Source organism: Anguilla anguilla, chromosome 5 (genome assembly GCF_013347855.1).
Source record: "Anguilla anguilla isolate fAngAng1 chromosome 5, fAngAng1.pri, whole genome shotgun sequence".
NCBI classification, from domain to species: Eukaryota; Metazoa; Chordata; class Actinopteri; order Anguilliformes; family Anguillidae; genus Anguilla; species Anguilla anguilla.
The window spans coordinates 55,425,651-55,569,829 of NC_049205.1; the positions used below are offsets into that span (position 1 = coordinate 55,425,651).

General features: G+C 43.5%; 1 protein-coding gene and 1 long non-coding RNA gene across 4 annotated transcripts; one reads left to right on the forward strand and one right to left on the reverse strand.

The window, feature by feature from the left end:
• Positions 1 to 11,837: 11,837 nt before the first annotated feature.
• Positions 11,838 to 19,693, reverse strand: LOC118228413. The gene is made up of 3 exons (XR_004765483.1): positions 19,632 to 19,693; positions 14,506 to 14,623; positions 11,838 to 12,470 (listed from the first exon to the last, which is right to left on the reverse strand). It is a non-coding gene; the product is annotated as an uncharacterized LOC118228413 (long non-coding RNA).
• A 754-nt stretch (positions 19,694 to 20,447) lies between these two features.
• On the forward strand, positions 20,448 to 62,502 carry adamts18 (ADAM metallopeptidase with thrombospondin type 1 motif, 18). Of its 3 annotated transcripts, none has more exons than XM_035417063.1 (23): positions 20,448 to 20,577; positions 21,070 to 21,130; positions 21,608 to 21,930; positions 32,533 to 32,791; positions 33,242 to 33,441; positions 34,194 to 34,277; positions 34,540 to 34,699; positions 35,396 to 35,501; positions 37,417 to 37,554; positions 38,127 to 38,280; positions 40,047 to 40,142; positions 40,436 to 40,584; positions 42,808 to 42,980; positions 44,866 to 44,996; positions 45,124 to 45,247; positions 45,543 to 45,787; positions 49,051 to 49,171; positions 50,021 to 50,147; positions 54,781 to 54,985; positions 57,147 to 57,341; positions 57,962 to 58,204; positions 58,975 to 59,128; positions 59,746 to 62,502. In XM_035417063.1, the coding sequence occupies exons 2-23, from the start codon at positions 21,070 to 21,072 to the stop codon at positions 59,862 to 59,864; spliced, it is 3,567 nt and encodes a 1,188-aa protein (XP_035272954.1). In that variant the 5' UTR covers positions 20,448 to 20,577; the 3' UTR covers positions 59,865 to 62,502. The 3 variants fall into 3 exon arrangements, with proteins under 3 accessions (XP_035272954.1, XP_035272953.1, XP_035272955.1); XM_035417062.1 differs by having other exon boundaries at positions 20,454 to 20,802; XM_035417064.1 differs by lacking the exons at positions 20,448 to 20,577; positions 21,070 to 21,130; positions 21,608 to 21,930 and having other exon boundaries at positions 32,614 to 32,795.
• The last annotated feature ends 81,677 nt before the right edge of the window (positions 62,503 to 144,179 follow it).

A 144,179-nucleotide genomic window follows, 5' to 3' on the forward strand; every position in this document is an offset into this window, starting at 1 on the left:
ATTAAACGTGTACTAACGCTGCTTGGGACAGATATGTGTCCTCAAATGGGGTTGCCATCTATTTTGATCCTTATATAGTAGTAATAGTAATAATAATAATAGTAAACCACTGAAATCTAACCCTAACCGTAATCTTAATCCTAAAGTCTTGATTTGCCATGTCATGTGATCTTGATTGGCTCTGAACACAACAATGGCCAACTTTGCTTCAGCCAGCAGCCTGATATTCTAGTCTGGTCACAAGTCTTGATTCAACCTGCAAATCCAATAAAGCCCTATCTTGATTTGATCCAGACAGCCTCTGGATGGCACTGTTATCAAGGACTGTGGAAGCCAAAATTTTACTTATATGTTTATTTATTTTCTTAAGATATAATAAGACTAGTCTACCCTGGTGTGTCTGAGTTTAAACAAGGTCAGTTAGCTCAGGTGTTTCACACAGTGTGTGTGCGTGCACGTGTGTATGTGTGCGTGCATACGTGTGTGTGTGTGTGCACGTGCGTGTGTGTGTGTGTGTGTGTGTGTGTGTGTGTGTGTGTGTGAAAATGTCCTTTATGCCATGATATTTCAGATTCATTGTATTTTACATTCAGGGATGATTCCCCTCTTGTTGGAAGCTAAACCAGCTATATACACGACACTGGACAGAAACCATTTGCACATGGCACTGCTTTAATGGTAATTAATTAGATTAATGATATGTTTATTGAACTGTATCCATTTAGCTCTAAGGCTTTATATCACTGTCTGCAGTATGCGGATAGGTGGTGCACCTTTAATTAACACAGAGGAACCCGTGTCAATCACAGATCTTGTCGAACGTGAGGAATCTTGGCAGGAGATCAGGAGCTGCTGCTTTTAACCGTGTTTACACCAAACACTTGAGATAAAAGGCGGAGGGGGATTTCTCCCGTCTCTGCCAGATTGGAGTCCTCAGGGGCTGAAAACCAAGCACATATAAAACCTGGGGATTGCAGTTCAGATTTCAGACTGAAGTTGGGCCGACCTTACGCACTAGATAATGTTTCTTTTTATTACTGTTGATGGTCTTTGAGAGGAAATTGAATTATGTTGTCTGTCTCTCTGTCTCTCTCGCTTTCTCTCTCTCTCTCTCTCTCTCTCTCTCTCTCTGTCTCTCTTTCTCTCTCTCTCTCTCTGTCTCTCTCCCGCTCTCTCACTCTCTGTGTGTTCCCACTGCCTGTAGGATTTAAGATCAGTGTGATTTACGGCGGGTACATCCGTATATGTGTCTGTGTGATTTGCTTTCGGGAGGCTCGGGCCTCAAAGGGACATAAATTGCAGTAAATTAAATGTACGTTCTCCTGTAGCCCTCACCCAGAGCAGCCGGGTGATGTGAGGCTGTGAAAGGCTTGCGTTTCAGCCAGCAGCGAAGCCAGCGATCCCAAGGAAAACCAGCAAACCATCATACATTTTTAAATAATATCTTTCATCTGGATCAGACGCAGTTCCCTGTTAAATGTCATCATTGCACTGCTGTTTGTCTTGGGGGGGGGGGGGGAATCACCAAATCTAATTTCTCCAGTGCTGCGAAAGTGAGAGGAACTGCTGTGTCTTACGATTTTTTGAATCAAACTCTCAGGGCATCGTTTTCACCCCAAAGTCAAGGACATGTTTAAAAGGGAGCAAGTGTGAAGATAAGCGTGTATGCGCAAGCATTGCAGAAGCACACGGTAAAACTCGAAAAACTAAAACCCAACCCTCATTTGACATGAATGTTAAAATCAATGCAGAGAAATTCACATTCATATAAACAACACAATTGGCTTGGTAACTCACACTCTCATAGCAAATGTAAAATACTTTTGCTTATCCCTGACACAAATTTCATCCTACACCTACTGGTATTCTAAGCTGGTTTAAGATGGTTTAAGCTGTGTTTGCTTGACACTTCTAGCTGGTCATAGCTGGTCAAACCTGGTTAAGCCAGTAGAGTAAGCTGGTGGTCCACTGGTGGACCAGCTGACTATATAGGCTGGTCAGCTGGTGGATAACTAATTGGCCAACTAAACATGTCTAAAACACAGCCTAAACTAGCTTGACCAGCTTAGGCTGGTTTAAGATGGAATTTTCATCAGGGATAACTGTCTTTTATGCACAACACATCTTTTAAATTGTTCATGACTTCAAGCTTTCATGAAACAGAAAAATCCATCCCCCTGGGTTTGAATTAGAAGAACCCGTTTAATAAATGAAATTACACAGTTATCTCCTGCAAATTAAGGCAGAGATTAATGGCTTCTGGGGCATGTAATTGTTATACTGACAGTGAAGATTGTTAAAGCCAAGGTAACAAAGTCATACTGGACATACGCAAATGTAAACTACAAATTCTGTCAGGACCACTGTCATCAAAGTAGATCTTTATTGACAATAAAGGCAATACAGTTATATTTGGCGGTATGGCTCTGTTCTGGAGCTCTCCCGCCAACAACGCAGCCCTCGTGGATAAGGCCGGGAGGCCAGCAGCCAAACCCCCCTAGAGGGGTACACACAGAACAGATCCAGCAGCAAAGCAAGTTCTTAACACATAGGGATGGAACAATGCAATTTCTTAATACATAGGGATGGAGCAATACAAATTCTTAACACATAGGAATGGAGAAATGCAAATTCTTGACACATAGGGATGGAGCTGGGTGGTGGAGGGGATTTACAAAGCAACGTGCAGCAGCTTGCATGCAGGAGGAGCAGCCGAATGAGTAGAGGGAGGCTGTTTAAGTAGACCGCCCTGTTAAGTGAATGTACTGTGATAGGCGAACAGCTGAGCTATCAGCTGATTCAGCCGGAGCGCTTAACTCTCGTGGCCTGCCAGAACTACGCGATGCTCCATCTTTATACAAGCGGAAATAGCAGGCATCATGCAAAATTTATTTGACAATATTAAAAGCCAAACTGCCACAACAATTAAGCTAACATATTACAAGATAATGAGGCTATTAGAGTACTTTTAGGAGAAATATTTGGTTGTTGGTAGTGTCAGGCGTCACTGTTCTTTCAACAGCTAGGTTTTCCATCTTGCACATGTGTCTGAACACATAACAAGGGTAATGTCTGCGATTGAGCAGTGATTAAATAAATAAAGACAGACCAATCATAATGAGGCTGGTGCAATCCAACTGCTTATTGCATTAGGAGAATGAATGAGATCTCTGATGACAGGAGAAGGAGCTTCTAATATAATTTTCTGGAGCAAACATACAGCACTTCATTCGGTTTGTACTGTTAAGTTATTTCGTAAAAAAGACAAGGTTGCCAAGCACAAAGGCAGTGTGTGATTGGAGACTAGAGTTACCAAAATGATGATGTAATGCGCACCGAATATGCTCCTTGCAAACAGCTTTAATTGTATTTTTTTAGTCAATGAGTAATAGGAGACAAGGGTCCTATTTCAGTGAGTCAGGCCAAGTGGAAGATTACTTATTACTCAACAGGTGGCTTCATGCTGCGGCTGATTCTTTTACGCTGGAGGGCTGAATTACAGGCTATCAAATCCGGCCACTGGAAATGCAGGGCCCAATTTAACAGACAGCAGTTTATTTAAGAGCAATGCATTGGTTTGTTACTGTATATCTTTCCGGTTTGAACTTCTTAAAGCACAGTTTGTCAGAACCTGGTTGATCTAACTGTACTGTAGTTTTCCTCGGAGAATTAGATGTCGATATACCACAACCACCACCGCAAACAATCCTTGATGCTGCATGTGCAAAAAGGATTCCGCGTTTCTAATTACAAAGATGAAACATCATTGATGGAGGTCCCGGAGCGCTGTGCTTGACAGGTCCAATCAGAGCGGTCCACTCACAGCCACCAATCAGGGCGGAAAATCGCGGGAAAGGGGCCGGCGGCTGGACTTCTTACGGCCCGTGGGCGCACCGCGAAACAATGGCGCATGTCCTCTGCTCCCGGAGACCCAGTCCGAGCGCCTGCCCGGATCAAAGGAAGCGCGTCCTCATTGTGAGACATCACTCAGAAACTAATGACATCCCTTTGAAATGCTTAACGACTCGGGAGAGGCCGCAGTGAGGTAATTTGAGTTCTTCCACTTAGCCGACAAAGGAAATCACACGCTCCGAGAGGACTGGTCATGTAAGTTTTTTTATTTTAGTTTAAAAAAATATATATATTTATATAATCCTGAAAAAAAAACTGAGGAGAAAATTTCACCAAAAACAATCTTTTTTTTAGAAAAACAAAAACAAAACAAAAACAAATATCAGTTCCAGTTCATAAAATATTTTGTCAAAATAACAAAGATCGTTCCAAAAACATCTGACTCATTGTTGATAGATATAAGTGCAATGAATGAATGCACTTATTATTCACGTACATACAGAAAACACTGCCCTAGCTGAATGGATTGTTGCATTGATGCTGCCAGACAGTGGGAGCTTTTTAAAATACCAGTTATATTACATGGTAAAGATTATATATCTTTATGAAGAAAGTGGAAAAGGTCCAGACATAGGCTTTTGTCTGAAAGTGTGGGCTCTATGGATGATCATTTGTACTTTGTTACAAATTAAATTGTATGGAAGCACTGTAGCACACGACTGGAATTATGAGGAGTCTTTCAGAGATTATTGTTATCATTATTCATAGCTGTAAATGGCTATTTCAGTAAAGAAATGGTTATGAATCACAACTGAACAGATATTGGATAGTGGGCAGAAGCACAGTTTTGAACAAATGTTTCTTGACAGAAATACTCACCAGATAAAACCTCAAAGAGATTTCACAATCTCACCTTAGACATACATTTTCTGCTTGGTCAGTATGGAGTTAGCTCGTGACATTGGCTAGCTGCCCAAGCACTTTGGCTTATATTCAAGGTACTCGCAATGGGTTTTGTCCTTAACTTTGAGTGATGGAGTGATATGTTTTTGGGACAATTAGGCTACATGATGTAAAGAGCTTGGTGCCAGGAGAATTGAACAAAGTACTTAAATTTAAACACCTTAAATTGACTAATATTTCTTAAGGTTTAACTTAAAACTAAAACTTAACTTAAACTTTAAGATTCTTTAAAGTAAAGAAAGGCCCATGCAGTTGGAATGCACAGATCGACTAGTTATTCATATATTCATTAGCCTACCCATGGTGGTTAGAAATAAAATGCTCACATCTGCATTGGCTCACCAATTGGCTGAATAATGGAATTTCAGACTTCCATTAATAAGGTCAGATTGCTTTAGCACTAGCGAGCAGGGCCAAATCATCATAAATACATTCATTTCAACCACTCTCTCAGAGCCAATCACTGGGAATACACACACCAGGGAACGAATGCGTGATTAACACTAATGCGAAGCCGCCCACAATATTATGGAGATAATGGACCTTTAATTACTAGTGATATATGACCACCCTGTGAAGGAGACCTTTCACTTCATGATAATTGCATTTACTATATATTTTTTTTTTACTGCAGAAGACAGCAGTAGTGTCATAGAACAAATTGTCTATGGCATTTTAATGAACGCCTGAAAGAATAGTTTTGGTTCTATTTGGATTCAAAATGATTTGATTTATATGTGAAAAGTCTGTAGTGTAATGAGATGTGACTCATGTAAGATTGTTCAGTGAAGTACATTTTTTGTGGGATTACTGGCTGTACGAATTGCACTATAAATGTTCTACTTTGAAATGGAAGAGACTAAATTATACGATTTAAAATGTACAGCATGTATGGTTCACATTCGCACAAAGTGCAGCAATCTGTAAGCACACTACATGATCGCTACACTCTTTCAGCAACAGAATATCAGAAATAAGTCATGAAACGTCATTCAGCCATGCAGCTCTGAAATATGATTGTGATAAAACAACCTAAATTTAGGGCTTTATGTATATGTAAATCTTTTATGATGTCACACTTTTTCTAGACTTTATTTAATTAAATAATTTATTTATTTTTTAAAGATTCCATCATAATATATTTGTAATTATGTACTTTATATATTTATAATGTGATGATAGATAATATTCCAGGCAGATTTGCAGTATATTTAAATTTTTTAACACAGCCCCCCTTCATAATAAGATTGAACTTGATACTTCATAGTAGATTGTTGCTTCATAAGAAATAAAAAAACCAAAAAACCATTGACATCCGAGGTGATCATGTCACAGCTTACCAATGCAGTGTCTTTCCCTGGCAGGGGAAAGCCCCCTTTCCCTCTGAGCTCACACCATGAGAGCGAACAGACGAGACGTGTCCCAGGAGAAGAGAAGAAGAAAGGGAAAACCTGGTCAGAGCCGTTCGGGGGCAGGTATGGCTCCGCGCTTTCTTTTTTTTTGGCGGATCGCGGATTTTGATGCGTTTAATTAACGCCCCGAAGCGCGCACGCCCTGACTCGGATAAAAAGGAGGACATGAAGGGAGCCATTGTACGAGCGGGACGTGTCCCGGCTGGCGGGGGAACAGGAACTGGAACCAGCCCTCCGCAAAAACTGACTTTGATTACGGAGCTGACGCTTCGCGCCCCCTTCTTCTGCGGTGTCGGTGCAGAACTCACGCTTTGTGAGGAAATTAAAATGTGCTTTCCCTCTGCCGGTGTCTAGCGCCTCACTGAATGCTAAAAGATCTGAGGGTAGCTTTAATAGCTTCTTTTGTGCTATTTGCACCATGCAAGTTCTATTAAATGGATGATATCGTTTGATCTTATGAAGGATTTCTTATTAGATATTTAATATTTGATTTTCATACAACAGCACAATCTTGCAATTGAAGTTGCCTTCCTAAACTAACAGTTGTGAAGGCAGGAATGAATGGATGACTAGAGAGAATAAGACAGACATTTCTGTGAATTTCATCATTGAATATGTACACCCACACAAAACCGAAGTGTCACAAATAAAAATGAGTTTATTTTATTTTAAAAAAGCAATTTTTTGAAAAATAAGGTAATTTAAAAAGGGAAATTACTCCACTCCAGCAGTACGTTCTTAACTGGCAAGTGTACATAGTTGAATTCATGCATTCCTATTTTCAGTATCAATCCCTGTCACTGAGGATGTAGAGCAGGATCGGACAAAGCATCATTGGAAATAAACAAATCCTATATTACAGTCCTGGCCCACAAGCACATTACCTTATGGGCTGGTAATGAACACTATTTTAAATCAGAACTAGAGTGCCTTTACCAAACTCTGCCACATGTGCAGGTGCTCTAAGATTATTACTATGAAACACTACCTTCAAAAAAATGAACCTGGAATTTTGCGGGGCTTTCACCAGCAGATATGCTGTATGGTTTAATTTCAAGGGTGTCAGGTTAAAGCCTTTCGTTTTAAAAAGCTTTTGAAGTTGGATCGAGTCTTGTCATTTTGAATGGATTCTGACTCAATTATTATAATAAAGTGCAAAAATAAATGTACAGTATTTTCAAGCAAGTTTAAAGTGAGCAGACACTGGCTGTAGCATACCATTTACCTTCCTGGAACTTTTTTTTTGGCAGTTTTCATACAGTGAATTTACTTATTTGTTAAATTAACACGTCTTACAGTTGAAGAAATCGGCTCTGTGTGAGAGATCGTCAGCATGGCACCCCCCTGTGGAGATCCAGAATATCACACGACATGCTCTCTTGTGGCCACAACATCAATGTGGTCATTGCCCTGGGTACCAGCTTAATGTTTGGTGCCACTGGGCCATCACACTTTTAAGAGCGAGTAGATGTCTTTCCCCATGTTCCCTTCCTGGTATAATATCAGAATGACATGTAGTCACATTTCTCTACGGGGAAGCACTGGAGTACAACGACCAGGGCTTTCTCCAGTGGAAGTACTTTGATGACCTGTATGTCTATATTCATTTTTCTCTCTCTCTCCCTCTCTCTCTCTCTCTCTCTCTCTCTCTCGCTATTTCTTGTTTCTTCACGTTGCATCTGTTTATTGTTCTCCACCAGCTCTGTAATCTCTCATGATTTGAAATATGTACACATCTTATTCAATGAATAGGCATCAGTATTCTCAACTCACAACAAAAAAGCGCTCCGGTCGCCCCAAAAGTCGTTTTTTGTAAAGAGATACAGTTCTTGGCAAAGCTAGGAAATTCAAAATGAAATTAATTTTATTCTTAGAATTATGGTACCTACATTTATTCTATAAGCAAGCGTTTATGTAATTTTTAAAAATTTTGGTTTATGATTGCCATTTGGTTTCTTGATATGTCTTTCAGGTGACAAAAGAGTTTTTTTTATTAATAGTGGAGTTGACTGTCTATGTAGAGATCTAGGATTGGCCTGCACCATGGTGAGATTAGGGATTTAGCCCCTGTGTGCATTGCCGGCATTCTACCACGAAAGGAATGAAACATTAAAAACCATAAACTCTTAGAATGATTTAGAAACTATGCTAGAATCTGGCAAAAGCATCAATATCCACTTCACTGCAGCCAAGAGCAGGCTGTCAGTTAATACGCGATGGATATTACCCATGTCATCGAAGAAAATAAATCTTGGAAGTAGTTCTGCTTCACAGAACGGAAAGTGTATACTGTTGCTAGCTGGGGCTTGCACTTCGTTAAAACTGTGACTCCTTTGTTAATTGTAAATGATGGATGGGCCCAGCAGACATGGCAGCTGCTTTGCTTCTGGTTATACGCCAGCAGCCACCTGTAGCTTGTGTTTGTCATTGGCATAAAACCATGCATAAGTAATTTTTTTGTCCCCTTGGTCCAGATATCAAAACCATCCTAATGAAAACAGAGTTTCCAAGTCTAACCTCAAATCTTTTGCCTGTTAGTATTTTTTTATTTCTTTTTCATTCTTTCGTTCTTACTTTCTTTCTTTCTCTCTCTTTTTTTTTCATCAAACGCAACCCCATCAGCTTGCAGCTATGCAGGACCGAGCTGTGCTAAATCACAGAATGCGTTTTGGCAGACACGGCATGATTGCGCTTGGCCATGTACAAGTGTACCAAGGAGGCAGAGAGGCCTTGATGATTTGTTTAATCATTGCATCTGTCGCAGTATTTGTGTCTTCCCAAATAACTGTGGCTTTTTCCTGATTCGAGAATGTAAATCATTGGCGAGATACACAGATCCGCGGAATCCTTCCCACGGATTAAGGAAAAACAATTCTTTCTCTTCATTCGAGGCATCCCCATCATTCTGAACATCCCCACTTGACCTACTTTTTCCTCTTTTCCCCAAAATCATTCAGGACTACTGATGCTACTACTATATACTGTTCCTTAAAAAAGTTATTATTCCATAAAAATATCATTAACACGACTGTGACGTGACTTGTGAATGCTTCAGAATGAAAAAGCAATCTTTTGACATAGGTTGACATAGCACATGTGAAATAATACGTGAAATAATATAATAAGTGTAACATAAACATTCACTTGTCTGAAGGTCAGATCTCACAAAATCCCATAAATCACACTCGCGTATTGCTAATTTATATAGATGCTGTGCTCTTCATTGAGGGCACAGTAATGTCTCATGAAGGCTTTTGTAGCACATACATTGTGCAAAGTGTTACTGTATATATGTGGATATATGAGATGCATTGTGAAACCTTTGTCCCTCACCAGGATATCTGGGTAAAATAGACTTTCCCACCAGCAGCATCTAAAAATGCCACAAAAGCCAACTGTATATTTTACAATGAAATGATTACACTGAGGCGGCTAACAACAGCTCGGCTGGTCTACGTTGGCGTTTTGATAACCCCCAGGGTTTTCCTTGTCAAGCGGTTGAAATTAAACACCATCGAGCCCCATGCTTTTTTGGGACTTTCTGTTCCTTCTGCTTTCTAATCACAGTGATAATGGTCTGTGTCCAGAGTAGGGCACACCTGGGACCCGTTTCCTTTATTCAGGTCCTCGTAATGATTTCAGATGAGATTCCTTAAGTAGTGCACAGCTACAGGTAGCTCAAACATCCACCATTAACTCAAGGAACAGGCTAGCCGGCGCAAGGCTAGCAGGCACAGGATCCTGAAAGTCCATTTGGACCATACTGTTAAGTGAAAGTCTGCCACCCTGTATACATGCTGTGGCAGAATACACACTATTCTGCTGGAATCCAAGCTTGAAGCTGAAAACTAGTGTTCCCAATGCATGACACCATCTGAAAGATAAAGACCATTTATATTCATATTCATTTTCACATTCATAAGGCAATCTAAAACAGGCAGGGTTCTTCATGCACTGGTAGGTCGCCCGAGCAGTCACATGTAATTCAGCGCTTTTCAGATCAATTTGCATGTAGATAAAGAAAAGCTCATGACCAACTTATTGAATAGTCATTAAAAAGTAATAGATGATTCAACATGACATTAGAGAGATCTAGATGCAAGATATACCCACAAAAAATATGGGATGGTTACTGATAACTGACAGACAGGTTGAGGCATAAGGTGAAAAAATCGGAGGGATTAAGGTTAGAGCAGACTTCTTTTTTCCTCTTTCCCATTTCCAGTTACACAGTCAGCTGAATATATATATATATATATATATAGAGAGAGAGAGCGAGAGAGGGAGAGAAAGTATATATCACACAGTAACCCTAATTATCAGTGGCAGGATTGGAGTTCACTCAAAGCACTTTAAATGAAGTACCTTGCTAAAGGTCACAATGTCAACGTTCCCCCTGGGTACCAAGCCCTCTCGGTACAAGGTCACATCTTTAACCACTACAGCGCACTGCCACCTGAGCACATCTGATGTCTTCATTCCCATTCGAACCACCGGATGACAGCCGCACCGCACTCAGCGACACCTAAAGCCGCTCTCATCCGCTCGGGAGGCACGGATCCAAACGAATTCCCGCGATCCCCGCAAATTGCCTCCCCGGTCCTGACGGTATTCGTCTGAGCTCTCCCAGGTGAGCTCTGGCAGAGAGACGTCAACCTTCGGATCGAAGTCGCGACACCCCCCCTTGTTCAAAGCGGTTGCGAAGGGTGGATGTCTTTTGTCGAGGAAATGAAAAGCTCTCCCGCCGCGTGTTTACTGTTGCCTAATTGGATAATGGCTGAAACATCATCGCCTGGCTTCTGTTTGCTTAAAATGCTGTTTGTCAAATAGTTAATCCCTTAGTGCCGGTCTTTGAAGCTGTACTTTTAGCTTTCAAGATGCGAGCAGCTCGAGGCTGCCACTCTACGAGGATTTCCTCTTAAGGTTTTCATGCTATTAAGGTCCCCCTTCTTCTCTCATGTCTTTTATCCATTCAGCTGATGTTCAGAGGGCAAGGACCGCTGAACCAATGAAAGAGTCCTTCACTGTCAGCCGAAAAAGCTTGGTGCAGGGCTTGGGACAGAGGGTGAAGGGTCCCCACCCCCTTTCAATAAATAACTCAGATGCGGCGTGTGCACTTAAAGTTTTTGTTCTGCTACCAGGATGGATGAATGGGTCTAGAAGGGTCATACCCTTTCTCCAGTGCTCTAACCACCACACCATGTGCTGCCTGTCACAGATTTACTGAAAATTACATCATGTCTCTCTCAGATTAGATCGAGTACTGAGTAACCACATAATTGCTGATTTATTATATTAAAATGGTAAATTTGTTAATTTCATGTCGACAGTGACAGCACTGGTCCTGTAATTTATAATTGTGCCTTATCAGCTTAAGGCCCTGCGTCTGTGGAGCTTTTTTTTGAAGGGACGTTCATTTGATGAGATTCATGTGGACTACCTGAATCACGTTTTTTTATTTTTATTGCTTAAACTGTGAGCCAGAGAGGTGAGCAGAAAAGGTGTAGAGGAGGGGGCCTCTCCTGCAGGGGGCCTCAGTGAGCATCCAACGTTCCAGAGCAGGGGTGTCAAACCCAGGACAATCAATGGAAGCATGAGAACACCCTGGTCACAGCACTTCGTAATTAAAATGTTCATATTCATATAAATTGCACAGATATCTTGCAAAGATAGGTCATGATTAATTGACATTTTGGCCACGTTAAGGCTATATTATGTCAGAAATAGCTATGCACACTATGAAGAATAAATGTTTCTTATTCACATCTCAGGAGATGTAATCAGTCAGATCGATTAAGCTGTAGGAAAAAAATAGAATAGAACTATTACAATAGAACACATGTTTTCAACAAACGAGACTTGTAACATAAACCAGAATACACAGTGGGTCCCCAGGAACTGTGGAACCACTGATTTAGAACACAGGCCGATCTAGCTCTGAACATAGATTGATTATGGTCCAGGCACAAGCGAAATATACTTTTCCCAGAATCACAGACTCTCACTAGAGTAGGAGTGAGTCCAGGGTAGTCATAGCAATGATCTCAAACATGCCTCGTCCATCTCGTCTGCGTGTGCCGCATTCACGTCCGGAAGAACGTTGAGAACTTTTGAACAGAAGGCTCAATGTGGAGGCGTTGAAAGAAATGTTCTTTCTCAGAGACTAATACCAGCACTCAAAGTCTGTGATGACAGGATTTTAAAGATGAGGACATGGTCTGTCCTTCAGCCCAAATTCCCAACCTAAGGAACAGATGCAGGAAACAGACGCTCATAACCTATAAACTCACACCACCTCCATTATCCAAGTATCCAAAATCCAAACTGCAAAAAAAAAAAAAATCCAAAATGCCCCAATTGCTTACAGAAATGAAAGGCTTTTAATCAATCCTCGTGATCTGCAAAACAGACTTGTGGCAAGCTGAGCAGAAATCATGTTCAGAGAATTCACACACCACATCCACATACCACAGCATGGTGACTCCTCTTATAAATGACCTTTATGCAGTGAAATAATCCTGAAATTGAAATCTTATGAGACCTGGGGACAGTGGGGGAGGATGAAGAAAAAGGTGGGAACCCAGAAATACTTAAAATGACAGATTTAATTAGTTGTATAATACGAAACGAATCCTCCAAATAGAACAAATGTGCAATAAAGATTAATTCTGTGGTGAAGGCATTGTATTCACTGTCATTTCTGCAGTTTTTCATTAATTGTGCTTCATGGCTCAGGATAAAAGGGTAACAAAATGGCAAAAGTGTAGTAACATTACAATGTTAACTTGCAATAACCTGAACACCATCCAAGAGCATGTGGATTAATGATATATTACCATTTATTACCATGCAAATACCAAGGTGCATGATCTAAAGACTTTGATCATTGTATGATCATTGGTGCCAGCATCCCAAAAATTAATGCTATTATTTTCTCCCCTCAAAAGGGGAGAAAATAATAGAATCTTTTGCAGATCTTATAAAAAACCATAAGAAATGTAAAAATCAGACCTAAAGGAATAGCCTCTCCAGATAAAGGTGGGGAATGGGAGAAATGGGAATATATTTGATGGAGACCAAGAATGAGGTACTCCAAAGTACCTAGCTTGCTTACAGTGGTTCACGTCCTGGGTGTTTTTCCATTATATTTTTTGATGCAAGACAACAACAGAGATAACAGAGCCAGCTGTACTGGTGCTGTAACCAGCTGTAAATCAGCTGTGGGCAGAGTTGTGGGCAAACTCCACAGCTACTGCCCCACATCACAGCAAACAGCCAGATCGACCACAAAATAATATCAAGTAGCTGAGGGCACTGCCAGGGATTTTGGGCCCCGTGAAAGTATCTCACTTTGGGCCCTACCACTCCAGGCCACTCCTTTCCTGCATGACTACAGCACAGTTTTTGGAGGACCTCTGGCACTAAGAGCCTTTGGAATTGTCCTAACTTCTTGAAAGCACCCCTGCTCCCCCCCTTCACTAACACTCTTGAAAGTGGTCTGAAGTTTCTTACTCAGGAGGACCTTTGCCTTGTACTTCATGCTATTGTCTCTACCTGGGCAGTGTGCTGCAGCTCTGGTTGTGGGTCATACAAACTAATCATGCTGCTGCTCTCCACCAGCCAGGTTGAGGTTCTGCAGTTTCCAGTCTGGTTCAAACTTCAAAGGCTCTACATGTGGAGAATCAGAACTGTGTTCCCCTCTCTTTAATTGAGGGAACCGGGGTGATGTGAATAGCTCTTACAGGAAAGGGCAAGGAGCTGTGTGGTCGCTGTTTTGGTTCACTGTCGGTCTGATTAATGTTATGTGAATCTGCGAGACGCTCAAACAGGGAGATGCAGTGTAGAATCCTACCGCCAGACCGTACATAATGTGGATTAAAGAAAGGATTCAAAAATTGCAGAGGAAGAGAGCAACACCCACTGGACATAAAGTATAAAAATAAGTGGACCATATCACATTCTGAAAAGTGTTATACGTGATTATAAAAAAGAAAATAATAGTAATATATTGAGAGAAACAGGAGCAATTTAAGAGAGTAAAAATGAAACAATTGAGTGAGTATGCAGTACACATAGAGCACATGAGCATAAAACATTATTATTTTTTAAATAATAAAATGTAGAGAAGCCGCGTGTCCATTCCACCACTGACAACGAGATCTTCTCCAAATCGGGTGAGAACATCACCGCGTGAGCATGACGAGGCGCCACATGGTCCTTCGCATCCCTCTGCAAAATATTTCCAGTAGCGGGAGAGCTAAAATAAGCGCATACTCACCAAACCCGTGTGTTGTTTCCCCTGGACCATCAAAGCCACCGCTCCGCGTTTCCCTCCTGCTCTGGAAGGGTGAAGTCTCGGTTACACAGGGCTGCTCTGTGGCCTGGAGGTCAGCCGTCTGTGTAACTCAAGGAAATAAATTCTGAGAAAGAGCTGGATTCGGCCGACAGATGGGTAACGCATGGGCCAAGTTCAAGGCTGCATTCCAGCCACGCATTTTTTTTGCGCCCCCGTGAATACCGTCGGAGGAGCGCGTGGTGCGCACCGGCTAGCGCTTCACTCAGATCACCCCCGTTTGTTATGATGTTTCGGATCAAAGTCTACGGGAAGCTGCCCCATGTGACGCGCGGCAACGCTTCTGTCATGATGCGAGCGCACTGACCTGAACCTCAACACCTCTTTCCCAGGCGCAACGCCTGACAATAAATACAGGCATCTTGAGATGATTATTATTATTTTTTTACATTACATTACATTACAGGCATTTGGCAGACGCTCTTATCCAGAGCGACGCACAACAAAGTGTATAACCATAACCAGGGTTCAAGTCTGTTGAGTGTGTTTTTATTATTCAATACAGTTTGAAATAGTGGGATCTTCACAAGCAGTTATTCTATGACTGTCCTGTCATACAGCTTTTTTTCTTGCCCTTCTCTCTTGTGCTCAGAAAGCCTTTTATATGTGGTTTACGTATACAGGCCTACCTAGTATAATTACACACTGACAGAGGAAAATACAGTTTTTCATTTCAGAACTTATAAACAAAAGCAACAAAAAAGTTGAATGGAGAAAAATCCCCCCATATGTCAGAGGGATATGGTTAATGTAAAATGGTGGTCGCCCGGCCACTTCAAAAAGCAGAAATATGTGGCACTGACGCGGCGAGCAAGCGCTAGGACAGCGTGCTTCGGTGGTTACGGGCTCAGCCAGCCTACTGGGGCAGAAAGGGGACTTGACCATCAGACGCTTCCATTGTGATTCAAACAATGCCAGGCTCTGGCACTGGGGTCGGTCATCAAAACAAATCTCCAAAGATCAAATACACATTCTTGTAAAAAAAAAAAAAAAAGCCAGTGAAAAGCGAGTGTGCTGCGTTTTCGGCGTGTGTGTGTGTGTGTACGTGTGTCTGTGCATGCAAGTGTGTGTTTGTACGGCCGTGGGTAGCTATATGTGTGTGTTATAGAGGGAGACGAATAGAGAACACGTGAGTATAAATAGGGGTGTATATGCACTTGTGAGAGAGGAGGTGTGTGTGTGTGTATGTGTGTGCATGTGTGTGTGTATTCTTTTGTGTTTGACAGGGAATGTTTATGTGTTAAACAGGAAGCGAAAGAGTCTGTGTGTTCGTTAGACAAAGAAAATGAAAATGTTTGTATACAATTCTGTGAAATGGCAGCGGTATGGTGTTGTGCATGTTTGATCTGGGCAGGTGATGTTCCAGCGGGCTGGCTCTATGCCAGGCACACCAGATGCCACAGGTGGCAGATGCCAGGGCCTTGGGGGCCACTTACCTTACCTACTTCTTCATACAGGAAAACCAAACTACACATACCCCTTTCGGAGTATTCCCAGATGGTGTGGATGCCAGCCAGGTCATTTCTAATCACATAATTTAAGCTGTGATTATGGAGCCTGGGGCATTCATTGAGAAAGTGATCTACACTGTCCCTGTGCCATTCCTTCATTGATTTCTGCTGCTTGGTTTTACTTTATTACTCGCTTGCAGGGAGCACCATGAACTTGGACATGTTTCGTGCTTTAAGATCTTGAAAAAAATGATCACTCATTTCTCACGTGTTCACAATGCGACAGACCATATAATTCTACATTCCACATGTATGGATGATGTATACTCTAGTATTTCAATTCACACACCTCACGTGAAAAATAAGATGCAAAATAGAGGGGAGAACTTCAAAGAATCATGTCAAGCTTCCTTTGTCTTGAGATCTGAGAGAACAAATTCAGTTTCAAATGTCCTTTAGCCTGTGTTCTCAAAAGACATGGGGAAATCCCAGAAGAAATTGCAGCCAGCTTGACAGAACTGTCTGCCTTCTTCGCTGTGTCTATTCAACTTTTCCAGCACAGGCTACTGACAAAGATTTTTTTTTGCCAGACACGCTCCACACACGAGCGTGGCTGCAATGCTGCGCAGTCATACTCTTTCCCCCCTAAAATCACAGCACACAGTCCTGAGGAGGTTGACCTCTAGAGGCAGGGGTGTACCACAAAATTCTGGGCCCTACACATCAGCATTCTCTGTGGGCCCCCTTCCTCTCTTGATCCATGTCAAACACGCATCATTCCAGGCTTTTCGAGGGCCCTCCCCCCATTCGGGCCCTGGGTAGTCAGTCCCACTTTTCCCCCCACTACGATGTCCCTGTCTAGAGGACAGGGTATATGACCCCTGTAATGTTCAAGTCCCGGTCTGACAGCACCAGACGGTCCCTAAACAGTAAGCAAAATTTCAAGACTAATGCAACTGAGCGAGCTGTTCTCTCATCAAGCATTCTTACATTCTCGTGTTTTTATATCAAATGGCATTTATTGCAGCCACTTAAGATGTCTCAGTCGGTCAGTCTGTGAATCATCCCTGTGGATTTGCACCCTTGGATTTCTGAAAATACACTGCTGTTAATTATTTCTTGAGTGTATTCAGAGCACAAGTAGAATCTTTGGTTTTGATTTACCAGTTGCAAAAATGTCATCATTCTGGACTGAGTAAATGATTATACCTCTTACAGTAAGTACAATTGTAAACAAATCCCTAAAGTGAATAACAAACGTAGCAAATTCTGAGAAATCATATTCTTCCTATGATCTGCTCAAAATTAGTTTAGAAAGCTGATCGCTTTGGTCTTATTAAAAAAAAAACATTTTAAATTCAGGATTAGGGTACTACAAATAAACTAACAGACTCTGGTTTGACTTCACATAATACAATTTTGACATAATTTTAACACAACCCTTAAAGAAAAATGAGTCCATCTCTAAAATCTGATGTTACAAACTAAACTGTATGCATTCATAGTCTGAGATAGATCATCTCATTTATGAATAAAAATGGAAATCTTAAACGACTAATTATGTAGCATTCAATTTTCTCGTTCTACAGTTACAAATGATAACTTTTTTGGCACTTATGCTTTAGATGGTTGACATTAGCTTTCAGCACAAATTTTCCTAATTCATTTTTGGCATGGAGGCTTACAAAATCTTCAGGACTTGCTTTGACAAAAAATAAAAAATAAATGTAAAAAATTAATGGCCAAACAAAATAAATCTCTAAAAATAGCTGTTTTTCCCCTCATTTGGAACAAAACAATGATTTACAATCGCATTGCTCATAGCATGGACTATTCTCCAAAAGTCATTTTAACATTTTAAATGTTTAAATTTCCTTGGGGGGATATGGTCATAAAAGCATGTTATTCAATATTGTTTTATCTTCGCCAATAAGACACAATTTTAAACAGCTAATCTTGGCTGGCCGAAAAGGACAGCTGTTGCTAAGATTGAAGGATTCACAGCTGGCACAGTTGACATGAATTCACAGTCAGTTCCTGCTCAATATAACCTTTAAGTGAATGGCATGGTGTATCACTGCCTCAATAGCAACCGATAATTTAGTTCTGTTTGCCAGCTGTGTGTTAGGCCAACCGTGTCCAGAGAGTTTTACATATGTCTGATGTCAGTCGAGTGCTTGCTGGGATAAGTATACACAGACTACCCCTAATAGCAGGGAGGAGTGCTGCTGGTTACACACTTTTCTCATATGATCATTTTGAATGTTGGCCATCGTTGTTATGGTAACTTTGTGTTCTATGTCTCAATAGGGTCTTCCTGGTTAAATAAAGGATTTGTAAGTAGAAGAGGAAACATGAATGACATGCTGAATGCTTTCGATTACTCAGCATTTGCACATGCAGTGAATTGCCTCAGTTTAGACTATGGTTGTCACCAGGCATGTTTTGTGGCCTGATTCATAACTATCAATTACTGTGCCCAAAACTGATATCCATGTAATGACAGACAACAGCTTCAGGGGAAACCCACAGATTTTACAAACGATAAAGTTACAAATGACCAGAATTAGCGACAGATAACAGGCTGCAATGACCAAAACTGAGTAAAATTATCTAATTTCAAACCACCATAGGAGTACTCGGAGCACACTGAATAAGAAAAGAGAATGAACAAATATAATGTTAAACTATTGCCAGCATCTCTATAAGACATGACTTAATTTACTCAAATTTAATCATGGGAACTTGATTAAACTGCCTTTTATGAACACTTAAAACAAGGCAGGATAACTTTGTTGGACTTTGTGAATTTCTTAAAGATGTATTTTATCCCCCATCCACTTGGTATTCAAGCAGCTTTCCCCCTTACCCTGGATTTAATTGACTAATAGAGATTGTCCAACGGAACATTACAAAATAAACAAATAAATAAATAACAACAACAACAACAAAAATCAGTTATTTACAAAAAAAAAAAATAGATTATGATATGGTTAAGTCATTTTATGTATTTTTGAGAGAAAATCCATAGGTGCTTAATGTAATAGATCCTTGAAGTTAAACAAGATTCTTTAGCAATTCATTGCGCAAAGGTGGATAACAAGGGAGAGTACTGTAGCACATGCCTACAGTAGTAACATAATAATTAAAACCTTGCAAAAACCATGAATTTCCAAAAAAATGTAATTCTCAGAAACAGAATAATGCTTCTTTTTCATTTTACCAACACAGCATTCATAATAATTCAACCTTGCACCATCTAAGATGGTGAAAATACACTAAACCCCTGCGGTCCACAAAGGCTATGGTACGATTATCTGCAAAGCGTTGACATCTTGCATTTGGTCAGGATGGGGAAACAAACAACTTGAGAAACAAACAACTCCAGGAGGTGGTCGAGTGAAGCCTTGACTGGAGGATTGGAGGGCCCTTGACCAAGCATGCAGTATATAAACTTACCCATAAACAGTGTGCGTGGAGCTGGGCAGTGCAGTGTGCGGACTCTGCCTGTTGAATCAGCACATGCCCTTCAAAGAGAGAAGTATCGGTAAACCAATACCATCTGGTAATCAAAAACAATGTAGTCAAAACAGCTCTTACCTCATGAAATCTAGATTCACTCCATGAGCATGGCTGGTTGTCCTGAGCCTGACACCTGGCCTGAGATGGTTTAGATTTTTTTATGAGGAAAAAAAAAACAAAAAACATTTTTTAAACAGCAATTTGTTGTTTGGCATCATGGTAACACCATTTTAATGTAATGAGGTCTGGGTCAATCACGGGGACCATATCTTTTTGATGAGATGGGGGTAGAACCTGATTATCAATGCCTACTGTTGTTATTCTGCAGTGAATACATACTAATATATTATTTTCTGGAAGTTCACATAGGTTCACATAGTCATGGCAAAAACAAATGATGAAATTATTATTAAATTTAATTATTAATTTAATTATTACATTAACATTGGAGATGTTGACTTATTTATCCTGCAGGGTCTGTCAAGCACCTTTTCTATATTTTGTTCATTAAATAACGTTAAGAAACATCGGTTTATGCATATGTTCCTAACATTGGACTATAGTGTCCATAGTTCTAGTGTCCATCGCACTCCTGTGTCCTATCCACATATTCAAAAAAGAAACGCTTTCGTTATATTCCTGTTCACCCTTTCCCGTTGTATTCCCTTGTGTGCACTGTGTAAATGATTATTCAGCCATATTGCAATTTTATCGTGTTTATGAAAGTGTTAAATGTGGCGAGAGAAACTTAATGCATACCTTTTTTGATGGGATCGTGCGAGAATGCAATGTTTAAACTGAGATTGAGATGAAGAATGCTCCGCTCTGATTGGTTCTCATTACACCCCCCCCTCTCCCCCTCCCATCCTGGGCTACCGCTGCTGTTCTTTGACTGCACGAGCCAACTGTCACTGCTCTGCACCCGGCGGAGCAAACTCAGCACTTCAGATGACGGCTAGCTACCTGCCTCGGCACGCCTTACAAAGCGCTTTGCAACTTTAGCAATGGATTCAATGGACTTCACGTAAGGGAAAAATTCACGGGGAAAGCAGCGGATAAATCAGCGAACAATGTCTGGAAGTTGCGTCAATGGTAGCCTATAGTGTTTTCCACGGAGGAGATACAGGAGAGGTGCATGCGTGAAAACATGGATTGCCCTCTGATATTCTTGTTCACTGTACCTAGTCCTTTAATCTCCTACGGTTCACTGAGGTTGCTTTCCGTCCTGTGGTTTGGGCACGTTATGAAGGCAGGTTTACTCATTTCTCTCTTTTTTCAGATAAGTTTGTAACTTTTCAAATTATGGTCATAATTGTAATTATTCATTTCCATTGACAAATGTTTCTTTCCTCTCCTGCACAAGAAAATGTCCAGTGTTCAATCCACTCTTACAGAGTATGGTCCCTATTGGAGGCATATGTACTCTCTTAGAGTTGAATTAACACTTGGCATTTTACTGAGCGTTGTCTGTCGTTTCCTTGTCTTGATTGACATTTAAATCTGCTATTTTTGGCAGATGTGCGGAACTGTAGCTCTATCCTCTGTCACAGCCACGTTTGCCAGCGACCCCAACCACGGTCAGTATTTATTGGGCGATAAATTTTGCGCTCTTGATTAGGCTACATACATCCGTTACAGTTTACATTACACAGAAGAAACAGCAGCTACCTTATACTGCTACTGCTATACGATACCCATCAAAAACCGAAACGTTTAATGCATTTCCCACATGCTAGGTGGATTAGAAGTATCTTTTACGATACCAATTGAAAGTTGCCACGCACGTGTGCCGGCGAGACGGATTCCCCAAAACAGTGTAAACTATTGTGTGAGCAGCCGGCCAAACAACTCGTAATTCTGTGTATTAAAGTGAGAGAGAGTGAGAGAGAGAGAGAGAGTGTTATTAACAAATAGTAAGGAATTGTGTAAACGAACGTATACAGTCTACAGTATGTTACCCACAGTAATATTGCCACAACAGTGCAAGTGCATTGCAGCAGTTACATGTCTTCACCGGGGATGTGAGTGAGTTCTAATGTGTGGTTGCACTGCAGATTATGTGTTGGTGACTCCAGTGGAGGTGGACTCCCAGGGAGCGTACATCTCCCACGACCTGACGGGAGCCAGCCGGAGGAGGAGGAGGTCCCTGCCATTGGCCGACGACGCCCTGCACTACAGGCTGTCCGCCTTCGGCAGGGACATGCACCTGGACCTGACGCTCGCCAAGGTGCTGGCCGACGGCTTCACGGTGCAGACGTTTGGCGAGAGTGGCATCACCGTGGCAACACCGGAGCCGGCCTTCCACGGCTGCTTTTATCAAGGATTTATACGGAACCACAGCGCATCGTCAGCCGCTGTATCTACCTGTAACGGCCTGGTATGTACATCTCTCTCTCTTAGTCTCTCTCTCTCTCTCTCTCTCTCAGCCTCTCACTCTCTCTCTCTCACTCTTAGCCTCTCTCTCAGCCTCTCTCTCTCTCTCTCTCTTAGTCTCTCTCTCTCTCTCTCTCTCTCTCACACTCTTAGCCTCTCTCTCAGCCTCTCTCTCTCTCTCTCTCTGTCTGTCTCTCTCTCACTCTCTTAGCCTCTCTCTCTCTCTCTCTCTCTCTTCAGCCTGTGACTCATTTTCATATCAACGGTTATTTTCTCCATGTTGTGTGAACTTGCAGACAATGTGACATTAAAACATGGTTACATTTGTTAGTTGTTACTGCAGATTATTTGTATTCTTCCCATTTTCATGGACTGTGTCCAGGGTTATTGAATTTAAGAAATATGACAGCTTCAATGAGTCACAATCACTGGATTCGCAGTGTGGAGCGACAGAAGTTGGGAAAAACTGGAACCAGAGGGTTACATTTACTTTACCGTTCTAAATCTTAACTTGTATTGTTTTCAGAAAATGATTTAATGCAAAATGTGTTTCCCATTGTGTGTCCATATGACCAGAATCGTGTAGGGGTGGCCGCCTATGTGGCGATTGACTCCTTCCCTGCTGGAGCAGAAACGTCTAGCTGAGCTGGGCAACCCTGCAGTGGTGCGAAAGTCGCTTGGTGACAGCAGCGCTGGCATGTTAAACCCCGTTGACTGTAATGAAATTGAATATTCCCATTCTCTTGGCTGAGGGAAAATAAAACAGCCACGGGCGAGGAAGAGTTTTTATTTTCCCTGAAAGGTCACCATGGTGGAAAAAGTATGTGTTCTTGTTAAATGATCAGAAAGCCCTGTCATATTAGTGCATGCTTTACAAACACAAAGAAGCCAAGAGGGAAACTCCTGGTTTTTCTTCACTGACGGCAGGCAACTACAGCAACTTGCTGCAATACTCAGACTCAATGGCTAGTATATAATCTCCTCTGACGGTGGATGGTGATTGTCAGTGTGACAGATTTTTTATTTTTGACAGTGAAAAGGGGCCTTTTTAAGCCTTCACCCTCAATGATGTCTGTTCATTTTCACCAAGCCACTAGGCTGGGTACTTCATAAGACTCTGCATAGGCTAGATGATCATTTATAAATCACTAGTTAGTAATGCCTCACAGGAATAAGTGGGTATAGATAATAGATGGATGGATTGATGGATAATTAGTAATGCCACTTTGGAAACATGTCTGGACTTACAGGCTTACTGATTTTGCCAGCAGATATAAGGTGAAAGATTACGGTTTAACCTTTACAGTATTTTAAAGAACACATAAGGGATTCTGAGTGACAAGGTGAGGCTCCTGTTTTTTAGTGCAGTGGTGGACTCCAAGGCCCAGACTGAATCTAGGTTGGGCCATTGCTAACTTCTGGGTGGCGTGCGATTGGCTGTAGCTCCCTCTGGATGAGAGGACTTCAGAATCACCCGCCTCTCGTGTCACCTGCGCAGTCTTGCGCAGCGTGGACACTGCTGGGCAAAAAGCATCCGTGGCTCCCTGCTTGCCTTTTGGGGAGTAGTAGTAGTAGTTGTGCCCTCCCAAATTGACAGCAGCTGCTGTGGGACGTGCCTACTATTATGATTGGGTGTTCCAAACTGGGGAGAAATGGGGAAAAAAATATAGAATTAAAAGCTGTATCGTTCAGTTAACCAAACAGTGTTTCTCATATTCCAGTAACCAAAATTATAGGAAAAATGCACCAAATGAGCTGAGCACCCGCTAAATAAAACCCCCGGCCGTATACAAACGAACTGCGTCTACATACAAGCGACTGCAGAGCTGGGGACGCTGCCAGTCTGCTACGGTGGCGTGTCCACCCACGCAAAAGCACGCGCTTTTAGCTTCCGCCTCCTCCTGTGTACCCGGGGTCCTTTGTCTGCTTCTCGCCCTCCCTCCGTCCTCCGCTTGTTCGCTGCGAATAAAAACCCGGAGTGCGGTTTCCGACCGCGTAGCCGACGGCCTGTCTCCTTGCATTGTCCCTTTTCATTGGCGGCAGGACCTCCACAATAAAAACAGCGGCGGACCCCTTCCTTAAAAGCTCACAATGACCCAATGCCATTTGTAAGCAGTTGCACTTTGAATGGACCGCAGGGAGGCTTTGATCTATTTTCTGAAACCCTCCCCGTTATTGTTTTTTTCATGTTGGGAGGATGACCTGGAGGGCTCAGGCCATTCATTTTGTTCACTGTCTGTTAAGCGCGTGCGTACTTAGACAGGAAGTTAAAAGGGAGGCTGCGGTAAGAGGGCTAGCTAGCTTTTTGTATTATTTTTTATTAATTTTTTTTTTTCACACTGCCGTCAATCTGAAAACATAGGGCTGGAGGCTGGACGGAAACTGCACAGAGGGCTAGGTGTGTTAATAAACTTTGCCATGTGTAGGAGGGTTAAGTGCAAATGAAGGCCAAGTAACCTGACCGGTTCTACACCTGCCTCTTTGGAAAATGGGAACATATTCACTGGTCACACTGGATGAATGCTAGGTCGGTGTCAAAGATGGTTAATGGAAGGAACTTCTCTTCAATGTACATGCCCTGAGCCGAGGAGGTTAGCCCATTTAGATTTTAGAGGAAAAGGCTTTGAGTCTTGGCTTTTCAAAGACTCTTCTATGCTGCCGCATGATGTCAAGTGGATATATCGTGCACATTTCTCAGAACAAATTTAAAGTCCACGTTAGAATGCATGCCATTCATGAAATGAACAACTGTGTTATTCCTCTGAAGTTTGTGCTTCTGAGAAAGTATAAATGAATCAAAACTTTCAGATTTTGGCTGAACAGGCATATTGACTGGAATTAGGCAAGCAGAGTAAATAATAAAAAATAATAAAAAATAACTGTATGTTATGTTAATGTTATGTTAACTGAGATGATGAGTACACATGCCCATCCAAGACCAATAGAGACTGGTGCCTTCTGAACCCAACCCCAGTTCAGCCCTCTGAAGTGACTGTGTGTTTCCATATGGCTCAGGCACAAGTGAATTTGCTTTTCGGCAAAAAACCCAGACATTAGTTATATTTCTGTGGATGTGAGGCTGCAGATTTCCAACCCAGTCTCACCACCACTCCAGGGCTTTCCAGGGTTTGGTCTGTTCAGTGGAGGAAGCTCAGTGTTCAGCATACCCCTGTAAGTATCTGTGCTGGATAGACTTTTTGGAGTGGTTGTGGAACGTTGGCTTGCTGAGGCTTTTCATCACTGGCTTAGAAGATTCCGATTCAGAAATTTGTGTTTCTGGGCCTAGAAAAAAGATGGAGAAAACCTTGGCCTTGACCGTTACTGAGCCCTCTCAGAAGTTGCATTCACAGACCACAAGGTTGTAACCATACATTTTACTTTCTTCTGTCGGCAAGTGCTGGTCATAAGGAAAACTGTTGGGTGTATGCGTGTGGTCCCCCCCCCCCTTTTTGTGTTTGCTGTGATGATAACAATGGCTTGCAGTAGAGTAAACGCAAAGCACGGACTAACATTTCGCGTAAAAAACACTGCAAAAGCGTTTTGTTTCAAATGTTGATGCGAATGTTCTCCTTGGAATAAGTAGGCTATAAACTTACCATTTCCAACTTGTATTATGATATCATAAACATCGGCATAAAGAGATATCACACAGAAGAGACTCTTGAGAGTTATTTGTTTCATTACATATCGAGGCAGTATCTTTACCTTCCGTTAAAAAGCACCAAGGGGGTTACTGTGGGGAAACAACACCCAGGGAAAGTATTTAGTTGGACTTGCCAAGCATTTGTGAATCAGGCTTGGAAAGTCTACTGGATTCGGCCTGGAGTTAATTAGCATTTGTCCTTAAATTTGACTTCACAAATAAGTGCATGTGTTGCTTTTTTTTCTGTCACAAAGACAGGTTTGCTGTGTCAAAAAATCACAATTTTCTTGTGCTTGCTGAAAAGAATAAAACTTGGAATTAATTGTGAATAAAAATTAAGGACAAATGTTAAATGAATCCAGGCTGTGTGATATGATGTGTGATGTGACCAAATAACCCCCCCCCCCCACTCTCCTTTGGTCGAAATTCGTTCTGACCCTCAGGCATTTGCACTGCATTGTGCGTTTGAATTTTTGAAAGTTCACATCTTTCAACTGAAACATTCAACTGAATACAGAACATGCTAAGTGATGATTGCGAGGGGAACCAGTTGCCCTCTGCTTTAGAAAACCGGTCCATGTACCCTTAGAGTCCCAGTAGAGTAGGGAGTGAGGGGGGCGGGGATGTTTTTGGGGAGGGGGGGGGAGTATGCTGACTGCAGCCGCGTGGAGCCCTCTAGGACAGCCTCGGTTTATTGCTGGTTGGCTGGGGTGAGGTGGGGAGGGGGGTGGTGCAGAGGCTGTTTGATGGTAGGAGGGTGCGTGTCCATGGGAACACGTGGCCCCCTGGCCCCTTGTCGGTTCCCAGGGCTGGGCTGTGGTGGGACGTACGGCCGTGCGAGAACCACACTCAGAGGTGTGCAGATTACACCTCCCCTCCTGCTGCTTAACCTTTGGCTGGCAGCTGCCTTAGAAGCCGCTGTTTGTTCAGTTCCCAAGGGGGGTGGGGGGCAAAGGGGCTGTTGTTGTTGCTGTCCTAACATGTGGAATTCTCCTTAGAGATGGTCATGGTGGCTGTTCACACCAGGGTCTGATGAGTATTAATCTGCTGTCAGGCCTACATTCTTCGCTGCAATGACACTAGCACTGTCACTGGGGAGACAAAGCATATATACAAAATTCAATACATTGCGTCACCAGGGGACTGTATGCTCGCAGACATTGAGTATTATTTTATATTTTATATTTTGATTTTACCAGGGGTTAGATACCCTCTATAACATGAGGCAAAGATTCAACTGGAACGGACTCTTTGAGGCCAGTAAGGAAAGGTTTTTATTTTTTTTATTTTGGAGAAAATTGCTAACAGACAACTTAAACCAGCCATGTTCTTTGAATTTAATATGAACATTTTGCAGTTGGAAATGTAAAAAATGTAATGTAAAGGGGGTGGACACTGCCTTTCAAAGCACAGCTTTTTATTTCACATTCACTAAAATACAGGGAAGGAAGGTTGAGAAATCTCATGCGTGAATATTTGCGGAGAAAGTTATCATATATTCATAGAGAAATGCCCTGTAATCTGCAGAAAACTTTGAAGGGATAACTAGAGGCTTGGCACATCAGTGAAATGCAGGGCTTTTCCAAAATCAAGAAACCAAAAACAGGCAATATTCCACTCTCAGTTACCCTACTTTGTTAATGTACAATTCACAGTACCTTATATGTGTCATATTTTAACATGTAGCTAGCCAATAAATTTATCAATGAAGTGCCCTTTTTTGTGCTGTCTCAAAGGTACTACTTGCTGGGAATATATTCCACGAAAGTAAACTGACTGACAGAAAGGCGAAACACACAAGCAATCAGACACTGGACAAGAAAATAATAAGAATCCTGATCTAATGCAGAATCTTGCATTAGCTCTTGAAATAGAACAATGATTGCAGGTTGACAGCTTTCTGGACACCAGCATCCCCAAAGCGTTCAATCAACCGAAATGATGCTTTTTAAGCCGTCAGTCGGATGGATGCACAGCTTTCTGCTGGCTGTGAAAATCACTCTAAACACAGCCCAGAGAGTCATGTAATGGCTCATTTCATGAGCTAGGCTAGTACTCATTAGCAGTGTATCTTCATCAAAGAGACACTGGCTGAGTTTACATAATTGTAATTGGTTACACAAGAACACAATTAAAGGCATTTATGTCAGCGTATTTATGACTGAGTTTGTTTATCTGATGAGGTTTGGGTAGCATGCGTATGTGTGTGTGTGTGTGTATTTATGCATGACTGTATGTGTGTGTGTGTGTGTGTGTGTGTGTGCATGCCTGCATTCTCATTTTTGAAATAAAGAGGTTTTTTAGAAAGGCACACCGCCCTGCAGATGGAATTGATTTTCTGGTTTTATTCTCAAGCTTCGGCACCTAGGCCTACATGTGCTGACTGCTGGGGGAATCTGCTATTTCATATTACAGTGTGGTCCATTGTGCAAATGTAATACACGTGCGCAAAGCAACAATGACAAAGTGATTACAGTGGCCTTCCTCCAGTATACTGTACTGCTTGACATTCAGAAGAATTGGGGTGCCAATGATTGGGACGGATCCACCAGAAAGAGTTGATGTGGGATGGATAACAGTAAGAGAGCCCAGGCCTTCAGGCCCAGAAACTTGTCAAGACTAAACAGAAAAAAAGAAAACTGGCTTCCCCAATTCTCAAGCAGTGTTTTTACCCATCTGCTGACTTTGTGTTAAGTCTGTCAGATTATCTATGAGAATTCAAGGGGAAGTTTAAAGGTAAAATACTTTCTATTTTGCTTCGAGAATAACATTCTCGAAGCAAAATAACACTTTCTCTGGTACAGAAATGTCAGTGTTTTATCAGTTATTTCAAATCGTTTCAATGAAGATGAGAAAATAAATCTGAGAAAGTGAAGCCCGGGGCGCATTTGCTTTAGCCCTCCCCTTTAAATATGATGTGACTTTATGAGAACCACTGACTCTGCTTTAGCACACCTACACTCCCTAACTGTCATTTTCGAACGCGTGCTGCTTTCATCCAGGAACGTAATGAATGTTTGTGTGTAAGATCCAGCTCAAAGAGATCTCTCCCCTCCGGATGCAGATGACCAAGAGGGCTTCATTTGCTGATCCTAAAAATGCTTCAGTTGTGAAATTACCAAGCAGAACTCTTCCCTTTAATTGTATTGTGGCATATATAATGTGCTTTTCTGCCAAAAAGCCCTTCTACATTCCCTGTGATCTACCTCCAAGTAATTACACACCAAAACGACATTTTAGAGGACTGAGGAAATAGACGCATCTCATGTGCACCAAGATATTTCCACCCATCTCGGTGAAGGCTTTGGGTGTCTGTTGCAAAGTCTGCTCTCAACAGACAACCACATTTGCTCTTTGAACATGATTGAAAATGACAGTAATGGCACAGTAGACTTGTGACACACTATGTGTAGTCTTAACATACTGTAACAACAAATGCGCTGTGTGGCCTCAAATGTGCAATACTGAAGCCATTCAAGGTATTCGTCTCTGTCAAAGGCACAACTCCAGGGTCCAATTTTGGATTCAACCCTGCAACCTCCATTACCTGTATCACTTCACATAATTGCTGCCTGAAGTGGTGCTTGAAAACACAAACACGATACGCAGCGATGGGGCCGGTCAGGATTCTGCAACGTCAGCATGAAGCGCCTTGAGAGAGAGGCGAATTTAAGAGAGTCGAAAGCAATTACGGATGATTGTGATTCGAAGTGAAGCTGTTCTCCTGTGAAAGCCAGCCGTGTGTTTTGTTTTGCATTGATATGGGTTCATTGTCCCTTGTGGTCCCCCTTGTGGTGGGGGGGGGGGGGGGGGGGCAAACTGGTAGGCACTGCTATCCCGTCAGTTCTGACACAGAGGTGATTTGGGATGGCACAGGGCCACCGTTACCCTCAGCTCTCAAAGCAGAAAGTTCTGCATGCCCACCTCCCCCACCCCCCACCTCCCCTTTGTCTGCACAATGGCCCAGAGTTTACTTTGTCACTTTTGAGTGAGAAATTCTGGGGAGGGGAGCAGGCGGGGGGATGTCGGGTGCCAGCAAATGCCTACACAGACAAAGAGCAGGGAACAGTTATTTGGCGGGGGGTGGGCGATGCACTCGTCCTACCCTAATCAACCAATTAGCTTTTCACTGATCCCGTGATTATGGCGCACCCCATCCAGCATTGGCCACATCAAGCATGGTCAACAAGATAGACTATGGGCTTTTTGGCTGGACCGCAACGCGAATGTCTGTGACTGAGTGAGTGATGAAGTTACACCATTGGTTGGCCGGCGAGGTCCAGCCATATACTAGGCTTTGACCTGGTCTTGTTTCACCACAGGGGTGGGAGGGGTGAGATTTGCGAAATCACACCCTCCAACACATTTAGACTCTGTGCTGTGGACCTTGCAGTCTGAACAGGTCACTGTGTGGCCAGATGAAAGTGTTTCTGACCGGTGCAGTAATGACTCATTAGCTTTTTTTTTCCCCCCTTGAGGAAATGTGAAATGTGAGAAACTGACTGACGAATCGCAGCCGATTGCAGTCAGGAGACATAAAAATCTAGATCGCTGTTCGATTGGCGGATTGATTGAGATCTCAGCTGGAATGAAAGCTGCGGTGCACGTGGGGTCTCGAGGACACGGGACTGGGAGTCGGTGACCCCAGAAATCACGAAACGCCGCGTTGATCCCGTAGCACTGCTGTGGACCAGACCCAAAACACACGCCCAAGTCTAGCCAACATTCTGACGGTGCTGACTACCGCTGCCATCTCCCTGTAACGTCGGCTGTCAATCAGTTCATTATTCATTCCGGCACTACCATCGTAAGCCGATAACGTGGTTTTTACGATGCCCTGCCCAGCCGAGCCTTGCCTGGGGGCAGACGTTTTAAATTTATCGCGCAGCCAATCCGGAACTGTGACAGCGCCAGGCTGAATAAAGCGATCTCATCGCCGCGTTCCGACGACCCGTTTCGAACGAAGCCTGACTCACGGCCAGCATCGCATCGCAAACCCTGACAGATGCTGGCTGATTGTTTCGCTCTCATTTGAATGTTGAACGCGATCCGTCGTGTTCACTTACCGCTAACGTGTGTATCGGCATTAATATTTCATCGCGGCATGACAGAATGTGCGCGGTACTGAAACAGCTCCGACTAAGGAAATTAGAAAAATCAGTAAACATATGTCAAATGTATTTCTGTTGACTTTGCATGACCATGTCCTTAATTAAAAGAAAAGAAAAGAAAGAAAAAACGAGCACAGTGACTCACATTGGCATGAAACCAGGCTGTATTCTCAAGCCATCGAGCTGTATAAAGCTGGCTATGAAGACAATTCACTCAGCATAGCTTGAATGGGGATATCGCAGGAATATGCTGTATGCCTTAACAGGGAAATGAACTAGCGGTGTTCTGGTTATTAGCCGTGTTCTTTATCCATTATACTGCAAGTATTCCACTCTGAATCTGTACAGGAGACACATAGGATCATTACTGTGAACTGCCTGTGTGCTGGTGTAGGAGGATGACTGAGTGTGTGGAATGCAAATCGCCAGCAAGGAATGCGGACATCAGACGGCACAAAAGAGCACTTTCTCATCAGCACCACTTTGCCTTTTCTTACTGAGACGAGAGCGAAAACCAGATGCGCTCTTGCTGCCTATTTAATTTGCACACAGAGATAGCCCAGTCAGGGTGCTCTGTGGTGTTTTGTACTGTGAGAAAATCTGCTCAGTCCTCAAATATCACCTGGTCTTGCTTATTAGGAAGCATAGTCAGGCTATGGCTTTAAAATGCATGCTACATATAGACTAATGCCTCTCCCTGGGATTATACTGTTCCATAGTTCAATGAGTTCCCTTACATTGCACCCTCTCTCTCTCTGAATGTGTGTTTGTGCGTGTGCATGTGTGTGTCCGTGTGTGTGTGCGTTTGTCTGAGCATGTGTGTGTGTAAGTGAGTGTGTGTGAATGTGTGTGTCTGAGTGTGCGTAAGTCAGTGTATGTGTATGTGTATGCATGTGTGTGTGCGTATGTTGTTTGTGTGCATGTGTTTGTATGTGTGTGTGTGTGCATGTGTGTGTGTGTATGCGTGTGTGTGCGTATGTGTGTGTGTGTGAACGTTGTTGTATATGTGTTTGTGTGTGCATGTGTGTGTGTGCGCATGGGAGACCATGGTGTTTGAGTGTATTTGTGACATTGTGATGTTTAAGTGCTGAATAACCCTTGGTCCCACTCAGCATTTATCAGTGGTAAGAGAGTGCTTGACTTGGTGGCCCCTGAAACCCCCCCCCCCCCTTCCAAAAACAACAAAAAAAAATCTAACATTTGTAAACCCTTTGGGGGGGGGGGGGGGCACAGTACTGGATCCTCGCTCTGTCAGTGCAAGTTAAACGCTCTCTGATAGCTCTCCCCTGGGCCTCGTCCCCTGCAAGCGTTCCGTTTTTCTCACGTGCAAACGCAGCTGCAGTTCGCCTCTGTTCTCTAATCAAATCGATGCAGTCTTCCTCTCAAACGCTTGGATAACAGGGACCGTAAGGCCCGGCTGATTTATGACCTCAAGCTGTGACGTATTTTTCTTTCAGCTGGCCAAGTCTTTGAAAGGCTCGCTTGCTTTTAAGTGTTCTTAAACTCTGTAATGTTCCTTATATTTTCTGCTGCCTCCTTTATAGCCGTTAGTGTCGGGATATTTTAAACCAGTGCTCATTTAGAGTGGTGCCTGGTAGAGGCTTCATGCCTAATTAAACCTAAAAAAAAAAAAAAAAAACTCCCAGTTGTAAGCAGACGTTTTTTGCATCATAAAATGTTCAATTATTGTGTGTCATTTGTTTGCTTTAGTAGAGACCCTTATCCATGGCAGCTTGCATTTCTTCATGTAATTTAAATTATTTATGAGTAGTAATAGTAATATTATATATTATTAATATTCAGTAAAATTTCATGATTTTGCTCTCATGGGCTGCACGTCTCTCTTCATCAGTCAGGTTTGATCCGCACATCAGAGGAGGAGTTCTTCATTTCCCCGCTCCCCGAGCACTTAGCTGCAGAACACAACTACAGCGCCCCTAGTGGACACCACCCGCACGTGCTCTACAAGCGCTCTGCCGAGCAGCGTATCCATGGCAGCACGGTGACCGCAGACACCTCCAATCCGGCCAATCCGCACCTGCGTCACCACCGCCACCACCGCCACCACCGGCATGGGAAGCCACAACACTTCTGTGGACGGCGCAAGAAATGTATGTAAGGGAACTTCCTGTTGCATCTGCTTTGAAAAATTAGACAGTTGGTATTTTATCGATAGTGATTTTCTTTTGAAATATATTTTCAAAGAAAAGTGTGATAAAAAGAGTTTTTAGTTAGATAATGCAGAAATTTGCTGCTGTGATAAATCCTATTGAGTGGCTAAGTGGGTGCTGGATGCAGTTTAGGAAGCTACAGTCAAAATGGTGGCATTATGGGTTGTTTTGCAAAAAGGTACAAAAGTATAAAGTGCTTATCTTGCAGTATTTTGGCATGCATTGTGCATCCCTACACTGAGAGCTTATTTATTTCACCTTCCACTATGTAGTTTTGGAAGGTACATACTTAGTGAATGATTGTGAAGAATATTTATCTATAGTCCAGGACAGGAATCACGTGTGAGTCTACTTTCAAAGCATGTCACTCTCTCTTGCATCTGTCTGCAGATGCTCCCAAGCCTCCTCCGGAAGATCGGCTTTTCATGCCTGATGAGCCCGAACCTGCAGGCAGGGGTAAACGCTCGCCTATCCCCTCCAGCACGGTGGGGGGCCTGAACGTGGAAACGCTGGTGGTGGCTGACCGGAAGATGCTGGAGAAGCACGGCAGAGAGAACGTCACCACCTACATCCTGACCGTCATGAACATGGTGAGCTCTGACCAGACCTCCTGCAAGGTTCTGTTTTTCCATATTTGTTTTTTTTTGGGGTTACTGGCATGAGATAATTCAAATTCAAATATTTTTAGTACGGAGCATTCTGGAGAATAAAGCAGTGCTTCATCAGTGCTCTGGACCGTGTCAGAAAAGATGTGAAAGATGAAGCAATATGACAAACACGGCTTAAACAGACACATATTGTTAGGAAACAGGGCATTCCCTCAAATCTGACGAGTTAGCATTGAAAAGCACAAAACAATTTAATAATTATTTTATTATTCCATTCTCAATCAGGGCACTGTCAATGACCTGGCGGCAGTGATGTGATGTTAATTTTATAAGCTTGTTTTCTTATTTACTTACAACTAATGTGTAAGGGAAGCTGGTGTATCAAATATTGCAAATAAACAAAGAGTGAAGTACATAGAACAAACTGTAATATGGTTTGATAAACATAGAGATTTTTGCTTGTGGGGAGACAAAACCAATCTAAACTGAAACGACATGTTTATTTGACATCATACTTTTATCCAGAGCAACTTGCAAGGCTTTCATGGCGATATGCAGATAGCATTTAAGCATTTAATCTGAGAAGCATACAAAATGACAGATATAAAACAGAAAATAACAAAAATGAGGAATGCTGTGGTATCATAAAAGAGGTAGAGCCAAAACTGTTATAAGAATATAATTCAATATTGAGTCTACCTGTAGGCTGATAGTGCTTTGCTTTTTTGCAATAGGTTTCCAGTCTCTTTAAGGATGGCACCATTGGAACAGATATCAACATTGTGGTGGTCAGCCTTCTGCTTCTGGAGCAAGACCCGGTAAGAAAAAGCTATTAAAAATGCACCAATCAAATAATTCATATTGTATGAACAAGTCCAGAAATAGTAAATTTTTCAAATCTCAGTAAGATAGATGGATATGACAGTCACTGGCCTTTTACTCCACAGTGCATTCATGCCAACTGGCTGCCATGATCCTTGACCTAGCTTAGCACATGTTAATGATACCTGTCAAGCATATGGTTGGGCTACACCTCTCTTTATTTACCCATTATCCTGCATTCTCTGTTTTGGTGTGCAGCTGGGTCTGTCAATCAACCACCACGCCGACCAATCCCTGAACAGCTTTTGCCAGTGGCAGTCCGGCCTGGTGGGGAAGAACGGGAAACGGCATGACCACGCCATCCTGCTGACCGGCCTGGACATCTGCTCCTGGAAGAACGAACCGTGCGATACTCTGGGTAAGCCCCTGCGTGGGGGTGGAGGAGGCAGGACGGGTTCCCATAACGATGATACCACGGTTCCTATGGTTACTGCCGCCCAACCTGTCGGTGGAGCAGGCCAGGGATCTCAAGGTGGGCGGGGGGGGGGGGGGGGGGGGGGGATTTAAGAACCGTGAGGTCATGGATTCAGCCCGTGGGCGGTGCTCTGTGCATCACTGCTCCTCCCTCCACCAGCCTTGGCTCCCTGTGCGCAAAAGCTGCTTTGGATGCAAGTGACAGCTAATCCTAATGAACCGTGGAACAGCTTCGCTGAGCAGGCATGTAGTCCTGGGCCTGTGTGGTCAAGATGATGCACGGCCTACTGGATGGCACTTCCTGTTAAAGCATTGGACCCTTTTTCACAGTGCTGTGTCTTCTGGTCCAGCTGGCTTCAGAGCCTCCTGGGGGGGGGAGTGAGCTGGATGGGTGCCCCTCCCCTCAGCACGCAAGAGTGACTTATAAACTAATAAACTACTCGTGCCATGACTGCGTTGTTTATGCTCTGAACTGACAATGCGTACGGCGCCATAAAGCAATGACATGGCTGCGCACATAGATTGGCCGTGTAAAAAACAACGGTGTTTGGGGGGGGGGGGGGGGGATATGGGGCAAAGGGTGTGTTTAACGTGAAGAGTAATAAACACCAGCGCCTCTCTCCCGGCTTTCTCTCTGCAGGCTTCGCCCCCATCAGCGGGATGTGTAATAAATACCGGAGCTGCACTATAAACGAAGACACCGGACTGGGCCTGGCCTTTACAATAGCCCATGAATCAGGACACAAGTATGTAGTAAACCACCTCATTTGACCGTATATTTACATCTGCTGAGGGGAGGAGGGGAGGGGGGAGGGGGGGTGATTTACCTTTGCTTAGTTTTAAACGCTGTTATAATGGCGTCCATTACTCTGATATTAATCCAAGCACTTTCTTTTAATGATTTCATAAATATCCCAACCACTCTGTGTCTCCAAACTGTTTTTAGTGGGATGAAATACAGCTGCTACCTTACAGAATGTCAAATGCATAATATAATGTACAATTTTTTAAAAAATATCCTTTTTGGAGTTTTACCTACACTGTGTGCTTTACTGTGTATTGGTTAGAGAAGTTCCCAGAAGGTTATAGGTTTTAGTCTCTGGATGGGTTCACTGGTACAGTACCCTTGAGCAAATATTTCTCCTAAATGGCAGTGGAACGTATCTGGCTGTATTACAGGACAGAGTTTAAGATGAAAGAGACCAAACCCTCCCTGGGTCATGGTGTCTCCTATACAAATCATAACAGAAAATATTCTATTGTCATTTATACAATGCCCAAGAAATGCCGCATAATGATTAGGGAACTGGTTTTGCAACATATAGCTAGTAGGTAGTATGATTCAAGGTGGGGCACTGCCATTGCACCCGTGAGCGAGGTGCTTATGCTGAATTAGTAAATATCCAGCTGTATCAATGGATTGCATGTGAAGAATATAAGCTGCACTGGATAAGAATGTCTGCTAAATGCCTTAAATGTAAATGCAAATGGCTATTAGTGAAATAGGAAACTGGAGTAGTCCAATCTTTTAACACGGCTGACCCAGTTTAATGATGTATTTGACAGTATCCTGACACAACCAGCCCAAACAGAGCTCATATGGGCCTAATAGCAGTGATGTACAGCAGATACCAGGTTTCAAATTTGCGGTCGAGTGCGGATAAAGTAAAGGAAAAAATGGGATTAGTTAAAGAAAGGAAAGAATTGGAGCATGGGTAGCTATGATTTGATACTTATGACTTATATAAAAATAAATGAAGTAGGGAGTGAGCCAGCTGAAAGGATAAATTATGCTTGGAACAATGAAATTCCACAGACAGATATTACTTCATCTGCTCTGTGACACTGCATGAGACCAAAAGCACAGCCGTGGCAGATTATATTCTGTTTGTTTTCATGTTACCATCGAGATAAGAAAGAGATTATATCTGATTTTGTGTTACAGTGCGTAATTTTTTTGATCTGGTTTGCATTTTCTCAGCAAAAACCAGAAATAGCCTGTTCTGGAAAGACCAAGATGGTAGCAGAAGATGTCAGCGTGTGTGTGTGTGTGTGTTTCGGTGGTTGAGCAATTTATTTCATACAAATTATTACCAGAATATGTTCACTGTTCAACAACCCCTCCTAGCCAAAATTTTAACTGTTGACAACTTTCTGAATGTACAGACTGAATGTGCAGTAATTTGAAACCATTTTAACAGTACATCGATTATCACATGTAATATGTGCATTCAATCATCTTAATTTCCAGTGCATGCATTACATTTTTTACATTTGGCAGACCCTCTTATCCAGAGTGACCTCCTTAGATTAATTTAAGGACAAGCGTCAAATGAGTGCACTAAGGGTGACTGAGCACTAGGTACAGGAAAATGGCAAGCATTGCTGGGCTGAATGGCCTGTTCTTGTCATCATGTTATCTATGTTACATTATGCTATGTTATGACTCATAATTAACTTAAGAGAGAGAGAAAACATTTTCAGTAGGACTAAGCAAGAATCTGTGAAGTCAAATGACCTGGAACGTACTTTATAGATCTAGTTGAGGACTTGGGCTCATTTACATATATTTTCAAATATTAATCAACTAAAATTAGACAAAAATTTACGTCCAATTTTATATATAGTGTCCTGACCTGGTCTTGACCCTGTGCGTTCTAGTTTTGGGATGGTTCACGACGGAGAGGGGAACCCCTGCAGGAAAACCGAGGGGAACATCATGTCGCCCACGCTGGCCGGGAACAACGGCGTCTTCTCCTGGTCCGCCTGCAGCCGCCAGTACCTCAATCGCTTCCTCGGGTACGGCCAATCGCAGGCAGGCATGACCGCGCAACCGAGCGCAGATTCTCATTCCGTGATATGATCGCTTCGTAAATGTCTCTCACCGATCGTTCAGGCACTTACTCCGGTTTTGCGCTCTCTGCAAAATGGAGAGTGATTGACGGCTGGCGGGGTGGACGTCAATTCCATTTTAGTTCACTCAGTTCAGGAAATGAACTCTAATTCAGATCATTTATTTTAAAAAATTAAAATTATTTTCCTGAATTGATTTGTAAAGGAAGTGACCGCAACCCTGGTGGCTAAGGCCTTAGATCCAGGTTGAGTTTCTCATTGCAGGATCTTGTGGGGGTGACTTTTTTGTTTTTTTCTGGAGTGCTGCATTTTTGATGATACTTCATCATAATGTCGTGAGGTCTGTTTGCCATCATCATTACATTTCTTTTTTTTTCTTCTTCTTCAAAGCCATACAGAACCCTGCAGGATTTCTTTCTTAAATGGGCAACGCATTATTTTTTTCTGTGACATTGAATCCTATTGGGATTCCGTATCCTTTTTTAAATCGGCTCTGTGTTTTTTTTTTTTTTTCACAGTACAGCTCAAGCCTCTTGCCTAGTGGACGAGCCCAGGCACATCGGCCAGTTTAAATACCCAGAGCAACTCCCAGGCCAGCTGTACGACGCGGAAACCCAGTGCAAATGGCAGTTCGGCTCCAAGGCAAAGCTCTGCGACCTGGAGTCTCTCAAGGTATCGCGTGGCGTGACTGATTGATTCAACATTTCCGTCACACTTTGAGCAGTCTTTTACAAAGCGTGCGTAATTCCTCAATTGCCACTGTGTAACATCTTTATTAATCACTCGTGTGCATTTGTGCAATGATTTGTATCGCGGGGTTGACCTTAAGGCAAGTGATGACATGTTTTAGTTCTTGACTGAGAATGAATTTTTTTTACAAAACAGGTGTTATATAATTAATCAAAAAGCATTACCAGAGTTATTCATAAGAATGTTCTGCCATGTTAATAAAGGCATTATGAAGATTTCTTGCGGGCTTAGCACAGTACACTTAATCCAGAGTGTGACCATTTTTTTGCACAGCAGATGCAACATCCTGGCCATGAGGTCCAGTGATGAACTACAACAAAAGCAGAGAAATGCATTTGTACACCAGTTTAACCAATACTGCATCATCTTTAAATGGACCCTAGGTCTGCCTTTCCACTGTAACGTCATATGTAACTGCATGCACAAGTGAAGCTTTAAATGAATTGGAATGTGGGTCAGAATGAAACCTGGGGGTTTCAGTTTAATTTTAGCTAAGATGATGCACCAGTCAAACGACCTTGTTATTTCTGATGCGCTGATGTCTCTCGCTGTCTTTATGTGTTTATGTTTATGAAGAGCAGGTTCCTGTTACGACCCCTCTTTAAAATCACCACTAAATGGTTTTCATTACACAAACATCCAGATCGGAACATTTCTCAAAATGAGACATTCGACAAAGAGACCCGGGCAGACCTGCCAGCACAGCAGTTCTTCTCTCTCTCCTCTGGCGCCGAGGCATCTGTTCATATCAGAATCCACTCGGAGCAGTTATTAGGCATGCATGGTTAGTTTGGAATATCAGCACGTACTGTGGGGAGCAGATTTAGGATTAGCCAAGCCCGCTTCCTTATCCTCCCGACGCCCTTCTCCATCTCTTCTCACATCTAAAACTGACAGCTTGAGGGATTTCTGCTTTAATCGTCCAAGATCTCGAAAAACTTAACACCTAAAGGGCACGTTTAATTGAGTGCCACCTTTTCATTCAATCTCCACTTACGACGTGATCCTAATTTGGATTACATTTTTTTGGGGTTTGACAGCAAAATATCCTTCATTCCCTATTTAATTTATTTGTCCCTGCCTTGCTTTTATTTTGCAAGATGTCCCCTGCTCTGTTTACATAGTACAGGATATGTTGTGCTCACTAATTTTCCATTTGTTCTGTGCTCTTTCCTTTTGAAAGCTTGGTGACCCACCCCAGATTTGGGCACCAGACAGATAAAGTAAGAAACTTATAAAATAAAATAGACATAATAAACATAAGATATCCACACCACATGTCCTGGTGGGTCCCAGACAGGACAGACCCAATTATCCATGCATTCTTACAGAGTCAGTCTGCCGCTCTGGATTAGTGCTGTGGGCCTGGCTTTCTGGTCGCTCTTCATCTGCCAGATCCAATCGGGCGAGGGGCCAGAATGGCACACATCCGCGCTGGGCTCTCGGCTCTCAGGCCCATATCATTACAGTCGTTTTTTTGGAAGGAATGAAAAATGGCACTCGTATTGTGTGTTGCGCATTAGAAACGCGACAAATAGATCTGAGAACTTTTTTTTTTTCAATGAAACGACTGTGACTGTTCTTGGTAGCCATGGCAGCAGGGAGGTGCTCTTGTGCTTTAGGGGTATCCCGTGGCTTAGCCTGAGGAGAAGCAGGCGCTGGGTTAAAGGGGCGCCTTTGTCTTGCAGGACATCTGCAAGTCGCTCTGGTGCCACCGGGCAGGGCAGAGGTGCGAGACCAAGTTCATGCCAGCCGCGGAGGGGACGAGCTGCGGTGCTGACATGGTGAGTGAGAGAGAGAGAGAGAGAGAGAGAGAGAGACAGACAGACAAAGGAGAAGGTAACTCAACTTTTACGTCTGCTCTACTTTATAACAGCGTGGTATGTGTTCTGTGCTGTTACCGCAGTGTTATTGGATCGCTCTACCTTCAGTACTCAGCCTGTCAGAATCACACCTGAAGGCCTGAAATGCTGAAATGCACTCTGCCAAACCACATGTTCAAACACCACACCACTCTTTTCATTTTCCCATTTCCTCTTCCTTTTCTTCTCACTATCCCCCCTCCCCGCTGTTCCAGTGGTGCCGGCGGGGGCAGTGCGTGAGGTTCGGGGATCGCGGTCCACGGGCGATCCACGGCCAGTGGTCAGAGTGGTCAAAGTGGTCGGACTGCTCTAGGACCTGCGGTGGAGGGGTGAGGTCCAGGGAGAGGTCTTGCAATAAACCCAGGTACTGGACACAGCACTGTGGCCGCAATGATAATAGTTCAGCCCCTCTAGCCCCTTCAGGATTGGAACCTTTTGGCCTTCAGGACTTTGGGGTCCAGTGATGTTGGTCTTACAGGGATAGCTTCCCTCACACAGTTTCACAAACTTAGGCACTGCTGTTGCCAATGAGGGGGTTCTGGCCAAATTCAGCAGCTAGCTCTGTCGCAATCACAATCCTTCCATTTCCATTTGGGGCAATGTTATAGGTATAGCTGTGTAAAGATAGATTATATGTCTAGTGATACTTTATATCAGGGCTGCCCAACCCTACTGTCCTGTAGGTTTTCATTACAACCCTAACAAAGCACACCTCACTCAACAGCTAGAGATCTCCTTGAGCAGCTAAGTAGTAGAATCAAGTGTGTCAAATTAGGTTTGAACTGAAAACGTACTGGACCGTAGATCTCCAGGAACAGGGTTGTGCATGTATACAGAAGGATATTCACGGACTTACTCTCTAGGATTTTAACAGCCTGGCTTCTAGTTACAAATCTAGATCCCTACTCATTACTGTTAATTGAATCCCTGCTCAATTTTAATATCTTGTCTGGACTGTGACAGTCTTGCAAGCATCTTGATTCTGATAATTATTTCTACAAAAAAAAAAAAAAACTGGTAGATTTCCTATAATGATGATTATAAACATTGGCTGTCCTCCTGTGTGCTCCAGATGCTGTGCTGTAATATGTGGCTGCGAGCGCTAGCTGCAATTTGTTAGCTTGTTAAAAGGCATCATCTGTCAGTGACTCAGCAGCATGTTAAGTTGAAATCCCTTGCGGTGCTTAGCCACTCTCAGAATGTGGCCTGGCACACGGAAGAGTAAATCTTTCTGTTCCTCACCGTATGCATGTGTGTGCACGTGTGTGTGCGTGTGTGTGTGCCTGCATGCGTACGTGTGCATGTGTGTGCGTGTGTGAGTGCCTGCATGCATACGTGTGTGTGCGTGAGTGTGTGTGTGTGTTTGGATGTGTGTGTACATACGCATACATGTGCGTGTGTGCACGTGCATGTGACTGAGCTTGCACATGCATCATCGTACAATTCAATCAGCCCAACTGCTGCATGTGCTCCTCTGAGGAGCATGGCATTATGGGAAGGAAAGCTGACAGAAAGGCCCTGATGATGGTCTCAGAGTGAGATGGAATGTGGTTCAGCCCGAGCTCTCTGGAAAATGGTCTTGCTTTTATAAAGCGATCCAGCCGAGCTGTTTTTTGTAATGCGCGTGACTGTGGAAGGGTACACCACGTACGTTTTCTCGCGTGATGCAGTCAGTGTGCTGTCTGTGAAGTTTACCTTATTCTTCAGCCGATCAAAGGGAGAAATCTAGGTAATCAATTCGAAGGCTGCCCATATGCTGTGTGTTACACAGTATTTTCAGTGGAAAGAGTATATTTCTTTATGTAATTGGGGATAAAAGTCATCTTCATTTCTGTTTCTGGCACTGAAGAAACTTTTGTAGTGGGATCCACAAAATGCCTCATGATGTTGCGTGTATCAGACCATGGGTCCAGCTGTTGGGAATTGGAGTCCTTGTTCCCATACTCGTTGGACCTAATGGAGAGTGGGCAGGGTTTCAAATTGATGCTTAATTAGCGTGAATCAGCCAATTCCCCATCCTAGTTATGCCCTCTGGATCCCTTATCCATATACCAGAGGACACCAGAGGTTCTTGTACTTTTAGGCTTCTGTAGTCTTCTGGGTCAAGCTCCTCCCCATATCAAGGTCATGACCTTGGGGTCGTAGTGCTGAATACCACATATGGCAATGCAAGTGTATGTCTGTGGAAGCACAGTTTCTCGCTATGTTGGCTGCAGCTGAGAATCTGATTGTGTTAAACTTTTTAAGAAGGCAATGTGTGTAAAAAGCCAATCACGGTGAGTAACATGATGAGGGACAATAAAAAGAGGAAATAAACAAATAAAGCGGAATCAAGCCATTAACAACAGTAGTTATCATAAAAAAGCCAGCTCGGTTGTTTATTCTATTCAGTAGATATCAGTACTTGTGTGCATTAAGCATTATATGATACATTTTCTTTCCAGAGGACACATCCAGGGTGATTAAAAATTTTAGAAATTACCACAAAATGGCAGTTTCCCCTGCCATCAGCAAAGCAGCAAGGTTCTGGTTACTGGTTGAAGGCCAGTTTCCTAACAAGCGCACTCAAGTGTATCCTTTCTCACAGGCCCCAGTACGATGGGAAGTTCTGCCAGGGGTCCAGCCGCACGCACCAGCTGTGCAACGCCAAAACCTGCCCCCCCGGCGCGGTGGACTTCCGAGCCCAGCAGTGCGCCGAGTACAACAGCAAGCCCTTCAGGGGCTGGTACTACAAGTGGAAACCCTACACCAAAGTGGAAGGTACGGCCAGTGGGTGACGCATCGCTTTAATTATGTGAAGCGAATCCTGTTTAACGCATGACGTAACACCTGCCATGAACCGGCAGCAACAGCATGTTATTACAGCTTATAACAAGCGCTGAACCACTGTTGCATAATATTCAGTTCATTTCACAGGGCACACTTGGAAGATTAGTGTCTCAAGATGATTACCACTTGTGTTATGACAGTGTTAGGCCTTGTGTAACAAGCTGTAATATAGGTTTTATACAATGCTTATAACAGGGCAATGTTGGCTTTATGGCGTTTAGTTCAGGTAAAAGACGAACCTGTAGTTGCAACTTCCTATTCCTGTCCCTAAACCTTCCCTCTTTCCTTCCATGCATTTAACGGCCCATGGTCATGGAGGAAGGCAGAAGCAGAGGGGTTTTGCTGACAAAACTGCCAGTTTGTGGGGGAAATCAAGGGGCTGAAAAACAAACGCTGTAAATTGCCCTTGTCAAAACAATTTGATACGACGATTACTCAAGTCTGACCTGCTGGTCTTGCAATTCGCTCTCGAGTCAGTCTTCGTGAATGGGTTGTTTCCCTTGCACAAAACCACTTCCGTTTTAATATTGGAAAGGCTTTTTTTGTGTGGCTTTCGCATATTGCGATGCTGAAAGCTGGGGGCTCATGACTCTCGAGGAGTGAGCTACATCGCTGATTTGAACGAGAGATGCGTGGCCACCTGTTGTCACACAGAGAGGATGACTGGGTGGTTAGGGAGCCCTGGAGAGAGAGAAAGAGAGAGAGAGGAAGAGAGGGGGGGGGGGGGTGGTGTCTACAAATTAATCCTTAACACTGCAGGGCTTAATAATGATTCACCTCACTCATTTTCTGTTGTCGCTGGAGAGAGTGAGAGAGACCTGGTATCTTACCTGAAACAGATCCGTTGTGCAAGCATTATTCTCCGTTTACTGTCAGCCTGTCAAGGAGGGCTCAGGTGAAAAGGCTTCTACGGTTCATGAAATTGTTTGGCGGTAACAATGGCTGCATTGGGGATCTCCTGCAGCGGTGTGCACAAGTTCCCCAAAAGTGACACGTGAAATCTGCTTCAGGCGCATCGAGTCTTAGCTCACTCTGTGCTAGCAAGAGAAGAGAAGGATTCTGGACAGGAAATATACCTACCTTCAGGACAAAGGGGTGTATTTATAGGTTTCTGCTCAAGGTTAAGGAAGAAAAGACTGCAGATTAAGAGAAGACTGCAGCTTTGAAGGCTGAACCACGCTTTTGGACAGTTCAGTTATATCACAATACGACTTAAGCTGCACTTTTACAGCTGAATGCACTGGCAGCTTTCAGGGTCTTAGACATGTCTGTAGTTGCTATTCAAATGCCTCCTTCACTCCGTGGCCCTTGTCTGTTCATTGGAAGAGAGAGAAGAGAGAGCGTGCAGTATCATCTTTCTGACGGAAGGCTTGAGATCCAGGCCGTCAGCCGGTGTTGACAGGCATTAAGGCCAGGGCTCTCTGCCTGAAAGGGCTCTCTCCCCACTCATCTCAGTGGAGGATGAACCAGGTGGTTATCGCTGTGTGTAAGGGCAGCCTGTGGCCACTAGGGGGAGATGCAGAGTTTGTACCAAATGGACTGCATTTATATAGCGCTTTTATCCAAAGCGCTTTACAATTGATGCCTCTCATTCGCCAGAGCAGTTAGGGGTTAGGTGTCTTGCTCAAGGACACTTAGACACGCACAGGGCGGGGTTTGAACCGGCAACCCTCCGACTGCCAGACAATCGATCTTACCTCCTGAGCTATGTCGCCCTATACCAGTTTGCAATTTGTAGTTTCAGTGCCATCCCTGTAAAAACAGGCCCCGGTGGTTCTGGATTGGAGGACTGACAGTGTTTTTTCTCTCCCCACAGCTGAGGACATCTGCAAGCTTTACTGCATCGCGGAGGACTTCGACTTCTTCTTCGCCATGGCCAGCAGGGTGAAGGATGGCACTTCCTGCTCGGACGTCAGAGGAGATGTGTGCATCGATGGACATTGTGAGGTATATACACCACTTCTGACACAAAAACAGAGAGGGAAGGGAAAGAGAGGAAAAGGAACAAAAAAGGAAGAGGGTGATGTATATATTCTTTCCAACTAAAACCATACTGATACATGTGTTACTGCAGCCAGTTGGATGCGACCAAGTCTTGGGGTCAAAGGCGACTCTGGATGCCTGTGGAGTGTGCAAAGGGGACAACTCCACCTGCAAGTTCTACAAGGGCCGGTTCCTCCAGCAGCACCGGGCCAGCGGTAAGGGTCACCTGCCCCTGTGGTACAGTGATACAGAGCTGCGTCACACACTGTGAGATCACTGGCTCTCCGTCAGGGCAATGAACTTTCTCTTTCGTACATCTTCCTCGCTATTCTTGTTCATTCCCTCTGACTTCCCACCATCCTGTCCTTCTTATTTTCTCTCATTGTCTCTAAATTACTTCACCTCAAGCTTTGTTTAGCTGACAAACAGTTTGCTGGCAGAAATCCCTTTTATCGTGATTGACTGTAATGAACACATTCTGAAATACACTTTCTGTCCCCTTCTCCATAGCGTACTATCCCTTGGTAACCATCCCAGCCGGGGCCAGGAGCATCCGTGTGCAGATGCTGGAGACCTCCTCCAGCTACCTGGCCGTGCGCAACCTGAAGAGGAAGTACTATCTGACGGGAGGCTGGACCATGGACAGGCCTGGAAAGTTCCGGTTTGCTGGGACCGTGTTCGAGCATCAGCGCTCCTTCAGCCAGCCAGAGAGCCTGCAAGCTCTGGGACAGACCAATGACACGCTGGTATTCGAAGTAAGACCCGCCTCCAGCGGCTGTTCGATGCAGTGTTTCATACACGATGAGCAGAATTTTGAAATCTTCCCTGCATTCAATTGGAAGATGTTGCAAGGAAATTGGGACAGGTCATGTAGCGTGTGATCTTTTTTTAGCTTCGTTAGTTAAAATATTTGCTGTAGAATCTTGGACTAATTGGCATTGGAAAAAAATATAGTGGAGACAACCATCCAGTTAAGCGCTGCAATAATTCAGATTTAAGGAGACTAAACGATGAGTTATTTTAACTGTGAGAAGCATCTTGGGTCTACTTAAGAAAGCTACTCTGGACTTATTTTCTTTTTAATTGATTCCTCAGAGAAACACTGGGTTCTAATATAACACTTGCATCTCAGGCCTTTAGGATAAAATATGTCTGTCTTAGGTGCACACTATTCACATTATCATGGTACTTCCTAGGACAAAGAAGCTTAATTTTTCGAGAAAAGTGCAGTTGTCAGAATATTGTCAGCAGTGGCATCTGGTTGTCACTTGGGAACAGCTTTCATTGACAAGTACCTCTGGTCTTGTTCAGTGTTTCCCTTTTTGAGCCCATGACCCAATTACAATGGGACCTGATTATAGTGAGATTTGCCAGCTTTCATGTAAGATGTAAAATTGCTGAACTTGCATCAGTGAACAGATATCCTGTCATGTCATTCAGTCTTCTGAGACCCCCCCACGTGCAACATTTCTACAGTGTTGTAGTAACGTAAGCAATTCTCGACAATGTTGCTGCCATATCGTGATGTATTTGAGGACTTGCTGTGAAGCTAGCTGACCTGTGCTTGTGTGAGGATAATCTTTCCAGGTACGGTCCATAATTACAATGGAAAAGACATTAGGAAAGATTTAAGCATTGAGATTTGAGCAGCAGGGCTCTGAGTTTAAGAGGAGAACGGGGGATTAAATGAAAGCTTGTAGACTGGAATGAGACATAGAGGCATTTTTGTCTGCCATCTCTGGCTGTGAGTCAGATTTAAATATATTTTACCTTTTTGCCTCTGACTGAGTTAATACAGACGTGTTACTGTGATAATCAGAAACAGCATTTTATTGCTCTTATACTGTCTGCCACAAGCCAAGTTTGCAATACTATAGGGGTTCGTCCTATGTACAGGCTTTCGTGCAGTACAGGTCGCAGTAGGACACAGTAAAAGGGTGACAAACCTTGGTCCTGGAGAACTAAAACGTCTACTAGCTTGTGTTACATACCAACATAGATGCAAGAAACATGATGAGGTGAGTTAACTGTGTAATCAACTGCTCAGCTTCTTTAATTGGTCAGTTAAGTGCAATAAAAACTATTAAAGAGTAACAATGAGAAATAACAGTCCCTGCGGCTCTCCAGGACCAGGGTTGACCACCTCTGTTAGTGTAGTTGAGTGGTGGAGTGTTAGCATGTTAGCAGCCAGTAGCTAAATCTTATCTTTTGCAATTGCTTGCCTGTGATTCATGGTCTATTTTAGAGTGTGATTAGGGATTGGGGCATGTTAGATGTTTCTTGAGAGGAATTTGACAGTCCTGTGGAATCTGGCGTTCGCACCCCTTTCCGTGGACACGGTGAGGGCAAATTCTGTGCAGTCTGTGAGTCAGAGCGTGGACACGGTGAGGGCAAATTCTGCGCAGTCTGTGAGTCAGAGCGTGGACGCGGTGAGGGCTAATGCTGCGCAGTCTGTGAGTCAGAGCGTGGACGCGGTGAGGGCTAATGCTGCGCAGTCTGTGAGTCAGAGCGTGGACGCGGTGAGGGCAAATTCTGCGCAGTCTGTGAGTCAGAGCGTGGACGCGGTGAGGGCAAATTCTGCGCAGTCTGTGAGTCAGAGCGTGGACGCGGTGAGGGCAAATTCTGCGCAGTCTGTGAGTCAGAGCGTGTCCGCCGCGTCTCAGTGGCAGTCGTCGGCGGAACCAAGTGTGGATCTGAGGGAGGCGTGAGGTATAAATCTTCCCCTGGAACGTTTACCTCTGGCGGGAACAGCTCTCCTTTGGCAACACAAGACAGGTGTGTGGTGTGACCCTTGGACTAAGTCAGACATCATTGGACAGGGGGGGCAGCGGGAGGCCTGGGGGGGTCCCGTGACAGTCATAAATTTGGAGCAGACTGCACGCTAATGGGTCGGCCTGCTGGTCTGCACCTTGTGGAACCCACCCAGGACAGTAGTGCTGAGGAAGCTCTGGCACTGTGTGTGTGAACCATTCTAAGGTTCACATCCCCATGTTTTCCAGCCCAGAACACACTGCAAACAGCCCACGGCACAATATCAGATTCAATTAAGTTCTCATAGTGCCGAGGGGTTGTGCTGTCTGCTGTCCGTTACTTGTTAAACACAAGAGAATGTGTCAGAGATGGAGTGGCTTAATTCTAACAGGTCTCCTTACTCAACTTTTGTAGATAACATACAGTATATTCACAAAAAACATCAGATGTGTTCGTGTACACTCGGTCTGTGGTCTGACTTGCTTTAATTGTAAGTGAAAGTTAAGGACAAGTGTTGACTCAATACAGGCATGTATTCACATTTCCGCTGAGGGTATTGGTTTGTACTGATGGAAGAGTAAGCTGGTGGCATTTTCTGATGGAAATACATGTGAACATAAAATCCGAGCTATAAGGCATAGCGTTCAATCGTCTGCCATTTTAACTAATAATTTGAAATTCATGCCTGAAGCATTGTTTCTTATGCATATTCCATTTCTATGAACATACTGTATATTTCTGCATTTCAAGTAGAAACTCTGTGTTGTTCAGGAGGGAACAAAGGGGCATTTGAGTTGGAGGCAGGTTCTCTACTCCATTTGATTCAGACTGAGCCTGCCGCCTGCGATTTGGGGTTTGGTCTGCTGGGTGGTCGGTGCGCTTCTTCATGGTTCAACCACTGTGGAAGTGCTAAGAGACCCAGATGCAGAATCTGAACAGAACGCACACACACACACACACACACACATGCACACACAGGTGTAAAGCTTACGCTGATATGGTGTGTGTGTGGGTGCCTGTGTGTGTGTGTTTGTGTGTATGTGTATGTGTTTGTGTGAGCATGTGTGAACGTGTGTGTGTGTGTGTGTGTGCATGTGTGAACATATCTGTGCGTGTGTATTTGTGTGTGTGAGCATTTTATCACTTGGGTGGTCATGCACAAGTTGCCTTTAAATGAGGTGCAGTGTGGTGAATGGCCATGGCTCCTGCCAGGCTTAAAAACAGAGAGTGTGATGGAGGTGAGAGTTCTCCTGTCTGCCTCCCTCAGATCCTCCTGCAGGGGAAGAATCCGGGCGTGCTGTGGGAGTACACTCTGCCCAGGAGTGACAAGAAGCACACATACACCTGGAGCCTGGTGCGGTCCCAATGCTCCGCTCAGTGTGCAGGAGGTGAGGACCATCTGTGTGTGTGTGTGTGTGTGTGTGTGTGTGTGTGGTAGGGCTGCGGGAACCCAGGTCTATCAGAGTGACTTTGTAGGCTCTGAAAGGTCTCCCCTCTGCCTGTCAGATCCCCCACCCGCTCCCCCACCCCTCGGCTAGGCTGCGGCAAGGCCAGAGATTTTAATCTGGGTCAATAAAGCTTTTCTACTGACAGAGCTCCTCAGGCGTTCTTAATCTACCCAGCAAAGATAAGAGAGCCAATGGAAAAAAAACAAGAACACACACCAACTGCTAACATTGTTTAGCACCTGAAGATGGCTTTCATTGCCTCTGACTGGTTGGTGTATTGCATTTAACGAGCTGGCTCGGCCTTGTGCTGCTCTGGTGTGGGGCCGGTGTTGGTGTGGGGAGAGTACTTCACGAAACTGCCTTAGAGCCCAAACACTGGGATGAGCTTTTTAAGCAGCATTTTATTGATAGCGGTGCACATCAGTTAGGAGGGCAGGGGGATTAAACACAGAGATAGTTATATATAAAAAAATGCAATGGTATGCTTCAGCATTAACATTAAAATGATATGAATTCTTGAAGAATATTAAATATAAATGTAATAAATGTAAACATGACCCAGACTGGGATAAGCTGTCTTGTGATGGGCTTCCCAGCCCTGGAAGTCATCTCCTTGAAGAACTAAAGACGAATTTACATAATGATTTCCCTTCAACTGTGTTTCCCCTCATCGCATATTCTAATATCATTTTTGAGGAAAGAGGCCTTGCCAGTTTGTCAGCAGGAGCACCTCGATCCAGAAAAAAAGAATAAGATTTAAAAACCCAACTGTCACTTTTTTCCCTGCAGGGCGGATATCGACGAAAGCCGTTTGTCTCCAGGATCAGCGCGCGCAGGTCAACTCGACTCTCTGTAGCCCTCAGACGAAACCGGCGGTGGGGTCCCAGCTCTGCAATACCCACCCCTGTCCAGCCTAGTGAGTCTGCCGCCTCCCCGCCTGCCAGTCAAATTCATCTGCGTTTCAAATTCAAACACCTTCGTTTCTCTGTGAGGCCACATCTTGCCTTACTGATTGTACTGCCTTCAGAAGCACAATTATCCCTGTGCATACAGGGAACGTTGAGCCTTCCTGAGACATGCTGCTTGTGAGATGAAACAAATGTACACTCAAGCAGAGTTAGCGCAGTACTCTCTCACATGCAATACACTTGTGGCAGTTCAAGGGAAGTCAACATTGTTTCAACATGCGCTCTCGTTCATGATATTGTGGGAATAATATCATGGAATAATGGTATTTTGGAAATTTATGCACGCGCCTCAGATGTTGGTTGACCTACAGGAGGGAATGACGCCTGGAAGGAGCACATTTTGTGGACACTCTGCTGTGGGCAGGGACCGTGCTCAGAGCCTCTGAGGGCAGCGTTTCATGCCCAAAACAAACAGCATTAACATACCCTCCAGACTGGGCTAGCCCGCCCTAGCATTCATCCTGGATAGAGGGGGGCGCTGGCAGGCGTTCAGACCCGCAGCTGCTCCTGTCGCTGGGGCCCGCTGCCCCTGCCTGAACACTGCGACGGCGATACGCTTCAGTCCCCACGCGAGACGTGCAGGTGGCCTGGGACCTCAACCTGAAGGTGGAACAGGCCTTCAGGTTACGGCTGCAATCTGTGCGCATGCTGCCCTGTTTCCATAGAGACAAGCCCGGTGTTTAAGGAATGCTGTCCGTCCTCTTGATAATGAGAGAAATAGGAAGTCCTCTAAATTCGGAATTTGTTTCCAAATTGATATTTAATTTTTTTTTTGTCATTTAGTAATTCGGTTCAGCTCATCAGGGCAAACAGAAAAATCCAATAAACAATGTGCTTTATGGTAAAATAATAATCACCAAATTGCTGGAGGCTTCCCTAAAACCCACACAAAATTAAGTCTATCAGTTTAAAGTAACCTGTATGGCAGATGGTCGAAGATAGAGCCAGTACATACTGTACATGTAATGTATCCTGCTGTTGAAACAACATTTCAGAACCAGTTTTATGGAAAAACATGAATGCCTGGAAACTTCTACAATGCAGTCAAGCAAAGTTAAGAGACTAGACTCTTAATGGTCGTCATAAAATGTGTCCTGGAGAATGGTCCCCCTGGAGATTCTCCGGTTGACCGCAAGTAGGCCAGCAAAGAAAGATAGTCATGTAAACCCAAATATCCTAATATCTCAGGGCAGAGTACGGTTTTAGCCCTGAAAGAGTTCACCTTGATTTATCATGCTGCAGATTCAAATGAATAGTGGTGAAGACAGTGTCATGTATTTAAAAGCCTTGAGACACAGAGCGAGAGAGGGAGGGAGAGGGAGAGAGAGAGAAAGGACAAATAGCTTTTCCTTTGTAGTCATCTGGCTTTTGCCCTTCACTTCTGTCTGCTTGCTACGATTATGTGTGAGAACTGAGAAGTGAATAGAAAGCCACAAGGCCTTATGACTGGTATGCTAAGTGAAAAAGAATTATGACTATATGTATTGCATCCAAAACATGACAAATCATGGAATAACACACTGTGTAATTGAACTAATCCTGTACTTGAAAGGAATCTATCTCTGGCAACGATCATTTCCAGTTGCTGACATGGTGCCTAGAGTGATGCATAGTTGTCTTTCTGGAAGATTAAGTCCCAAGTGTTGAAAGCGTTGGGCTTTTCAGTCCCTGTAAAGAATGTGTTGGCCACTGTGATAACCATCACACACACACACACACACTGATACCATCTTGTAGTGTTATGTTTTCTTCAACTGTGGAGACAACATAGTTGGGGTCAGGGCCATCTATATCCCTCAATGATGAAACAAAGCCAACCAATATCCTTTTCATTTTAAACACAGCTTTGCAGTACCTGCTGTTTGAAAGCAGCCATTCTAATACCATCTGAGTAATATCACCACTCTGAGAAAAAATAAATAATAAAATAAGAAAAAGATATTAATGGCCTTTTGTATGTCTCCTTGAGAAACTGAGCTGTCATAAACAATTCCCCCAAAATATACATTGAAAAAAAAAAACTTGCATGAACTCCAGACCCCTAAAATAATAGAGCCTGCTTTTGTTTTTGATGAATTGTTGGGGGGATTTATGGATGATGAGGAAAAAAAAGAAAATGATGAGTTGAAGGATAAAGATGAAAGCCTTCACGAGCACTTCAAAAAAACTGCGCAAGTGTGCTTTCAAAAATAGAAGAAAAGGAACAAGATTCCTTGAGAAAGTGACAAAAAAGCCAAAAAGAAAGCTTTGTTTATTTTTCCAGAAAATGTTCATTGAGAAGATCATATATTTTTCTTAGAGAGAGAGAGAGAAGGAGAGAGGGAGTGAGTGAGTGAGAGACCGTACTGAGCCAGGGCAGGATTGGCCCCCTCTCTGTTTTGGACAGGCAAGGGACCATTCCTCACAGGGGCCACCAGCATCTGCTTGATGATGTGGCACCAAACCACTCTGGGAAAATCTCTTTTCTGCTAATCTGGAATGCCACTGGAAATGGAAGACTTACGAATGAGTCATTTTGCAGTAGTTTTATTTCCTTTTATCATAAAAATAACGAAACTGTGGTTGGTCCTAATAGGTAGAGACATATTTCAACATTTTTTATTTTATTTGATTTTATTTGGTGCTGGAAAGGCATGGAATTATCACATTTTTTTGATCAACTGAAATAAAATGATTAAATGAATGATCATTTATGCTCTGGTAGATTTAATTGAAATCAGTACTGTTGACAGCGCATAGCAAAACCTGAGTCAATTTGTATTGAAATACACTTTGTTCATTTAAAGTTAAATTTAAGTTTAAAATTAAAGTTAAGTTTAAAATTAAAAAAAAAAAGTTAAATGAATACAACAGTGGTTAAAACTCACGCTACCTTCTTTTGCTGGCATTATAACTCAGACTACATGAGGGCATGAAAAAAAAATCATTGCTAAAACCAAAGTTTCACATTAACCAATGTGGAACTTTGGATTTAGTAATGATTTAAAAAAAAAAAAAACTTGTGCTTACGCCCTCATGTAGTCTGGGCTATAATACCAGCATAAGAAGATATTTACTGTATTTGATTCAATCCATGGCTTGCTTCTTCCCTTAAATCAATTTGCCATTTAGTCTGCCAAGTTAAAATTAATTAGATGAAAATTGACCGTTTGAAGAGAGAGTGCTGAGCCAAGAATGGGTCGGTGCAGAGGTAGACATAGGGAGTGTCCTTCTGGTCCATTCATGTCAGATGGCTTCCTTACCACACTACAGTCAGAACACTAATTTACACGAATCTCTCTTGCTGAAACAAGCTATAATTCTGAAGCAGCTCTCATTTCTTGGCAACAGAGACTCCCACGTACTTGAATAGCGCAACTATCTGGAAAGCCAAACGACGGTCCACTAAGTGGAATCGGGTTGAGTGGGGGTGGTGAGTGGGTTGGCAATGGGTTTGGCTGCAAAGAGGGCAGCCATTGGCACTTGTTAATTCTTATCCCTTTGATGTTTTGGTACACACTGTATGCGCATATAGATAGATGGAAACTATTTTGATGTATAGATCAGTGGTTCTCAGCCACTTGGGTGACCATCTGTGTATGCTGGTTTTTATTTCAACCGCAAGCGCAATCCCATAATTATTTACCCTCTTAGCCACAGTATATCAGAAATAACTATGCATGCCTTGAAGAATAAAAGTCCCATGTTCACATTGTGGTTGTTGTGCTATATTGCAAATAGTTACATAAAAACAGGTAAAACAAAATTTACTGATCAAATTAAAGACCAAGGTGAATAGGCTCCTGAATGGTGAAACTGTGAACACAGTTTAACCACATGTGCTCATGACCTAATGAGGAGCCTACTGATTCAATGCAGTTTTTAATATGATCACTTTAAAAAATGTTACCCCTTTATGTAATTGTTTACAATATAACACAATATAAGATCAATGTAATTGTGTAGTTATTTTTTTTGACCCTGATGCGGCTATTACGTCCGGTAGAAATGAATAGTTTGTATGGAATCCTAAAATGTGTTTCACGGTAAAGAAAACAGGCTCCCACACTTAATTTCCACATTTATATTTTATGTTTAAAGCAGCAGTCTGCTCAAACAGATTTTGGCATTTCGCTTTCTGTGCACACATGAATAACTACTGACCTGCAGCTACTGCAAACCTTTTTAAACATTTGGAGTTTATCTCTTTCAAATCCCTTTGGATGTGTTGTACACTAAACTCATAATAATGAGAAAACTGTGAATATATAGCCTAGAATACTAACGAAAAGTAATTCACTGGCTACTTTTCTGGAAATTTTGCTTTCGGTCAGTGAACTAATATGCTTAAATCAACCATGGTTCACCTGATTTAGACACTTGTGTACCGGTATGCAGTTCAATGACCAAAAGCAATTACTACAGGCTAAATGCTGTCGGGTTTGTGGTTTATCCTGTGCAGCGGTTCAGAATGAAGTCTCTTCGTAACCGTATGCGGAGCGTTTGGTGTGACGGGCCAGTGTGAGGTTAGCCTGTGTAAATAAAGCAGGGGATGGGGGTCACTGTGGGTCACTGTGTGTTCTGTCTCCCCCCCCCCCGCAGCTGGGTTCCGGGCGAGTGGGGGGCGTGTAGTCGCTCCTGCGGGGGCGGACAGCAGACCCGGCCCGCGCGCTGCGCCCGCAGGGTGTCCTATCAGCGGCAGGAGGTGGTGGAGCCCTCGCTGTGCCCCGCGGTCTCCCCGCCCCGGACCCAGCCGTGCCAGGCGCAGGCGTGCCCGCCTCAGTGGAGCTCGGGGGCGTGGTCACAGGTGAGCTGCCCGCGACTGTCCTCTTACGCTCAGCGTTGCGTTACGCTTTCTTCTACATGGCCCTGGACTTGCCACAAATACCTTTACTTTTTTATTATTTATCTATCTTTAGATTTTTTTGTCTTACATTTATATATTATTATTATTATTATTATTATTATTATTCACATATAAATATTATTTTTACAGATACACCATGCAAATTATGTAATAGTCCATTGTCCTCAAATTCTCTTTTTTCATATTTATATATTTATTAATTTATTCAGTATTATGAATTTACAAATACTTCTTCAACACTTCAAGTGACTACAAAAAGTAGGTGAGTTGGGGGTGGATCTTCTCATACTCTCTCGCTTTTAGTGTCAGTCAGTAGTAGCATCAGTCAGTACTGCATTTTGTGATCTCACAGAACATATCCCAAATACAGGTGCCCATTAAAAATGACCTTCCTAACCTTACACCTCTACCCTTCAGAATAAAACCCAATGGGAAGGACCCAGAGTCATGAACATGCTTATTTTCTGTTATGGATTATAGAGCAAGGTGAGGCTGTTCAGGTTTACTGTACAGGGAGAGAAAGCACTGCCCCCTTCTGGTAATCTGTTGAAATTCATGACCACTATGCAGGATTTTTTTAGCCTTGCTGTGGTCTTGCTTACAATCGTAGAGGTCTCCTCATCTGTCTTCTTCCCCCCCACTCAATCCTGAGTCCTCAACCGAGTCACAGACACGCAAATTCATTAGAAACTGCCAAAATTACTCCCATGAATTACTCGGACTGGACATTACATTGTCTGGTCGAGATGAAATAAGTTATAAAACTGGACATTCTGGTCAAAAACCCGGACGTATGGCAACCATAGCTAGAGGTAATATTACTCCCAGGTATAACAGAAAACAAGTCAACTCCGTGTCATTTCTCATCCCCTTGGTGATGAAAAGGGGACGACGCTGCAGAAGAAAAGCAATTCCAGGGTTGGCTCTAGTTCTTGAAAGAACCCTGCTGGCTTGCCTTTTTGCCCCATAGTATCTGAGCCATTACAGCGGCTAGCTAGCGACAAACACTCTGCTGCTCTGTAGCCACACCCACCCCTCCCACACAGAAAAGAGCGCCATACCCAGAAACTTCCCAAACTAATTTTAGAATAAAAAATACAGATATGCCTTAGTGTGGTAAAAAAAACCTGCACAGTATGCTTTTAAATAACATTGTTTAGCCACGGGTGCAGACACTGCAGATAGCCATCAAATACATTTTTATTATTTTGATACGTATTTTTCCGTTTTTACTAATCTGCATTAAATCTGCTTCCGTTTAAAGGGAAACAGTTGGATGCCTGGCTAATAAACTGAAGCCAACCCTGACAGAAATACAGAATATTGTGATGCATGAATGTGTATATTGTGATATTTTTTTTGCCTCTGGGCAGTTTGCAGAAAGAAGCAAATTGTCAGCATCAGATTTTTACCGTAATCACAAAACATCCACATTTATATTTGTCTGCATGCACATATTTCTACATTAGAGCAGAGAGATGTATGTATGCTGCACTCAGAACATACTGTGATCGGCACATGTGTTTTAATTACGGTCCGCACGTGGTTTTCGTGCGTGGGAATGGGAGGTGCAGGTTTGTGCCTCTCTGGATAGGCTCTCTTCTCGCTGCGAAAACGCGTGTCAGGCCTCTCGAACATGTGTGAGGAGAGCGGGGCTGCAGCAGAGCCGGCTGATGGCGTGTCAGGCTGTGACAGCGAGTCATAGCAGAATGACAGACTGACACACCTGCTCAGCAGCTGCACTGAGATTAGAGATTTCTGTGTGTGTGAGTGTACGTGTGTGGGTGTGTGTGTCTGTGTGTGCGTGTGTTTGTGTGTGTTTGTGTGTGCTTGTGTGTGAGTGCATGTGTGTGTGTACGTGTATGTGTGTGTTTGTGTGTGTGTGTGTGTGAGTGCATGCATATTTTCACAGTGTTTTGGTTAATTGTAAATCTAAGCCAACTTTATTTGTGCTCATTATGTAGCTTCCATATGAAGAGTTCAGCTGGTTCAACTGTGACTTTATGTTGTACCTCGGTTTTTGGTTAGTGAAAAGCTGTTTGTGTCTGTGTCGGGTGTTGCGTGTGTGTGTGTGTGTGTGTGTGTGTGTGCGTGCGCGCAGTGCTCTAAGACGTGTGGGCGGGGCATACGGAAGCGCACAGTGTTCTGCAGGAGCGCGGACGTGGGGGCGGAGGCGGTGGTGGTGCTGGACAGCATGTGTGAGCCTCAGCACAAGCCCAAGGCCCAGGAGACCTGCGTGATACAACGCTGCCCCAAGAACGACCGACTGCAGTGGGTCCCCACTCCCTGGGGAGAGGTAGGAATACAGCACACACACACACACATGCACGCACACACACGCACACACTCAGACACAAATGCACACACTCAGTCACAAACGCACACACACCTACACATGCACACCCACATGCAGACGTACATTCACACACACACACACACAGACACACTCACACACAGACACACTCACACACACACGCACACACACACTCAGACATAGACACAAACACACACACGCACACACACACACACAAACAAGTTAACAGAGCCACAGCGGTTCAAATAATAAATGCCTTCTTCTGAAGCGCATACTGATGACTGTAAAAAACACATTCATTAGAGCTCAGGGAATATTTAGTCATAATCCTCAATTTCATGTGCTAAAATTAACATCCCCCAAGTCTCATAGCTCTCTTATGTTTTATAACTTTCTTCCTCAGATTATGCCCTTGTTGAGCATAATGTGTTTAATATATGCCCTTGTTGAGCATAATGTATGTAATGTGTTAGCATTTTAACTATTTTTACACTGGGATACTGGCTTTTATTGAAGGTCTACAGGGGCTTAAGTGTGCCCTGAAGCTGTATTAGTCTGGGTTACCGTTCGTGTTTTGACGGCTGACCCTCGCGCCTCTGCAGTGTTCGGCCTCCTGTGGGCGGGGCACGCAGGCGAGAGAGCTGCGCTGCGGAGAGCGCAGCCTGCGGGGCGGGTACGCGGAGTTCCCCCCGCGGAGGTGCCGGAACCTTCCCAAACCTGCCCTGGAGCTTCGGCAGGCCTGCAGCCAGGGGGCCTGCCCCCTCCCCCGGCCCGCTTCGGGGCGGACCTCCGGCGCCGCCGCCACCGCCGCCGCGCTGGGCTGGTACACGTCGCCATGGCAACAGGTAAGTCCTCCCCCTGCGCTCGGCAGGCAGGCAGGCAGGCAGGCAGGCAGAGGGTGACATGGGATTGATGTGCATCATAACAGCCCTCGTTTCAACAGCGCTCTCGTTCTCCCACCTCCCGTTCTGTCTGTCTCTCTCTCTCTCCGCTGTCTTAATCACTCCGTCTCCCCCTCTCATTTCCTCTCTCCGTCTCTCGTTTGTCAGGCCCGCTTTTGAATGTGAGATTTAATCCCGATTGTGGGAGAAAATTTTGAAATATGGTGCTTGCGAGGGACCGAACAATGTGGGCAAAACTGAATTGATAAAATCAGTAGAGCCTTAGTGTAAAAGAGCAGATCAGGTGAAGCCACAAACCAGAGGTTCGATCTCAACAACCACCGCCCCCATCCACCCCCCCCCCCCCACCCACTCTATTTTATAAAGGCCTTGGCCATGGCATTGGGTGCCAATCATAAAAATGTTCCTTCTTTTTGAGTGGCTTGTTCAAAGGAAAGAGCGGAGAGTTGCACTGATTACTGTCAGATTGCAATCGACTGCCAGTGATGCTATGGCTATGTTGAAATCCCAGTAGGATTTAGCCTAGGAGTAACATGATGCAGATGGGCATCAGTAAATGTTTCTTCAGATATTATGTAAATATTTGCTCTTTTTTTAGCATTCTGAGATTTGGTTTTGACTGTTCATAATTAGTGCGAAATACTACTCACAATTATGTTTATAAATGCCTCTTAATCTCTCTCTCTCTCTCTCCTCTCTCTCTCTCCCTGCAGTGCTCTGTGTCCTGTGGGGGAGGGGCACAGGTGCGAAGCATCCAGTGTCTGAGAGAAGGCCGTCCCACGGTGGGGTGCCAGCCCTCTCAGAGACCAATCAGCTCCAGGGCCTGCAACACCCAGTTCTGCCCCGCCCCCTCCCCTGCTGCCAGAGGTACGGTACTCTCTCAACCTGGCCCACTGTCATTTACAGTGTAGCAATTCCGCACGGCCGGAGAATATTTCTGATGGACGACAGTCCTTGGAAATTATTGAATCATGAAATTGTTGCTTAATGCTGCCTTTTTAGAGCTTGAAATGCTAATGATCAATTTAGAGTTTTTCTTAGGGCATTTGCACACTTTACCCTTCATCACCTCGGACAAAGGGATTGAGCCAACCAGGAAATGGTGTATAGCTGATGGCAGTGTTAAAAAAATAAATAAAACCACTTAAGACAATTACAGAGTGCCGGCCTGCTTTAGTTTCACATTTTTATGTGGAGTCAGCCTAAAAAATGCACTGTTGTTTCAGAGTAAAATCAACATGGATCGACCTGTTAATTGGGCTATTTAGCACGTCTGTGAGCTAAAATGAGAGTTCATTTAACACCGAAAGCAATGGCAAACGGTTAGGGGAAAAGTTCTGACATTGAATAAATTTGAATTTTAAATGGGGAAACTGACTGGCTTTCGTTCAATTTAAAGTCTTTACGGTCTGCATGAGTAGCGTGTTTTTGAGATAAACCCAGAAAGTTAGCACTTTCTCACATGTCCACATGTCTCTTTTCAGAAGGCCAGACGTGCGTGGACTCCTTTAGCTGGTGTCACCAGGTGCCACAGCACGGCCTGTGCAACCACAAGTTCTACGGTCAACAGTGCTGCAAGTCCTGCTCCAGAAAGATCTGGTAGCCCGGCGCACCAATTTCTATTCATCTCCTGATGAATGGACTGTGTTCACTGACCACAATGAGCAGGACGTGAACTCCTGTAAAACCAGAGGCAGATTGGAGCGGGCATTAATACAGAGGAGCCGAGGAATTGGCCTTTGTCTGGGGAATGCTTGACTCATGGAAAACAGGAAGTAGAAAAGGCTCCATGTAGCAGACGAAGCTGCACTCTCGAAGGTCACGTGGAACAGTAGAATTGTACATATCTTTCCTCAAGTACATGAACCCTTACATTTTTCTTTTCAGAACTGGAGATGTGGTACAAAGACATGGAAAATGTACTTCGGTGGTCATTGTGTAAATATATCTTTTTTCATTTCTTCCATAGGTATCAGAGATGGTAACCATCCATTTAAATCATTACCAGACATTTTAAGGAGGTCCATGAAATATGTCATTTTTATTATTTATGTTTAAGTGCACCTGATTTACTTGGTCATTAACTTATAATGGGTCACTTGTGATTGTTATTAATAATGTAAAATAGACTTCCTGTATCTGGTAAGTTGTCACAAGACATATGTGTTTCACAAAATGATATACAGTATGTTGTATTTGAAGGCAACTTCAATTTATTTCCCGTCAACTTAACGCATGCACTTAACATATCTATCCCTAGACATTGTTTTAAAAAAATTTTTCTTTTGGTGCACGGGGGAGGAGGGCGGGTTGAATCAGCAAAACTCACCAGTGTAAGTTACATGTATTGTACGAGTTGTTTGCATGCTTGGATTAATGTTTGAAACAAAACCCTTTCCAGTGCCCAGGGAACAAGTGCAAGGTTTGAAGGAATGTGAATTCTGATTGGCTGATGGACACCTGTGTGGGACTCCCATGACCTAGGTGGCTGGCCAGTGATGATAAGGGGACCATCTCCATGCCAACACTGTGAGGCTTGTGGTAATAAACAGGGCTGCCTGCATAGAGGCAGCGCAGCATCGATTGTTCATGCGTGATTACCTAGAGCAGCGGTGTCCAATCTCATCTACTTTTCAAGGTCTTGACTGAAGAGCGTGATTAGTTAATTCACTGAATCAGGTGTCGTAGTGCTGGGCTAAAAAAAACACCTGCAACCCACACCGGCGCCATTTTGGATGAGATTGAATACCCCTGACACAGAGGTTCAGTCATGATTTACTGGTTTATCTGCTGTTCATGGAAAATCTATGGGGACTGTAGATTAAGCTAAATCTACAACCACTCCCATATGCAGAGCACTAGTTGAGTGGTCCATTTTACCTCTGCGGCACTTTATATGATCCTGAACGTTTATTTTAAAAAATTTAAGGAAGTGAACAGCAAGAGTGGATACAAGTGTTCGCTGGAGAAATGCCCAGTATTGGGGTACCACTCAGCCACACAAGTCCAGTAAAGGAGAGGCTCAGGAGAGAGAGATCAGCCGGAGAATATACTGGACTGGCAGCACTGAGGCACGGCTGGCCTGGCAAGCTCCGGATGGCAGTGTTTGGAGAGTCTCCTCCAGTCGGGTACGAACGGTGGGATGTAACGGTTTCTGAAGCGGTTAGTAACCAAAAGGCTGCAGGTTCAAACGTCTGGTGAGGAACATCTTTATCACACCCTTGAGCCAGGTGATCAACCTGAATTACATAAGGAGAGAAATTCAATCCCATGGCTAGGATGTTAAATGCAAGTGCATTTTCATCTTTAGACGAGAGTGACAGACTTGAAAACAAACTGCTTTGCAAATCCATTTTGTGGAAATGTTAAGACTCTTGAGTCCGTATGCATGTATTCATGTCCGCAATAAAAACTAGCAATTCCGGGGGGGGCTGCCACTTGACTTGTCCTCTTCCACCCGCTAGGCATGCCTACGTGCGCGATATAGCAGCTCTCTCACGCCTCATCCTCTTATAATGCGACTCCCGCAGCACTGCCATCACTCCTCCTCTCAGCGTGTCGTCTCTCTCGCCTCTCGCCGCTTGCGCTAAATCAAGATTTGTTACATTTGCTGCATGGCTTCTCAAGTCGCATTACTTGAAAGTGCATCGCCATTAGGCCTGCATAATGCATACAGGACCGGTTGAGGTTACTGACTTGTAAAGCAGTAGCAAAGCGATGGAGTGCCTTATTCTGGCTGACACACAGCGGGCGGTAAACTTAATGCTAATCGCAGACTTGACGCTCTTACACAGATTTGTTTGCGTCTCTTTAGGATCCGAACCTCCAACCTGCTAGCCAGGCTCGCTAATCGTTACCCTTCGCTACTCGCGTTTATGATCCAATGTTGCATGCAGAGGGCGCCCAAAAGACTGTTCAAAGAGGACTTTGACTAGCCATAAGTAAACAGACATGCTTCCATTTGCAACATTTGTTGTCCCGCTAATGTTGCTGGTTATATGCCATGTCTTGTGCTCCTTTTGTCTTAATTTGTATGCCTTTGTCCAATGTAAACAGGAGTGTAATTTATTGATGTGTTGAGAGGCTGTGGAATATGTGCATTGGAAAGACTAGTCCTTTTCAGGCCGTTCCTCAGTCACATCTAATTGAGTCTGCATGATGTAAAACAGCGCAATATAAGTGTGATATTTAATTTTCTTTCAACCGTTTTATAATAAATCCATTTCAAGGCTTATTCCCCACTGAACGCTGCTCTTTGATTTTCCCACAATGCCCTGGGTGGTGGACGATGGTGAATTAATTGATATGCCTCCCTTGATTCATCTGGAAACTACTACGGGGTCAGAATCTCTGATCGCACATAAGACGAGCTCTGATTGAGCCCTGAGAAACAGCACGGTGTGAATTAAACACTCAGACGGACTCGGGAAGAAATTTTCCAGTAGATTTATGTTTGAAGACCAGGGGAAAGTGGTGTCATATTTCTTCTCAAGTTCGCGATATTGGTGTTTCTCTGTGCTTCGCTGGATTTACGGCCGGCAACAACCTGCATAATTGCCTTTTATTTGTCAAGGCACCAATAAGGAATAAATCTTGACCGTGGGCCTGTTCTCCGTGCTCGGAAGGCTATTTCCGAGAGGTCTGTCATGCAACGGTTTGTGTTATGTCACTTCAAAAAACCATATGTTCACATACCTAACCCAAAGTACAGAGAATGTTAGATTTTTCTTTTTCACAATGTACTCATGCTGAGGTTTTCATTGAGACATACTGCTGCATTGGAACAAACCTGAACATTTTAACACACTGTATAAAGAACCAAAATGGACTAAATAAACAAACTACTTGATTATTTCAAGTAGTTCTAAAATAACCAATAATCAACATCAAGGAAAAAAAAAAACCTATGTGTAGTCTGAGGTACTTTGCATTTTTTATCCATTTATAGAAAGGTCACACAGCACAGTAACCTATGGAATGGCTGAATTATATTTAAATAGTGGCATTACTAGGTCACAGAAGTGCTTTACAGCCAAGGGGGTAGGGTTAAAGGAGTAACTCAGAAAACTTCATCCCTACCAGAGCATTGCAGAGTCCATTTTGAACCAGAACTTTCCTCACACATCAGTTAAAGAGGGACTGATCTTGTAGTTATGTTGGTGGAGATTCTATGAGTAGATACAAATTAATACTTTATCATTTGAAACGCATGCTCAGTAGTCACAAGGCAATAATTGCAACATGCAATAATTTGCATTATGCAGCTGTTGTTGGTGAGACTGTCACGGAGGTTGTCTACTGACCACCTCATGAACCATGAAAGGGATTCATTTAGTTCTTTAATCATTTCAATTTATTTTATTTTATTTTTTATAAGAATGTCAGATGGAACCCTGCAATTTTATTATCTCTCCACGTCAGCCATCCTTAAGAAACGGCCCGAAATTCACGGCTCACCCGCCAGAAATCGCAGAGCTTGCTAAGTATTTACGGTGACGACACTTGAGGATCAAAGCTGGTAAGAGTCTATTAGTTTGTCTTGAGCAATGTACACCTAATTTGAAACCGTCGAGTGGATTTGCCCCTTTCTTCTTATGTAAAGATATCAGGTTCACCGGCACCGTTTTCCACAAGCCAGCTCCATAAGATTACCATAGTGCAGGCCTACAGAGAACTGCTCCGTTCACCTTTTGTGCTACTATCATAAGACTGTACCTCAACAGAAATTCAAGGATTTTGGAGGATCCTGGACGTGTCTAACGGCCCCACACCGCCCCATCGTCAGAAGATCAGTTTCAACAAACGCTCTGACTTCTTATACTTGACGTGTGGCATTAACTTCCTGTCTGAAACCGTGTCTTCAGCAAGATTTGTAGTGAACCGCATGCACTTCACCGGGCTCTGGGGAATTTCACTGTGTTGGAGAAATCAGTACATTTCAATTATGCCACGAGACGACTGGGAACGAGTGCAGATTTAAAGACATCCGAGAACTAGCCCTCATAATTTAGTCATGTTAGAAACAGACGCTGTATACGTCTTTATTTTGGTGAGCCCAATCACAACGGCCCCACCCGCACACACTATACAAGACTATTTAAAATGTTTCCTACCCTTCAAAGGAAAAAAAAAAACGCATTGCAAACGGTCCAAACACAGATACAATAAATAAAGTTTATGCATTCATAGCCACACATGCTGATATTGTTCAATTAGATCAAGTTTAATTCTGCTATTATATCAATATCTTATGTTTACACTTAGTTAAGTTGAACTCACACCATTTTCACTGCGATGATGGTTAAACGGTCTGTCCTTACTCTTCATTATTTTTAAATCGTGTAGTTTAGAATGACAATTAACTTCTTTAAAATGTTTATTGCACGTGTATTAGAGCAGTCCAATATAAACCCATTGATTCTAACTTGTATTTATTTATTAATTTTTCTTTCTGGCATTTTTCTGTCCTTAGGGCGATGAATATTATTGATCGTGGCGTTAGTAACGGCACACATTCATCTGTCTTCCTTTGATCCGCTTGTTCAGATCATTTTCCCTTGAAATGTAAGAATTGATTAAATTCAACGTCCCCGTAGACGCACAGCAGCGGCGCTCTGACCTTGGTTTCGTGAGAAGCGCGGAATCATTGCAAATTATTCCGAACATTAAAGCCGAGTTTTAATCCTCGTACCAAGGTTGCCGAGCAGAATTTCTTAAATCGCCATAATACGATTGCTTTTGAGAACCTGGGAAATGCAAGGACCTTCAGTTTGACACCTTTAAATTTGCCTGAAGCAAGTGTGTTCTCCGGAGGCATGCAGCAGGTTGATGTGTAGGCTACCAGAATTGCCAGTTTGATTGAAAAATTCCAATCAAAATCAATGCCATCAGTTCGCCAAGAAGCCATAATCGTGATGTCAGTAATCTCAAGGGCAACAAAAACGTTTTGCGATACAAAAAAAAACAAAAAAGTCTTATCACGACAAAGTTGTCATTTTTAACGAAATATATTATGGTTTCTGAAGTTCAGGAGCACTGGTTTTGAATCATAAAACAAACAAACAAAAAAAAAAAAACAGGCTAATTTCCTTGAAGCTGAAGCATTGGCCTCCGAATGAGTTGATGCAACCAGGTGAGTGTGCTTTATTTTTTTAAAGACAATCAATATGTTTTACCAATGCAAACGTAGAGCGACGCGTAGAAATGCATTTTCGACCTCCTGGAGAGCCAAAGAATGGTCAGCTGTTAATTTTGTTTTAACATCTAACGCCTTGTGTTTGGAATATGCGCACATGGAATGTATTGCCCGAAGGATACTAACATAGGTATCCATTGTTAAAGGGAACAATTGTTCAAATATACGGTAGATGGCAGCATTTGCCTTCAAAATGCACGTCACTCACGAGTCCTCTTCTTCCTGCGTTTCAAAAGATCACCTCTGTGTACAGGTAAACGGGCGTTAAAAAAGCGCATTGAACGGCTTGAACCTTGAATAAACACTTAAGCTCAATATTCATCACAGACCGGCCGTGGATAGCATAGCATCTGGCAGCTTGCAAACTCTCTTCATCTTGAATAATGAAAACCTGCTCTAGTTCCCCAGAAAAAAAAGACGAGGCACGTGCTCAAGGTTTAAGAGGCATTAAAGGAATTTCACCTTGAGGGATAAATCCTCTATTGAGTTTTTATGTGTTGATGTCAACATTCTCTGTGCCAAGACACATAAATCCTGAGATGGAACGGAAACAAGTCTGTGGACTACAGACGAGACTGTACATCAGTTTGTTGTTGTCTAATCTGTTCCCTATTTCTACTTGACATTGCTTGAAAGAAAGAAAGAAAGAAAAAACATGTGATAGGGCTATGCACATTCATACCTTAAGCACTATTTCAGAAGGCTGTGTTTTCACTTTGTCTTCACCAAGAACTTCATCCATGTAATGTAACAATTGTACACATGAAAAAAAAAAGAAATCTTAACCTGCATATTCATGCTTGTCATTGCACTATAGACCTACAGGGATAATCATGCACCTGCCTTTCAGAACACCATCAGGCTGGCCTTGCCGTTGTATGAAAATGTATATGCAAAATTTGCTGATTGCTCTACCCCGAAATCCAACCAAAGAGCCATTTCATGAAGTACAGAAATCAACTGCAAGACTTTTTAGATAAGCTGTATGGAAGTTTGATGTTATAAACCAAATCGTTTGGTTTAACAGGCTTACCGTATTTTACTTTGCATTTATTTTTTGTTTCTATTTGAAGTCTGTCCCTTTAAAGCAAAGCACAGTTACTACTAGGCCCTACTTTAAATGTCAGATTTTAAAACCAGTTTAATGTGTTGAGCATCAGCATGGTTTGTCTTTTATACACAATGACCACAGAAAATCAAAGACCGAAACACTTTCATGCAAGGGGGATGTCGTCTTTCTGTTACAGTGTGTTCGACAGATAAAGTAAGTGTAATTTTGGTCTCTCTGATCTTTGAGCTTTTCACTCCAAGCCCAAAGATCACATTTCACCAAATTCCAAATTACCAACGAGATACTTTTTAACTACAACACCATTGTAAGTCTTTTAGTTTCAGTTTTACAGTACACAGCTATTATTTGGTGAAACTGGTTCGATAGGTCTGCATGCAATTCAGCTAAGTCTGTATGACATATCTGTCCAGGTTCTTCACATTAAGGCTGAGCAAGACAAACACCTCTAGAATGAGAAAAGCTTCATAACCGTCAACCAGAAAGTTATTTTCACCTCTGTCTCTGTCACTTCTGATCCGCTGCTCTGACATTCAATCGACGGTTATACAGTGGCCAACTCAGGTAGCAGCACACCTCCAGAACTTCCACTCACATAGGAAGATGATTCCCCCACCCACCGCGGTCCCCTGATTTCAGGGGTTTACGAGCTGTCAAAACTAGAAAATCGAGAGAGAGGGAGAGAGAGAGAGCGTTCGTGAGGTTGTGCATCCAACCAATAGGCTTCCTCCAGTAAAATACTACGAAAACCTTGAGTCATCCCGACAACGCTACATCTGCTATCGTTATTAGGCGGGAAAAAAAAAAAAAAAAACTGTCAATGTTTGAGACTCTGATGCTGCTGGCCGTTATCTCGGCCGGAAAAAAAAAAAAAAAAACACAAAACGCCATGAAACGCACAAAGCAGCCAGCCTCTAATAACTGGAGAACGAATAAATCACATTACAAATGGTTCCTCTCATTAGGAAAAGCAACAATGGCAACGACAGTACTCCCCGCCTCGCTCCCCATAGTAGCAGCTGTCAGCATCAGTAACAATTACAATACATATCACTGCAAATGAAAGGAATCAATCACGTTTCGACCTTCCATGAACACGAAATAAACAAATATTAGCATTTTCCCACCCCGTGGGTTTTTTTTGGTAATCCTGGGGAATATTAATTTTTCTTGCTTGTCTTCTTTCTATCTATCTATCTATCTATCTATCTATCTATCTATCCATCTATCCATCTGACCCGCACCATTGCAATTGTAAAATAATATTATCTTTGTTTTCTCAGAATACATGCCATTTTCATGTTTTCTGAAAGTACACGCAGACGCACACACACACACAAACACACACACATCCAAAGCTATTTGCTGTAGAGGCTGCAATCCCAAAATATTTGATAACCGGTCTCCGGGCATGTGCAGAGTGCCTTGTTCTCTTGTCCTGTGATTGACATGGCTTCCCAGAAGCCCAGACGCGCAGGGCAGGATATGCCTGTAATGGTTCCTGCTTTCGCCGCGTAGTTGATGGAGAGGGTGTGCCCGAGCGCTAAGGGTGGTGGGAGGCTGTGCTTCCGTCCATGTTAAATGGAAGTGCTCAAACGCATGTTACCCTCCTTTTCCTCCACAGCAGCGTGCGGATCCTCAGAGCGCTGGCAATAATAAATGATGAGGAGGAAGTCCAAATGTCCTCCAGCGAGCAGCCTCGTGGCAGTTTCCACAATATTTTTTTAGGCTGTCAGAATGTCTGAAGGCTTTTGCTTTTGTCATTTATGAGTAAACAAACAGAGGAGACCAAAAACATAAAATTTGCTATCTTATTCGGGTCCCTTGCTCTTGCTGGGGTCATTAAAAAGAATAAACGCACACACACACATACAACTAAAGTGGGTCTTAAAAAAGTGGTCTGCCTGCCCAGACAATACAGGAGCTTGGCCATGGGCCTAGCCCAAGGGCTACTCAGAGCTGAGTTTGAAAGGATGTGAAGACTGAACAGTTCAGCGGTACAAGTACCAATTAAGGACGATTTTTGTTTGAAAAACAGGTTCCTGCAGCAGGGTATCATACGGTCAGCCATATCACAAAATACCAGACCAAGGTAATATTGACTGACCACACTGGTGTCCCTTTAGTCATATTCAATATTTACCCCACAAACACATCTGAAATAAGAAATCATAAGATGTTGTCCGCGTTTGATGTTTAAATGTTTACGGCAGCTGGAGCTACAAAGGCCCAGCCCAGAGAGAAAGGGATTGTGGGGGAAATTGGAAGAGAAAGGATGTGGACAGGTGAAGTGACACACACACAGACACACATGCTCAGACACCATAGGACCATTAAAACATGAAAACAATCAATGTTATGTTGCAACATTGTTATATTTCAATGTACAGTATGTCACCTGCATAAGCTTTAACTCTTATTCCGTAGAGATGCAAGCAAAGTATGCCCATAAAATGACTAGGGAGTAAATCAGTGGGTTGAAAGAAAGGCCAACTGTAACAAAATTCGATGAGCATATGCAATTATCCAATATGTGATTGTAGGAAGTAGAAGACAGGAATGAATAATTTGGTGCAAAACCTGACTGGCTGTCTTCCTGGCACCATGGTATTGCGAACATATGTGCCACAGATCACAAACCATTTGGGAGTGCACAGGCAAACACAGTGTCAGCTAAATGCAGTGTTGATCACCTGTGCTGATGCAGTGAGACAGTGCTCAGCGGTCTGTTTCACTGCACTGAGGAACTAGAAGATAGAAAAGGATGAGCTTTATCTAACTGAATCCTTTTGATTCCGATACTTCTGGGAAGTGTCTAATCCCCCCCTCCACACACACACACACACAAATATGCACACACACACTTACAAACACACACACACACACACACAAATATGCACACACACACTTACAAACACACACACACACACACAAATATGCACACACACACTTACAAACACACACACACACACAAATATGCACACACACACATGCATACACACATTCTGTCCCACTCCAGGTAATGTTTGCACATTTAAAGCTGTCTGTCGGGGACGGCCCTTCGATCAGCGCCCCGCCGAGGGTAACAGCGTCTTTCATCGCTCCGATAAAAGCCGTCATTATCAGGCGCTGCAGGTCAGCGGCTGATGGGCCGGCTTAGACGGCGAGCGGGAAACGTGGGGGGGGGGGCGGGGGGGGCGGGGGAGTTACGGGACATCGCCGTAACCGCGCCCCTGAGAGGGGGGTACGCCCGGCGGGACGGCCCGTGCCAGAAAGAGAGGGGGGAGGGCCCTGCGCCGCCAGGTCCTCCAGGAGGACGGAGACGGCGGTCGATTCCCCCCGCGCGTGGCCCGCGCCGCCCGGTACGAGGCGCCGTAGAAACCGTCGCCGCGGCAGCAGGGACGCGTCCGCTTTGATGCGGCCTCTCTTCCCACACCCACCATTTGACAGCGCTCCCGCGCTCCGAGGACCTTCTCCCTTTGTTGAGACAAGCACATGCTTCATTGCCAAGATTAATGTTTAATGATGTAAATTGAACTGACAAATTGCACCAAAGAGCATAGTAATTTTTAAACCCCTTTATGATTCTGTTCTTTGTAAAAAAAAAAAAAAAAAAAACGAAGGCTCTTCTGAGTTAATGATATGCATTTTCTGCTCCAACTGTATTTAGTATTCATTAAGGGGAAGTGACGCTTGTTTCTGTAGCCCTTTCTAAATAGTCTCCTGATAACACTTAGATATAATAATGATAACAAGAGCATCAGCAGTTATGCCTGTGGTCAAAGTATTCATTAATTGATTACTTTGATAATTAACTAAAACTTTTTAAAGCTAATCAATCACTGGTACTTTATTAATTATATTACTGGCAATATTATTATTTGGTATATCATGGCAAAAGTGAACGTGGTAATTATACTGCAGTTAACTTTGCTGAGATGTGTCCTGTTTGGTCCAAAGCTGACTATTGGCAGGTATGCCAATCATAGGCCAACTCTGTAATAAACCAACTATATCATCAATTAGTGTGGATCCCTTAAAACCACAGAATTATTGGATTAGCTATCAGCATCTGTCTATAATGACCTATGTTGCCTCTTCAGTACAGCCCAAAGAAGAGTCGGTTACATGCTGCTTGCCAAAGAGTAAACCACAAACAGTAAACCACGTATGAAGAAAATGTTGGATCATTGCTGCCAGCCATTACTGTGGCATTCTGGTTGGATCTGGTTTAATATTGAGCCTACCTGACACTGAACCACTGGTGACATGTCTTGAGCAGCTGGCCCACATTTCCTGACATAATACAATATAACTGAACTAATTTAATAATGAAATTCTCTATTTTTACATCAGGTTACATTACATTTATTTAGTAGACACTCTATTCTGCAACGCAAGAGAAACATAAGTGCATTCACCTGATTTGCACAGATAATAGTGCCAGACTAAGTTAACAATACTCCCAGACCAGCTAGTATATATGTAACATCAATACAGCCCCAATTCAAATGAATTTTGCTAAGAAACAATCAAAATACTAGCCATTAATATATATATATATATATATAGATTATATAATTACTAGCTCTGAGTAGCAAAGTATAATACCATGAAGGATATCATAACCTGAACTATTACAAACAGTATGAGTATTTGGAATCTGAAGAGTTTGGTATTCAGTTTGTGCCTGAAAATGGACAATGATTCTGCTGTTCTGACCAACATGGGAATAGCAATTGTTGGGCTAATACAAACCAGCATAGTAGTGACTGAAAGGAGTGATTGGGGGAAGGGAGGTGGGGGGGGGGGGGGGGGGGGTGTGTTGGAGGAACTCACCGGCAGTATATTGGAGTCAGTTATCTGGGATTGCCCTTAGGCTTTTTAGTGTAGACGTGCTATGACTCAGCTCTCCTGTAGCATCACGGCCGAGGGAGGGGGTCCTGCCGGGCTGAGGGCTTAGAGGAAATTAAAAGCGCTTCCGTTTTCACCGGGGTGAGGTTCGGGTGACAGCCTGCCATCCGACACGAGATGCCAGTCAGGCAAGCTGAGCTGTGTAATGAGACCTGCGTGTCAGACAGAGGAAAAGAGAGGAAACGTTCGGCGAAAAGTGTACTGGTGGCTGAGAAACCATGGCAGGAATTGGAAAGGAAGAGCAGTCTAAGTACAGAGCCGTGGGGGAAACTCAGAGGGAATTATGGGTGCCGCATATGCCACCATCGCAGGAAACCCTGAAGGACCATACGAGGATGTAGAATTCACCACTCTTTAGAGCAGTGCCTGAGATCTCAAGTGTGGTCTGGGTGGAGAGGAGGAGCTGCTGGTCCGTGGCCAGAGCCGTCCCTCCCTCCCACTAGGCAGATCAGGCACTGTGCCTTGGGCTCTGCCTTCTTGCCTAGGGCCCCTCCTTCTCACCTAGGGCCCTGTCTTCTTGCCTAGGGCCCTGCCTTCTTACTCAAGGCCCCTCCTTCTCATCTAGGGCCACCCCTTCTTGCCTAGAACCCCGCCTTCTCGCCTAGGGCCCTGCCTTCTTGTCTTCTTTTGACATTGGTTCCCAAACAGATGACTCAGAGGGTGTCAATGTTTTAGAGGGCCCCCCCCGCCCAAATGTTTTTTTTTCCTTGGGCCCCCAAAAATCGAGGGACAGCTGTGGCATCGAAAGCTGAAGGAAGGCCCAGTGGGATTGGCAAGGAGGCGAGGGACGATTCTTAAGCTGGCTGAGCTGCTTCAGTGATGGAGAGCTGGGCAGTCTCAGTGGAGTTACCAGCCATGAACCCTGACTGGAAGGGGTCAAGAAGGTCGCTCCGTGAGAGGTAGGGGAGCTTTTTAGACGCTGCACGCTCTGGGGGTTTTGGAGAGGAAGGGGCGAAGAGAGCCGATAATTCTGGACAGCAGAGGGGTCCGGAGTCTGTTTCCATGGCAGCAATGACTTGAGCCTCCTTGAAGACCGTGGACGTATCTTGCTCCTAAGTTACGACGCACAGGTTAGATTCATTACAATGAAGGCCGTGTAGTACCATGACTAGAGAACTGGCTGCCCATTCAAAGGTTGTGGGTTGGATTCCCAGCTGGTGTGCTGCCATTATACCCTTGAGCAGTGCAGGAAATGAGTCCAGCTTTTTCAACAGATTGTATGTAAAAATTTAATCTGCGCGAGTCATTCTGGATAAGAGCATCTGCTAAATGCTGAACCGTGCTAATACAAGCCCGTTTTTGTGCAGCTCAGGACAAACACTACTTTATTGCGTTCCAATTGCAGTTTTTCTGTTGAAAGTTATTCTGAGGGGTAAAATTGATATGAAGCACTGCCTGCCGCAGACGCCATTGCAATAATGTGTTGTGACAGTCAACGCGAGCAAGAAGATAAAATAACGCTGAAATTCTCTAATGCAGAATTTAATGTTTTAGGAAATGAGCTGACAGGAAACCAGACTGAAGTATTTGGGAAGTGTGTGCTGCAGAGGATCTATTTATAAGCATGCAGTTCATAGCAGCATTACTGAATGTGTTTGAATGTCATCATTTCTCAACAAGCAAAGAAAACCCTTTCTCTGTGGTTTTGCCTAAGACATATTATTTTAAATTAAAAACCATGTATGTTTTCTGACAACATTTATCTTTGAACATGGTTTGTTTTTGGAAGGCTCTACTTAATGCATGTAACCACTGTTTCTCCTTCATTCAACGGGCTAAAATTAATTCTGACCACTTTCATATTTTTTATGAGATGCACTTTCTCAAAATAACAACCGATGAATAATGAATTGCCGAGAGACGTGTTTACAATATATCTGGAGATATCTGGAGTTGAGAGAATTCAAACGGATTCATCGTAAACAGCCAAGCTAAGAGATGTGAATCATCTGGTGTTTCATCTGGAACTTGCAGGGTGTTGTATTGAACAAAACAAAAGAAAAAACAAAAGGTTTGTCTTGAAGCTGTTGTGAAACAAACAACAACAAAAAAAACCCCTTCAAGTCACAAAAGAAAGTCCATGCCTTCAACCTCCCTCTCCAGAGTGGCCCTCTCCTTCCAGACGTTTGACAGGGCCGACATCAATTTGCACAGCTGGTGTAGAAACAAAAAGAAACATTTATTTATCACAGCAAACACTATTTCCCTGCTTACGGTGACATCGCTTCAATCTGCACTGGAGAGATTGGGTGCCCGGCAACAGGGGCCTCCAATATGAGATGGAATAGTACATTTCACAGAGGACCGGGTCCGACACGGCTGGCCAAAATGGGAGCCTCTAATTGGACAGCCCTTCTATGCAACATGCAATTCACTCCAGACAGAAGTGCTGGAAAAAATTTCTTCTGGTGGTCTGCGCAGTGAGAAAGCAATCTGACAAAGCTCTCCTCCTTAAATACCAACTATCAGTGGGAGGCTTGTGGCTGTAAGGAAACATTTTTTTCTCTCTTCTCCCATCTCTCTCAACAGACTTGTATCCTTTGTCCTTTGGCGAGCATTAAAAAGTGCCTGCAGAGGGTGACTGCAGGAGGGGGGGTCGGGGGTGACTGTGGGGACAGCGGATCAGCTCTTTGGGGGTGAGGCCACCCTGTGGCGAGCCCTTTCCCTCTTTGAACTTTTTCCCTCAAAAGAAGCCCATTTGACGCATGGAATCCGCAACATTGCCGAGTTCAGTTAACCAGGTTAGGTTGCGGTTTCCCCCGTTCACATATAGGTCTCCTATACAGAAATATTCCCTGTCAAGTCTTCACACATGACGTGTCTGTTAGGCAAAGCAGTGTGTCTACCGTCTGAAGAAATACAAGACAATTTCATCTTTAAAACAGTCAGATATTTTGCTTGGTTTGTAAATCCTATCAACACAACATAGTTGAAGAGACATAGTTTTAAGATATCTTACCAACATAGCTGTTACGGTACATGATTCCAAGTAGCTAACTTTAGATAAACAAGAAAGTATGGGTTATCAGCTAAGAATCAATTTGCAGTGTTGTTTTTGGTAAAATGCAATGAAAACAAGCATGCTACCCAAGTTAAATAGCTAGCTATACTGTATGTGCAATTGATATGTGGACCTAGCCAGCTTGCTTCACATTGGGAAAAAAATCAACTTAAAACAGGAAGTGGCTGACACAGATGTTTATCTGGGAGAATTAGCCGGTTGAATACGGTGCAGTGACCTAGGGTGCACCTGACTCTATGGTGCAGTTCCTCCTAGGAGAGGTTCTCTTCATCGCCACAGCTGTTACCATAGAACAGTGGTAACCAACCCTGTTCCTGGAGATCTACCATCCTGTAGATTTTCATTTCAACCCTAATTAGGCACACCTGACTCTACTAATTAGCAGCTCAACAAGATCTCTAGCTGTTGAATGGTGTGTACTTTGTTAGGATTAGAGTGAAAACCCTACAGCATGGTAGATCTCCAGGAACTGGGTTGGTTACCACTGCCATAGAGGAAGAAGGGGGAGGATTCACTCGTAAGCAGGGTGGGGGTGCCATGGGGAGTGGGCCGGAGGCAGCTCCTGGGGAAGGCTGACGTCAATGCACTTGTCATAGTGTGTGGGAGGGGCGGGGACACCAGGCAGATACAGCCCACTGGGGAGGAACTCAAGAGATTCCCTTTGGAAAAGCACAAACTTCCTGTTCCTGCAGGGGGTGCACAGCTCCACCTCCACAGACGCCAGAACCTCAAATCAATCAGAATGCATTTACATCTCCATATAATGGCCCCGTTCACAGTTACAAATGACAGGCTCCTGGAAATGCGTTTGGACTAACCAAGTGAGAACGCACCAATAAATCTCCATGTGTGAGCAGCACCCACACATGTACATTACATTACATTACATTACAGGCATTTGGCAGACGCTCTTATCCAGAGCGACGTACAACAAAGTGTATAACCATAACCAGGAACAAGTATGACGAAACCCCTAGAGAGAAGTACCGGTCCAAGTACAGGGAACAACCGCATAGTTCAACCTGGACCCTGGTGGTTAAACTGATTAACACTAACAACGAGAATGGCAACAACGCAATCTATGGAAAAATAAAAATAAATAAAAATACAAGTAGTCGTTAAGACTGGCGCATCAACTAAGTCACCTATTAAACAGCTGCCTAGTTACAACCCTTAGTTTAGTCATTTACAGGGGGGGAAGGGATGGGGAGAGGTGCAGCCTGAAGAGGTGGGTCTTCAGTCGTCGTTTGAAATGGGTCACAGTCTCAGCTGTTCTGACCTCCACAGGGAGGTCATTCCACCATCGTGGGGCCAGAACAGAGAGGAGACGTGTTCTGGAAGTGCAGGTGCGAAGAGGGGGAGGTGCTAGGCGTCCTGAGGTAGCAGAACGGAGGGATCTGGCTGGCATGTAGGGTTTGAATATCTTTTGAAGGTATGCTGGGGCTGATCCCTTGACTGCCTGGTATGCTAGAACCAATGTTTTGAATTTGATGCGAGCTATAACAGGTAGCCAGTGGAGGGTAGTGAGCAGGGGAGTTACGTGGGAGTGTCTGGGGAGGTTGAAGACCAGACGAGCCGCAGCATTCTGAATGAGCTGCAGGGGTCTGGTGGCAGATGCCGGTAGTCCAGCCAGAAGAGAGTTGCAGTAGTCCAGGCGGGATAGAACCATTGCTTGGACCAGGAGCTGGGTTGAGTAGGTGGTGAGAAAGGGGCGGATTCTGCGGATGTTGTATAGGAAAAATCTGCATGCCCGGGTTACTGCTGCAATGTTGTTGGAGAGGGACAGCCTGTTGTCCATCATCACTCCGAGATTCTTGGCGCAGGGTGATGATGTCACTACGGTGTCCCCTAAGGAAATGGAAAAGTCGAGGAGGGGAGAGGATAGAGCAGGAATAAAGATTAGCTCCGTCTTTCCCGGGTTGAGCTTCAGGTGGTGATTATCCATCCAGCTCTGTATGTCCCTCAGGCAAGCGGAGATGCGGGCGGGGACCTGTGTGTCCGATGGGGAGAAGGAGAGAAAGAGTTGCGTGTCGTCGGCATACAACATTTTCCCCTCTTTTTTTTTTACCCTGCCTGTTTGCCAGTAGCTTTAATTGAATGTTGAGTTAATGATCTCTGGGCATAGGATAACTTCAAAAATTCGAGCCCGCGTTCTCATGAAATGCAGCTACCTGTCCCTACAGCGATCGCATTTTGTAATGACTCTTTCTGATGTTCTTTCTGGAGATAGCGTTCTCGCTAATTTCTGCCATTCAGACTTAAACGATTCGCGCCGTGGTGATTGCACCACATTACAGGCCTTGGCTAGATTAGCATTCCAGACAAAAAATGGAAACGCAAAGTAATATACAATAGTGATTTTCCTTCATTACGACAATACTGTAATATTCTAAGCAGGGCACAAAAGGTACATTGTGCCACCGAATGTTCTGCTGAACAATGATCCATCTCCCTCAGCCAATAGAGTGCAGCCGAGACCAGGTCAATACTGTTAACAAATGAGGCTCTTTATGCCCCACATGCTGTGGATTCCTAATGCAAAGAGTCTGTCCATAAATATAGCCACTTTAGGTCATTTTCAGTCACCAGCTCCAGACAGACCTCTCTAGCTGCGGGTCACTTCCCTGAGATTCAGTGACCTTTCCTCTACCCCCCCACCCCCCCCATCCCCCCCCCCCCCCACATACTCCGACCGACCGCCGCAACACAGCATTGTGGGAGGCCAGGTCTCATCGATCCTAGCCGCGCGTGCAATCCAGCAACAGATCCAAGCCATTGATTAGCAAATAAATAACTTTCTCTGCAAGGGCAACAGGTTCACTCTGAAAGGTGAATTCTAAGGCTGGGCATAATGCAACTTGTCTCAGAAGAGAGAAATTATCGAGAGAAATTAATGGAATTATCATTCTAACAATCAGCTTTACGCCTGATTTTTATTAGTTTATTTTTAACTCTCAACCATAGATTTTCATCTCCACTTGGCGGGACCATCAGCAGCTGGTTTCGGGGCTGTCACACAAACAGTCGTTAGGTGCCGGCAACCCTCATTTGTCCCTGAACAATTAACGATAACAAGATGAACACAGGAAATTAAAAGTCACTTGGGTCTATTTTATTGAGCTAAGCAGCACAGGACCCAAATATCACCACCCTTGATCCGCATATTAAACTTGACTTTGTAGTTTCTCATGGGTGATTAATTTGCCGCTTATTAAAATCACTGAAAGCTACAAAATGCTGTGGGAATCAGGCCTATTATTTTTTATGCATTTTCCCCTCTTTTTTTTTTACCCTGCCTGTTTGCCAGTAGCTTTAATTGAATGTTGAGTTAATGATCTCTGGGCATAGGATAACTTCAAAAATTCGAGCCCGCGTTCTCATGAAATGCAGCTACCTGTCCCTACAGCGATCGCATTTTTTTGGAAATGTCTGGATACAGATGGTTTTTGCCCGCCGTAGAAAAATAAGACCCTGGGTAAAGAGTGTGCAGCGCGGTGATAAGATTTTGATTGAGTGTGATCCGCGCTTTAGCTCTTAAAACCTGACACGCGGTCGTGCTACGGGGCAGACAGGGGTGCTGAATGGCCCGAGTCTCTTCCCTTACTGGCAGTGAGAGACCCACAAAAGTGCAGAATTATGCAGTTTTCTCATTCCGTTTACGGGGGGGGAAATATTGCCGGTTTTAGCACCGTTCGCGCCCTATTAAAATGCTGCAGCTACCTCTTTCCCTTGTTTTTTTTTGGTCCATGAACGGAGGAACATGCGATTGTGCCACATCATGGTATTTGTGTTATCACATCATACATGTCCGCTGTGCGGTAGTGCAGACTAACCTTTTAATGCCGGAGGATTCTGTCGGTCATTCCCTCTCCTGCTCATTTTGTGGCCAGGATTCAGGGTGATTTGAAAGCCAGTAACTGCATTTCTGATGTTCCAAGAGTTTAATGTGCAGTGGGAAAGGGACCTCCATTAAAAGGCACTGGAGTGTGGTCTATTTCTTGTTCTGCCAAAAGATGGCGCTATATTGCCTCATACCTTATGTGAAAAGCCGTCCAGTATTACAAACAATTTGATGTATGTGTTAAGGCATACAGTTAAATTAGCTTTCAGTATGCAATGCAAAACGATTGGTATTATTGCACATTTATCTCAAGATTCCTAATATTTAAATGGCTGATTTGCTTCACTGAGTGCTTAAAGATCAACTGACTGGCCCTTATAAGTGCGTGATGAAGAATCATGGTGATGCATGTATGTGTGCATACATGAATGGATGTGTGTGTGGTGCGTGTCTGTCCAATTGTTTGAGTATGTGTATGCATATGGTTTTCTCAAAACATGTTTCACTGCAGTCATGTAACAAAACCTGTTACTGTTAAAATTTGTCTTCTTTTGAACTTTGTCCAAAATCTGAGACTGTACATGTCCATTCATCTTATGTAAGTGTAAGATGGCATCATTCAAAAAATTGAATAGCAAATTCCTGCTGTTGCTTGTAGAATGTCACACTGAACACCAAGTATAGCACTTTAAACATCCAGAGTGATGCTTTAAACACCCAGAATTGCACTTCAAAAACCCAGGATGGTGCTTTAAACACCCAGAATGGAGCTTTAAAAACCCATAATGGTGCTTTAAACACCCAGGATGGTGCTTTAAAAACCCAGTATGGTGGTTTGCACAACCAGAATACCACTTTAAACACCAGGAACGAATGACACTTTAAACAGCCAGAAGGGCGCCCTGAACACATATTACTGTGGTCAACATGCAGCCCTAAATAGAAATAATGATTCTTTCCAAATTGACCCTCAACCGTCCTGCCAAATAAGTGCTCAGTTATATTATTTATACCTTAATGATGTGACTGGCCTTTGAATATTGTGCAGTTTGTATGTCACGGAGTGATGGAAACCTAATGAATTGCAATTTACAATTTAATCATTTGGCAGCCACGTTTAGCCAGACCGACAAAAGCGAATCTCACATGGTAAGCCAACACCACTAGAACTAGAGATAGGGAAAGTTAATACAAGTGCCACCATCAAGGGGAATGCATCCAGACCGGCAAGATAAAGGGAGAGGGAGAAGGATTACCTGTTTATGGACTGCTGATGTAAGGTCTTTTTCTGGAAACAAACCACTGGAAGAGGCCTAGACTGCCTCCCACTGTAGCTTCTGCATCCTCTCCAAAACACTGACTAAAGAGCAATTTGGCACTGCAGCCAAGATGAGCTGTAGGCAGCAGTGCTGATTGTTTGACTCATTTCAGGAAGAGAGAAAGATAGAAAAGAACATAATAGAGTTGATATGAAGGTGTGAGAAAAGGATGTGCTCTTTTTGAGCGCAAAGATATATATATATATATATATATATTTCTATTTATGTATATATATATATGAGAGAGTGAGAAACAGAGAGAAAGAGAGACGCAGAAAGAGAGAGATAGGGAGTGAAGTCAGTGAAGTCGTTCCAGACCTCCCTATTTCATTTGGGAGCGGTGATCTATTTCCAGATTTCACAGTCCCAGATGTTTAGCTTCCAGTCTGCTTTAATGAGTTTTAATGAGTGGCTGAGTGCAGGGTCCCAGCAGTCCTTAAACCGAGACTGTTCACAGCAGCGGTCAGGTGCGATCAATCTGCCACAAGCTCGCTGGGAGCTTCCCTTCCTCTTCACATTGTCAGCGGGACGCTTCCACTTCCTGGTTGGCCCTTAACGACAAAACCCAAATTTAATCCCAACAGCACCGTGCAACTCTGAATGGGTTTACATTCTAATATGGAAATGCTGAACGACTGAAAGCATTAACGTGTACGGACTTCTTAAAGAAAGCAAAAAATGCTTGTGACGCTAAATTATTGTCTGCCGTTATTCGTGATTGATTGAGGGATAAGAACCCTCCTAAGAACATAAGAACATCTCCTCCTCAACTACATTCATAAAGAAACAAATTCGGGGGACCCTGCATCCAGTACCTGCCCTTCTGTAGAATTTGCTCTTCTCTGTGTCTCCTGCACTCATCCTTTCCTCCTGTCCTTCAGTTCTCCCTTTAATCTGCTCACTTCTCTCCCTCTTCCTCTTGTCTCCCCTCTCTCTCTGCCCCTTCTTCCTGTTCCTGCAGAGATCCCTCTGTGCAAGGCATATTGACCAAACCCACATTGACCTCAGTATTTTGCATTAAGCACAACAGGTAGAGCAAACTAGCTCCTGCAGCGAGTTCTGTCAATGGCTCCCTGTAGGAACACCGCCGCAGGACGAGCAAAGCTGTTTGGCGACTGGAGGTGGACCGCGGACCGCGGAGCGGAGCGCTATCTCCCTCCTCCGACCTCCAGCGTCTCAGCCCGTCTCCCGCAGTACTTAAAGCCGGGTCTCACGGGTACGCACGAAAACAAGGGCCGCGATAAAAAATCAAGCCGCCCCGGCTGTAAATCCGTTTTTTTTTTTTTTTTTTTTTTTACCGCAACCAAATGGCAGGGAGAGAACGGAGAATTTATAGCGCTGAAGACTCGGGCCGCCGGAATCGATGCCTCCTAAAGGCCGAGCCCTGAGGACTCGCTATTTACACGCCTGTCCATCCGGGCCTGTGATTATTAGCCGTCCTAATGAGAATTTACGATCGGCGAGCACGCGCGATTCCGGTCGGCGGCTCGCCCCGCGCGTGCGGGGGCGGACGGTCGGGAGCCGCAGTCACAGGGTGTGAGCCCGCCGGGGGTGTGGGAGCGTGTGGCCAGCCGGGGGGGTGGGGGGGTCCACACACATCCTCCTATCCCTTTCCAGCGGGGTCCCTGACCTCTGCTTTCCATCAAACAGCAATTTCTCAGTCTTCTCTCCTCTTATCGGCGCATCCAGTGCTGCCCAGACACACACGCGCGTGGCTTTCGCGATTTCAGATGTCTGCAGGCGGCGGTCTGCATTGGCGGCAGGATTGCATCGGCCCGGCCCGCTATCAGCTTTTGTATTATGCGATCAATAATAGGGAACAGTCAAGCATTCTAATGCTCTGTAATTCAAAAAATGAATCTGGTAAAATGTTTTAAAAAAAAAGTATATCTCACCCAGTGCATGCAGGGTGAGATATACAATCATAATTGTTATTTCCCTCTGCGCTCGGTGGGGGGCGCTGGTCTGCATGAGTGTCATGTTTCAGAATTTGGCACAGCTGTCAGAGACCGAGGTGAAGACTTCCTCAGGAGAAGCTGGCATTATAAGGAGCATGGCTGGAGAAGTTCTGGGGCTGTCTCTCTCTCTCTCTCTCTCTCTCTCTCTCTCTCTATTTTTGTTTTGCGCCCACCCATTGGGCTTGTGTTTGTTTGTATACCCTCAGTAGCTTTTGTGAACAAAACCTTTTCTTTTGCTTCCAACCAGGTGTCGACTTTGTTCTGTTTACAGTGGATCTGGTCCAGCTATAACAATCACAAAGAAAGCCTCTTCCCTTTGAGCTTGAATCGTTCTGCAATTCCCAGTTCATAGTTTACGGTAACATTTATTATAATTTTTATTTTTTTTAACACTTGTTTCTTGTTTCTTTAAGGCGAAAATTTGAAACGGTCAAGTGACGACCGGCAAGTTGCTAGCACCGAAGCGCGCGGCGGTTGCCAGTGAAATAGTTGGCCTGATATGAGCAACAGTCACAGCCCTCCAAATGAACACCCCGTGTCTGCAGGCAAGCGCTCCATCTGCCGCCGAATGTGCCTTCCCCCTTCCCGGGGAAGCGAGCGAAGAGCGAGTAAACACGTGGCCCGCGACAGCGCGAGGACGTCACGCGCGGTGGAGCTCCCGTCTCCCTCCGCCACGGAGCGGCCTGTCACACCGAATCGCGCCTCGCGCTCCGCGTCCTTTTGAAGATGTAAAACAGGGCGTCCCGCCGGGAGGGCGCTTCACGTTAGCGCCCTGCGCCCCCCCCCCCCGCCACACCCCCCCACACCCGCCTCCCCACCCCGCGCCCGTCTGCTCCAACCCTGCCGCGGCGCAGCGAAAGGGTAACATGACAGCCGGGAGGCGCCGTGGCAACCGAGCGGGAAGCCCGCCGCGTGCGAGACGGGCCCCTTAAACGCCTCCCCTCTCAAAGCCGACAGCTCTCCGCTGTTGTAAGGCGTGGCACTGCAGGCTCGCCGCACCCCAGAGGCTTTTTACCGGCGGTTTGTCTCGCTGCGTGTCTGCTTTACAGGGGCTGAACGCCGCTACACCAAAGCCAATGAGCACATTTACAGGCGCGCTAATATTCCGACGCTAAACCCAATATAACCGCACTCTGATAATGATGTTGGACAGCCAGTATCCTGGCTATGACTAACTGATTAAAAAAATAGGTGTGATGTTCCTGAGTTAAATGCAATATCGAGTCGACACCTTATTCGGAACACACCTCCTACCTGAAAAAATTATTTTATGTATGCTCTTTGTTTCCCGAACCCTAAGTTTGAATTTGAATTTAAAGTGTAATTTTTTGCTATAGACGCAAATATTTACCAGTATAACAAGTAAGCCCACACATAAAATTAGTCAGGAAAGTTATCTTTGGTGATTGCAGAAATGTGTATGTTCGTGTGTGTGTTTGTATGTGCATGTGTGTGTGCGTATGTATGTGTGTATGTGTGTGCGTGTGCATGTGTGTGCTTTGTGGCATCATGAATTCCATCAGTGGCTGTATGGTCAGTGTGTACTCATCACTCACCCCTGTAAGTCTGTCTTATCACAGATGTGTGCTTTAGAACATTTTATTTGCTTGTGAGGTCTTAGCAGGGCCAGCTGGTGTGGAGTGCAACTGTGGAGTGGACCGGGGAGATAAAGCAATTCCAGTATCACCTGTCAGCATGTCTTTGGCAAGGCTCAACACCACAAAACCGCTCAAGGTCTTCTCCATGCTCTCATGGGAGCTTTGCTTGAAAGGGCTTTGTGAGATTTGTAAATGGTGTGATTGAACTATATCTGTGATATTTACAGCACTTAATGCCTTATTCCACATTTATAACCATATCTTTTTCTAAAGTGTTATCAGAAATGCAGGTGTGTGTGCATGTGTGCACATGCACGTGCATGTGTGTGTATTTATACAGTCAACTCCAATTACAGTAACAGCATAAACTCAGGACTGTTGTGGCATCATGTTCTTAACTGAAGTATCCACAAATCCATAGTTATGTAAAATAAAACACATCTAATGAAAAATATATACCGCACACTATAGTATAAGCACAATCAAAACAGTAGATTATGTGTATTTACCTAATTGCTTAAGGACTTTAGAACTAAAATATTATACTCAGCACTTATGACTGTTGCTATTGCTCGTTTGCAATTCTTAATAAATAAGGACAGACTGGACTCTTCATTGTGCCATGAAATGATTAAAATGCATACAACCCAGCAGACATTAATTCAGCTTAATGCCTAACTGTCTTCACAGAAGACCAACAAAACACAGTATGAAACAAAACAAATATATAAACAAATTAATAAACAAAAATACAATATGCTATGGCCATACGCTGCATGCTATGCTATTTGAATGAAAATAAGTCAATAAATAAAAAATGAACGAATAAATAAAAAAATATTCACCTTATGTGAATTCCTGCTGTCTTTTGCTGCAAGCATAGCTAATAGGCTACAAAGCTACATATATGCTCACCTCTGGCTAAAGCCGTGCGCATGATTGCATGCATCATAAAGTCATTTATGGCCATGAATACACAGCAGCCTTTTCACATTTCCATTGTAAATCAACTCTAATTGAGAACATTCGACTCAAAGTACGTGTGACCCAAATCTGCCGCATAGATTTTAAACTGGCCAAAGTGTGTACAGTGTTTAAAGGCAGAATTGTGGATACACACATATACACGCACGTGCGCACACGCACGCATGCACAAACACACACACACACAGATACTGATAATTATCAGGAATTATCGCATTTCAGATGCAAGTCCACTGGCTGTTTATCCCATTTCCAACTGCGGTAGATTAAGCTTCTAAGGTGTGCCAAACCATCTTTGTGATGCAAGTCCAAAATTCCCTCCCCCACCTGCCCCCATTTGGCTGGGAGTAAAGGATATGTACAATCATCTTCATCATTAGTCCTACCCTCCTTGGACGAGACTGCGAAAGTGTAATGGCCCAGATGCACGCCTCCTCCCACAGTGTATTCACATCTCGGTCATCTCTTCACACGCTGGCTATGCCACCTGTTCCTGGTGCAGCGGGGATTTGAACCCGCGACCTCCTGCGCCGCCGGGGCCGGGAATGACGTCGACTGGGGCCGGCGGTTGGTGTCCCTACCTCATATCTTTCGCCGGGTTCTCCATATGTTGCTGGACAGCCTCAAAATCCCATTCCACACCCCAGATCCCAGAGGCCTTGATGCGAGCACATTTTGCCCACAGTTTCTGCACTGAATCCAGGAAAAACAAAATCATTGGCGACCACAGTCAACCAGGGCCACTGCATGAAAACTGACGCATTGCCTACGATGGTAAATCAGTGTGTCCAGAATATATCCATTGACCAGGGGTCAGATCCCCAATAACATTTTTAAGAACATCAAACTGCAAAATATTGAAATACCAGATTTGTTGAACACTGCTTATTCAATAGCATTACCGTTAATAAAGATTTTGAATGCTATTTTTTTAAACTTAAAAAACAGTATGAATAACTTTATTTGCAATATTTTCTGTGACTTAAATACAACATTTAAGGGGCATCCAGAAGCCGGGGAAAACCCTACCCCAACTTTCCCGGACAGTTTTAAGAAGCAGAAATTCATTTAAGGTAACTAGCGCAGTGCTACTTTTGCCCTTGGCTCCCTCTGTATGTCTTTGCCCTGCTTGCTGTCCTCTCATTGGCTCAGCTGTTGGCTCGGTGACGCAGGCGAAGGCACATTCCTCAGTGCAGACACCTTATTACTGCAGATACTTAATGACGGCATTTTGTTTCCTTAGCCTCAGCCCGCCAAGGGGTATTATGCAGTTGGCCAGTCGTGCGGGCTGACTAATTATCAGCTTTGATTATTCCCATCATGCATTGTGCCACCGGGCCCATGGGCTGACGTCTGCAAAAGGCCGGGCCCGCGGAACGCTCGGCGCTCGGACATAATTGAGCCGAGTGGGAATCGCAGTTGCCAGGGTTTTACGAACTCTCCCACCTTGTTCTGTTTGGATGCCCCGAGAACCGATCCCGCCATCGCTCTTGATAAACCGACCAACCCCCCCTCGCCCCCCCCCCCCCCCCGTCCCCCATCACCATCATCCCCCCGTCCCCCCGGTGAAGAATGTCTTCATGTGCATGGGAGTTCGACGCCCAGGCGATCTGTCACTTGACCGCAGTTGGAAGAGATAGACTGAAAACTGTTTTTTTTTTTTTTGTTTACGTCTGTCTCTCTGCACAAAAGGAATCTCTCATGTTGATTTATTATTTGTCCAAATAAGATGTTTTAGCGGTGCAGGGATATCGTTTCAAGCATCACAGAAATCACCTTATTTATCAAAGCCCTATCACACCTTTTTACCTCAACTCAACCTATTATTCAACTGTGCCTGGTATTATCATTTATAATTCATTATCTTTATTAAACTTAGGCTTGGATTCAATTCGCGGTGCCCTTTACCTTTAACTTTTGAATAATTGAACTCAAACACTTTCATTACTTGCAGAATTGACTTTTTTCTTCACAGACGTAGATTGACTAGTTACTTTTGGCAATTCAAATTAATTACAAGTGATAATGAATGTGGAATGCAGGTTTAATTCAGGACAAACCATAAAACATTGCCTGAGTGCCACAGAACAATTAATAGCAGACAATAGTGATATTAGACAGGTCCTAAATCCTACTGTTTCTCGCCTCTTTGATAGCCAGGGATGTCTGGGTATGCACTAGTGGAATGAATGACATTTTTTACTTTCACAAGGGACGCCGACATTGATTTGGATTTGAATGCCACTTCTGGCGCGGTCGTAAAGTTTGTGTGTACTTTTTTTTATTGCTTTTTCAAAGAACCGGGGGTGCACTCAGCCACACTGCAAGCAGGCCATTGACACACAGTGACCTCGCCACCCCCCTCTCTCTAAGTACCTATGAGGGGGAGGTGGGGGCAGATGTGAACACCCCCCCATCCCTCACCCCCCTCCACCCCCTCCACTCCCTCGGCACCCCCCACGGTCCTCGCCCACAGTCCCCGGCACAGAGCCCGGGTGTCTGTCAGGGGCTCTCTGTCTGAATGGGGCCTAATTGAGGAGCCCTCCGGCGTGTGCTCTTTAGAGACCCCGGCGGGGCGTCCGCCGGACCTTTCCCTCCGACCGCAGGTAGGAGACGCGCGCCGGCTCTCCCGGGGGGGGGCGGCGGCGGCGGCCCGGATCAATAATACCAAAGCAGCGAGCGAGGCGAGCGAGAGGCTTTTAGCTCAATCTTAGCCGCGGCGCGGCGGGCGGGCGGGCCCCTCCGCGCCGGCCCCTCTCCCTCCCCCCGAGAGGGGGGTCCGCGCGGGCGGAATGCCAAGCGGCGCGGCGCGCATTGAAAGCATCCCTTTCGCCGCGGCTTTCGCGCCGAGCTGCGAAGTCACAATCGATCGCTTTCGGCTCCGCAGGTCTTAAATATTCCGTCGGCGAGCGAAATGGCGAAACGACTCCTCCGCGCGCTCACGCCTTTAAATCGCGAGTCATGTTGACCCACAGTCGAAATTATGGGCAAACTACGGTGTGGACAAACTAAGTGGCCCCGTAGGACGATGTAACGCTATGCTTGTGCTAACAAAAACAAAAAAAAAAAAAAACTGACTGAATAGCTTTAAGTGGGTTTGATAAGTTTAACCGCCGGAGACCCAGCAGTTCACTTTTGTCTCCAGTAGGGGGCCTGAGTCTCTGGGCTCAATCTGAAGAACCATATATTCTACTATGCTGAAGCATACGCTACAAGGGATATTCAATAAAAAATAAGATAAATTATATTTTCAAACGTATTTTCACTGCTTCATGTGTTTGTGCCATCCGAGACATTTGTTCCTTCTCAAAACAACAACAACAACAACAACAAAACTTCAGACTTTTTTCTGTAGGTTCTTTGGAGGTTATCTACCTTAAGAAGGAGACGATAAATATGCGCTAATGCTTGCTATTTAAACATCTAAAGAGGAAAGTAAAAGCAAACCCAGCACAGGTCAAATCATAGGGGATGCATGCTTTTTACCTGCAATTTCTCTGCGCGTTTTCGTCTTTCAGATACAAGGGTGAGTAATTATGAGCACTTTCCTTGACTGTTTCCATTACAAGTAAGGAGAAATGATTTTCACATGCAGTCAGTGTGACATTTTCAGTCTTCTTATTTTCGGTAAATTTTTTATGAAACTTGTTTTACGAGAGAAAATGTTGTTGCATGTGTGAAGTGTTTTTTTTTAGCTGTACAGAACATCACAGAGGGGATATCACTGATCTCTGTGAAGTTTTGAAAAGGCTGAAATTTTTCAGTTAAATTAAGCCATGCAACTATTTTGGTGGTAAAAGCAATTGGTGGCTAACAGCTGTCCCCTTTTCAGAAAATAGCCTGACCGCTAACTGGAACTAAACACAAACAAATCTGTTCATCCTTTGTGTGTAAGAGGACAAGTACATGATGTAGTCAATAGGTTTGTTGTAAATACAACTTTTTATAGTTTTTTTTCCCATTGGGAAAGCGAATGAATAAATATGTTTATGAAGATAATTTAGATGAGAAACTTCTGTGCAATATAGCTTTTACTTTTTACATTATTTCCTTGTGGCCCTTTGCATGGCTTTGATTTTTACATACCATCCATTTGCTGAAGTTGTGGCCCATGAGATTTGAACATGCAACCTCTGCTACCAGCCCAGTCCTCTAACCACTACACAACACTTCCCTGGAATTTATTGTTTGCAGAACATAGAAACAAAACCATGGACACGACTACAGTGGAGATATCAACACAGAGCTTAAAAGGCATTTGTTGATAGGGCCAGGTATGTGTACGACATAAAACATTTCAGAAATGCAAATACGGAGTCAGCTTTTCAATCCCCAGCATGAAATTACAGTTGTTTTTTTTTTTTTTTTTTTTAAATTTTAATCTTCATGTGCAGGCACTTCAGGCACAGACTGTTGCCGTGGAGCGCTAGCATAAACATAAACCAGTGGCTGGTAATTGGAAGAAGATCAGTTCACCGTAGCCCCGTGAGTTCACTGAATCCCCCCAGTGCCAGGTAACATAGCTGGACTGAAAACAAAACCAAAGAAAAAGGCCCATTTCACAGCTCTGGAATATGTTTCCCTTTGTGAACGGGATGAATACTAATGTGTCAGCTGAGAATACCGATGGCTCTGGCTCTGCTGGAGAGCAACACTGACAGGGCTTTGAGTTGAGGAATCATTTTTTCTCTCAACGGATGACAAGCGTCACCTTCAGGAGAGGAAGAGCTGAAAGGTTTGAGTTCCTTTCTTCGCGCGCGTTATTTGTCCCGTCCTGGATTCACAGAATCATTACGGGATCATTACCGATCTTAAATCCCATTATCCCGCACAAACACCCGAAAAACACGGGGAACCGAGACTTCGCGTCAGAGCCGCGCGATGACAAATCAGCGCGCGCGGAATATACGTCCATATTGATTTAAGAAGCATTAAAGGTTAAAATAATCACCGCGTTTAGTTAAATGATTGTGGAATTAATAAATCACAGGCCCCCGGCTGACAGGCTAATAAATGATCCCACAGGAGCGGGGGGGGGTAACCCGCCATACATCACTTTCAGCCCAGGGTGCCCGGCGCCGAACTTCTCCCCCGTCGGCCGACGCCTGGCTGCACAGGCGGCAGCAAAGCGTGACGTTCCCGCTCCGCCGGGCGGCGCCCCCTAGGGGATCGACGAGCAGACGAGCGCGGGCTCCCTCCTCTTCCTTCGTCCGCGAAGTAAGAAACCCGGGCGAAAGGGAGGATTAATTTCCAGGGGGACTATCTAAAAACTCGCTTATTGGCCCCGTCTGGGCTGAAGGAACATTTCATTCCAATGTGTCATGTGTTTGCGTTGCATAGAGTAGAGACCGCAACACGATTTTGTTCTTCTTTAATAAATACATATTTTTATATTAAAAAATATAAAAACCACTGCATATTACTCCCATAGTCTTTTGCGCAACACAATATCATACAGTCTCACCAAAACAAGTCTTTCTCAAAAGCACAACTGTAAAGAGTCTTTCATTACTTTATGAGGGAAACACAGTGTGGAAGTCCAAATGATTTAAATTTGCAGACCTGAATATTGGCAACCAACCACTGCCAAAGTTTCAAATGTCTTTAGCAAGATGGAGAACAGTCTTATTTTAAAAAGTCTAAGAATTAAGTGCCTTTTTGTATCGATATGTCTGGGTCCAGTTACATTACTTCACTTATGTATTATTGATTTATCCAGAGATTAGTCAGCTGTAAACAACTAGAAAGTTAGCCGTGGATGGAGCTTGCCTTGGAACAGCAAAGGAACCCCCACGGTCTCCCGAGTGACAGCATTCTCTGAAATTACCCGTCCCGAAAGATCCTATTACTCTGCAGGAAGGTGTTCAGCCAGCCATGCTTAAGCACCACAGACATCAGCATTACAGTACAAGGTGGGGAGTTTAGCGTGGTCACCCATCTGATAGCCCGATGCTGTTCTTAGAGGACATATTCATTTGCCGCGCGTCGCGGTTCCTTATTGTTGTCTGACGTGACAGATGTGGACTCCGCCAGGCGTTCGTCACCCCAAAATACTTCCTGTCCTTGAACATCTTCTGTTGCCGTGGATTCCGGAACAACAGCTCCGCTACATCAATGCTGCTTGTCTGACACCTTCTGTAAATCCAAACACCACCCCCCAACCCCCCCCCCCCCCACCCCGTCACTCCCCCGCACCAAACCCCGAAGAATTTTCACGTCTGAACCCTCCCCAGACGAATATCACCTTTCTAATAAGGCATCTGTTACCCCCAATGACTGTGCAAATTGCCGTTTTGATAACAGTTCTATTCCCACTGACCTACTCCTCTTTTGTAAATGCCTCAAATGAGAGTTGACTAAAATCCATCCAAGGAGGTGCCAAAGAGTTCTTTTTAAATATACAAACACACAAAGCACAGTATCAACACTAATTACCCATGATTCACCCCTCACCTCCACTTCCTTTCTGAATCTCAGAAGGACGGATAGCACTGCACCTGCTGCAGTTTTGGATTATTGCTGCTTGTCACTAGGGTGCTATAACTTCTCCAACTCTATTAGTTCTGGCAACACTTAACACCCAGCAATATTAAACACTCAACTCAAAAAGAAAAAAAAGAAAAAAAACATATACACACTTGGTGCTTCAACATTCTATTACACAGATTACTTTTTCCAATATTCGTGCGCTGGAGGAAGTGTACCCCAGTGTATTATTTTGTGTAATGATGTGAAATAAAACAATGTTGTACAGGCCCCCAGACACACATTTCGAGAAACATTCATAAATTGCAGCATCCCTCTTTAGTTTTTTGTAGTTAGGTGGAGGCATTAATATCACTGGTGTGACTTGGGTGAAACATGTTTTTGTTTTAAGATTCTCCAAATTCGAACATAGGATTTTTTGTTCAAAAGAACTGTGCACTTTATGTTTATGGGTAAACTATGGCATGATGGGTATTTTCATCTTTGGAATCACTAATAATTCTATGGTTGTGGTCTTGTCACCCACACAGAGAGCACTACAGCTGGGTGAATGCATTGCACATGTGCCAGTGACTGTTTGACAGACAACAAGCTCTGCTTCAGACGTGCAGCCATAACCATGGCCATTTGCATTTCAGTTCGCTATTAATAATTTAACGAGCATGTGTTACCAGAGCCCAGTAAAAGCACACATTTGTTAGCCTACATAATCGCTCAAACAGAATGGCGTGGAAAGGCTAATGCACGTTTGAGATGTGCGGGCATCGCATCACCGATGGGAGCCGATGGCCTGCGGTTGCCTGGTGATTTGCCAGTGGCTGCAGATACTGCAGTGACCCTATGTAACCCTGGGCAACATTTGGCCTCCCTATCTAATGGGCGGAGCCAGGCATAGCTGGCTAATCACAGCCCAGACGGGAACTAGTGGCATCGAGGCAGTATATACTGCAGCTCAGCCGGCCCTCCTGGCTGAGAAAGGCTACGGTACAAACAGCCGTAACAAGCAGTCGAGCCTGCCTACAGTCAAGCCTGTCCCTTTTTATAGAGTGACTCACCTGTAGGATGGCCGTTAATGACCGTTTTCACAGAGAGGACACATATAGAACCCGCGTGCAACAGGGCCTGCTAAGAGCCATTCTGTTGAGACACAACTGTATCATCCAGCGCCGCTGCAGAGGTGGCGGTGGGTAATGAGTCCGTACGGGGTGTCCAGCTCCTATCAGCATCACCCCCCCGCCCCCCCCACCCACCCACCCCCCTGCCCAGTCCAGTCTGCTGCCACCACAGGGCTCAGGTGCTAATCTCTACCACCACATTACCTATCCTCTGGCCCTCACTGCCAGAGACAGATGCTTTGATTTTTTTTTTTTTGTTTTTTTTTTTTTCCTCCCCAGGTTTCGCCGAGGGCCAGTCTAATTTGCCGGCGATATTGAAGAAAGCGCTTGGCATTTCTCTCGGCGGTGGACCAAGTTTGATTGTCCCTGTGTTTGTTTACAGACCATCGCAGGAAGGCGGCAAGGAGAAAATGAGATTATTAGAGAAAAGGGTAAAATGGCAGAAAGAGCAGGAAAATTACTTATTGTGGAGGATATGAAGAGTGATGCACAAACACGCTTACTCACAAACACAGGCGTGGACACAAGCTTCTTTCTCGTGCACAAACCCTCACGCCACTCGAACACACACCCTCAAATATGGGAGCATAGACACTCGCTTCATATGCATGCACAAACATGCACTCCCTCACGTGCACATTCATGCACGCACACAAACCTCTCACCCTAACCCTTACAAGACCGTCTATTTATCTGTCTGTCTGTCTTTCACATGCACACGTGCACACACACACACACACGCCTATGCGCACTTTTATAGAAAAAAAAAAACACACACTACGTGAACTAAGTTTGTGCAAGCTGTCACATGTAATGTGAAAAGGCTGTCTGACCACTGACCATGTCAGTTTTCAGCACATTTTAAAGTTTGACTAAGGATGCTGTATGGTGTTTTTATTTAACTGCAGACCAAATTTGATTTAAAATCAGATACCTGTTTGCCTCCATTTATTGCTGTTCAGACTTAAAAAAAACAGCTAATATTCAGCTCAGTGAGTTTAATATACAGTATAATGTGTACTGTATACAGTCAGCTCCATAATGTTTGGGACAAAGACATACTGTATTCTTGATTTGGCTCTGTTCATATGGTTAAAGTGCAGATTTTCATCAAAAAATATCCTTAAATAAAAGCTGAGAATGTTCACTTTAATAACCACATATGAATTGTTTGATTAAAAATGGAAAATTGTGGAGTACAGGGCCAAAAAAAAAAAAAAAAAGTATTTTTCCCAAACAATATAGAGCTTATATATATACGGGATGGGCCCCGCTGGTCTGAAGCATCAATAACTCCCTCAGTAGGGGATCACATTTTCAAAGCCAGCCTGGGAAAGCAATGGCCGTCCTGACTGATTTTTTCATTAAAATATTTATACAGGTAAATCCACTGCGTCTCGCAAGCCATTTGCAGACAAAGCCGGACGACCGGCGGAAGTTGAATCGATAAAACACAATTATATCAAGACATAAAAATAGGGTTTACCAGCGTGTGTGTACGCACGAGAGTGTACGGAGCTGAATACTGATAATGCCCAGAGGAGAGGAATGTGCAGTCATATATCAGACATCAGACAAAGGAATGTTAACAGAAATTCCCCTATTGTCCAGTCCAGCAATGGCTGTTCATCCTTTATTTTGTATAATGCAATATCACACACACACACACACACACTTGCACAAACAGGCACACACTCACAAACACACACACGCGCGCACACACATGCACACACACATGTACAGACACACACACACACGCACACACCTACACACACACACAAGCACACACACAGACAAACAAACACACACATACACGCACACACGCACACATGCACACACAAACACACACACACACAGACACACAAATAAATGACCGCACACCCACATACCCACATACCCACATACCTACGCATCCATATATCTGTGGGGCTACGCGCAACATTTTCACGATGTGTACTGTAAGGGACTGCACCGATGTGAGACTGCATCTGGCCCGGCCTCGCAGATAGCTTCATCCAGCTGTGATATTGCTGTGATTTTTTTTTTTTTTCCTCCCCAGCGGTCAAACGACCATTTAAATGTTTATTTGATTTTCCGAAGACGCTACGCCAGCCCCGCGGTTTTTTTCGCCGAGCCGCGCGATGCGCGCCGAGTCGCTTAACCCGCAGCGACGGTCGCCGTGGCGCGGCCCGAACGCCGCCCCGTCGCTCGGCGCAAACATCGGTTACGCGGCCTGCCGCTCGAGCGCTCCACGACCCAGTGAATTAAACATGAACGGCACACAGCGAATACCTAAGGAGCGTCCAGGCATGATCAAACGAGCCGGCGACGTTTGCCCGTGGATTCCGGAGGATTCCGCGCGCACGTGCGCGTCTCCCCCCGGTGGCTCTTGGGTCGTTACGTTTAATCCACGCGGCGGCATGGCTGCAGGCTAACTCCGAGCGCTGCGCTCCTCTCTCCTCTCTGTCTGCGTGCGGAAAGGAAAGCCTTCCGCGCACATGTATGGATTAAACGGTCTGAATGTTTCTTTACCCCTTTTTCATTAAATTAAACGTGTGTTCTTGTTTTTGCGATACGATATAGGCAAATGGCAAAATGGAATGACCTGTTTCCTTCAGTAACATTTCCTTCTCTTTTGTTTCGCTAAACAGTGCATAAAACCAAAGCATAATGTAGACAGAACAGAAGGAATATAAATAAGCAAATATAATAACTTTTTTCTTTCTGTTGACCATACTTTTTTATGATTGCTTTTCAAGGTACTGCATCAAGCTTCTCAAATGATAATAGCACAGTATTTATATTCAGAAACCGATTTCAAATCATCACACAGCACACAGGCACACGCGCGCGCACGCACACACACACACACACAAACACACACACACAAAGCAGCACTGTTATATATTAGAGTAATAAAAAGCCCATGCCTGCATATCTGTGGTCTATTTATACATCTCTTTACTGCTGCTGACATGCTAACAAGGGTTAATGCTTCCTGAATAAGCAATGGTGTATAACAAGAAACCTGTCTAGTGTTAAAGTGTTAAAAAGGGGGGATTCACAGTAGGGCTAGTTGGATTCTTTTCAATTAAAATAACACCTGTGACAGATTTATGCCAAGATGCCAAGTGCAACCGCAGGCAGTGTTTAGTGAAGTTAATCAGCCATTTTAACCGCCAAGAGCAGTTATGTAAAATATGTATGCGTTGAGCTGCCGTTCCACAGAAAGCCAGCCATTCCAGTTAGTGGTGTGCACCACAGAATAGGGCAAGCTCATTGCCTGGGTCAGTCCAAACCAAGTTATGGGGAAACAGACACATACATACGTACGTCTTTTCGAGAGTAATCATGATATCGATATTACGAAGCTGACATATGGAATATGAGGGTATATGTTGGAATCCAATCGCGCAAGGAGTCGCCTGGCATTAAGGAGGGGAGGGCTTAAGAAATACAAACACCGCATGATAGCCCGGCAAGGACGGGAAAATGAAATCTTCACATCTTTGTCGCGTCTTGAAAACACAAACCGGTGCAGACCAAAATTGGATGCAGGTCGGAATATTAGAGAATAGACGCAGCCAATGGAAGAGTTATTGTGTTGCTTTGCAAAGGAAATAGGTTAGTCAGACCACACCAGACGACAAACACACACTTATGGTCACATTTACTTTGTGCAAAATAGCGACTGCAGAGAGGCTGAAAACAGATATATCTCTGGGAAGAGTGATATGCTGTTTTAGCAAGCCCCTTTGTTTTGAAACCCCTGAAACAACTGGACTTGAAATCTATTTGCGTTTAAAGGCAGCCAGGCTGCCAGTGGTGTTTTGTGGCAATTTAACTACTTGTGTTGCACACTTACAGAAGTTATTTTGAAGTTTCCTAAACTGTCAGCCTCACACAAATATTTTAAAAATGTGATATTTTCAGTGACGTAAGGAGACCATACGTGAACAGCATGAAGAAGTCTGAGAGCAAGGAGAGCGAGACAGAAATATGGAAAAGGGAAAAAGTAGCCTCCCAGACCAAATAATATACTCCTTGTGGAATACCACATTTTTTTCATATAGCTAGATGCCTGCTAATCTGCAATGTGTTTCATGAAAAATATGACTGAATAGGTTGATAGCTCGCTACTGCTCAGTGTTTCCCCATAGCCACCCACAGGGGTTATCTTGTGGATTAAAAGCAGGTAGTATGGCTTCCTACAACATTTAAGATGGTTTCTTGAAGTAGTTTATACAAAATACCATCACAACACAGAGTAACATTCTCAATAAGTAAAGATCACCATCTGTAACATTGATCCAATTCATACATTAAAGTTATATTATCTGTGTCGGTATATAAAGCACCTGCCAAACAAGTTCAGACTGTAACAAATGTATTAAACAGTTCTGAAATTCAAATATATGTTTAAATCCTCAACTCAGATGTACGTTACACTGCAAAAAGATGTGACTCAGCAGTGACTGAATCCAGTTTTCAACCTAAAACATCCAAGCTACACACACACACACACAGACAAACACACACGCACACACACAATGTTTGCTGCCAACTTGAAAACTGAATACAAACACAGTTTGGTGACTTCTGCAATCACCAAAAGTAACTTTCCCGACTGTTTAACTTTCCCACAATGTTACCTCACCTGAGATTTAGTTGCTTATAAAAAGTAACCCTACAGTCCCACAATTTATTTATTTATTTTTTTGCTGCTTTCAGGTCAGCCATGTTATGAACAGAGCTTCTGTTTTCACTCCATTTGTTCAGCAGCACTTAAAAGCTTTCTGGATCCCTGTGGTAGTCAACCCACATAGATTACTTCTACACAAAATTATATTTCAGCACTGGCTCCAGTCTACCTGGAGCACTAAAAGTTCTTCTGAGAAATTAGCAGATTTGCTGAAATGTGATTAAATGCATCATGCTGGGAGTTAAAACTGGCAGTGGAAATATTTGATATTTTATTTGCAATATTTAATTTATTTATTTGCTTCATTACAGACCCGGAGATGATGAGAATGAGCATGCGTTTTAGCGGCATCTTCTTGAGGCAAGACAGATACTGTTAGAAAACGTGCCAGCATGGTTTAGGTGTGACTTCACAGATTAAACATGTAGCATCAGCTGGGTACACCTATGGTTTCATGGTGCAATACAGGAACACCTTCGTTCAGTATTTCCCAAGCCCACCCACTACATGCCAATCACACACAAAAAAAAAAAAAAAAATTCAAGAGAGTCATTATTTATAGTCACTCCTACATGTTATTTGAACCTTAACCATGAAAATAACCCTGCCATAAGTGGCAAAAAAAGGAGAAGGAACAATTACATAATAAAAAGTTTTTATATTTAAAAAATTTATTAAAAAAAGAAAGAAAAAAACTACGCAGTGGTTGAACATTAAACCCACAGTGTTCAAGCACAGTGCCTGCCTCAACTACAATGCAGTCTTTTGAGAACTGTCTGCAAAATGAGTGGAAATCTGATGTAGTTTTGATATTTGACTTCAAGGGGTTAAATAAAATATATAAAGAAATAGCTAAATTATCTGCCAGTTGTACCTTTTCCACTACAGTAGTCTGACCACCGGGGTTAATTAATTCCTTAATTGCAGTTACAATGGATTTAATGTTTTCCATCTTTAGCATTTTTAATCCCCACAAGCAGATGTTTTCTTGTTTTTTCCAGCTGTTTCTCATAATCGTTTTCTTTAAAAAAAAAAAAAAAGAGAAGAAGGAAGCTAATTATTTATATATGCGAGTGTTCAGTGTGTTTTCCTTGCACCTTTGCTGCAGACACTCTGGTCCCCTAAGATTTTCTTCCAGTGATAAAGCCCTTTATGAATTCTTAATGACTGCTGTGCTCTCTAGTTCATTTCACAGGTGCTTTGTTGCTCGAGCAGAGTTAAAACACACAGTATTATTTATGAATTTAGATACCAGAATTCAGCAGCAAGTGTCGATACTGGCACGAAACACTCCACGGATCAAATGTGGTGTCTGCACACTGAGTGACAGCATAGCTATACGTGGTGACAAACGACCTCCTTTGAATCCAGAGTTGTGATGAAAGTTTTTTTTGTTGTTGTTTTAACAGAAAGAGACTCAATAATGCAGACAGTAATAACTTGGGCAGGTATTTGGTTTGCTGAATAGGAACATCTCACCCACGCATATTTGTATGGTGCTGCAGCTGTGCTTCCTGACAGGAATAAAAGTAAGCAAACAATAAAATCTCACAAATTATTATTATTATTATTATTATTGTTATTTTTTCCCCTCCCCGTCCAATGCGAGGCACAATTCATCACAATTCCGGGCTCGAGCGCGAGGTAATATATAAACTTAGCGCGCTGTCCTGTTGAAAAAATGGAAATGGACTTGCAAGAAATAAGCAATTTCCCCATGGAAGAATCGAAAATTCAGAAAGGCCGTTATACTGCTGACCTGTCATCAATCACCGTTATCCTCCGCGGGCCTGGGGGAGAAGCGCGGACACTCGCACGCGCTGACAGTCGTTACCCAGGCGACCAATGGCACGCGGCGAACACGGCTAAACGCTGAGAAAAGGCATCGGGGCTATTAATTGCTCTGCTCCTGCTCTGGAATACAAAAGCCAGCTGGCCCTGCCTGGCACTACGGCCTTATTACCTTGGCTACCCAACTAGACACATACTGTATACACAATGATTATGTTGTCCTGAAAGCTAATGACAGGTGTCCTTAATGCACACGCTAATTGTGTTCTTTCTTTGGCTAGTTGAATAATCACATAAATAACAAACTGTTTTTTGAAGAAGACTTATTTATTTTTATGTCAAGGTTAGCAAACAATGTTGGTTGTATTTGAACCAGAATTAGTTCAGTGAGACACCAGAATGAGACACCAACCGCTAAAATATGAATTATCAGCACAACAACAACCTGAACTGATAACAGTGAAGAAAAATCAGTTATGTATTCAGCCAACATTTACCATCTACTGTGTTCGATACAAGTGCTTTGTTTTTTTCCTCCACAAACATAGCTCGATGGGTAGCTTTCCAAGCTACGTCTGTAAAGAAAAACAACATTTAAAAAAAAAAAAAAGGATTTGATACCGTTACTTAGCAGTGAATCAAAGTTACAGCCGCGTGTCGACTGAATCCGGGCCAAAGTTCTCGCGGATTAAGAGGGAGGAGAGGGAGGAGAGGGGAGCCGCCGCCACTTACTCCCCAGCACCCCGCCGCCGTCCGCTGATGAGACAGATGTTTTTCCCGCCCTCGGCCCCTCCAATCAAGGATCCCGCGGCCGGCGCCACCCGCCACATGACCCGACCTCTGAGCTACATCTGTAGGAGTGCGCGGCTCGTTAGCCTCCTCGTCGGCGTCGGAGGAGGTCGGGACTTTAATACTTTTTTGTTGTTTGTCTCCGCCGGGAAGTAGTTGTTGTTGATTTTGGAGGTTACGGCTGCGCAGACACGTACGGCTTTGATACGCTCTTCATGCACATGGCCGGCAGCCTGACAGCCCCTCAGGCCATTTGGCAGCCTGTGACTCTCCTCCTGAAACGCTTTTTCACTCGTGCGCGGGCGAGAACCGCCACCTCACCAAACACTGCGTGTTTACCTGACCTGAGAAACACTGGAAATACTGACAACAACAACAAAACAACTGCCTGGTTTTAATTTAGAATAATTTACTAAATAATGCACATATAATAATCTGTTCTTCATTTAGAATATAATGTGAAATAGAATAGGCCACTAACTTAATTTTTCCAAAAATGGACCATTATTCTTGGAGAAAATGTTTTATTGATTACAGTGCTTGCCTTCGAAATACTGTAGCATAGTATATTTACATTTATCTAAATTATGTAAATTACTTATTTCTTGTATAGTATGTATCCCTTAGCAGCTGGTATGTGTCCTTCCAGTTGCTTTTTTCAAATCACCTTCTTTCAATCACCAACAGCTTTGAACTTTGCCCTTATCAGAGGACCGAATGTGATTGAAGGGGTCTGGTTCAGCGATGGCACCAGAAGCCAATGAAAACTCCCAGAGGCTTTCCTACATTTCTTTGGTTGCTGGTGCCAGTGCAATACTTGCTGAATGCATAGGTACTGTACCATTCAGGCAGAATCCCATGCTACTCGATATGATCTCACGGCTCCATAATCACGTGATCCTTACAGGGCTCTAGTGGCGCACGCCATAGGCGTTGCAGAGTCGCTAATGCTAATCAGCTGCTTTTTGTTGTAGGAGAGACCGGACCATTATATAGGGTTTGTAGTTTAGACTGCATCCTTCTGATTGGCCTCTGACCTGTGTGAGCCAATCAGCTGGTGAAAGAAAGAGAAGAAGTGGGAGCAAGAAGAAAGTGAAAAAGAAATCAAAATGTAGAAGAATGAAAGGGGATGGAGAACCAGAGTTTTTTTTTTTTTTTTTTTTTTGTTTTTTTTCTGGGAGTGAGTTTAAGGAGGTCAACCCCGGGCAAGGTCGCGTGGCACGTGAGGAGGGAGGTAAATGAAGTTCGTAGTCAGAGTCTGGGCTGATCCGCTGCAGCTGCGCAAGCTTTCGTTCCCCCGCGTGCTTCACTGCGCAGCGGCTCGACGGCGCCTGTGACACGTCTGGCCAGCTGAACGCACCGGGGGCGGTGTCCTGGGGCTCCGCGGAGTGCTCTTAACTGGAATCCTGCTTCCCTCGTTCCACTCCTGTCTCCCCGCCTCATCAAAAGAGCGCAAAAAAAAAGAAAAAAAAAAAAAAGAAATAAAAAAGAAATAAAAATAAAAACAACAACAAAAAGAATGGCTTCGCCGAGGCGCCTGCAGGCGTGTGATTAAAAAAAAAAACAGCCGGCTTTGATTCTGTTAAATCAGACTAGCCCGGTGTCAAACGAGGTCAGGAACAATCGAAGACTAGCGCCTTAATCATACAAAAGCGTGTAGCGCAAATACAAAAACACTTCTGGCATGGCCTGCAGTGCATATAGATGATGCTGTGATGTTAATAAAACCAGGTTGGTACACATCATGCAGAAGAATAAAAAAAAAACATGCCGAGGCAGTGTATTGACTGCAGGAAAAATTTTGAGAAAAGGAGACTTGCCAGTTATTCTTTTTTCTTTTTTATTTGCAGATTTCTGAGTACAAAGGGTAGAGTATAAATATCATTAAATTGAAAACATGTCAGGAAGGCCTTCAACTCTGAGAAATGTTACCTGAGAAATGGTTTTCATGGGCTCCCACTGCAAGCGTTGTGATGTGCAGAGCTAACAAAATAGTTTTTATGCTGTTATGTGCATTCTTCTATTTATTATCAATGACTGACATCACCGATCCATCATCTAATGAAAGAGAGAACAAACCCCCGTGCCAGAACATTAAAAAGAGACATTGACACATTAGCACTCCTTATTGTATCATAACTGCCATACACCTGTGGCCTTTTCGGGCTGAAGCGACATTACTTTTTATGCCATTCCCTGGGAATAAGAGGAAATTCGTGTAGAGCAGGTGGGTCAGTCCTCGGCATGGCGAGATGTCATCTGTTTCCGTCCCAGAGAAATCGACTGCGAAGCCGAGCTCGCACAGAACGCGCGCGCTTGGGTTAAACCTCCGCTGGATTTGTTGAACCGAAAGGAATTAACAGACCTGAGACAGTATTCTGTTGGTGTGTCGGGGGAAGTGGAAAAGGGCAATCACACTGAGAGGTGATACTGACAGAAAAAAAGGCAGCTGAACATATAGGGGTTTTGGTTTGGGGGGGAGGGAGGGGAGGGAGGGGGGGTGCTGGTGGTGTTCACCCAAATGTCAGTTCAAAAGATTGAAAGGTTTCGGAGGTCTTCCGAACACGGTGACAACACTGTTAAGGGAAGATGAGCTTGAAATTGCTCAAACTGATTGTGGAAGATGCTGCCCTTGAGGTAATGGTGAAAAAAAGATTGCGTTGTGTGGCTGAGCAAGAATATTACTCCCCTGGAATTTGACTCCAAAAGCCTCTGTCCCTGGGATGAGTTGATTGCTCGCTGTAAAATGCAAAGTCTGTTGCTTGCGATGCTTCATCTTAAAGCTTTAAGTGCCTATTGAAACTGTTTAATTTTGCCCAGCAACAGGCAATAATCACAATCGGGCTCCACCTTTGAAAAAGACGCTATAGGTTAAAAAACAAATGATCAATGCAAGTCTATTAAGATAATGATCTGTCTGTTAAATCTTTCCGTCTGCTAAAATGGACTAGGCCCCCTTGGTACTAGTGAGAATCAGAAGCATTTATATACCAAGTCCTACACTATGACCATGCAGAAAATAAATAAATACTTAAAAAGAAAACCCCTAAATATGCAATACAGAGTGGTGGGGTGATGTTTCTGGGGCTCATGGTGTGAACGTTTAACCAGGGGAGGGATGAGGGCTGGAGTGGTCTGTGAACTCAGGGCATGGGAAGGGCAGAAGCCCCAGGGAAAGACACGGCCAGCCACTCTTAAATTAGGACGGTAACAATTGCAAATGGGAATGTGTTTACACAGGGTGTAATATGGCATGCCCCAGGACACCATGCTATGGCAGCATTTCTAACTGATGAGAAGAAATGGGGTGCACATAACCACAAGAGCGATGCTGGACTGAGAGTACCCCAACACGGCACAGAACAGCAAACCTGAGCATTTATCTGCCGGAGCAAGGCAACGGCACAGTCAGCTTAGCCCACATAACAGCTCTATGGCTCTGATCTGGGTTTTTTTTGTGCCTACCGTTAAATACTGTCTGAAGCTTGAGCATGCATAGGGAGATTATTCTGTGAGGCAGGAGCTCTGTGAGAACAGACTCTGCCTCCCATTGTCATTTTAGATACACATGTCAATGAAGTAATCTTGGAGGAGAGTGAAAAGTAAGTAATGCGCTAAGATATTCTGGGGCAAGACATTTAAAGCTTTTTATGTTAAAAGGAAAATGGTAGATTTAACAGGCATCTAAAGAAGAGATTTGAGCACTGGACTGATGTGCTTGCTTTTCTTAGTTCTTGTTAAGCACCCTAGCAGCAGCAGTCAGTACAAGTTGGAGACATTTCAGGGCTGAATTGGAGCAACCAGACAATAAAGCATTACAGTAGTCCAGCCAATAGATTACAAAGCACTTTCTTTTTCAATATATTGCAGGGACAACATCTTCTGTGGAAAAAGGCCACTCTTGTGATATTGTAAATGTGGACTGGCTATGGGACACAATACAGACGTAAGGCTGACGTATATGATTTGGGTGCACTTGGGATCTTAGTATCCTACAGCTCAATATACGTATGCCTGTTATTATTATATATATAAAGCAAATATATGAATTCTGAACAACACAATATGAACATTATGAACAGCCCCAAATATTATTTCTAGTAGAGAGACGCTGTGCTAATACACAATGTTACTCGACAATGTGTAATTAAATAATGACTTAATTTAATATAGTGAGTAGGCCTACTCACATATTACAAATGAGCTCACTCGAATGTGTGAAATTGATGCCATTGAAATGTTGAACTGTTGAACACTGAACCACAGTTAAATGCTGAAACATTTGGGGTATGCTTTTCCAAATTACTTCATGTCCCATTCTAGTAGATGCACTGACCTGTTTCAACCAATGAGAAAGCAAATCAGTGCCATGACAGGTCTTACCACAGATATGGAGATAAGTGACACTGGAGAACAGCCAGTTTCAGCCAACCTGAACCCTGTGTTAATCAAACAGAAAATCATAATAGATGACTAAAACGCCAAGCTAAAATGAAAATGAAACATGATTCCAGTCAGACAGCTGAAAAGTAAACACAAGGCTAGAGTGCGACTTGAATTCTGATGTTTATGTTTGTATGGTCATTGCTCTAGATTTTGTGTAATCTAGTATCTAGTTAACTTCAACATTACCACCTTGCTTTAATTACTTATTTATGAATCTATTCTCAAATTAATTATTAATTAATTCTCTGTCTAGTTTTGTAAATATAAAGACATATACTGCAGGAATAGCCAGTACTCAAGGAGAGTGATGGCTTTCTTTAAATGGGGCTGGTCCACATGACCGGGGAACCTTCATGCACCTTATATTTTGTCCTGTCTCACAGTTTTCATTTCCAGCCTGTTGTGGCATCCAGGCTTACTGCATGACCAGAGGCTGGAAATATTTCTCTATTTCATTACAGCGAACCGAGAGAAAAATCTGCCTCTGAGCATAATGGCTTACAAACAAGGGTTTGTATATATTCTTTAAGGTGAAACAATACACACACACACACACGCACACACACACACACACACATATATTCACCTTGAGGAATTGAGGAGACATAGCCATTTCTCTGCCCTTGCGGCGCGCTCTCCAAACTTCCTCATATAAATGGGCCTGTCTCACAAATGACACCTGACACGTAATTAAAGGGTCCACAAATGGAAATGCACCTCATCTATTTAGAGGAGCCGCAGAGGAATGCAGCCGCCCAAATGAGGCTCCGGACTGTCCGCTCATTCTGTCAGCCAGACCTGACTGCTGTTTGGTTTTTATTTTTCCCCATTTTCCTACTGAAACAGATGTAAACGCTAACCTGCAAAATCTAAAATGGCCACCGCTAGCAGCAGGATAACTCCACTATTGTGGATCTAGTAGCAAAGCCAATAAACAAAACCATGTGCAAACATAAATTATCATCTGTTCAAACTTAATTACATCGGGATACACATTTATAAGGACACGAACAGAAGGTAAACAAACCATTGACAACAACTGACTTACGCTCATGGCGTCTTGATATGTTGAGATTAAATATATGCACTTGATCATAAATTACGCAGCAGTTAAAAATTAATAAAATTCTATATTTAACAGAAGGAGAGGGGGGAAACATGGCAGTTGTGGAATGTGTCCTTTCTGGCCAGTGAACATGCAAGGGCATGTTATTTGTTGTTATTTCTTTTGCCCACCATTTTGAATAAGAGTGAAGATAATTCAATTTGGTTTTTAATTACAAAGGTTATCTTTAATCAAGATAGCTGTATAATAAACAAGTATGGCAATTAGGACCCTGCCTGAAGATGCAGAGATGATCAGGCATGCTCGGATTGCTCGGCTTTTCCGGGATGTCACGGGACTACAAATGGTTTGCGCCTGAAGCGTAACTAATTTCTAATGCGGCACACTGTTCACTCTCCAGTGGCTTCGCGTGGCGCTCTCCATTGTCAGGGCCCCCAAACTGAGCAGGAAGGCGAGATCGAGAGTGAGAGAGAGAGAGAAACAGAAGGAAAAAGATCTAGTCAACCTAGCCATGCATGAAAGTAGGGGAAGAGAGAAAAAAAAAAAAACTAAGAAAACAAAACCTGTTAAAAATGTTTTAAATGCTAATCTCGAAATGCTAATCATGCCGTAAATATTAATGTACTCATTAGCAAGTGCAGTCTTGCTCATTCTCTTGTATGTTTCTGTGGGTGATTCGTACTCTGATAAGTCACTTGAGCGTGAGAAATGTGTGCCTTGGAAGCAGTGCGGCCACAACACAACTGTTGACGTACTTATTTTGTGCTACAAGGCCTTCATCTTCTGTCTGTTTTCCAGAAAATACTGGGAACCTTTGATGTTTGGGTGAGTGAATGAAAAGAAAGGCCCGGCGTATTCTCTGAAGCAAACAAATGTTTTCGGTGAAGGACAAGGACAGACCCAGCACAAAGACTGTGCATTGAGGGAATGAAGTTTGTAAGACATTATAAACACTCAGCCATACTTTAAAACTGTTTCACATTGAAAGTCTTCTTCCTGGTGTTCTTACCATTCATGAGTATGCATACATTTAATCTGATCATGTTTTAGATATAGTGTGTGATTTATCTATTTCTGTGCCAGCGCAATGTCCATTTTAGGATCCATACCTCCTCCTTTTCACTTTTTTTCACACACTTTAGGACACGTAGAGGGGAGAGGGGAGGAGTATGTCTATCACTGACAGGCGGGGCTGAAGGTGCAGATAGAAGGTGCAGAAGGCATCCTAAAATGGACCCTGTACAGCTATATCTGCCTGTGTAATTATCCCTTCTCGATTTGCCAGGCCCATAATCCTTTGCATCCCCGGCCAGTTTGATTCCCCGGCTTGTCTCCGCAGATGAGAATTGACTCCTCGGTTGACACACCTGTCAAGTGAAGGTAAAATAAAAGGGTAGGGAAACACAGGACTGTACTTCCTACCTGGAAATGTCACATTTCCTTCAGGCTGACTGGCTGTAGAGCCAGCAAGATGGCCGGCCCTCTGAACCCAGTTTAGATGAAGTGAGGAATGAAAGCAGACTGCTTGCCAGATGGTTCATTTGTCTTTATTTTCGGATAATAAAATGGACAAGAAATGCCCCCAGAAAATATCAAAGCCCAAAATGGTAATTCGGTGTGTAGATTCAACACACAAACAGGTTCAATTTATTTTGTTTTTGAAAAAAATCTATTTTTTAATGTTTGATTATGTAGATAGAATCAGTGATTTGTCCCATTAATTAAAAATCATGCTACAGCATCTAAATAGTTTGTCTAGTCATCCGGCATGTTATAATCCAGTTACTGTTTTCTTAAATAACATTGTACAGATAATTGGCTTTACTTCTCGTTAGTTCAAGTGATGGATTTTTCATGTGGAGTATTTCTCCATATGATGTACTTAGTTACCTCACCTGTTCGCAGTTATAATACTTGGTTTTTTGTTTCACTTTGCTGTGGGAAACCTAAAATATGTCAATTAACTATTTGATCAAGGAGGCGCACTGCACTATGGGTACTCTACGCACAGCAGTACCCTTGAACTTGTGTTGTGGGATGATCACTCATTAAATCCATTGTGGCAACAGAAAGCATTATGTGAAACAGAGCACATTAGTATTTTGGGGGCTGAAAAGACTTAAAAGGACCTTTTAGCCCTAGCGCCGTACCATGAAAGCTTATGGATTCAGCGCTCGTGCCTTGAATGTTTGCAGTGCTCCCATGATAGCTGATGCAACCTGTTGCAAGGCCATACAATGTGGGGATAGAAGGATCTGGAAAAAGAAGAAAAAAAAATGCAGCGAATACTCCATCATTTGAGGGCAATCTTCATAATTACCATTAAAAACTCAATTAGTTAGGATGCATTTTAACCAGCAACATTCGAAGACACTGACTATTAGAGCACTCTTATATTAATTTTCGCATTAATATGAAAAGGACGATTATGTTACTTATGGCGATGAGTCATTAAGCTGCGCTTTGAAAGCCTCACTCAGATTCATCTGTTAATCTCCCCTTTTATGTGTAGCAAGGCTAAGGCTAGGCAGTTAGGTTCTGAAAGCAAATGCTGGTCAAGTTAAGAACAGCTAATTCAATTAGAGTCTGCTGAACACTTGTTGGGAGAGTTGCTGTCTCTTATCTCTCTGACGCTCAGGTGAATTTGTCAGCACATGACAAACAAACAATAAAAAGGCAATGACAGGACAGGAGACATTTCCTTAATGAGTTATTTGTTGACTTAAACGCATTGGCAAGTTCAGCAATCACTGAAATGAGCTCGCTAAAATTCTCTCAAGGAAAGAAAATAGCACCTGTATTTGTTTGTAAGCCTAAGTTTAGGGCAAACTGACAAAAGACGTAATGTGAAAATGGCTCAAAGGCAAAAACATCTTTAATTTTTATGAGAAAAGTGCATTTTTAGGAGTGTAGGATCCCATGAGTACTAGCAAACGGGAAAAAACTGATAAATTATATGATTTTTTCATTTAATCACAATAAAGATGGCTTTAAATGGGGGCTTAACATGATTTAATGAACTATAATACTGAAATGAAAAAATGTTAAAATTAAATTAACTGTTCAGGGACAGAAGTATGTGCTTGTGTGGAAATAACAGGTATAGCAATAATCAGGAAGCCCCAAATATAAGAGAACAAGGACGTGTTCAAATGTCTAAATAGAAGAGAAAAAAAAATCTAATTTAATACAGGCCAGAGGGGGGTGTGAAGATAGAGTATACAGAAGATACTCTGGTGAACATTTCAAGTGAAACAAAAACCATTAAAGTAGTCCAACAAATCAGTCAAGACACACAGAGGAAAATGATTGGAAATCATTCAGCGTAGTGTGTCTTAACATCGCTTAATAGACTAAAATTGATGTAGAGCAACTTGTAAAATAAAATACAAGAAAGACACTTATTCTCAAGTGCACACTGTTTCCGAAAGAAAAGCACAAAGTCGATTGCAGAAATATTTTTACATAAATTCACGGAGTAGGGAAAATGGCCCCCAAAACAGGCAAAAATGGGAACTTAATGTGGCTTAATGGCCTAAAAGTGGGATGCAATGAGCACACTTCAGGTGCATTTCCCCATTATTGGACAAACTTAATGCTTTTTTTTTGCTAGGAAATGTCTCCTTCCATTGCCCCAAGCCAGAATTAAATTCCTGTTTTTCTGTTGAGACTGTTGTGATTCTAGGATATTAAGACACATTAAGCTCTTGCTTTTACTTATGAGCACTTTGTTCATTTGTCAAAATATTTCCTGTTATATGTACACTCAGTGGCCACTTTATTAGGCACACCTATCTAAACCCCCTTTTGCATGCAGAACAACCTGAACGCTTCACGGCATGGATTCAACAAGCTGCTAGAAATACTCTTCAGGGATTCTGGACTCGATAACACCATGCAATTCCAGCAGATTTTTCGGTCACGCATTCATGCGGCGAACCTCCTGTTCATTCTCATCCCAAAGGTGCTCTATTGGATCGAGATCTGGGGACCGCGCGGGACAGTGGAGAAAATTGAAGTCACTGTCATGTTTGTGGAACCAGCTTGAGATGATGTGTGCTTTGTCACTTTAGATCATGCTTCGATCACCCATTGTAATGTCTGGTTGAACAACAACGAAACCTCTTCACCATGTCTGTGTGCTTTATATTTACTGAGATGCAGTCACATGATTTGCTGCTTGGAGGAGCAGGCTTTTTGCATTAACAAGCAGTTTTACCTAATAAAATAGCCCATATAGTCATATACACTATATAAATATATAGTGTATATCACTATATATTTAAGTTTTCTTTTCACCATTGCTTGTACTTCTCATTCTTTAAATGTCTAGTTTCAACAAAAAACTGTCTGCTGTAATGGAATTCATTAAAAATACTTTTTGCAATTGTTTGACATGATTATAGGAGATTTCCCATCTTTATCCATTTTATTGGTGAGACCTACTCTATGTTTGTATGAATGAATGTTGCCTTTGACTCAACTAATCCATGTATTTATTTACAGTAGTATATAGGAATGAACTGTTAGAAGCAATGACTGTTAGTCACTTTTGCTCAGTGCTATTTTTAATTTTTAGTAGTTAAAACATATTTTTGATAATCATAATACTGATTTCTTGCTTTTGGATTATCTTTAGTGAAATTTATTTTTATTTTGTTTAAGGATTCTTGCTGATAGTGTGACACACGCATACACACACACACACACCCACACACCCACACACACACGCACGCACGCACACCCACACACACAAACACACACACACACACACACACACAAACTGTTCTGCCACCTGCGTGTCAAAACATATCTCTCAATTTGCATGAATTGCTATAGAGCTTGAATGACTTGCCTCAGAGCCCTGTGTGAACGCTGCATTTCTCTGAGTTTCTTGAATGGGAATGGCACTGCCCCCCCCCCCCCCCCCCCCGCCCCGCCAACCCCACCATCCCCTCCCCTCCTCCCCTCCTCCCCTCCTAGAAGAAACACCAAGTTTCTTTCACCACTCAACTAATCAGTTTTTTTTTTTTCTCCTCCTCCAACCCCTCCCTGTCCGTGCGAGTTCTGGCGTCATGCAGAGTGGAAATCAATTTGCCATCTCGGATTGTCATTTTCCTCTGCACCCTCCCGTCTGGCGGCAGTTATTGTCTCACTGCCACTTCTTTGGGTCCCCGGAGGCGGGGGATGGTTTTTTAGGGGCTTTTTTAAAATTATTATTGCGTAACCAGCCACACACACGACTGCCTCGCACCAACGCGAGATTAGACACGGCCTCTGTTGCCCTGGAATTAGAAGAAGAAGAAGAAGAAGAATAAAAAAAAAAGACATTGCAGAAGAGAGAGACATTGCAGGAAGGTTTAGCTCCCTCCTGCGTCGCTACATTAAGCAGGTGCTGGGGGCCTGGGACCTGAGAGAAACCAGCAGGTCCGTAAAGGCTGCCAATGCACCGCTATCACCAACACGCCCTCGGCGCACCGTGTGAAATACACAGATTATATATGACCTCGGGGCTGGCAATATTATTTCATTATTTACAAGCAAAGTACTGACACTGAGCCTTTGCGCTAAAAAAAAAAAAAAAGAACAGCATCCATAAGCCAATTCTGTGGCATTTCAGGACAGAACGATGCCAGGTGCCTGTTTTAACACTCACAATGCCAATTTGGCATGGATGATTACTGTAAGTCCATTTCTTCATAGCTTTTTCCATGACTTTTGATAACTCATATATGTGATGGTATCTGGTTTTTTACGAAAGCTCAGCTTTGTGATTCGGTGACTGTATCCCTGGTCTCATTGATTCCCGGTACATTTAGACCATGCTCTTAGAACCCTTAGCAAACAGTGAGTGCTGTCCTGGGTTTGAGTTCGATGGCAAACGTGAACATGAGAACCATGCTTCACTAATTGGGGAGGGGAACGCTACTTTGATAAATGCCCTGCTTGCGGTACAAAAGGTCTGTGGCAAGCACTAGATCAAAAGCTTCAGCTTCAGAGTCGATGACCAACAGTTGTCCTTTATGTGCGATTTTTTGCTTCACCCTGAGCATATTCACGAGTTTATGCAGCCCGGCGGAGCTGGATGAAATGGAGACGTGTTTGGAATTCTAAAGCGGCTGCCAGCTCTCCATTCAGATGGGGGGAGAAAAACAGGTCTCGCGTTTGGCCCGCATCCCAGTTTTATCTCCGGCTTTTGATCGCCATCGGATCCGAACCACAAAGGAAGGAAAAGGCGCTAATAACGCCGCGCTCAACACCTACCTGCAGACCCCTGCTGACATCTGAGGGTGACGCTTATCGAACCCGAGCTCGCTGCCCCCCCCACTGCCAGGCCCCCTTCCTCGCTTCGTCCTTCTCTGTTGTCCCCCACCCCCCCCCCCCCTTTAAAATGTACTGTATTAGTTTACATTATTAATAAGGGGACCCTCGGAAAAAAACAAAACAAAAAAAACCGGCACATTAATTCATTGCTTGAGTGGATGCCATGTGGAGCGAGGCGTGATTAAAGCAACAAAACTTAAATCTGCTGCTTCATTGTGCTGGAACACTGACATAATTACCCATCAAAACCTGCTCTTCTGTCTCCGTCTGTCTCCATCAGTCTGAATATGCTGCGCGCGACGTCCCAGATTTTCAGACCGAAGGACAAATAATTGGCCTGGGGTCCTAAATTGGTTGGCTGATCATTATGGCTGCACAGATAATGAATTTGCATAGTCCCTATTGTGTTGGGATAGAAATGAGAAAGGAATAAAGGGGGGAAAAATGACTAGGTGACTCCACTGCGTGTGATGTCATTCGGTTGCAGGGAGGGCTGACGGCTGGTGTGGTACTGGTCCGCGCATTAGTGTGACGGACCGAGTTAGGGACCGTCTAGAATAATATCGTATTCTTTACAGCACAATAATTGTGTGGAGGTTGTGTGTTAGAACACATTCATTCCTATATATGAAAGAAAGAAAAAAAAAAGAAGGAAACTGAGGCTGACCTCAGGTGTTAGTGTGCTTGTCATCATCCTCCGACAGCCACAGTGTTGGAGAAAGAGGAATTGTATAATAGGGGAAAGATCTCCGCGGATAAAACCATCACGACTCAAAGGTTCTGCTCTTGAAGTGGAGAGAATCCACTGGAAGATAAACAGACACCTTTGGCGACCCGAATTAGCTCTCCATCCCTTCGCCAGAGGTACTCGGCCCCCCTGGGTGATGTTCCGTATCTCCCGCAAAATTATTAACGCTGCCCCCTGCCGCTCTTACAGTGAATGCCTGTGCCCATCACAGAACACAGAAGAAAGGCTTCTGAGGAACCAATCTCGCTTATGTGTGCATGTGTGTGTGTGTGTGTCTGTGTGTGTTCATGTGTCAGAGAGACAGCAAGAGAGGGAGGGAGAGAGAGAGAGAATAGAAAATAGAATTGGTGTTTGGATGTATGAATGCTTTTCCATATCTTTCTGTGTATGTGTTTCTATGTATATATATGTGTGTGTTTGTGCACATGTAATGTGTGTGCATATGCGTTAGTGTCTTTGTGTGTGTGTGTCTGTGTGTGTGAGACAGAGTGTGAGAGAATAAATAGAAAAAAATGGATGTTTGTTTGTATAAAAGCTTTCCCATGCCTTTCTGTGTTAGTGTATGTGCATGTATGTGTGTGTGTGTGTGGTGAGAGGTGATCCACAATATTTTTGAGCTCAAGGTGATCACAATCATTATATTTCTGACTATTTAGTATACAGGCATCAAGTCAGAACTGGCCATTCTCTGTAACAGTTGAATAAAATAGTTACAAAAAGGTGAATATTGAAAAATACCTTGGAGGGATTTCAGAAGGCGTGGGAGAGGGAAGGTTGCGCTATGACTTTCAGCAGGGGTACAAATACTGGAATACAGGAACAGGAACACAGAGAACCCTGGACTCTTGTGCTTACAGTATCTATCAATGGCATGAAGGCAAATAAATAAAAGTGTAAGACAAATAAGTATACAGATTGTAAATATTCCTCCCACTCCCGCTCCCCACCCCCCCCACCCCCCACCCCCCCCCCCAAAAAAAACCAAAAAAAACTATTATATTTAACTATTTATGTCAACTGGGAGCTCACTTCTCAACTGAAGTTATAGACTGGTGAATCAAAGTCACCACAGAGAGGGTTCTGTCAGTCCCAGAGTCACGTGTCGTGAATGACAAGCTGTGCAAGAAGCTTCCGGCAACCATGTTATGTTCCATTTGCAGGTTTGCCTGTTCGGCAGTGAAACTGAGCTTAGCATTGAAAGTGACATCTCCTACCTATCCCCTGCACACATCCAGCCTGATTATTCTTCTTCTAAACACTTGGTGGAGCCATGAATTCATTTCATTGGTTGGCCCCACATACACAACCTGGCTACACACGGAGAGCTCAGTGAGGACGCATGCAATTTAGAGGTGTTTCTGTGCGGAACGGTGAACGTGGTCTTGCCCGTGCGTGTTCCTCTGTGAATGTGCATTTAGGTGTGTGTGTGTGTGTGTGTGTGTGTGTGTGTGTTTTTGTACGCGTGTGTGTATAGCTGAACAATAACCCCACGATAGAGACGGTAACAGGATTGCTCTCGGTAGAGAATCTTCACGTCTGGCACTTGATTTGTGGGAAAGTGTCAGCGTTGCACTGCCGTTGCCTTAACGATGCCTGTAACCGCAAGGAGGAGGGAGCTTCTGTCGTGTCAGTGGGCACGTACCCGCTTAGCGCGAGCGGTGGCTGAGAGCTACGCTGTCTGTTCATTGATTTTGCACACCGCTGATGGTTTCCATCTTTCCAAATCTGATGTGTTGTTTTTTTTTTTTGTTTTCAGACACCACTGACCAGGATCCTGGAGGACTGAATGCTGGCGCTCCACGCTGCAATTTACCGCACCCTGAGGTATTCTCACTACGCACTGAAAACAACAACAAAAACAAACTTGTGACATATACTGCGTGTTTAAATGTAATATGAAAGTCCAATGTAAAATGTGGCCTTGCTGTTTGTTTGCACACTGCAGGGTGGCTTCCTCGGGCAGAAGGAATGCTGTGATACCCAGCAAGCTCAGGTAAGATTTGCCTGAGGAAGGGAAGGGCAGAGCTGCTTCAGTTCCCTTGCCTGGAAAAGGCCAAAAGCACGGAGGCTACAACAGAGGAAGGGAGATGTAGGTCACTGAAAGCTGGACTAGCTTTTTCCTTTGCTGTTTGTGATCTTAGGGGTCAAATGATAGAACAGAGGAAGAGAGATTTTGTTTGCGAGTCTGTTTAGTGTTATTTTTATTGAATTACGAGCATTTACTTTCACAAGTTACTGTACAACATTGGTATATATTTATACATTTTTCTGATAATAACTTGATGTTGTGAGTGATGCTAATGCTGGATTCTGTTCAGTCATCCCTAATGAAAAAGTCACCTGATGTGAGAAGGTTTTTTTGAAATAATGTTGATGGTTTACTGGGTGTAAATTCGACTAATTGGTCAATCACACGACAGTGGAACATGTCTTTCTACACGCTCCTGAAGCAATCCCAGAATCCCATCTTCTGGGCCCTGTCAGCTGGGCTCCTCAATGTATAAACTCCTCGGAGGACCGGGTTGAACTTGCGCAGCAGTGGCAGTCAGATTAACCTAATATAAGACGCCACGGGTTGCCATTGGTCAAAGGAGGAGGAGGACGACAACAAGAACAAGGAGACAAATAAAAATGCAAATTGGCCCACTAAAAGGCACACAAATTGAGAGTCATGGGAGAAGGTAAGAGCTGAGAATGCACAATGCTGGTGATCTACAGGCTCCAGAGGGTTGAGCACACTTAGATGCTGCATTGCTCCTGGCAAATCTGGGAACTCTGTGAAAGCCACAGCAGCCTGCTGTAGAGGGATATTTCAGCCCCGAGCCACTTACTAGAACAAGGGACGCAGCATGAAACGCATCACCGACACAACCGCACGCTGCACTGCCCATATATGGCTATTTCTTTCCATCGGCGCGGTTACATTATTTATATTTAGAAAGGATTTATTCCTGAAAAAGAAACGATGAAGTCCTTTGTGACTGTGATAGCAGATAAGCATTTTTTAAACAATTAGTCAATCAATTGTATTCTGTGTGTGTGTGTGTGTGTGTGCATACGAATGTGTGTGTGGATGTAAGTGTGCATGTGTGCGTGTGTGTATGCATGCGTGTGTGTGTGTGTGTATGCATGCATGTGTGTGTGTCTGTGTGCGTGTGGATGTATGTGTGCATGTGTGCGTGTGTGTATGCATGCGTGTGTGTGTGTGTATGCGTGCTTGTGCGTGTGTGTGTGTGTGTGTGTAGCAGCAGTGGAAGCTTTGTGATAATAGACTCCTGACCGGTCGTCTGTGCTTTAAAAATGCTTCAACTTGTCTTTGTAGACAGGCACTATGAAACTTGCAATCTTGGATTTGAGGCGGGTCTGAAACACACCTTGCACAAACAAATTTCTCTCTTTTCAAGTCTCCTTGCCTCTGTTTTCACCCCAGCATGAAAAATAAACCTTGGTTGGAAATGTCACACATTTTTACTTCTGATAGCACAGCATTATAGGAAAGGTTTAATAGAAAAACAAACCAAAATAACCAGGCGGTCTGGGCACCAGCTCGACCAAAGCTATGCTCCGAATGGTCTTACGCTCGCTCAGGAACCCATGGGGGAGGCACTATCGAACCAGACATCCTTCCTGCTCCTGAGTTCGCCAGCAAATAAACACAAGAGCAGATAATGAGTACACATCGCCAGCTGGTTCTCGTATTAAAGTGAGATCATGCCGGTGGATCCAGGGTGTCCTTTAAATATTCTGAGAGTCTTTCAAACGTACGCGGGCGCGCGGCTTTTAAGCGGGAATCAATCGACGATCGCTCTTTATCGCTACGCCGCAGTCGGCGCCTCGACAAAAAAAAAAAACAAAAAAAAAAAAGAGAGAGAGAGGGAGAGAGAGAGAGAGAGGGAAACGGCGGATCGCGATGTTCCGTTTCTCACAGCGTAATCAAAGCGCGGTGTTGGTGTACCTTCTCCAGACGCCCGGCACGCGTCCCTTTGATTATGCCGCCTTCGCGGCAGCCAGCCCCGGTAATGCGGTAATGCGATCTAATAAGTCAGGCTTGATGATTTGCAGCAGAAACCGGGCAGACATTGCCTGTGGGTTTTTTCTTTTTTTCTTTTTTTTGTTCCTTGACAGACTTAAGCAGTGTTGCTGAGTTAACGGTGAGAGGAGCGCCAACTGTTGCGGGCCTCTTTAGCAGGGGAGCTAAAGAAGCTTGACTGCCGATCGATCAGGTGGGTTCTCTAAAAAAATAAATAAATAAATAAATAAACGAGCTCATGTACAGGTTTATGAGGATATAATCAAAGGCCTGTCAAAAAGTGAAGATTATGATGTCGTGTTATCGACTGCGGCTGACGCTTTGTTGGATCTCAAGGATGGAAGGTCCTGGTTCTGTTGACTTAATTCTGAGGGGTGTGTGCTGCTTCCCTCCGTACACCTCCCTTGGTATTAATAACGAACGCCCTTTTCTGCTATTTTCATTTCTCCTTTTCCTCCGGTCAGCTGGCTCCTGCGCCTCCTGCGCCTCCTGCTTCGGGCAGCTCCCCGCTGGGTCTGATTGCACTGTTTGAGGGCTCTGGCCACCTGTTGTGTAAAACAGGCTCTGCTTCTGACGTGTGAAACGTACTGTTCTTATGGAGACTATACAGGACAGGAGACAGGGACATACCAATATAATAATAATAATAACAATAATATTCGGTAGTAGTAGTAGCAATTAATAATTCTTCATCAATGATTGAGCATGCTTTTTTTCTATACGTATTTTCACAAACAGGAGCACTTAAAAATATTTACTCTCCAGATGACAAAATGCTTTGTGAGTCAGTGCATTCCCTTTTATTCAGACGTTAACACTGGTGGACATGTCAGATTAATGTTTAAGCACTTGGCTCCAAACTTGCGAGCAAATGATATAGTCAGCGATTGTTAGATTGCAGGAACTTCTTGTTCAACACAAGGGTTGCGTTCCAGCAGAGCTTTATGATAAATTAAACTGGATCCTGTGCAACACATATACTCATAGAAATAGAAATGTTACTCAAGCAGAATAATACACTGCCCACACTGTTCTCTCACCAGTCGGGGGTGTCATTTTCTTACATAACTTGGGATCGCTAAAGAATAAGCTCTGTTCTCATCATTTCTGTCTTCTGCATTCGGCACCGTCAGCCATCAGACGCTCCTTACATCTTTCGAGGAACTGGACGTCTCAAGCTCTGGCCTTGCGTGGTGCCGTGCTGACCGGCGCCACCAGGTGGCTGGGAGGGGACGTGTATCCTCTTTCCATCCCACCTCTCCCAGCGCCTGACAGCTGCTCCTCGCACCCATGTTGGCTCTGATCGGCTCTGCACAGAGCAAAAATGTCCAGCGCTAGTTCAACTCGTAACTGATAGCATTTGTGCCCACGTTCCAGGGAGAGACCAAATGTTATCTGTCGAGAGTTGGATTAACAGAGTCGGAGCTGTATTAACGCTGTACTGTGTGATCCCCTGAGGGTGGAGCAGACTTACCCAATCCGTCAGAAAGGCACGTTCCCTCACCTTTTCAGACTACACATCAATGCTCCTTTAAAAAAAAACAAACAAAAACTATCATTTTTCTCCTTTTATCTTACAGGTCTCAAGGCATACATCATAACTGTGACACAAGATCTGATTACAACTTTGTACTTTTAACCCAAGCAACTTAATCTTCTGCTAAGTTGCTCGGGGTAAAATCTGCCGACTGACTAAATCGTAAACATCTGATAATCATCCAACAACAAATTATTCAGTCAATTTTATGACCAGGCAAACATGAAAATAATATAACAATGACAATTTCATATATCTCACCAGGTTGCAGATCCAATTTCTTGTCTGACACTATTTCCACCTGTTGTTTGTTTGTCACTTGACACACAGCCGACAAAGCAGGCTGCCGTAGCTGCCATGCTATCTGATAGACGATACATCTCGAACCATTGCACACGTTTAAGTGCCAGCTGGTTGCCTGGGTGAGCACTGGAACACACTACTGCACTATTTTGAAAAGCAATTATGGTTGCGGTTAAAAATATATTGGAAGAAAGATGTCCACATTGAATGGAATTATGTTAAATGAACATACGTCAATCAATGACTCAATAAACGTTCCTTAAATTTGATTTAAAAGTAAAGTAGATGCTTATTTCAGTGGTCACTTGCTATGATTTAAAAAATTTCAGTGATTACATTTATGAAAACAGAAACAGCATTGCGCTAGCATTTGACTGCGAGTTGAAGCTAAGGACAAATCTTGATTAGATCAAGGTCTCCCTCTATTTGAAAACAGTATCCTTACTGGCAGCTGGCCAACACGGATCAATCCTGTTTGAGAAGCTGGGGAAATCTCACTGTTGGCTCACATATACACACACAAGGCCACATTTTCTAAAGATTTCAGCCCATACAAAATGATTTGGCACATGCTGACCACCGTCATGGCCAAAGAAATTGGTAGGAATATTGGTATCGCTGGAGATAACGCTGTTTGCACCTGCCTAATCCTTTAGTTAAATCAGGAATATAGTTTATTGTGTTGGCAACTGCACTAGTTGGTCTTTGTCAAGACCACATATTCAGTGCGGCTTTTAAGGATAAATGGAAGACGAACAGGAACGATCTGAAGTGATTGTCTGTGTAGGGAGGTGGCTTCAGTAAGAGTTGTGTTGTAGATGCATTTGTTCCAATAGTGCTGTTTAGATTTCTAGCATTCCAAAGACATGCCCCTGGTCCTCATCGCCTCATCTGATTCCACACTCGCTTCCAGAAAACAAGGGTTCTAGCATGACATTTGTGCAGTGCGGGATAAGCACACATCTGAAATAGTGGCGAAAATGATATTCTGTTCGCATAGGCAATGAAAGTGGCCTGGTAATATATTATAGCTGTTTGAGCGTTCCAACTCAAAAGTAGCAAGCTTGTCTTGCAGGTTGGAAATGGAAGTTTCTAGCTTAAGCTAAATTATCTTTAACCCAAATAACTTTTTATTTTTAGGTTATGGATTTACAAGAAGAAAAAAAAAAAGCTAACATCTTTTTTTTTAACAGAAAACAGAGTGATTTGGATCTATTCACAGTGTAAACAGAAACTTATGGTTTGGGGTTGGTACAAAAGAACATTATCGCAACACTTTTATTCAACACAATCATATACAGAATTACTGCAACACTGCTAAAAAATTGCAAAAACTGCACTAAATGTACAAAAATGCACTAGGCTGGATCTCCAGGTGTTGTGAGCTATATACAGAGACCTGGACAAGGACATATGCTTGGCAAATGAATTAAATGGTACATTGGACATACTCGGGGCATCTGTGGTTTGTCGAACATACCCAGGACACACAGCTGTCAGCCATTGCAATCACCGTTTTGCTGCGTAAGGTAAAGCACTTTAACACAGAGTTATCATTTTTGAGACCGTGAGATCTCATTACATTTAAACACCTGTGCAGTTAATTTGCTTATTCCAAAGTTGAAGATATACAAATGTGCTCTTTTTTTATTTAACCTATTTTTAACTAAAATGATTTATGGGATAATTGAGCAATTAACAGAAGAGCAGATGTCCTTAATTGCCAAATGCAAATGGATCTCCAAAGAGGTTTGACATAATGTAAAAACATCAGTTTCTGACAGTGTAGCGCTTTCTCACACATTCCACTGTGAAACTATTACATGTACTATACAAACTATTTTGTGTGTGTGTGTGTGTGTGTGTGTGAGAGAGAGAGAGAGATAGAGAGAGAAATATTGATATACCATATATCTGCTGCAAGGTACTCGCATGCTTTTTTTATTTTTCCTGGGTACTTGTTAACAGAAAAAGGCGTCAGAGCAGAACATAAAGTCTCGTAGAAACCGAGGTGAAACTCAACACCGACACCAAAGTTCTGTAACTGCAGGTGACAGCAGTACAGGCATCGTGTTCGCGGGACCTTCAGAAAAAAACGAGATTTTCATTTCAAGTAGTCTTTTGCAGTCCAGCGCTTTGAAGAAAAAAGCAAAGGTCTGAGGCAACAACGAGCACTGTCGGGTCCTTCCACTTCAAAACAACGTTCCATAAAGAAGTGTTTCAGAAAACACCGGCTCACATGAATAATCCAAACAATGAAAGCGCCCAATATTGCTGTACTGTGTGAAATGGAACACTGCAAATACAAATATATTTCATGCACGAGCAACAGATTATTTTCTTCTGCATTTTAAGTCATTTCCCTTTTTCACATTGGATTTTCAACAGTGATTTGATCCAAATACATTTCAAAAATACTTTGCAAATGTAAAGAAGTTTTGTTAGTAAGAGTGGGGATATGTGCTATAGAAGCAGTGCATATTTATCTTTAATCCAAACACTCATACTCATATATGACAAAAAGTGTGTTTTTTTGTGGTCTGGGCTAGGCCCCTTAGTTCCAGTGAAAGCAAATCATAATGCTACAGCTTACAATCACATTCTAGATTATGATGTGCTTCCTCTAAAGTTTGGGGAAGGCCCTTTGCTGTTATATAGAAATGGTTTTGTCGAGAGCAGTGTGGACGAACATGATTGGCCTGCACAGAGCCCTGATCTCATTCTCATCCAACAACTTTGAGATCATTTGGAAAGCCAACTGTGAGCCAGGCCTAATCGCCCAATCAGTGCCCGACCTCACTGGTTGCCTTGATTAGCCCTCCAGTTACTTTCTATGGTCTCTGGTATGTGTATCTCCAACAGTGTGGTCCACAGAATACATATTTTTTGGTCACATGTAGCTTTCACACAGCAATACCTGCAACCGCTCTCATTCAAATTTTCAAAATGAAATTTAAAATCAAAACTCTGGTGTTTCTGAAGTATGTGATGCCTGGGAAACATTGCTAACTCTTACGTGAAAATACACTTGGGAAACGTATTCATAAATGTTCCGCTTGTTGTCAGTCTATATCAACTGGAATGAAATCAATTACTTCAAACATCTGAAACCAAATGTCATGTGTTGGAATACACATTCTGTCAAACAATCAGGCAGTTAAGAAAGTGTTCGCAATATTTTTTTCAAATGTGTGCCCTATTTAAAGTTTTTAAAACTACATATGCTGTGTTTCAAATGCATTCATGAAGTATGTTTGAAAACTCATACATATTGCCTTCAGAGCTAGACTAGAGAGCAAAATATTTCATTTAAAATGAATATGTTTTTATTCTAACAATGACCGGTTGCCTGAGGTATCCCTCACTATAGACATATGAGAAATGTTATTGCTTTATTTATCTCTTTGGAACTTGCAGGGCTTATGTGTCATCCACATACACTGTTGGATATTTACTGAAGTAATTTAAACTGAATACGTTGCCTAGGGACCCCCATTTGGAATTCAAACCAGGAACATTGTGAGTTGGAAGAACAAGTCCAGTTCCCTAAATGCTACCCTACACTACCACCCATAGCAGACTACCCCAGATGAGCATAAACCACTACCCAGCTTCCTTGCTAATGGCATAGTAGGAGATGGTGGGTTTTATACTTGTCAAAAAGCTTCATGTTTAAATTAAAACCAGTAGGGAGGGGAATATGTAAATTTAGTAAATCTTGCACTGGACTGGGAGCATGTGAATCCCTTTGTAAACCTGTACTTCTCTACTTTCACTGTTGCATGATGGGTAATCACCCACTCCCAGAGAATTTTGAATTGAATATATATATATATATATATATATATATATATATATATATATATATGTGTATATATGCCTGTTCCTTTATTTTTCTTCTTTTTCTTCTTGTGTGTCTGTTATATTGTTCGGGCTAATCAAAAGGCTACATTATGACATTTTACAAAAATTGTCAAGGTTACATCAAAGGTATAATCTACAATTTCTTTAGAAAATTGGATTTTATGTGCTTAATGCTTTTTAGTATTTCTGTGTTTTCATTTCTTTCTGAATTATTACATGTCATACAAAAGGGGTCTAGCATTCAACCGGTCTTCGCACCAGGTATGGATTTCAGCTGGCAGGGGCAGCCGAAGGGATTGGGTCAAACGCTCAGATATCTGATGTGAATTAAGGGCGTTCAATAAGGCTTGCCTTTGCTGTGAAAATGCTTTGAAATGGACCATTAGCTTCCAGTGCATTTTGAGATACAATTTCATTTTGTGCGGGAGTCAATCTATTTTATAAAAAACCACTTGAGCAAAAAGAGAGGAGAGGAATTAGAGCAATGGGAGAGAAGCAGCTGCAGCTGGGAGTTTGGAGCTCCTCTGGGATCATTGCTGGAGAGATGCTCACATGGAATCAACCTACTTACTTAAAAAAAAAAAAAAAAAAAAACAGGAGAGTGCAGATTGCAGACTTCTGTTTTAACAATAAAGCATATTTTTGAGCACAGTACTTATTCTTAACATAGCCCAGCACGCAAGCCACTTCTGTGGTTTCTTTTTGCAGGATCATCCCTTTAAAAATGAAAAAAAAAAAAAAAAAAATGCAAATACCTGAGAAAATGTATCTTCAATTTCCAAGGTGGTATATTTTGATTATGCAGTCTAGATTGCAAATTGTGGTCTAAAACACTGGAGCGCCGTTGCCATGGTTATGCGAAGGTATTACTGCACAATGTAACGTGTCTCAGTGTGTACTTTAAGGAGTCCGTTCCCATAAAATGTCATGCATGGTTTTAAATGGTTATGGCGTATGTTCGTACACGCTCGTGACGGTTTTGGGTAGGTTTACGATGCAGGCTGCGATAAACGCCTTTTCATTGCTTTGAGCTGTGTCTCATATCGCCTCGTTCCCACACCTTTCTGTCTGCTCTGAATAATGACCCATGAAGGGCAGGTGTCACGAAGCGCCCTTTTATATTCAGATAATGTATGGCGCACACCGGCTCCTGCCTCGCCCAGTCGCGAAATGTCAGAGTGCTTTTCTGTAACCGGCGGGACGCCGCCTCTCTTCCTTTAAACAAGGTGCTTCCTTTGGAAAGGCGCCATGGTGCTTATGGGAAATGATGCTCCGGGAAATGAGTGGCGTTTTTTTTTTTTTTTTGCGTGTGACGCAGTAAAGAACGCATCAATCTTAAAACCATCAGGATTGCGTCTCCAGTCCTGAGCCCAGGAAATCAGCCATCCCTTAGACCTCGAGCTTTCAGCGAGGGGGGGGGGGGGGGGGGGGGGTCTGTCAAGGTACTCTAGGGGGTTCCTGGACGCCTGTCTCGAGAATCTGCACCCCCCCCTCCCCACCCCACACCCCCAGGTTGACAATAGCAATCTTTCTTATTCCCCACCCCCACCCCTGGCATATAAACCTCTTTTTTTAACCCTTTTTAACTTATGATGGGGCTGCCCTGGATGCCTGTGCACCTGGGCCGAGTCCCTGGATCAGAAATGGCGGTAAACTCTTGCCTACCTTTGACCACAAACATCAGCGACTCGGTGACTCGGCAACAGCGCATGGTGTTCGCACAGCCCTGCGTCTATGACATAAAGCGAGGACGCTGCTACTTATAGCAGAGACCGGCTGCCGCGTTGACACAACGCTATTGATCAACGAGCTATCTGACCGTCCATATTCTCAGCGCGGGGAGAAGACGGCAACGTCCCCCCCCCCAGGCTTGCCGTCTGCACCGGAGGAACCGGGCACCACCAGAACACGGCGAGTCTGTGCCAAACCCTCGACAGCTCCTGCGAGGACAAGTGCAGCGAGTATTCCTCTGCGCCATATGCTGCTAAGCAAGCCCGGGGCACCTGGCCATTGAAAGCGAAACGGTGAGCCAGGCTCTGTGAGGGGGCTCCTGGGGAAAGCATTATAATCTCGCTGAGACTCATTGCGACTCACAATTAAATGCAAATGCGTTTTTTTTCCTTCTTTTTTTTTGTTTTTTTTTGCCTGACTCAAATGCAGTTTGCTGAGTTAATATGAATGAACGCTGAACCCACTTAAAAAAAGAAACAAAACAAAACAAAAAAAAAAAACAGGAAAAACAAATAAGAACGAAAAAAGTATTTGTAATTTTTGTGGACAGATTATGATTGAGTATTGGCCTCTCTTGGCGAAGACGCCGCACTGTCTGATGAGCTGGGAGGGGACGGCTCCTGCGGCCAGGCCTGGTTCCATGACCCAGCTGCCTATCCTCTGGCCACGGCCCTCACAGAAACCTGGCCAAGTTTCCAGACTCGCCATCCCGCTACGACATTTCAGCACTGACGGCTTGTCCCCCGCACGTCTGAGCTGTTTTATAACCCTGCTCCGCGGCTGTCACTGAGAGTCAGCCATTTCGTTTCTATACCAAGGTCACATTAGGCACGCGTAAAGACTTTTTTAAGGGACTGCGGCAAGAGGACAAAGTACAACAGAAAATAAAATTTTATGCCCGGTGTCAAATTGAAGGTCAAATTGCCTATGGAGATGTGATTATCACAATGTTCATGGGGTACCAAGAGAAGTATAGACCCACTGTTTTACCTGGCAGAAACAACATAAGCAAACAGAGCTTTTTGACGCAGGACACTTCTCTACCTGAGACTGGTGAGAGACCCCTGCAAAGAAAAGGAAAAGCAAGCAAAAAGCAAGCATGACCAAGTAGATTTCCTATCCATGTGCATTCATCACCAAAATCTGTGGTAAAAGAAGCTTTAGAAAGTCTCCACAAAATGCAAGCAGATACCACAGAACCTTATACCTTATTGAACTAGATACTCTGGTTGGGGTTTTTTATCATGGCTCACCAGGGCATTTCTTATATTGGCTTAAAGCTTCACACCGCGTGGAAAATCCCTCACAGCGAAGTCCGTGGGCATTTACATGTCACGTTAATGAAAATTCCTCGACACGAATTCAAATCCCTCAATCAAAGACGGAGAGATGCTGTGCAATGCACGGCCACACGGACCGGGTCCGGGGATGCGGCGGGGTTCTTCAGCGAGCGCGTTAGCGAGCGAGGGGGCGGGCGGGCGAGCGAGCGAGCGGGCGGGAGGGCTCACGTGAGCGGGGGGGGGATGAGAAGGGCCATCCCCTGGGCTCGCCGAGCGGCGTGTTGGAAAATTAATGAAAATTGGGCCTCATCCCGCACTGCTTCCGTGTGCAAATGAAGCGCTCCACTTTTGTCCAGCCAATATGGTTAAGAGCCTTTTACAATTTGTTGAGAGGAACTCTCTATTGCGCATGCAAAACAGAGCCATAAGTTCAATGGGATTTATAAAAAAAAAGCACTTTAGGTTTAACATGCGGTAAGAACATTGGTGCTCTTGTCACCGAGAGAGGGAAGATAAAAGGGAGAAATTATAAAGGCACTTATACATAAAGGCACTTATCATATGAAACAGCGCATAAACACAAACAGTCCAAAATAATAAAAGGAGAAAGGCCTGGCAACCGTCTCTCTATCCACAAGCTGCGTTCCCCTCCCCATTCAACATCACACAAAAATACAACTGCATCACCGGTGCTGTAACTTGATTGGTGGTTGTAATTTTTCAGCTCCTCACATACTGGGAATACATTTCTGAGAATCTGCAAACAGAATGAAATATAACTGTTTATATTTTTGAAAATAAAATCTTCTGAAAACGGCGCAGCTGCAACGCTCTCGCGTTGGGCGGTGTCGGTGCAGGGACGAGCCTCCCTGCAGTCTTCTCCTTTTCGCCGCTCCTGCTGTCGTCTGACGGCACGTGGGAATTGCGAATGGCCCAATATCGCCACGGAAACACGGATGGAGTCCATCTGCGTGGCAGTGCCCCCTGGGATGCGGGAGGCCTGTGAGCCGAGCCCTGCCCGTTGTGGGGACAGAGAGCTGCGCAGTGTCCCCCTGCAACCTGCAAACGCTAGCATTGTGGGGACAGAGAGCTGCGCAGTGTCCCCCTGCAACCTGCAAACGCTAGTATTGTGGGGACAGAGAGCTGCGCAGTGTCCCCCTGCAACCTGCAAACGCTAGCATTGTGGGGACAGAGAGCTGCGCAGTGTCCCCCTGCAACCTGCAAACGCTAGCATTGTGGGGACAGAGAGCTGCGCAGTGTCCCCCTGCAACCTGCAAACGCTAGCATTGTGGGGACAGAGAGCTGCGCAGTGTCCCCCTGCAACCTGCAAACGCTAGCATTGTGGGGACAGGCGGCAAAAGCTCTGCGATCAGACTGTGAACGATGAGATTCTGAACCGGTAGCAATTTGCGTCTGTTTTTCCAGTTCTCCCCAAATTCTGCTTACCGTTAATGCCATATTAGATCTTAGCAGGGCTACCAACATTAAAACAAAAGAAGGACAGGAAAAAAAGGTAAACTGTAAGACAAATGTAAAACAGTTTACCTTTTCACTATCAGATGTAAATTACTACATGCTGTGGAGAGTCATCTACCACTAAGACTATGAGTGGAAATGTATAGACAAAAAGGTCAAACTTGAACATATGCACCACTAAATGTTTCTTCATTGTCCACAAGGGCTGTTTCCAGAAAGTTCTTAATCAAACGCAAAGCTATTGCATGTACATATAGTAATAACATTCGAGTATCTGCCATTATCTGTGCATTACTGAAATGTGCTAACATGTCTCCCACTGCCTCTCTGATTATTCGTTTCATGTATAATTAAGACTTTTGAAAGAGAAAGCATAATTAAGGAACATAACGCAGAAGAACTGAAATTAATAAGTTCAGCACCTCGCGGAGAAGCAAAGGTGTATGCATAAAAATGCAGATGTTGGAACTCAGGAGAATAGAGGTAATTAAATATGACCTAAATACTGTCCTATTGTTCTGAAGTTGCTTTGGGTTTGGCTAGAGCGCTAATCATGTTTATTTGTGTCAACTCACACAATGTGGCCAAGCGTCCGCAAAAAATAACGAACGCAAAGTAAAAGTTTGACAAACTTACAATGCTGCCTGTTATGAAAAAATAACAAAATGAACACAATGCCTCTTATCATAAAATCACATATCCTTTTGTTGGTTTTGACATCTGTTTGGTAGAATTGTGGTTTGTTCCCATATCTCGGATGTTAAAATGCTCATTTAAAAAATTATTTTCAGTTGAGATATGTGCTTTATTCTTTTGCCTTTGTACGAGCAAGCCGGTGCTAGCAATACTTTTATTTTCACTGTTTAATGAAATGAGTTTCTGGAAGCTAGAAGGAAGAGAGATAATGAACAAAATATCACTAGGATCTCAAAATGTAATTATATCTAGGTGCTTTTTGACGGCACATCGTTATGGGTCATTTCTAAATCTTGATATTGGTACAGCAGAATAGGTATTAACTATTTTGAGAAAGTAATACCTTCCATTATGACTCTCCATGAGCTGACATAGTGGGAGGACAGGACCAGTACTTTTTCACATATTCTTGGGAAGAGGTGACCATTTATAACTTCAAACATTTGCAGTATAAAACATTATTTGAAGCATAACCACAATAGGCGGATTAATAAATGGATAGCTTATGGATAAATTTGTTAAGCTGACATGTGCTATATTCTCACACTTTTAGTTAAACGCATGACTGTAATGCATCAGCACATGGGTACTGTATGGTTACCATGTAACATTATTATTAGATTTATTGTGGTAATACATAAAGGCTTAGTCCTATTTTTGGTTTTATGTAGGGATGGGGCTTGATTCTGAAGGTACTGAGTGAGGGAAAGAAATACTCCTCTGCAGAATTACAAACTCCACAGCTATGTTCCACATTGCAGTCCATGTGCACAATTGCTATGTCACATGTGACTTTACTCTCATTGCTGAGGTAATAATGATATTGTGATAGGGATATAGAGCCAACTTTAAAAAAAGTGTCATCAGTGCAGTTGTTTTTAGGCTTGAATTATAAAGTCTGTTTATAATGTTTAGCATCATCATCATACAACTGCTAATGCACTATACCTTAACTTGGATTTCCAGTAAATATTACATGTAAGCTGATATGCGCAATGACTACAGGATGAATTTAGCCCTTTGTAGGATTAATAATTCTCCATGTAGTCTTTACCACGATGTCTTCTTCAGGACTCACTCTATAGTATCACCACATTACTCTGCAATATGCCTCAACAACAGCAAATTCTGCATAAACACTTTCAAAACAAAGTTGCGCTCACACAAAATTGCCAATTATAAAGGTTTATAAACTAGGGTAAGTTAAAGGCATCTACAGCCTATCTTCCATGTATATGTTTAAGGACATACATAATAAGGTAATACATACTGTATATTTGGGATAGGAACCTCACAGAGAATGCAAAGAGAAACAAGATCAAAAGACCCAGCATTTTCTATTTATCAGAGATGCCAAATACGATACTGATATTTGGCTAACTGCATATTTATATAAACCTTTCAAGTGCATTTGATCACAGTAGAGCATAAATAATATCAGAAGCCCCGCATAAGGAGTATTGCATGTACTGTATGCTTAATTTATATCTTAAATGCAAGACCACAATCATTGAATCAATAAACATTGAACAATGATCTACCAAACTCCAGACCACATACACGTGGAACCTCTCACGTACTTCTTATTCCACAAGTGTACAGTATCTGAAGGCTGTTAATTTCATTGATTCATTAATACATTTTTACAAATTTAAAATGACAGTCCATAAAAGTAACCATCCTGATGACCTCCAAGCACTTTTATTTAACTCCCTGACTTTCCCTCAGCTCTTCTAAATGAAGCATGCTGAAATGTCCTATGCCGTGTTATGTGTGGCATTATCTAAGCTATTATTTCCGGCTTGTGGCATGCATGTTTATTGATAGGACATCTGTGTGGAGAACAATGGATGGAAGGTTGCACAGCAGTGGCCTTTAGCCCACCAGCCACCCGCACAGCTCCGCCAGATTCAACCCCGCAACCCCCTTCCGCTGTGCCCAGCCAGGCTGAGGCTTCAGAGGCTTAGTGCCCTAAGTGCTGCTCCCCATTGATGCCCTCAACGCACCAATAAAGCACAACAAAGCCCTCGCTCGGCCCGGTCCTGTGTTATTACGGCAAGCATCCTTTCACAGGAACCTCCAGCTGATTCTTCCATTATTTCCTCCATTAACTCCATCTTTGTTATTTAATTTTTTTTTTCTTCTCGCGCTCTCCCTTTAATGTAGTGAATCCAAATTCGCCACGAGAAAGCCCGCTGATAAAAGTCTCTCGCAAAGATTTTGCTTCCCACCTCCCTCCCCCCGGAGGCTTGGCCTGAGCGGGCGGCCATTTTCAAAGGACTGATAGGAAACGAGCCTTTCAGAAAACAGACCCCCGCCACTGCCCACCGCGGACACAGTTTAGAGCCACGGCTTTAGAAAAAGGAACAGCACCAGTTCAATCTCCTGTCTCTGGGATTTTAGGCTTCAAACAGCTCAGATTTATTACTTTGAAGATGCCACAAATGCCCCCAGTTTAGCAGTTTGGTTGTGTCTATTGCTTATAAGCTGAAGATCATAGGTATTACGGGAAATATACAATACGTGATTTCTGCAATAATTATAAACTTAATTATAATAATTATGAAACCTGATTATTTCAAATATTTGTGTCACAATAAGTCTAATGATGGTGGTGGTGGTGGGTGGGCAGATAATATTGATAATGGAAAAAACTACTACTACTACTACTGCTGCTACTTTTACTGCTGCTGCTGCTGCTACTCCTACTATTATAACTACTACTCCTGCTGCTACTACAACTACTACTACTACTACCACTACTACTACCACTGCTGGAAAAATGTGCCATCTGCTTATTGCTATGAACAGAAAGGCTGTGGCTTTTATGCATCGTGCTGTCAGAGCAGCATCGTGCTCCAGAATTCAAACAAAAACTAAAGCTGATGGATTATCTGGACATATTGCTTATCCTGATGAATACAGTCACAGTGACATATTTACTGCTCAGCGGTGGTGGAACGCAACCCTGCAGTCCACGCAGTCCCCGATTGGCGCACAAAGAAATTACAAATTGCTCGACAGAAGCGAGAGGGCTTTGTATTAATCACACAGCCATAATGAAAATATTTCTGTTCATAAGTTGGATGTACAGAGCAGCATTTTAACTGCCTATGCTGAAAATGAATAAACAACCTCCGCCTAGAGATAATGCAGAGCTAAAATTGACCAAAATTATGTGCAATATATACGCTCCTTGCAAATAAAATGAATAAATATGTGAATGAAAGAATAAATATGTAGGCTGCATAAAACCTTGTTAGAATAGGGAGCTGCTGTAATACAGATATACTCAGCTCGCTTCAGAATTGTTGGAGGAACTCGGCGGAAAGGGCGAACAACTTAAGGAAAGTTTTAATAAAGCAACATTTCTCAAAGTGCACAAGATGCGTCATGCATATCTTTCATGTGTTAATAAACTGAAGATCTCGCTCTAATTAAAAGAAGGAATTGTGGGGGAAGAACGGCTCTCCAAGGAATGGGATTCCATCTCCAGGGATGCTCATTTACCTATTGTAGTGAATCGGGAGCCAGCCAATTTCAGACGTCCCCCAGCGACGGAACAACCACGGCAACAGTGCTTAAACTGCTTTCATGTACCATATTGTACCTCATTTATGTACTTTTTAATCAAATAGAGCTGAAAATGTTGAACTGCTCTAGTTCTTTCAGATTTTTTTTATCTTGTTCTTCCTACTAAACTAATTAAGGGAAATGTGCCATTTCAGACATAGGATGTCTGATGTTTCTGCTTGACTGCGAACAGGTACTAACTTTGTGTAAGAAAAAAAAAAGAAAACAAAAAACAGGCTCCCCACAAATACAATTTTCACTCTTCTTATTCTTCTTGTTATTCATTTCATTATTATTATTATCATTGTTATCATTAATACTACTACTACTACTAATAATAATAATATGATGATGATAATGATGATGATGATGATGATGATGATGATTGCTGGCACTGCCACTTCTCCATTATAACAATTATTAGGGCTTTTCAACAAACAATACAATCAGTGATCCATCTTCTCTGTTTATAAAAATACAGTGCAAAAGTCTAATATAAATTATCACCAGAAACACTCTAAGAGCTGATAAGGAGCAGGCAGCGGTGCCTCTGGACTCTGGTACCCAGGTGTCATTGTGATTCTGGACCCACATGAAATGCTCTTTTCACAGAGGGAGGACAGCGTAAAATAAATCAGCACATTGTTGGGGCTCCTCTCTAATTTGAAGGAAAGCCATGTGCAGTTTTCCCGGGGATGACAGGAGGGTTGCACTCTCAAAACCCGAAGCTGCAGCACCTGGACAATAAAGCTGAGCATTTCACGTGGCCCTCTCTTCAACCTCCATTTCAGCGAAAGTCCAGCACTTTCATCCCTCCTTTTGCTTTCATCTTATCTGGAAATTCTGGAAATAATGAATTGTACTTATGTAGGGCCTTTGAAAGGCCTCAAAGCTTTTTATGAAGGGTTGTAAGGAGCGGTTTTCTCATCCACAGTCAATGCATTGCACTGACCCGGGTGAAGAACAGCAGCAATTTTGTGCTAAAAAAGGGACCCCACATCACTGCACCCAGGCAAGGGTTAAATTAACATGTCTATCTGGTTAATTTAGTTGATTGACAGGCATGGCTGTAGGTCTGACTCATACCTGTGTTTGGTCTGTTGCCTGGTAACTAATGATGACTGGGTCTGCACTGGCATGCATGCGCCTCTGTTGCATTTGGTAAGATTCCAGGGATCTACCCCCACCCTCTCACACTGTTCGCCCGCACAATACCGGGGCATACAGCCAATTATTCTGTTCAATAGGCATCTTCAAGCATGTGCATGAATGTGTGAATGTATGATGAGGGAGGGAGAGAGAGACAGAGAGAAAGAGAGAGAGAGAGAGAGAGAGAGAGAGAGAGAGAAAGAGGAAGTACCATGAACTGATGGTACAATACACACACACACACACACACACACACAAACCACTGTGTGCGTGTGTTTGTGTGTCTGTGTATACATGTGTGTGCGGGTGTGAATGCGTGTAGGTGTGTGTGTGTGTGTGTGTGTCTGTGTGTTTGTGTGCCTGTGTATACGTGTGTGTGGATGTGCACGTGTGTAGGTGTGTAGGTGTGTGTGTGTGTGTGTGTGTGTGAGTGTGTGTGTGTGTGTGTGTGTCTGTGTGTTTGTGTGAATCCATGCATGAAAGACGGAATCGTGCATAAATCGCCCGTACGGCCATTTGGCTGCTCTCTGCCTTCCATTTTTTATCCGGAGTAGACGGGGCGTGTGCGCGGGCCTCAGGACGCTGATGAAATCAATTGGCTGGATTTGACATCTGCCGGAATCTGCCGCCGGACCGCTCCCAGGTAGCCGAAATGAAATGGCGGCGCCTTAATTGCGGGTTGATTTATTCACTTGTCTCAGCGCATCATCGCAGGACGGCCTGCCCAGGAGCCCCCACGGACGGATCACACATAACGCGTAACGTCAGGGCTTTATTTACCCACTCCATTATTCACGGCACCGGCGGGGAGATGCTTCCCCGCGTTTCATTCGTTCCCAACTTTGCAGCCAAACAAAAATGAAATCACTGCAGAGACGACTGTCACTTGGGTTAAGTAAGACAAATACATCAACGCTGCTGCGGTTCAGGCCCACTGTGCTCTCTTTCTCCACTTCCGGGACTTTGTTTGTTATTTATTTATTGATCTATTTATTTATTTATTTTTATATTTTTTGCTAGACTAGTTTCCTTACCAGTCTAATGGCGTGTCGACAACAAGGGCGATGACGTTGTATTATAATCTTAAAGATGTGACTGTGACTCTGGACACTAATAAATCTCCTGGCAGCCTGTTTGCAGGGAAGCGACTTCCTCCCGGACAGATGAACAGGAAGTGTGTGCAGTGTGCAGTCTCTTCTGGTTGGAACTATGAAGTGCCCAGTCACCGGTCTGATACTGTCACCGCGGGTTTCTAGGGGCAGCTGCAGTTTTAATTGGCCACGCCTTTAAATAAAACATTTCCCGCAATGCCTACTAAAGTGTCTTTGCGCATTAAAGATTCATGCGAGACGCAGGATCACGCTGGGAAATGTACCTGAGCCGCCGGTGCGCTTCTTCCCCTCGTTTCCCAGAGAACGCGCGCGCGTCTCAGCCTCCCTGGTGAGCTCTTCAAGTGTTTGCATGCATCTGTGTGGAGGGCCATATTTGAAATTGAAATTGGGAGAGAGAGAGAGAGAGAGAGAGAGAGAGAGAGAGTGAGAGAGAGAGTGTGAGTGAGTGAGTGAGAGAGAGAGAGAGAGAGAGAGAGAGAGAGAGAGATGGGCTCTACAGAGTGCAAACAAAACAATGTGCCTTCCTGCAGAGACTGATGGGAACGGAACAAGCACAGCTATGATTGTGTGTGTGTGTGTGTGTGTGCGCGTGTGTGCGTGTGTTTTTCTGTTCCCACAATATCATTATAGTAGTAGAGCATCATTGGGTGTGCAATAAAGGGATTTTTATTCCATGCATCATAAACAAGAATGCATGTTAAAATGACGTTGAACTCCCTTGAAAGGCTACGAGTGTATATTATGTGAGAGACTGCCGCACTAACTCTTCTTGTATGACGTTTAGTGACAGTATCAGTTCAGTATTTGCTTGTCCTACTTAATTTATAACTGAGCTGTGATGCCAGTAAGCCAGTTTCATTCCCCAATCCTGATCACTATTTCCCAAGAAAATGCTACTTATCCTCTAAATTCTGTCCCTGTGATGACTGCCTTGTCACCTACCAGTAAAAAAATTATCAAGAGTATTTCTGGGTAACTAAGCTCATGTCCTCAAAACTCAGAGTCCATAAAAATCCAAAAGTAAATCTAATTGAATGACAATGCTACAGAAACTGTGATGCCAATACTACAGTAACCATGACAGAACAAGTTTGGAATGTCATACATTTTGATCTGAACCTTCCCAAGCATCCCTAATAAACGTTTCCTGCCAAGTGCAGACTGTACATTAGCAAAGACTTTGATGTGTTATAGCAAACAGCTTTCCCATTATCTTAGCACACATAAGAAAAGAGGACCAAAAATAAAATCACAATCTGTTCAATTGACTTGTAAATTGAAAAATATTAGCCGAAAAAAAAAACTAGATTTACGCTTGCTGTATCATGTGAGTTATATCAGGCTTCTTGTGTGGTTATGTGAGCCGTGACATCCATGAATCTTTGTGAACAGAAGCAGTGCTTAACCGTGGCCTCCCTGAGCATAAAGCAGTGCCAAGTGACTAAATCTCACCCCCCAGGGAACGGAAGCTCTCGTGAAATACACCTGGGCTTTTACGCTCCGTGTCACAACTGGGATTGTAAAAAATGGCGAGAACTTTGTTTAAGTTCCTACGCGGCACATGAGTCACCCCATCCTGGCCTCCACCCAGTGTGAGAATACCATTCTGGAATTTTTTCTTTCTTATAAATTTGAACTTGCTATATTTCTTTTTTTTTTCTGGTTGTGACATAAAAAAATGAATCGCTGTAGCTTTGACCCACAGATAAAGAAAAGGTTGGCTGAACCGTTACAAAGTTACACTGATATTTCTCGCAACAGAAGGATCTTCTCGCAATAAAAAAAAAAAAAAAATCTACCTCAGTCCTGTTGGAGGGATTCCCCATTATAGAAAGAGGCGGAATGCGGTGGTGATCCAGTGAGGTAAATGCTCTTATGTTGAATGGATGCACAGATAATTCCCTATATTAGAGCCGTATAATCAGCCTGCCTATCTCTCCGTCATGGTACGTGCTGTGATTAAGCACAAGTAGGCCTCAATTGGCAGAGATAAAGACTGAATCAAACAGGAGACTTAATTTCTCCACAAGCAACATTTGTACTAGGCATACAGTTTGGACAGATTGATAAACACTGAAAATGGCGAGCAGGTTTTCTGCCACATCACTGTCTGCCAGCTTCCAAAAACACTTCTGACCACTCGCCTGGAACTGTAACTTATTTTTGGTCTGCAAATTATAAACAAACACGAAACTAGAGTATATTTTTTCCCCAGGATACCTTCATGGACAGTGTTGATGTAATTCTGAGCTGTTTTCATTCGAAAACAGCTCATGTATAATATATATGTATATATATATATATATATATATATATATATGTATATTAATGAGCAGTTATGTATATGTAATGAATGTGGGATGTGGATAGGTACATTTATTGCACACATATAATGTAATACAGACCATCACTGTATTTTTTTGCAAAATAAAATCAAATAACCAGAAACAGTTTTATAGGTGGTTTAGTGATGCATTGGGACATTTATTGGCATTAGTGAAGTTGTACCCCCTGAATGTACACATTCTGTGATGGACTGCATGGTGTTCTACACAAGGTGCAATCTTGCCTTGTTTTCTAGTTCGACCAGACTGAAGTACTCTGCAGCAGAGGATCTAAAACTGTGGAGGCAATGAAACAAAATGCACAGACTGTTCCAACTTACAGGTTTCAGGTGGTTCAATAATGGTTTGGGGGAATATTTTTCTGGCACAGCATGAGGTGCACTCATGAATTTAATGGAGCTGAGTGATCATCTTCACCTTATGCTAAAGCCTGTTACAGCTTTTTCTGCCGCAGCGAGAGGTGTATTTCAAGACAACAATGCCCCCGTCCATCACCGAGCAGGAATAGGCACCCAATAGTTTGAGGAGACACTGGTATTATCCAAATGTCATGGCCTTCTCAGTTATTGTACCCAATACTTTTTTTTTGGATATTCTGCTGTCTAATAAATGCCTGGACAGTGCTTTCCACGTCGATCAACAAAGTACAAGCCAGTTGATATCACATAAAAGACTAGCATATTCCTCCTTCAAAATTCCAGATGCTGGCGGACTATTTTCAACTATGATTTAAACTCACAAAAGTCAAATTGCACACTGGCTTGCTATGCACTAGTCATAGTGCAAGTGGCTGTTTGAAAAGGCTAATTCCATATATGGATTATACATTTGGATGTGTGTTAATGGGGGCTCTGTCACCAAAAATCCCCTTGCACGTTGGGCCTCAGGCTTGGAAGGTTTGAAAGCCTCTGCGCTATGGGATCAGGCAGTTTCGAGAAAGAGGCTGATTATATAACGCTTCCTTCAAGAGGAAGGCAAAGACTGATGCATAGAAGGCTGTCTCAGAAAAAAAAGAAATCAAATTTTTTTTCATTGAAGTCAGAGATAATTATCAGTCATTATATGGTAATGGCTGAGATTTCTTGCTGATTTGAATCAGGGAGGCGGGAGCACAAAGGCGGGCGCGGTTTGCGTGCGACGCATAAATAGCTTTTCCCCAGACTCACAGGAGGACACACAGAGAGAAGGATAAGGCCATTAGCCCGGGTAAAAGGCGAATTGCCAACGCTGTCATCCGACATTAGAGCAGAGGCAGCAACTTCGCCACATTTTTCCTCCTTCTTGTTTGTAAAGGACCGGGGCTGTCAATAGGTTTACGGCGATGGCGGGGAAGCGCTGCCACTTTCAATAAGACTGCGGAGAAATCACCCCGACCGAGGGTCACCTTGCCGTGATTGAGATTCCACGCGGGGTAGGCAGACGCCGGAGAACAACAGGAAAGCTCAGCCTCAGTTTCAGCGGAGAACGGTCAGCGAGCGTCGCGCCACGGCCCCGGAATGCTAATCTAACGTTTTTAATTTATAGAAAAGGAAAGCCAGTTAGACGCCCTGTCACCAGGACGGCGAATTTACGCGCCCCCCCCCCCCCCCCCCCCCACCTCACCCTGGGAGAATTCGCTCACGGAAGTCCGTGCCCTCTGAGAGCCAAACAACGATGTCATGTGACTGACAACTGAAGGCTGTTTGCTGTGCTCAACAGTACAACAGAAGTAATCTTTTGTTGTTTGCTGTGTTCATAAAGGAGCAGCATCTGGACGAGAAAGAGCGAGAGAGAGAGAGAGAGAGAGAGAGAGAGAGAGAGAGAGAGAGAGATGTCAGCAAGCTGTTGAAGCGGTAAGAGGTGTGGATGCGAGAGGAACGACCTCTGCATCAGGTGAAGCATGAAATTCTATTAGCAAATTTAAAATTGGCAATAATGTTCTGGGGGGATTTTTCAGTCATTGCATTGAATTTAAATCCATTTCCTGAATTAGCAGAATTGAAGCTGAATTGACCCCGACCCTGATCATTACCGCTGCTTTAAATGACACAAAGGTTGGCAGAGACCATGGGCGGGAAGCCCCTGGCGGGTTGAGGCGGGTGGGGGTGTTCCGCGGGGGCCTGCTGTTCCGAGCCCAAACGCACACGCTCCCATGGCGACCCAGACCCACTGCTGCAGCACCAGCAGAAAACGTGCCCTGAGGATCCTGTCTCACTGAGGCCTCCTCTGACCTGTCAGGCCTAATAAATAATTCAGACTCCACTTGACTCTGCACAGCCGTGGTAAGTAAGGATCTGGTGGGTTAGCAACCAGTAGGCTGTAGGTTCAATTCCCCAGCGGGATGCTACCGTTATAGCCTAAAGCAAGGTAGCTGCTCCCATAAATGTCCAGCTGTGTGAATGGATACAGTAGCAAGTAAAAATAAATGCTAGTTAACTTGTATAAAGGCATCTGTCATGAAAATTGCATATAATGAGTAAGTCATGTTATGTGCCAGCACACCTTAACTGGCCCTGTGGAGTCGTTTTCAGTGTCAGAAACCGCTTGACCTTGAGTGCACAACGATCTCAGGAGAACTCTGCATTCCTCTATATCTCTACTTCAGCAGACGTTCCATTTCTTACAAAATAAACACTGTCATAATCAATTTAGGATAAAAAAAAGGCTATTAATGACCTCTCAAAAGACTGGGATTTGGCAAAACCGAAAGGATTAATACATTTTTTTCTCCCTTTCACTTCTCAAGGTGACAGTAATTGCTTTCATCAAACGGAACAAAAAAAGTAAGTGGCAGGCACTTAATTAAAGGTTACGGCTTAAGCGTAATTGTGAAAGACAGGTCAATTAAAAGCCCCATTATTCAATCAAGATATTTGCAGTGTAATTGGCGAGATGTCCTCTTTGAGGGACGCCGAGCGCGGGGCTCTGAGGAGCCGGCCCGCGGTAAACACAAAAGGGAGCGACTGTGTTATGCACAACAATGCCTGCAGGGCTGCCGCCACAGAGTTTGCCTCTTTATTGCATCACTTTCGCTTCAGGCACAAACATCCTTTGACGGGGAAAGTATAAGAATCCGTAAAGTTTACCGCGGGCTTTAAAGCTTACGGGTTCTGATTGCCAATTCACCTGGTTTCCCGTGAGCCGGTTTCGAGCGGAATCGCGTTGCCCAAACTGGGGATGGCTGCGATCAAGTCTAAAGATCACTGTGGCCTTTCACCGCATGCACTGGAGTAGTTTTGACTGGACCGAAATACTAGATATACAGTGGTGGGTATCAGTGGCTGTGGTTCGCAGTGTCAAGACTGTGAAAGCATGCGGGTCAGATCTTTACAGAATTTGAAGTGTGTGAAATAGAGTGTAAATAAAAAAAGGGTACAGACTGGGGTCAGATTCGAATTCTGTACTTAAGCTTCCTTGAGCCGGCTACAGAATGTCTACCAAAAAAAAATCTTCATGGCAATTTATAGTGTAGGTGCAGTCAAAGAGAGAGTTCATGTTCATCACTTAATACAATGCATAAGGGAAATAAGTCAGAATTATTTCTTCTTGGGGAAGAGTGAATAACGTAGATATGACTTTAGCGTAATGGTTGACCCATGTCCATTTGTGTCGAGATAACGCGCAAAGAAAAATACATTTCAATGCTAAAAGAAATGATTCAATGAGCAGTGTAATATGGGTGTCGGCAGCAGAATAGTATGCACTGGAAAGGCGCTGGGCTTCAAACCTAAAGCTTGCAGGCTCAATTCCCAGGTAGGACACTGCGGTTGTACCCTTGAGCAAAATGCTAAACCTGTACTGGTTATGTGCATATCCAGCTGTGTAAATGTAGACAATGTAAAACAAATTCAAAACTTGTGTAAGTCACTCTGGGTAAGATCGTCTGTTAAATGCCAGTAATGTAATGTGTAACGAACAGAGCTTGTGTTAATTTCATGCAATGCATTCATCAAAACACACCCTTGTTGATGATCTCTGGGCAACTGACAATAAGAAGAGACAATGAATTTACTCTTGAGTGAGTGACAAAGAATAGATAAGAGCAACAAGACGGGTTATGGGCATCAAATCAGTTATATAGACTTATTGCACTCACATCTTGGCAGAATGAGGGTGTGGGATGAATAAACATTTGAATGTTGATTGTTAATTAGTTATTCATGTTTGTAATTCTTTACCAGTCTGTTTGGTTCAAGTAGAGACACTTGGTGTGTTTTGAGAGTACTATTAAAGTGATGATACTTGAATCTGAAAGTCATGTCCTCATCACTTTCTTAGTTTGAAAGTTTGAAACAACAAATTAGACGGCTGGTTTTATACATATTCCCCAGCATGTTGCTACCTCATAATCCCTTTGTTAAAAAGCACATGGCCTGTGTGAAATCTCCTCCGGTCTCTGGTATACATTTTGCCCTTTGCTTTCCGACTGAAAACTATAGCTAATTGGGCAAATTGCAGGTGTGTGGACGCAAGGCAATTTTCACCAGACCTTCTTAATTACCCATTATTTGGTCATTATGGATGGAGGCAGCCATTCCTGTCCTCTCTCAAGGTGACTGAGAGCCCTCTGACCTGGGTAACGGGGACCGTCGGCAAACTGCTGAGTGGTCAGCGGATGAATAAATAAACAGAGCAAAAAAAAACCCAAAAAAACAGCTACAGTCCTGGGACACCTGGACACTCCGGCTACAATCTCCTTTTGGCTCACTGCAATCGTGCCGTTCTCCAGCATTCTGTCCAATGAAGCGAAACAAGTGCGGCTGACAGAAATCATGTTCTTATAGTGTGCAGAGTTTTAAAGGATTTAAACACCAAGTGCTCTGTGAGACCTTTTAGAATCAAAAAGGCTCTTTTATACAGTTGTATTGATGAGTTTTACCTTTAGTATTGCAGTGACATTTACTTATGCTATCAAGCATAAAAAAACATGCTCATATATCCATACATTTTTATATGTAAGTGTACACATTTACACATATGTTGTGTGAATGCATACTTTCATCACTTTCAACTTGCTGTCGTGCACCCTTACTCAGGATTTATTAAGACACAGAACATGTCTAGAAACCCATAGCACAAAGTTTTACAGCACCAAAAACTGTTTTTGTGGTAGTGTCTCATGAAAAGGTTTGGATCAGGAGCATGCAGAGCAAGCTGCTATCAGAAGTTCAATCACATTGCCCTAAATGTCTAATGCAATTATAACCAAATCATTTATTAATAAAACCTACATGCATTTTTAATTTCTGAAATGAGTATGTGTGCACTTTTGTCCTCTTTTTCAAATTCAAGTATGGCTCAACCAGATATTTCATTATGAATCAAAGGCCCTTTAAACACTTTTTTTATTTATTTCAGTCACACATTTAAATTTCCTGTGCATGATAAATTTCATTTATTTCCTCCCATTGCTTGTATCCTAGAGAAGCTGGGTAGCTTGACTGCATATCACTGGTTTTTAATTTCTTTCTTCACACACGCGCACACACACACACACACACATACACACACGCAAACGCACACGCACACACACACACACGCACACACACACACTGCTACATTATATTTGATACAGAAATATAAAACAAGTTAGAATAATGAATTGTTTTGTTGATCTGTTGGAAGAAGGGCACACACTTGAGATATCGCACAGAAAGCCCTCCGCCAGCCGTAGCATCCTTGTAGGAGAGACCACAGGAGACATCCCCCCAAAGAACCGCATTTAATGAGCTGTTTCATTTAAGACTTTTTTTTTTTTTTTTTCTTCTGAAGGGTCTACTTTCAAATTATATTTGGTGCCTAATTGCTTTCCAGAGTGAGGGGCTCAAATTTATAAGACGGGGCATCTGGGTTAAGAAAAAAAAAAAAAAGAAGCACAGGCACACACCCGCGCACACGCAGGCACGCATCTGGAGGCGCACGCACACGTGTGCATGCGCACGGGGATGCGCTTCGGAGGCAGACGCTAATGACACTGTTCATTAGGTATTCCGGGATACGCATAATGAGCTTCCTCTCAGACAGACATACCGAGGTATACATATGAGAATCATTTGCCATGAAAGAAACATGGGCAGAGAGGTAGACAGTCCTGGATATGATTAAAAATGGCTATTGTAAGCATATTCTTTGACAGAGAGCTTTGTTCACTTCTTTATTCTTAAAAAAATAAAATAAAATAAAATACAGTTGACTGATTATCTCAATTATACATGATCTGCTTTCCCCTAAGCCAGAGGAGCTTGGTAAGAGTGCTACTAATGTTGCATTATTGTTGCTTCCATGTCAACACCAGTCGATGCTGACAGTGGCACTTAAAAGGAAATCTAGGACAGCCACAAGGAAGGCAAAGAATAGACACAATGTGGCAAATCTCTGAGATGACAAATAATGGAAAAATATGAATGTTTGATGCTCTGAGAGGAACAAAAAAAAAAGATCACATTTATGCATGACTACAGTGTCAGGGAATGTCGCTCTGAAGCAGAACAACATGGCAGCAAAGGTCTGCAGAAATGCTGTAGGGCCAGGGAGCTGTCCACGGGAAGCTGGTGCTGAAATCCAGCAACATAGTTTTTTTTTTTTTTTTTTTTTTTTTGTTCCCCCACATCACGGCTGACTGGACACAGAGGGAGGCTCCTCTCTCTGGGAAAATAGCCAAGTGAAAAAAAAAAAAAAAACTTAAGAGCTCAGCGTACGAATGCCAATGGGATAAAGTGACTTCAAGCTGTTCGGGCCGCCCATGTTGAGACAAAGGGACTAGAGATATTTGTTGTCTGCTGTGTTTGCTAACTTTAAAGTTTTTTTTTTTAGAGACCGTATAAAGGATTTGCTCGTTAAAGGACACAATCTGGGCCAACACTGGATTTTGTGTGGTGTTGTGAGATTTGTTTAATTAAAGTCTAGCTGGGGGGGATGGGGGGGTGAGATCAGAGAAGAGTCCCCTGTGTTGCCCCCCCGGGTCATGTAATACCCTTCACAGCTTACACTCATAACTCTCTTTGTATGTATGTATCAATTATGTTTATTGCCCCACCATACGCTTTTGTAATTTTCCAAAATCTACGATCCTGAGCAAAACAGACGCCCCCTTCGGGCTGCATCTTTCCCCTTGTTGTCAGTCTGTGATAACATTTCTCTCCCAGTTCTTGACATGGTATATTCTTTCAATTCAGTGGCCATGCATCTACCCTTCAAAATATGCTGAAATTTAGTTGATGCTTGTAGTTGCTTAGCAGGAGAAATACATAATGGCCATGTGAAAATATAATGGCTGCCAGGAAATGTGACGGCATGTCATAGATAACCTCAGCCTTTGCTTGTGACCGATTCAAAGTAAATGGGCTGTAATCCCAGACTGTTTGGGTGGTCAGTGGCTAAATTAAAGAAATACACCCCTGCAGGTTGTGGTCCCGCCTGATGTTTCTTTCCTGGAGTCAAAACTCATGTGATGCAATTTCTTTGAGCCAGATGGGGTATCCAGTAGGGGTGAGAGGCTTGTTTGGAACTGTTCCACAATGTTGTGTTGATTTCCTTTGCAGCAGCAACAAGAGGCCATACCACATAGTAAAATGGCTTCTAAAAAAATAAACAAAATCAATGGAAAAAAATTAAGAAGAACACTTTCGGGCGATTGTCAGATTCACGTCTCCAAATTTTGTTATATTGGTGAAATGATATTATTTTCCCCCTGTGTTTAGTATAACTGTGGGGAAATATATCAATCAAGGCAGAACTGAAGAATCTCTGTCAGAGCTTGGAACTAGATGAAATTATCAGACGTTTTCTGGGAAAACTTTATTCATTCAGTCTCTGAGAACATGTTAAGGGGTGGCTAGCATAATAGAGAATATAAAAAAGAAAATGCTGAAGAGCACAGGCAGGCCTTTCAGGGCATCTCTGGCTGGCTCTCTGTTTGTTCTATTGTACTGAGCACGTGCAGCAATGTGCCGAGCCTGTTGCCAAAAGAGTGAGCCTGGGAAATGTATGTTATTATGCAAATATGGATGCACACTGGCCTCTATTGTAGGGGCATGGCTCTGCAGACAATCTGATGGACGGATGGCTCCCGGTGGGGGCAACTGTGGAGTCTGACCCCCGAGCTGGGAATCGCACAAAGATGGTATGAATTGGTCTTTACAGCCCCAATGCTTCTGGAGGACGCAGTGAAGGATGGGGTCCTAATGGGGGTGTCAGGTCATAGACCTGAGAAAGGAGTCCACCCTTACTGAAGGGCTGGACACAGAACATTCACCCAAAGCGTAGGAGCAAATTAGGTCAGATGTTTTGGGGGACAACAGTAGTTGTCTCCCTCACATTAGAAGCTGTAACCTATAGCACTTAGACCCAGTATCTGAATAACATCACTCCATTCTTCATTATATGACCATCCAAACAGAACACGGTTTTGCGAAGAAACAAAGAGCACCCTTACTAAAGTCATGGTTGATGAAGCCAGGAAGTCAAGGTGGGTGGAGCTGTCAGCCGCTATCAGGGATTTTCTCGTTTGAGCCAACCAGTGCTGCTGATCAATTGCTGCATATTGCATATAGAGTTTTGATTCATTCAAACAAGTGATTGACAGCGCACGGTAGCTCCACCCAGTCCGGGGCTCGTTCCTCCCAACAACAGAGAATCCTCACTTTCTATTCCTTTTCTCCCAGATGCACAACGAGCACATAATTACCCTTGGTGTCCCCCCGGCAACCCCAAGGCTATGCGGTTGTTGAAGAATGCCCAACTGATACATAAATGCATGACACGAAAGCAAGGCTGACGATGCAACAGTGTAATCTTCACGTGGCTCTCAAAGTACAAACAAGTGTGAATTTCTTTGGGAAAGGAATACGCTCTGACACCACATTTGGAGGAAAGGCATCTTCGTAAAAAAAATAAAATAAATGAGAAAGTATTATCTGCTGAGGACTGACATCGGTGACACGTCTAATATACTTTTCCCCGCTTTAAAACTTATTTGATGTACAAAAAGCCAGGAACATAATGAGCCTTGCGACGAACAGAATGACACTGCAATTTAAATTGCATGTCTGAAAATGAGTAAAAGGATGTCTCTATACTCCCATGATAACTCTGAAATGGCGCAGCGACACTTTGTCCAGAAATCGCTGTCACAAGAGTCACAAACCTGTACCTTCATGTTTAATTTGTTCTCTCATTAAGTCGGCTTTTTTTAATACTTATTAAAGAATAAGCCTTGTCTTAATCTCATGTGGAATTGGAGCCAGTTAAAAAGACACAGACCCCGAGGTCATGTCACTGTACACATTTTACAGGCAGGGAAGAGTGGACTGTGGAATATTAATCAGACTGCACCATCCTCCAAGGTACACTGTACCTTATTTGGGCGTGCCCCATACATACATAGCATGGAGAGCCTGACATGTTTTAGAGTTTTCTGCATATATATTTGCTTTGTGTGATATTAACACTGTACTACACATATTTATGTGCTGCAG

Excerpts from the sequence above, each read along its gene's own strand:
- adamts18 (XM_035417062.1), top strand. The coding sequence starts at position 20,689 with ATGCGTGAAAACATGGATTGCCCTCTGATATTCTTGTTCACTGTACCT. Across the intron at positions 49,172-50,020 it reads CTCCGCTCAGTGTGCAGGAG|GGCGGATATCGACGAAAGCC; the intron begins GTGAGGACCATC and ends TTTTCCCTGCAG. Across the intron at positions 59,129-59,745 it reads CCCCTCCCCTGCTGCCAGAG|AAGGCCAGACGTGCGTGGAC; the intron begins GTACGGTACTCT and ends GTCTCTTTTCAG.